The following is a 144179-nucleotide window of genomic DNA, read 5'->3' as shown; positions in this document are numbered from 1 at the left end:
TCTCACCTTGTACTCCCCCCTTCCTTCTTACTCTGACCTCTCTCCTTCCTTTCCAGCCTTAGAGGTATTATGGAAGAGTAGTTTGAGATGTCTGTGATTTAAACAGGGTAGCTAGAACTTCGAACATCTCGAACATAAATAAACGTAGCACAAGAACAGGCTTTTCAGCCCACAACGTCTGTGCTGGACACAGTACTAAATGGAGCCATTTTTTAAATGCCTACATTTGATCCGTATCCCTCACATTCCCCACACATTCACGTGTCTGTCTAAATGCGTGTTAAACACCTCTCTCATGTCTGCCTCCACCACCACCCCTGGCAGCCATTACATGCACTGAACACATTCTGTGTTAAAAAAAAACATAACCCCAACATTTTTAAGTTAACACTCTCACATTAAAATTATGCCCAGCCTGTGAGCTTGACATTTCCAGCCTTGGGAAAGAAGAGTTTCTGACGGTCTATGCCTCTCTGATAATAAAACTTACCTTGTACTTTGAACGTTGAATGTGTTGCTACTGGGGAAGGGCACTGGTGATAAACAAACTGTTGACCTCCATGCTATTGTATCAATCAGTTACTACAATTCTTCCTGCTTGCCCTTATTGAAATAAGGTTTTAGTTGCTATTTAAATTGTACTTTACTTGTCACTTTAAACTGGAATTGGAATTGGTGCGTTACTGTCACAAGTACCGAGGTGCAGTGAAAAAATTGTCAGGATCAGAATCAGATCTACTACCACTAATACATGTTGTGAAATTTGGTGTTCTGCAGCAGCAGTACTTTGCAAGACATTAAAAAAAACTATAAGCTACAAAAATAAATAGTGCAAAAGTGAATAGTGAGGCAGTGTTCATGGTTTCATGCACCATTCAGAAACCTGATGGTGTTGGGGAAGAAGCTGTCGCGGAATCGTTGAGTGTTGGTCTTCAGGCTCCTGTACCTCCTCCCTGATGTTACTAAGGTGAACTAGGCATGCCTCAGATGTTGAGGGTTCATAGTGAGGTACTGCCTCTTGGAGTTGTCCTCAATTGTGGGAAGGGTTGTACCTGGTTCAGACGTCAACTTCCACAGCCATTTGCGATCCTATAAATTGAAGCCTCCATACTTTGCGGAGATGCAGCCAGTCAGAATGCTCTGTGCCATACTTCTGTAGAAATTGCTGGTCTTTGGAGACATGCCAAATCTCTGCAAGCTCCTAATGAAGTAGACTGTGGGTGTGGCTGCATCAGTAAAATAATAGCAGAATAAAGTTCAATAGCTACAGAGAAACAGGGAAAGTGAGGTTTCATCTTCTTTATGCTTGATTATCTGGCTATAGAACTACCTGATTGGCTGTCGTTATTCCGTAGATTTTAATATTTCTTTATCTGCAAGCTTGACATGTCAAGGCAGTATTCACCAAGACTTTCTATTGTTCACAGACTATTCCTATGAGAGAAGGCTCCCTTACCTAACCTGCTGAAACTAGTTTGCAATAGATTGGTACTGGTTTGTTATTGTCATATGTACCAAGTTTCAAGTAGACAGGGTGGTAAAGAGGCATATAGCAGACTTCTCTACATGTAGATAATTAGATAAAAGGCTTCTCATTGGTTGGGGCACAGAGTATAGAAGAATCAGGAAGTCACATTGCAGCTGTAGAAAACTTTGGTTATGGCCACGCGTGGAGTACTTTGTGCAGATTTGGTCACCCCTTTACACGAAGGGTGTGGAAGCTTTGGACGGGGTGGAGAAGGTGTTCACCAGTATGCTGCCTGGATTAAAAGGTATGAGCTATAAGGAGAGGGTGGACAAAAATGGGTTGTTTTCTCTGGAGCAGAGGAGGCTGAGAGGAGACCTGGCCTGTCTATCAATTGGAATTGGAATTGGTTTATTACCAAAGGTACCTTTATGTACCAAAGGTACAATGAAAAGCTTGTCTAATCATTGCACATTGCATCGAAGTAGAACAAGGTTAAACAATAACAGGACGCAGTATAAAGTGTACCATTTACAGAGAAAGTGTAGTGTAAGTAAACAGTAATATGCAAGATCATAACAGGGTAAGTTGTGAGGTCAACAGTCTAATTTTATCATTCAAGAGGTTCATTCAAATGTCTGATAACAGCAGAATAGAATCTGTCATTGAACCTGGTAGTATGGACTTTCAAACTTTGGTGTCCTCTGCCTGATGGGAGAGGAAAGAAGAGAAAATGTCCAGGGTGGGTTGTGTATTTGATTATGCTGTCTGCTTCACTGAGGCAGGGGGAAGAGTATACAGCCGATTTAGGTGAGTCTGATTTCCATGAAGTGCTGAGCTGTGCCCCCAACTCTCTGCAACTACTTGCGGTCACGGGCAGAGCAGTTACCGGACCAAGCCGTGATGCATCTGGACAGAATGGAGTATTGATTAAAGTGGTAGGCTTGAAAGAGGACCCGGCGAATTTCTCTAACCTCCTGAGGAAGTAAAGGTATTGGTGAACCTTCATGACACATGGTCTCCATCTGTGGGGGATGTGCCCTTTTTACCCTCCTGAGGAAGTAGAGGCGTTGCTGAGCTTCCTGGCACAATCACCAGTTTCTTTGTTACTGGCCTCACTTTTCATTCCTGCTTGCCTGCTTTCCCTTTGCACTGCTCACTGTTCAAAGTGGCACTGGTTACCCACTACTTCGATGAACATTGAATAAAATAGCCACAACAATGAGATTTGTGCCCTATTCTTGGATTTCAAAAATCTTCCTGAACAACATTATTTCCAACATTACCAAGATTCAAAAAGAAGCTGGTGGATTGTTTTGCTGTCAAGAGATGGGATTGAGTTCTCACTGATATACAGTAAGACAGTGAGAGATTCGGATCCAGGTCCACAGCTCCCTGAAAGTGGCCGCACAATTAGAAATGTTGATAAAGAAGCTTGCTTTCATGGGTTGGAGCGTTGGGTGCAACACTCAGGAAGTCACATCGCAGCTGTATAAAACTCTGTTTGTGCCGCCCATGGAGTATTAGAACAGAGAACGGTATGGCAGAGTACAGTCCCTTTGGCCCATAATGTTGTGCCAATCATTAGATCAATCTAACCTTTCTCTCCCTCATAACCCTCCGTTTTTTCTTCCTTTCTTGTCTATCTAAGAATTTCTTAAATGTCTCCAAAGTGTCTGCCTTTACCACCAGGCCCGGAGATGTGTTCCATGACTCACCACTCTCTGTGTAAAAAGAAAAGACACCTCTGACTTTCCCCCCTGCACTTTCCTCCCGTTACTTTAAACTAACATCATCTAGTATTAGCCATTTTTGCTTTGAGGTTAAGGTGAGGGGAAGGGGGTTGTTTGAGATGAGATGCATGGGACAAGTTTTTTTTACAAAGAGAGTGCTGGCTGTCCACTCTATCCATGCCTCTTATCATCTTATCACATCATCCCCCATCCTCCTTCACTCCAAAGAGAAAAGCCCCAGCTCACTCTATCATTCCTCATTAGGCAATGTCTCAAATTCAGGCAGCATCCTGGTAAATCTCCTCTGGAACCTCTCTGAAGCGTTCTAATCCTTCCTAAAATATGGCAACCCGAAGTGAACACAATACTCCAAGTGTGCGCTAACAGCATAATAAAGCTGCAACATTACTTCATGGACGATGAATTCAATCCCCTAACTGATGAAGGCCAACACTTCAAACATTATATTGTCTGCAGTTCTGGTCACCCCATTACAGGAAGTACATGGAGACTTTGGAGAAGTTCCTGGAGAGGTTCAACAGTATGATGTCTGGTTTAAAGGACATGAGCAGTTAAGAGAGGTTGGACAAACAGGGTTGTCATCCTTGAGTAGCAGAGGCTGAGGGGGGATGTGATAGAGCTTCAGAATCAGAATCAGGTTCATTATCACCGGCATCTGACGTGAAATTTGTTAACTTAGCAGCAGTTCAATGTAATACATAATATAGCAGGGAGAGAGAGAGAGAGAGAGAGAGACAGAGAGACAGAGAGAGAGAAATAATAAAATAAAACATAATAATAAATAAACAAGTAAATCAATTACGAATATTGAATAGATTATTAAAAATGTGCAAAAACAGAAATACTGTATTTTAAAAAAGTGAGGTAGTATCCAAAGCTTCAAAGCTGTGTAAGATAATGAGAAGTAGAGATAGAGTAGTCAGTCGTATCCTTTTTCCCGAGGTCAGAATGTTTAATACCAGAGAGCATGCATCCAAGGTGATGGGGGGAAATTCAAAAGGTATGTGTGGGGCATGTTTTTGCAAAGAGAGTGGTGGGTGCCTGGAATGCTTTGGCAGAGATGATGGTAGAAGAAAATTAACAAATAATAAACCAATTTACCAATTCAACTAAATCATAGGCATTTAGGAGGCTGTTCGGCAGACACGTTAATGTGTAGGGAATGGAAGGAAATGGATCACATGTGGGCAGAAGAGATTTAATTCAATTCAGCCTCATGATCAGCACAGACATTGGGCTGAAGGGCATGTTCCTATTCTGTACTGTTCTGTGTTCTACCAAGTAATATAATTTAGGTATGATTATATATAAGCATCTGTATTTTAGCAATGGATTACACCATGTAATCCCAAAATACCACTGTTATAATTGGATCTCAGTCTTGTCCCAGTTTAAGATCAGGCTAACAGTCTCTTTTATGAATTGTTCTCTTCTACAATTCCTTCTTTTTTCTCAGGAAATCACCATGGCAATATTATAGCTGTGTAGCATTTAGTAAGGTCCCATCTGGGGCATAGTACTATTACTCTTATTTAACAAATGTGATGATGTTGACTGCAGTCTAGGAAAGCATTGCAGAACTAATTTCTTGATTAAAAGGGTAGTCCTAGCTCCAGGGGCAAATGAAATTCAATCTACTTGTTTTGGAGTTTAGAAGTTCAGGGAGTGACCATACTGAAACATTGCAGATCTTCAAGGGACAGGGCAGGGTGTATCACACAGCACAGAAACAGGCCCTTCAGCCCTACTGATAGAGTGAAGTGGGCAGTATCAGCTCCCGAGCCCTGTGTCAATCCCCAAACTAATCCCAGTGGCCAGCTCCTCCCACAACCCAGTATCAGAGCCAAACCAACCCCACTCAATGTCATGACAAAAGCTCATCCCATGGAATATCTCATTGGCCTTCACTTGTGACGTTTAAACAATGTTTCTATTTCCTCCTTAGGTTAAAGACCTGCACTCTATTGATTTCTGTAGAAGATTTTGCATTGTTGTGGAGTTTTAGTGATAGTTTTAGTGATAGTAATAGATCTATGATCTATTTCCTTGTTTAGCTTTACCATGGTAATCCAACCAGGAAGCCTGTTTCTAATATGTTACCGTGAGTATTTGGAACAAGACGATTTGACAAATATGATATTACTGTGCAGGCAACTGTTACTTAACAGAAAGTGAACGCGGATAACTTTTCTATTAGCTCCAATATCTGGAGACGCGGTTTGGATCCCAACCTTCACGTGTGTGAGAGAGAGAGAGAGAGAGAGAGAAAGGATGGAAGAGGGGGAAGAAGGAGAAGGAGGGAGGGGAGGGCGAGAGGGAGAGGGAGGGAGGGAGAGAGGAAGAGGGGAAATGGGGCGAGGAGTGCGTTCGCCTCGGGGGCTGCTGTTTCCGCACACATACCTAAAATAGACGAATAGGTTTAATCTGCTACTGTGAATTGCCCGCATCCACCACCCCCTTCTACGTGTCGGTGGGAACTCAAGGTGAATGAAATGGGATTGACTTCAATGTGAGTCTGATGGATGTCGATAGTCTGAGGGATTTGTTATCGTTCAATGCAAATCTATGACTTACAAACTACTTAGAAACAATTCCATTGGATCTGACGTAAAGTTCCCGCAACTGTCTAATGCGCGTTTCCATCTCCACCACAGTTTTCATGTCGGAGGTAGCTTTAACAGTGTGGTCTTTGGGTAAGTCGTTGCAAATTATTATCGTGTCTTCCTTTGCGAGGTTTGTTGGGCGCCTACGCTCTGAGCGCAGCGGTTATCCCGAGCTCTCCGTTACACACCTTTTCAACTCCGTGCCCCGATCCTACATCGACTTGTCCGTCCTCCGACATCTTCACCACCTGCGTCAGGCCTTCCAGCGTATTGTGTATATCTTGGAGGGATGAATGTTGGCATTTTAAAGCATCACGGAACTGTTCCCACAACCTATGGACTCACTTTCAAGGACTCTTCACAGCATATACTCGATATTTATTGCTTATTGAATCATATCCAAACCATCTACATCACCTACCACTGCTAATTATGTCAGGCATCTGTTGATTGGTGGAGTGACATTTGCAATTTTCCAGTTTTCTGGAACCATTCCAGAATCTAGTGATTCTTGAAAGGTCATTACTAATGCCTACTTCAGCCAGCTCTTCCAGAACCCTGGTCCAGGTGCCTTATCTGCCGTCAGACGTTTCAGCTTGAAGGTATCGTCAGACATGGAATGGCACAACAGACTCCATTGGCCAAATGTCCTAATTCTGTTGTTGTGTTATTAAACTGGAGAGAGTGCAGGAAAGACTCAGGAGGATGTTACTGGGACTGGGGGGCTTGAGTTATAAGAAAAGACTGGATAAGCTGGGACTGTTTTCCCTAGAGTGAAGGAGGCTGAGGGGTGGCCTTATAGAGGTTTATAAAACCATGAGTGGTGATAAGGTGGATGTTTACAGTCTTTTCCCTGGGGTAGTGGAGTCTAAAACATGAGGGCACAGGTTTAAGTTGGGAGAGGTAAGAATTAAAGGGGCAGAATTTTCACCCAGAGCGCGTTGGGTGTATGGAATAAGCTGTCAGAGGAGGTGGTAGATGTGGGTAGAATTACAATGCTTAAGATATATTTGATTCAATCCATGGATAGGGAAGGTTTAGAGGGATAAGGGCCAAACCGAGAAAATAGGAAAAGCTCAAGTAGACAACTTGGTCAGCATGGAGGATGTGGGCTGAAGGGCCTGTTCCTGTGCTGTATAATTCTCTAACTGTACATTGGTCGGGGTTGCGTAAAGTGAATGGTGACCTTACTGAAATATCTCAGTCCCAAAAGGGACAGGATAGGGGAGATGAGGAGCTGTTTTCCCCAGAGGGAGAGTCTCAATCAAGTGGACAGTTACAAGATCAGGGAGTGGTCATCTATAATTGGGACACATCAGAACTTTACACAGATGTTGAGGAATCTCGGCAATTCTCTGCCCCGGCATGTGATGTAGGCCGGATGACCAGCAGAGGGAGCAGGATAAATGGAACAGAAGAGGAGTTGAAGCAACGGGCAGTTCGGCTGTAATCTCACAGAATGAGTTCAAGAGTGTCGAGAAGTTATGTCACAGCTTTATAAGACGCTGGTCAAGCCACATCTGTTTTCAAATATTTTTATTGTGAAGCAACATCAGCTTAACCGCAACTGACAATGCCTTAAAGTACAATGCTTCTTTTTTCTTCCTTTCTTTCTTATAACAACATAATGGAAATGATATGAATATATGTATAGTAAACAAGCAAAAAGCAAAGGAAACCCTATCGCCCCGGCTCCTTCCCCCTTCCCAGCTCGCCCCTCCAGTATGTGATGTTTAGATCCTACCACCCACGACACTTGGTTCAGCTGTCGGTCTCTTCTAAATACAACAGTAATGGTTGCCAGATTTTTTCAAATTCCTTGAGTCTGTCCTTCATAACGTATCTTATCCTCTCTAGATGCAGAGTATCCATTAATGCAGACAGCCATTGTCTGAGTTTCCTCCTTTTTCCGGGACATCAGTATGAGTTTCTTTCCATTAATTATGCCATAGGTCAGCAGTTGTTGCTGGGTAGCCTGGAATTTATTTCACCTCGCAGAAGTTCCAAAAAGTATTAAGATGGGGTCTGGTATTATCTGAACCTTTAGTACCTTCGTTAGGACCTCAGATATTTGCTTCCAATACTCCTGTATCCTGGGACATAAAGCATAACTATGTAACAAATTTGCCTCCGACGACTTGCATTTCTCACACATTGGGGACTTCTCTGGGAATATTTTGTGAATCCTTACTTTTGAGTAATGTAGTCTATGTAGGATTTTAAATTGTATTAAACAATGCCTGGCATTGATGGAACAGAAGTTAACATACTGCAAAGCCTCATTCCATATAACCTCCTGTATCACTGTACCCAACTCATTTTCCTGCTCTTTTTTAATATTATCCATTGTTGTATGACACTTGCTTTGTATGGCATCATACAGCTAGGTAATGATGTGTTCTGTCCATAAACATGATCTTAAATGATGATCTATTTTTACCAGGTTCTGCCGTCTCAAAGCCCGAAAGATGCGATCTTATACAGTGTCTTGGCTGGAGATACTTGATAAAACGATTCTTTTGCAGACCCAATTTGTCCTGCAGCTGCCGAAATGACGCAAAAAAATCCCTTGTATGTATAAGTCTCCAACGCTACGTATCCCTAATTCTCGCCATGGATCAAAGACCCCATCTCTACATGAGGGGATAAAAGAGGGGTTCACTGATATAGGTACAAGAAAAGATAATGTTTTGAGTTTCTTTAAAAATGCAAACACGAGGGAATCTGCAGATGCTGGAATTTAAGCAAACACATAAAAGTTGCTGGTGAATGCTTCAGGCTAGGCAGCATCTCTAGGAAGAGGTACAGTCGACGTTTCGGGCTGAGATCCTTCGTCAAGACGAAGGGTCTCGGCCCGAAACGTCGACTGTACAGTGTTCTGAATTTCAAATGCTTCCCCATCTGTCCCCACATCTGTAGGGTGCTAGGGATAATGGGATTGCCTCTATAACAGGCTTTATTTAACCGAATAGGGGACATAATGATAGCCCCTATGGAATATGGTAGGCAATCCTCACGCTCCATCTCCAACCATCCAGGAAGTACAACTGTATCATCTATCCAGTACACTATATGGCTAACGTTAGCAGCCCAGTAATAACAAATAAAGTTGAGTAGTGCCAGCCCCCCACTAGTCTTATTCTTGCAGAGATGTTCTTTCTTAATTCGATGGGCTTTATAATTCCATATAAGAGGTAGAATTATCGAATCTAATCCTTTAAAAAGGTTTTGGTAAGATAGAGGGCAGGTTCTGAAATAGATAGAGCAGTGGAGGAAGAAAAATCATCTTGACTGTATTTACTCTACTACTAAAGAAATTGGGAGTTTCTTCCAAAATTCTATTTTCTCTTTAATCTTTTCAATTAGAGGGATAAAATTTGTTTCAAATAGAGATCTATACTTTTTGGTTATTACAATTCCAAGGGATATTTTGAATGGAAATTGTTTAAGCACCTCCTGTTCTTCTACTCGGACCAGGAATAATTCGCTTTTCCCCTAGTTAATCTTATACTCCGAGAAAGTGCCAAATAAATTGACTATTTCCAGCAAAACTAGAATATATGCTTTTGTTACAAACAACATAACATCGTCTGCATAAAGGGAAATTTTGTTGGTAATATATTCTGTATTGTACCCATGAATTTTGGGGTGAGAACATATAGTCTCCGCCAGTGGCTCCAGGGTCAACGCAAACAATAAGAGACTTAAGGCACAGCCCTGTCTTGTGTCCCTGTGCAAATTGAATTGTTCCCAGAGGGTCTGATTAGTTAGCATTTTAGCACTAGGGTTACTGTACAGTAGTTTAATCCAAGTTATAAATTTGTCTCCCATTCCAATTTCTTTCAAAACCTCGCAGAGGTATTGCCATTCCACTTGGTCGAATGCTTTCTCAACATCTAAACTTAATATTATGAAGAGTTCCTTAGGGTGTCTTGGGGAATGCAATATCTTCAGAAGGCGCCTGATGTTATGGAAAGATTTCCTTTTAGGGATAAACCCTGTTTGATCTGAGTGTACCAATTCATTTATCTGCTGACTGAGTCTCCTTGCCTGCGTTTTAGCCAAAAATATCTGATCCGAATTTAGCAGTGAAGTTGGTCTATAAGATCCTGCGTCCTCTGGGTCTTTGTCCTTCCTCGGTATAAGCGTGATAATGGCCCCGTTCAGGGTTTGGGGTAACCTGCCGGTTTCAAACGACTTTCTATACATCCTTACCATATAAGGTGCTAATAAGTTACTAAACGTCTTATAAAACTCATTACCTATTCCATCCGAACCTGGACTCCTGTCATTTTTGAGGGATCGTATTGTTCTTACCATTTCGTCATTCGTAATTTCTGCTTCCAAAGCCTGACACTCCGTCAGATTGAGTGAAGGTAGCCTACAAGTGTCCAGAAATGTATGCACGCTCCCCGTCAGTACATTAGATTGAGATGCATATACTTTTTCATAATACTGATGGAATCTTTGATTTATGTCTTTGTATGACATCAACGGAGCATCCAAGTCTGATTTGATTTTATGCATGGCCCGATCACTTTCCAATCTGCATAGCTGTCTTGCCAGCAATCTATGTGGTCTATCACCAAATTCAAAGAAATTCTGTTTTGTAAACATAAAGGTTCTGAACATCCTTTCTGAGAGTATTTGCTTAAGTTTGTATTTTAATGCTGAAATTCTGTTGTATTTTTCTGCGGATGGTTGTCGCACATTCTCCGTGTCTAGTTTACGTATTTGTTCTTCTAGTTCTATTTGTTCTGCTCTACTACGTTTCTTTACGGAAGACTGAAAAGAAATTATACATCCTCTAACATAAGCTTTAAATGTTTCCCATGGTAGTCCTGGGGGTGTTTCACTATTATCATTTGTCACAAAAAACAATAAAATTTGCGATTCTAAATACTCACAAAATTTTGGGTTTGTAAGAAGCTGAGGATTACACCTCCAATTTCTATGTATTTGTGTCGATTCACCCAGCTCCAGTGAACAAGTAACAGGGCTGTGGTCTGAGATGACAGTATTATGATATCTTACGTTATCGACTTGTGGTGGTATTTTGCCATCAAGGAGGAAATAGTCAATCCTAGTATATACATTATGAACTCTAGAGTGGAATGAATACTCTCTCCCTGTTGGGTTTGTGACGGGAATAAAGGGATCCTATTCTGGTTGGCTGCCGGTTACCAGTGGTGTTCCGCATGGGTCCGTGTTGGGGCTGCTTCTTTTTACATTGTACATCAACGATTTGGATTATGGAATAGATGGCTTTGTGGCTAAGTTTGCTGATGATGCGAAGATAGGTGGAGGGGCCGGTAGTGCTGAGGAAACGGAGAGTCTGCAGAAAGACTTGGATAAATTGGAAGAATGGGCAAAGAAGTGGCAAATGAAATACAATGTTGGAAAGGGTATGGTTATGCACTTTGGCAGAAGAAATAAACAGGCAGACTATTATTTAAATAGGGAGAGAATTCAAAGATCTGAGATGCAACGGGACTTGGCCGTCCTCGTACAGGATACCATTAATGTTAACCTCCAGGTTGAGTCAGTGGTGAAGAAGGCGAATGCAATGTTGGCATTCATTTCTAGAGGAATAGAGTATAGGAGCAGGGATGTGATGTTGAGGCTCTATGAGGTGCTGGTGAGACCTCACTTGGAGTACTGTGGGCAGTTTTGGTCTCCTTCTTTAAGAAAGATGTGCTGACTTTGGAGAGGGTACGGAGAAGATTCACTAGAATGATTCCGGGAATGAGAGGGTTAACATATGAGGGACGTTTGTCCGCTCTGGATTGTATTCCTTGGAGGTTAGAAGAATGAGGGGAGACCTCATAGAAACATTTCGAATATTGAAAGGCATGGACAGAATGGATGTGGCAAAGTTGTTTCCCATGATGGGGGAATCTAGTACGAGAGGGCACGATTTAAGGATTGAAGGGCACCCATTCAGAACAGAAATGCGAAGAAACTTTTTTAGCCAGAGGGTGGTGAATCTATGGAATTTGTTGCCACGGGCGACAGTGGAGGCCGAGTCATTGGGTGTATTTAAGGCAGAGATTGATAGGTATCTGAGTAGCCAGGGCAACAAAGGTTATGGTGAGAAGGCGGGGGTGTGGGACTAAGTGGGAGAATGGATCAGCTCATGATAAAATGGCGGAGCAGACTCGATGGGCCGAATGGCCGACTTCTACTCGGTTGTCTTATGGTCTTATGGGTCCTGAATTACCCCTATCAACTGTGCTCGATTACCCCTATGAACTGTGTTTTTGAAAAGAGAGAGAGAGAGTTATTTAACACAAACATCTTGTTTTAAGACAGAGAGAGACAAAGCCTGCTCACAAGTTGTTGATACTTTCTCCAAGGACATTGCCTGCTTGTACATTCTTACACAGACAGAGAAGGGAGGAGTTATTTGAGAGACAGTTGGTACTCAGTACGGTGAGATAAATCGAAGGTCAGAGGATAGACCTGCAACACATGATTTTGGACACTGAAGGAGCTTTGATGGGCCCACAGAAAAAGTGAGTGTTTGGAGGATCGATCAGGCGGATCAATCAGTGGCTCTCTCAGTCTGGACAGGGTGTGACCGGTGGGGAGTTATTTGTGTGCCCAACCCTCACCTGGGTTGATAGCTCTACCACAGAAGAACCATCCCCTTTGTTGCGGTCACAGTCGGTGACGCTTAAAGGATTTCGGAGGACAACGGGAAGATCGATGGCGTCAGCTCACCTGAAGACTCAAATCTCTCTCTCTCTCTCTCTCTCTCTCTCTCTCTCTCTCTCTCTCTCTCCATCACTACTCAAAATACCACGAACTGTACTGAACTTTACGCATCATCGTAAGACTGTATGTATTTACCCCTAGACTTGAAGAAGCTTGGTTTTCTTATATATTCCACACGTACTTACGTATAATCATTGCTAACCTGTTTGATTTATTTGCATTTAAATTACTGTATTGCGTAGTTACTAATAAATAATGTTAGTTAATAGCAATACTGGATTCCAAAATGTTTACCATCTCTGCTGGTTCTTTAACCCATCACGGGGTACGTGACAGGTTGAATAGTCTCCATATCTCACACAGATTCATATTGTCTATATATGTTTTCAGCAGGTTACTTGCCTTTGATGGTAATGCACTCTGATTGGAAGATCTGTCTAAATATGTATCCAGAACAAAATTAAATTCCCCTCCAATAATCAGGTTAGTGCTAGAGACCTCTGGTATCAATCCTCGAACTCATCTAATTAAATTCCGGGCCATCCCTGTTTGGTCCGTAGATATTCAGTAAGGTAACTGGCAGAGATTGTATTTCCCCAGTAACTAGAACATATCTCCCATCCTTGTCCGCTATTGTTGTTAGGTGACGAAATGGAATGTTTCTGCAAATAGTTATTGCCACACCCCTAGATTTCATTGGAAGCTTTGAGGAATATATTTGGCCTAACCACTTGCCCTTAATTTTGCAGTGAGCTTCATTCTTCAAATGTGTTTCCTGCAAGAAGATCACATCGGCCTGTAGCGAGTTTAGGTGAGACAGCACTTTACCCCTTCTCACCGGCTCATTAATCCCATTTAAATTCCAGGAACAAAAAGTAAAACGATTTATTGTTCACTGACCTCCAATCATCTCAGCATTTAACATCTGTATGATAATGTCTTTGATCTGTTCTGGACCTTGTAAATCTATCGGTCATTAGAAATGAATGGACCCGAAACAGCACTCCCTTACCCCTGTCACTCCCTCCCCCCACAACACCCATCACCCTTAAAAGCTCGAAATAACCAACAAAAAATCCATATCTCCATACACAAATACACCTAGTCATAACTCAAGGAATAACTTCTCGATCTCTAACACTTCTCTGAACCCATTTCGTAGCTCCCCAGTTATATAGCTGGTCACAAAGCCAAATCTGGCATCAGAATGAAAAAAAACGAGAAAAACTAGCGAACAGAGATTATCGAGATGTTAAAGTAAGTGTGATTCTCAAACCTATAACTTACTCTCGCACCAGAAAGTCTAGCACCATTAACAACATACTCCTCATATAATACCAGTTTAGACCAACTCTTATTGCAATCTGTGCACTCATAGGGCCTTGATCCGAAATAGTACAATCCAAATATAACTCAAAGAGTCCTGTTTTCTACAGAGATTAGAGGCAGGGCCTCATTAATGTTCGAAACGTTCACAATTTCCTACCGCAGAATTTTATCCGGGGCATCTTCATTTTGTAAGGGGTTCCTTCTCACTGTGCATAGTCAATTGGCAGCATTTCCCAAATGACGTTCCGCATACCGGCGAGCTTCTTCTGGATCTGTAATCGGTTCCATTAATCGTCACTCGTAGCTTCGCGGGATAGAGGAGGCAAAACGTGATTCCGGGTCTATTCCGCAGCAACCTCCTGACCGGTGTGAAAGCCGCACGTCGTTTAGCCACCGTGGATGGAAGGTCTCTGAAGATCTGAATCCTTTGTCCTTGATATTGTAGATTCTTGGTACCTATCGCTTTCTGCATTATATCTTCAAATACATGGCAATAATGGATCCTCGTGATCAGGTGTCGAGGCGGCTCGTCGCCCCCCGGGCGCTTCCGAAGTGCTCTATGTGCTCGGTCTATCACCGGAGCTTCTTCCAGGTTCAGAGCTTCTTTTAGCATCTGTACCGCGAAATCTCTTGTCTTCTGCCCATTTTCCGCCCCTTCTCGTAGGCCCGCAATTCTCAGATTCTGTCGTTTCGAACGTCCCTCTAAATCCAGGCATTTTTCAGAAAGTTCTCAACTTGCCCACAAAGTCGTTTCGCCTTGCTTTCCAGTTCCACAGCTATGTCCGAAGCTCCATTAGCCGACTCTACTCTTTCGTTCAGAGTTTGATCTCGTGTATTCTATTGGGCTTTCAATACGGTAATCGCAGCGTCATTTTCCGCTTTCAACGAAGCAATTGCACTTCTCAAAGAGGCCGCTACCTCTGCAACTATTTCTTCAAATTTCTTACAGATGTCTGACTTCATTGTAGTTAGCTCTGCATGTAGTGACTCTATGGCCACCAATACCGCACTGCTGTCCATACTCTGTGCACTTGGCTCCACGTGGCCCTCACTCATGAGCTCCGAGGCGTCAATTGGGCCTGTTTCGTCGTTCGTCTCTGCCTTACCCATTCCTCTTCTCGGCATTTTGTAGCGCACTCCTTCACTCTTTCTCCTTCTGGTATCTATTGAAGAGCACCTCCCCTTCGTCTGCCACCCTAAACCTCAAATTGACTTTGTGTAAATGACGTTTTAATATCAAATCTGCCGGAGCTACAGGAGGGTGCATTGTACTTGCTCATGGCTCAACAGCGCCCCCAACTCGGTTAAGCCACATCTGGAGTATTGCATTTAGTTCTGGTCATGTCATTACAGGAAGGCTTTGGAGAGAGTGCAGAAGAAGCAGAGCCCTCCTCAGCATTGAGGATATCTTCAAGATATGGTGACTCAAGAAGGCAGCATCCATCACGATGGACTCTCACCATCTGGGTCATGCCCTCTTTTCATTACTATCGTCAGCAAGGAGGTACGGAAGCCTGGAGACCCACACTCAACAATTCAGAAGCAACCTCTTCCTCTCTGCCATCAGACTTTTGAATCGGCCATGAACCCATGAGCCCTGCTTCATTATTCATATTTTGCATGTTAATTATTTTTGTAACTTGTACACTTTTATGTCTTGAAGAGTACTGCTGCCACAAAAAAAAAACAACAAATCTCATACTAGTATCGGTGCTGATAAACCTGATTCTGATTCTGAAAAGCAAGGTTGTATTCATATACCTAGGGATTTCTTTTATTGATTGAAATCGTGAGCAATAGCCAGATCAGAAATGCTGATCAAGTCAACTAGTTCCCAAAGAGAACTCTGATAGGCCAATCAGATGCTGCTCAGAGAACAGGCACAAGGGTCGCTAGCCCCTGTACACTTGATTAGTGTGGCGGAGGTATGTGCTATGCATGACCTGATCTGAAAGCATCATGCTGACTCATAACAGATCGTGTTCACGGTGGGACAGCTTGATCAAGGATGGGGTGATTAGCACTGATGGACAAATTATACCTCCACTACCCCCGAAATGGTGAATTGGAACCAGGAGTCACAATCCACACTGCCACCAGAGGGCAATACCGAGCCACCTCACTCCCCAGACACTGACAGAGTCAGAAAGCACAGAGAAAGGCCCTTTGGCTCAACTGGTCTATGCTGACCAAGATTCCGATCCAAACTAATGCCATTTACCTGTGTTTGTCCTATATCGCTCTAACTATATATTTTTAGATTATGAGAACACTCAGTCCTCGTTTATTGTCATTTAGAAATGCATACATGCATTAAGAAATGAGACAATGTTCCTCCAGGGTGATATCACTGAAAAACAGGACAGACTGAAGACTAACACTGACAGAACCACACAATTATAACATATAGTTACAGCAGTGCAAAACAATACGATAATTTGATAAAGAACAACAATGGGCACGATAAAAAAAAAGTATCAAGACGAGATCGGCTCCCGAGACCCCGATAGCAGGCGGCAAAGGGAGAAACTCCCTGCCATAAACCTCCAGGCACCGACAACTGCCGATGCATTTGAAGCAGCCGACCACAGCCGACACTAAGTCCGTCCATCCGAAAACTTCGAGCCTCCGACCAGCCCCTCCGATACAGCTTTCCAAGCACCATCCTCTGCGGAGCGCCTTCGACCTCGCCCCGGTCGCCGAAGCAAGCAAAGCCGAAGATTCGGAGCCTTCTGCTCCGGAGATTCTGGACCACACAGTAGCAGAGGGAGCGAAGCGGGCATTTCAGAAGTTTCTCCAGATGTTCCTCCGTACTCTCACGTCTGTCTCCATCAAATCAGAATTGTGCACAGTACCCTAATTGACATATTACAGACATCATGCACCGGAGGGGCCGGTTTCCTATTTATGTACCTGTCCAAGTCATTGTACCTGCTTCAACTACTTTCTCTGGCAGCTCTTTGGGTGTAAAATTCACCCTTCCTATTTCTCTGATCTCAACTTAAAATTATGCCCTTTGGTTTTTGATTCCCTTTCCATGGAACTGTGACTACCTACCTTAACCACATTCCTAATCATTTTATAAACTTCTATAAAGTCACTCCTCAGCTGCCTTCACTCCAGGGAAAATAGTCCCAGCCTATTCAGGGACTATTATAACTCAAGCCCTCCAGTCCTGGCAGCATCCTTGTGAATCTTTCCTGCACCCTCTCCAGCTTAATGACATCCTTCCTAAAGCTGGGCAACCAGAACTGCACACATTACACCAAGTGCTGTCACATTAATATCTTGTACAGCGCTTCACACAGAGGATGGTGGATATATGGAACAAGCTTGCAGACAGAAAACGTTCTGGCACTTACATAGAAACATAGAAAACCTACAGCACAATACAGGCCTTTCAGCCCACAAAGCTGTGCTGAACATGTCCTTATCTTAGATATTACCCAGGGTTACCCATAGCCCTCTATTTTTCTAAATTCCATGTACCTATCCAGGCTTCCACCACCGCCGCCGGCACCCATTCCGCGCACTCACCACTCTGTGTAAAAAACTTAACCCTGACATCCTCTCTGTACGTTCTTCCAAGCACCGAAAAACTATTCCCTCTCGTGCTAGCCACCTCAGCACTGAGAAGGAGCCTCTGACTAGTCACACAATCAATGCATCTCATTATCTTGTACACCTCTACCATGTCACCTCTCGTTCTCTGTCGGTCCAAGGAGAAAAGACAGAGTTCACTCAACCCATTCTCATAATCCAGGCAACATCCTTGTAAATCTCCCCTGCACCCTTTCTATGGTTTCCACATCCTTCCTACAGAGAGGCGACCAGAAATGAGCACAGTACTCCAAGTGGGGTCTGACCAGGGTCCTATACAGCTGCAACATTACTACTCAGCTGTTAAGCTCATTCCCACAATTGATAAAGGCCAATGCCTTCTTAACCACAGTGTCAAACTGCGTAGCAGCTTGGAGTGTCCTATGGACTCAGACACCAAGATCCTTCTGATCCTCCCCACTGCCAAGAGTCTTACCATTAATGCTATATTCTGCCATCGTATTTGACCTACCAAAATAAACCACCTCACACTTATCTGGTTTGAACTCCATCCACCACTTTTCAGCCTAGTTTTGCATCTCATCAATATCCCGCTGTAACATCCGGCAGCCCTCCACACTAGCCACAACACGCCCAACCTTTGTGCCATCAGCAAATTTACTAACCCATCCCACCACTTCCTCATCCAAGTCATTTATAAAAATCACGAAGGGTTTTCAGAACAGATCCCTGAGGCACACAACTCCTCACCGACCTCCATGCAGAATATGACCCATCTACAACCTCTTTTGGCCTTATGTGGGCAAGCCAGTTCTGGATCCACAAAGCAATGTCCCCTTGGATCCCATACCTCCTTACTTCCTCAATAAGCCTTGCATGGGGTACCTTATCAAATGCCTTGCTAAAATTTATATACACTACATCTACGGCTGGACCTTCTGTCTAGTGACATGCTCAAAAAATGGCTTTGTCAAAGGCAGGTCATGCCGACTATTCCTAATCATTTTATGCCTCTCCAAATGTTCATAAATGTTCTAGATCTCTATCATTACCTAGTTTTTGAACCTTTTGTAAGCTCTTCTTTTCTTCTTGACCAGATTTATAACAGCCTCTGTACACCACTGCTCCTGTACCCTACCATCCTTTCCCTGTCTCATTGGAACGTACCTACGCAGAACCCCACGCAAATATCCACTAAACATTTGCCACACTTCTTCCCTACGTTTCTCTGAGAACATTTGCTTCCAATTTGTGCTTCCAAGTTCCTGCCTGATAGCCTCATATTTCCCCTTCCTCCAATTAAACGCTTCCCTAACTTGTCTATTCCTATCCCTCTTCAATGTGTGGTAAAGGAGATAGAATTGTGATCAGTATCTCCAAAATGCTTTCCCACAGACAGACCTGACACCTGACCGGGTCCATTTCCCAATACGAGATCAAGTACAGCCTCTCCTCTTGTGGACGTATCTGCATATTGTGTCAACAAACCTTTCTGAACACACCTACCAAACTCCACCGGACCTAAACCCCTCACTCTAGGGAGATGCCAATCAATATATGGGAAATTAAAATCTCACATCACTACAACCCTGTTATTATTATTCCTTTCCGGAATCTGTCTCCCTACCTGCTCTTCGAAGTCCCTGTTACTATTGGGTGGTCTACTAAAAACACCCAGTAGATTTATTGACCCCTTCCTATTCCTAACTTCCACCCACAGAGACTCCGTAGACAACTCCTCCATTACTTCCTCCTTTTCTGCAGCCGTGACGCTATCTCTGATCAACAGTGCATTGCCCCACCTCTTTTGCCTCCCTCCTGTCCTTTCTGAAACATCATAAGCCTAGCACTCGAAGGAACCTTTCCTGTCCCTGAGCCATCCAAGTCTCTGTAATGACCACAACATCATAGCTCCATGTGCTGATCCGCGCTCTGGGCTCATCCACTTTATTTATAATACTCCTCGCATTAAAATAGACACATCTCAGACCATCGGGCTGAGTGCGTCCCTTCTCAATCACCTGCCTATCCTCCCTTTCGCACTGTTTCCAAGCTTTCTCTATTTGTGAGCCAACTTCCCTTTCCTCCGTCACTTCAGTTCAGTTCCCAACCCCCAGCAATTCTAGTTTAAACTCTCCACAATAGCCTTAGTAAATCTCATTGCCAGGATATTGGGTCCCCTCAGATACAACGATGACCTTTAAAAGACACTGGATCAGGTGAGGAGCAGGTGTACAGGAGTGAGGTAGATCGGCTGGTTGAGTGGTGTTGCAACAACAATCTTGTTCTTAATGTCAGTAAGAGAAAGGCATCTGCTGTTCATAACAGTGCAGGCATTTCTCAGGTTACACAAGGTTATTACAAGGGAAGGGTGGTCTGGAAGAGCAGGATTTATATTTATTCAATAATACTAGAAAGAAATACATGGGAGATGTACATGCAATACTGTTATTCTGACACATTCCCCCCTCAACAGCTTGCTCACCATATTGTATTGCCTTAGCTTGCATATCAGTAGAGAGATAGGACGCAACATGCATGGTCAACCCGACCAATGGAAGACCTTAGAGTGCATTTTCCTAACACATAGTGTTGGGTTCAGGGGAGTACCACCACCCACAGATTCCCATCAAATCACACACTAGATCAACTTGGAAACCTATCAAACACCGCGCCACCCCCCCCCCCCCCAACACACACACACACATCTGCAAGCACGAATCAGTTATGTGATGGGACACTTGCCTGGGTGAAGTTAAGTACATGTATTCTGCATCCGCCACATTACCTCCAACTCTTTTCCAACACCGCCCCCACCCCCGACATCTGACTAGGCACAAGTCAGGACTGTGATGAGAAACTCTCCATTTGCCATGCCAGTGTTCAGCCACGCACTCCACATCCACCACATTAACATTTATCTGTCTCCCACAAGGGACAAGCCAGCAGTGTGATGGGACACTCCCCACTTGCCTGGGTGGAGTTAGTCCATGCACTCCTCATCCACTGCATTACCTTTCCCACGTCTGCAAGGCATGGGTTAGGAGTGCGAAGGGCCACTTCCCATTTCTCTGGGTGAGAGCAGCCTCAATGACTGTCAAGAAGCTTGATACCATCTAGGACCGAGTAGTCTGTTCAATCAGCACCCCATCTATTCTCCGAAAACACTCCCTTCACCACTGGTGCATGATGTTTGCAGTGTACACCATCCTTTAAATTTTGTTAATATACCTGTTGTCTTTTAACTGCTATTAGTGTACCTGCCTCAACCACTTCCTCTGGAAGTTTATTCCAATTTCATAATACCCTTTGAAAAAAGCTTGCCCCTAAATTCCTATTAGCTCTCTCCCCCACCTTAATCCTAGATATTGATTTCCCAAACCCTGAGAAAAAGACTCTGAGCATTTACCCTGTCTCTGCCTCTTGTGTTTTTATACGCCTCTATTAGGTCACACCTCAGTCTCAGTAGAATATTCTCTAAGTGTGACTTCAATAACATCTTGCACAACTGCACCACGACATCCCAATATCTGGTCTCAGTGCCGTGACTGATAAGGCTAGCACGCCAACACCTTCTTCACCATCCGATATAACTGTAACTCCACTTTCAGAAAACAATACCCTTGTACTCCAAACTTCCCCTGTTCTACAACATTCCCCAGGGTCCTACTGTTCACTGTTTAAGTCCCATCTGGATTTGCCTTCCTGAAATCCAACAGCTTGCACTTATCTGACTTAAACCCAATTTGCCATTCCTCCGCAAACTTATCCATGTGATCAAGACTTGTGGGTTTCTGTAAAAATGGAACCTATGCATAACATAACTCACTCCATCAACCTTCACCAACTTTAACGATGCACTATAGAAAGAATCTTATCGGGAGGCTTCACAGTTTGGTACGGCAATTATTCTGCATGTGACTGCAAGAAACTCCAGAGAATTGTTGACACAACTCAGCACAGCACAGATTCCCCTCCATAGACTCCTTCTGACAGTCTCAATAGAGAAGCAACAGAATCAAATACCCCACCTACCTTGGACAGCTTCTCTTCTCCCCTCCTCCATCAGGCAGAAACTACAAACGCTGAAAGCTCATACCATCAGGCTCAGGGGCAGCTTTTGCCCCACAGTGAAAGACTGTAGGTTTTCACAAATGAAAATGACGGAGACATTTTGTGTTTAAGAAAACCTGTAACTGCTGATGTATTGTACCCAAACACTGAACACAAAGTGTGGTAAAGGTACTTTACATAATGATGTCATCACATCAGGCCAGCCTCTTAACCGGCAGCCCGACTCAACGTCAGTGGCTGTGAATTATGTACATTTCCACCCATTACGCTACCCTGCACAACTCCTCCCCCGCCCCCAACAGAATTTACAAAAAGAAGCATTGTGATCCTGTCTGATGGCGGTGCTGCCATGCAGACCAAGGGCCTGATATTTTGGCCAATGCATGCATGACGGGGTTGTGGTCCATGAACGCTGTGAAATGGCGACCCTCTGAAGAAAACAAAAATGGAAGCCAGCCAGATAGAAACTGAGAAGATCACGGTCGTAAGTGTTGTACTTCCTTTCGGGGGGTACGAAGCTGCTGGCTGAAGAAGTAGAGCGGCTGCCACACGCCTCCCACTAACTGTTCGTGCTCAGCACCCACAGCACAGTCTGAAGCATCAGTTGTAATGACTATGGGTGCATTGAGGAGTGGGTGCGCCAGTAGGCTCGCGATGGAAAGAACTCGTTTGGAATCATCAAATGCCCTGGTCATGTCCACTGACCAGTCAAGCATGTGATTAGGGGTACTCCATGCGCACTATACAGGGGAGAACAATTTCAGCAGCTCGCAGAATGCTCTGCGAGCTCCATAGTATCCAAGACATCTTCGAGGAGCAGTGCGTCAGATAAGCAGCTTCCATAAGCAAGAACCGCACCACCCAGGGCATGCCCACTTCCCACTGTTATCATCAGGAAGAAGATTCAGAAGCCGGAAGACACACATTCAGTGATTCAGTAACAGCTTCTTCCCCTCTGCCATCGTATTTGTAAATGGACATTGAAGACATGAACATTACCTCATTATTTTTTATTTCTATTTTTTTTGCACTGCTTATCTTAATTTAAATATAAAATATAGCGATATATGCTTCTTGTGATTCAATTTTTTTTGTTTATTTATCTCGTATTGCATTGTACCGCTGCTGTATAATTAACAAATTTCATGACATATGCCAGTGAGATTAAACCTGATTCTGATAAATACACCATGCCTCAAAACTTCTGTAATATTTTTAGTATTAGTAGTGGTTACTTTTGATGGGAGAGGTTTCGTAGCTTCTGCAAGATGTGATGGCCGAGAAAGTCAATTGTTGACAGCCCAAAATGTCATTTAGCAAGGTTAATAGTCATCCCGTGTTGGCTTCAGCGCTTGAAAAATGCGCGGAGATGAGGTACATGCTAGGTTTTGGATGCAATGGTGACAAGCAAGAAAAATTAAATCTTTTTAACACAGAGTCTATCAGCCGTTGGAATATCTATGCTTCAGACCAAATGGCATCACAGCCGTTTTGGGAATAACTTCTGAGAACACAGACATCGGATGGTAGCCCCCAACTAGATTGACCTTGGAAACATTAATATCTAGGTTAAATGAGCCAGAAAGTTTTGGATTTGTAGAACCGGGTAACAATAACGGGGTGGGGGGGTTGTGCGAGGAGGTGGAGGCCTCACTAAGGTGTCGATTACCGCCACTTGGGCGACAACCACCATCGGACTTGGGGACCATATGGAAAGGTGAAGCCCAGGGGCTATTCGACCAGCATACATTGGTGAGTCTTTCCATGTTGGCCTTCATGATTGCCAGCTCTTCTGGGTGCAGTCTATGAGTGCGGGCATGGATTGGCAGGCCAGTTTTAGAAATGTGGTGCTCTGCCCTATGTTTTGTGGCTGTAGTGGAGAATGTGGGCTTGGTGAGGTTTGGGAATTCGTCCAGTAGTCGAGTAAAATCACATGCAATGGTGCATACACTTGACAGAGTCGTTGTGAAGAACTTACTTGGGGAGCGGGGTAACGACCCAAAGTCCTTGACATCCAGAAACCGGCAGTTTGTAAGATCGACTAACAGTCCTTGGCAGACAGGAAATCTGCTCCGAGCAGAGGTGTAGCCACTTTAGCCACGACGAATTCCCATGTGTGGCGACCCCCACTGAAGCAGAAGGTCACCCGTAAGTCTGGATCCTGCGGCCTCCAGCGAGGTTTCGTCGTTCTTTGCCTTCTCATCAATAGGCGATGCTGCATCTCACTCCCTTGTGCACCCGTCTCACACAAGAAACGTCGCCCCGAAAGGGCGCTCGTAATGAACAGTACACGACCCTGGCAGCCGGTGCTCAGAGCTCTGATGCCCAGACGTACTGGCACTATCGGAGCTGCAAGGTGGTAGCGCTCGTACCAAAGTGACCGTGGTAAATACACAGGCCCGGCGTCGTCAGCTTCGCAGTCGCGGACGTTCTCATGTTGGCGGCCTTGCTGACTGGGCTTATTGAGGTAGAGGAAGGAGGCACCACTGCCTGGCTGAGTGTAAAGCAAGGATGGTGCTTTCCCAGCAGAGACAGCATGTTGTCAGTTAGCTCCGAGGCTGACCAAGGAGAGCAACTGTTTGGCGTGCTCAGACTCCGATTGTGCAAATGTCCGCACAATGCGAGTTTTCGACGATCGGTATTTATCATGTTCAGGCGGGTGTTCTAGTAGACTCGCCTCTCTAGGAGCTGAGCGACGCTACCACATTGAAATTTTTGGCGCTGTCGGCGGAGCTTTCTTGCAGCGCGAACGAGGCCTCGGTTTGTGCAGACCAAGCAACGGCATTTTGTTGCCAAACTGCCGGCAGTTTGAAAGCGATTGCATTAGCCGACATGTTCAATAAACCTGGAATCCTTCTCGAGCATCGGGGTCACCAATGTAGGTTTTCGCAAATAAAAACAACGAAAGCGTTTTATGTTTATCAAATACAGTAACCACTCATTCACTCCAAACACTGAACACAAAGCGCGGTAAAAGCACGTTAGATAATTATGTCAGTTCACAGACAAAGGTGTGAAAAGCAAAAAAAAAAAACAAACATCGAGTCCACAGCAGTTCTGTGGTCAAAATGCGTTATTAACGCGAGAGGTCAGAGGAGAATGGCTGGACTGGTTCGGGCTGACAGGACGTCCACGGTAACTCAAATAAACATGCATTACTACAAATGGTGTGCAGAAATGCAGCACTGAATGTACATGTCAAGTCTTGGAGTGGATGGGCTACCACAGCAGAAGACCATGAACATACACTCAGTGACCGCTTGTATTAGGTACAGGAAATACTTAATAAAGTGGTCACAGAGTGCTATATTTTGTTCTGAATCACTGCCTTTCCGATTAAAACACTTTGTCTTTTGTGTCAGTAGCTGAATATTGACTCATTTTACATCCAGACCTACATCTGTCATTCACAGAGTGGGAAGACAATTGAGGCCCATAAAGGGATTTATGAGATCAAATCACAAGAATAACTAGAAACCAGAGTGCAGTGGGAGGTTGCAAAGCAGAGGATGTTCCACTGGTTTGACTGCTCACCTCACCCACTTCACTGTTCACGCTGTTTAACACTTAAGTAAACTTGTAATTTAATGCCTAATCATTTTCTGCCTAGACAGTCTACATTCCTCCATTCTCTGCACATTCATGTGCCTGTCTAATTGACTCTTACCTCCACCACCCTGTCAAACAATACAGGCACCCACCACTCTCTGTGTAAAATACTTCTCCTTTAAACTTTCTCATCTCATATTAACCCTGAAAGAAAGCTACAAACTATATTTATACTCTCATAAACATACAGACTTCTATCAGGTCTCCTCTCAGCCTCCACCGGTCTAGCTTGTCCAACCACTCCTTATAGATCATGCCCTCTAATCCGGGCAGCATCCTGGGGAACCTGTTCTGCACCCTCCCTGAAGCAGCAGGAGATTAGGGAAAAATTTATAATATTTTGAGAGGCATAGAGAGGGTAATTGGTTTGAGTTTAAATGACTGATCCCAGAAGGCCTGAATTTACAGAGGGAGGAGGAAGGTTCGAAAAAGATTTGCAGGGTTGGTGATGGAGGTGGATACGATAGAGGTGTTTAAGAGTTTATTAAATAGACACAGAAGTGTGCGGGGAATGGACAGTTTGTAAGAAAAAGAGATGTAGTTCAATTTGGAATTGTATTTGACACAGCTATCATGGGCTAAAGCGCCAAGTTCCTGTGCTGGAATTTTCTACCTTCAATGTCTAATGTTATATGTTGTATTACAGTGTTTACATCCACATCCGTTTGCAAATTGTGACTGTAATTTGTGATCATATTGGGATTAGGATTGTTTTATTATTGTCACAGTGAAAAACACAGTTTTAAATGCTATACATACAGATAAATTCACCTCATGGTTAACGGCTAATCGGGATAACCCTGGGAATTATAGACCAGTTAGTCTTACATCAGTCATGGAAAATTATTGGTGAGTATGCTCAGACAGAGAATTTATGAGTATAGTCTGATTAGCGATAATCAACGTGGCTTTGTGAAATGGCAGGTTGTGCCTCACGAACTAGTCTGACTTTTTCGAGGAATTGAGAAAATATTTTGACGAAGCCAGAGCAGTGGATGCAAATGGATTTTAGTAAGCTGTTCGACATCATTCCCCATTGGAAACTAATTCAGAAAGTCAGGAGGTGTGAGACAGGGGAACTTCGATGTGTGGAATCAGAATTGGCTTGCCCACTGAAGGTAGATGTGGTAGCAGATGGAGCGTTTTCTGTCTTGAGTTCGGTGATCAGTGGTGTCCCGGAAAACTCTGTTCTTCACTGTGAGGGTCATGTTTTTTGACTTCTGCAGTGCGTTCAACACCATCCGCCCTGCTCTGCCGGGAGAGAAGCTGACAGTGATGCAGGTGGATGCTTCCCTGGTATCATGGTTTCTTGATTACCTGACTGGCAGACCACAGTACGTGTGCTTGCAACACTGTGTGTCCGACAGAGTGATCAGCAGCACTGGGGCTCCACAGGGACTGTCTTGTCTCCCTTTCTCTTCACCATTTACACCTCGGACTTCAACTACTGCACAGAGTCTTGTCATCTTCAGAAGTTTTTGGATGACTCTGCCATAGTTGGATGCATCAGCAAGGGAGATGAGGCTGAGTACAGGGCTACGGTAGGAAAATTTGTCACATGGGGTGAGCAGAATTATCTGCAGCTTGATGTGAAAAAGACTAAGGAGCTGGTGGTAGACCTGAGGAGAGCTAAGGTACCGGTGACCCCTGTTTCCATCCAGGGGGTCAGTGTGGACATGGTGGAGGATTACAAATACCTGGGGATACGAATTGAAAATAAACTGGACTGGTCAAAGAACACTGAGGCTGTCTACAAGAAGGGTCAGAGGCGTCTCTATTTCCTGAGGAGACTGAGGTCCTTTAACATCTGCCGGACGATGCTGAGGATGTTCTACGAGTCTGTGGTGGCCAGTGCTATCATGTTTGTTGTTGTGTGCTGGGGCAGCAGGCTGAGGGTAGCAGACACCAACAGAATCAACAAACTCATTCGGAAGGCCAGTGATGTTGTGGGGATGGAACTGGACTCTCTCACGGTGGTGTCTGAAAAGAGGATGCTGTCTAAGTTGCATGCCATCTTGGTCAATGTTTCCCATCCACTACATAATGTACTGCGTGGGCACAGGAGTACATTCAGCCAGAGACTCATTCCACCGAGATGCAACACAGAGCGTCATAGGAAGTCATTCCTGCCTGTGGTCATCAAACTTTACAACTCCTCCCTTGGAGGGTCAGACACCCTGAGCCAATAGGCTGGTCCTGGACTTATTTCATAATTTACTAGAATAATTTACATATTACTATTTAACTATTTATGGTTCTATTTCTATTTATTATTTATGGTGCAACTGTAATGAAAACCAATTTCCCCCGGGATCAATAAAGTATGACTATGATTATGACTATTGTTATAAATGACTTGGATAAGTAAATGGGAGGCTAGGTTAATAAATTTCCAGATGACACAAAGGTTGGTAGTGTCATCAGAGTGTAGAAGGCTGCTGTAGGTTACAATAGGACATTGATAGGATGCAGAGCTGGGCTGAGAAGTGGCAGATGAAGTTTAATCTGGTGAAGTGCAAAGTGATTTACTTTGGAAGGTCAAACTTGAAGATAGACAAAAAGATTAATGGTGAAATTCTTAGCAATGTGGAGGAGCAGATAGAACTTGGGGTCCAAGTCCATAGATCCCTCAAAGTTGTCTTGCAGGTTGATAAAGTGGTTAGGAGAGCACATGGTGTATTGGTCAAGGTATGTCAAAGTATATATATGTCACCATATACAACCCTGAGATTCATTTTCCTGCAAGCATACTCAGCAAATCTATAGAGGATCAGTGAAAAAACTAGATAGCAGGAGACATCAAACAGTGCAATTGCAAATATAAATAAATAGCAATAAATAACGAGTACATGAAATAACAAGATAAAGAGTCCTTAAAGTGAGATCATTGGTTGTGGGAACATCTCAATGGATTGATAAGTGAGTGTGGTTAACCCCTTTGCTCAAGAACCTGATGGTTTTGGGGTAGCACCTGTTCTTGAACCTGGTGAAATGAGTCTGGAGGCTCTTCTACCCTTTACCTGATGGCAGCAGTGAGAAACGAGCATGGGTGCTGAGAATTTCTGCTGATGGATGCTACTTTCCTACGACAGCATTTCATGTAGATTTGCACAATGGTTAGGAGGGTTTTAGCCATGATGTATTCTGCTGGATCCAGTATCTTTTGTACGATTTTCCATTTAACACTTAGGTGTTTCCATACAAGGCCATGATGCATCCAGTCAATACACTCTCTCCTACACATCTAAGGAGGTTTGTTATGCCAAGCCTCTGCACGCTATTAAGGAAGTAGAGGTGCTGCCGTGCTTTCTTCATAACTGCACTTAAATGCTGGGTGCAGGACAGGTTCTCTGAAAGAGTCACACCCAGGAATTTAAAGTTGCTAACCTTCCCTACCTCTGATACTTTAATCAGGACTGCCTCCTGGGCCTCTGTTTCTGTCTTCTGAAGTCTACAATCAGTTCCTTTGTCTTGCTGACATTGAATAAAGGCTGTTACAACACCACTCAGCCAAATTTTCAATATCCCTCCTGTATGCTGATCCATCACCAACTTTGATTTGGCCCACATCAGTGGGGTTATCAGCAAACTTGTATATATTATTAGAGCTGTGCTTAGTCACACGGTCATTGGTGTAACGCAAGTAGAGCAGGGCCTTCTACCTTTTGCACAAAGCCCTGTGGTGCACCTGTGCTGATAGAGATCATGGAGGAGATGTTCCTGCCAATCTGAACTAACTGATATCTGCGAGTGAGAAAATCCAGGATCCAATTGCACAAGGAGCTACTGAAGACAAGATCTTGGAGCTTATTGATTAGTTATGAGGGGATGATAATATTAAATGCTGAGCTGTAATTGATAAATGCAATCCTGATGTATGTATCTTTGCTGTCCAAATGTTGAGTGAAGAGCCAAAGAAATGACATTCTCTGTGGACCTGTTGCTCCGGGAGGCAAATGGGAATGGAGCAAGAGGTCAGGCAAGAGTTGATATGCTCCATCACCAGCCTCTCAGAACACGTCATCACTGTGGATGTAAGTGCAACCGGGCGACAGTCATTGAGGCAGGTCACCACGATCTTCTTGGGCACTGATATACTTGAAGCCTGCTTGAATCAAGTGGGTACCTCACATTGCCAAGCCAGAGTTTAAAGTTCTCAGTGAACACTCCAGCCAGTTGGTCAGCACAGGTCTTTAGAGCATGACCAGGTACCACGTCCGGTCCAAATACTTTCCTTAGATTCACTCCCCTGAGGGCAGCTGTATGTCTGCTTCAGATCATAGGATCATAGGGAGATGTGGGGGTCTGCAATAGTTCCCCCATGTATGGACAGTCAAAGTGAGCATAGAAGGCATTGAACTCAGCTCGGAGTGAAGCTCTGGTGTCTCCTGCTTGATTTAACTTGGCAGAGGTGATAGCATTCAAACCCTGCTAAAGTTTTCAAGCATTCCTCGTTGATTCCAGTTTGGTGCGCCCGTGAGATGGTTTTACAGTGCTATCCACTTCACCCTTGAGGTGGCTTTACAGAGATCACACCTGCACCTCTTTACAAACAAGAGAAAATCTGCTGTCATGGTCCGGTCCATGAAATCTGCGTTCTGGCTCACGGTCCAGTTATTCGATCCTTATTACGGGTTTTCCTGTTTGCCCTTGTTCCATGGGTGCCTTAATTGAGGCACCTGATTCTGGTTTTGGGCTGGCACGTAAATACTCCTGCAAACCAAAGATTTCCAACTGGACTGTTCCTTTCCCCTTCTGATCTGAATCCCTGACAGTCTCCTTGGCAGTCTCCTCGGCAGTCATCCCGGCCCTGCTTCCTGGAAGGGTCCCAGCCTTGCGCTCCAAGGAGGATTCCGGCTCCGTACCCAAGAGCCTAATAAAGCTGAGTCCAAGAACCGAGCCAAACCTGGTCCAAGAGCCACGTCCTTCGCTGGAGTTCCGAGCAACACATACAAAATGCTGGAGGAAATCAGTAGGTCAGGCAGCATCAATGGAAAAGAGTACATAGAACATAGAACATAGAATGGTACAGCACATTACAAGTCCTTCAGCCAACAATGTTGTGCTGACCCTCAAATGCTGCCTCCCATTTAACTCCCCACCTTAAAATTCTCCATATACCTGTCTAGTACTCTCTTAAACTTCACGAATGTATCTGCCTCCACCACTGACTCAGACAGTGCATTCCACGCCCCAACTACTCTCTGAGTAAAAAACCTTCCTCTAATATCCCCCTTGAACTTCCCATCCCTTACCTTAAAGCCATGTCCTCTTGTATTGAGCAGTGGTGCCCTGGGGAAGAGGCGCTGGCTATCCACTCTATCTATTCCTCTTATTATCTTGTACACCTCTATGTTGTCTCCTCTCATCCTCCTTCTCTCCAAAGAGTAAAGCCCTAGCTCCCTTAATCTCTGATCATAATGCATACTCTCTAAACCAGGCAGCATCCTGGTAAATTTCCTCTGTACCTTTTCCTATGCTTCCACATCCTTCCTATAGTGAGGCGACCAGAACTGGACACAGTACTCCAAGTGTGGCCTAACCAGAGTTTTATAGAGCTGCATCATTACATCGCGACCCTTAAACTCTATCCCCTGACTTATGAAAGCTAACACCCTATAAGCTTTCTTAACTACCCTATCTACCTGTGAGGCAATTTTCAGGGATCTGTGGACATGTACCCCAAGATCCCTCTGCTCCTCCACACTACCAAGTATCCTGCCACTTACTTTGTACTCTGCCTTGGAATTTGTCCTTCCAAAGTGTACCACCTCACACTTCACCGGGTTGAACTCCATCTGCCACTTCTCAGCCCACTTCTGCATTCTATCAATGTCTCTCTACAATCTTCGACAATCCTCTACACTATCTACAACACCATCAACCTTTGTGTCGTCTGCAAACTTGCCAACCCACCCTTCTACCCCCACATCCAGGTCGCCAATAAAAATCACGAAAAGTAGAGGTCCCAGAACAGATGCTTGTGGGACACCACTAGTCACAATCCTCCAACCTGAATGTACTCCCTCCACCACGACCCTTTGCCTTCTGCAGGCAAGCCAATTCTGAATCCACCTGGCCAAACTTCCCTGGATCCCATGCCTTCTGACTTTCTGAATACGCCTACCGTGTGCAACCTTGTCAAATGCCTTACTAAAATCCATATAGATCACATCCACTGCACTACCCTCATCTATATGCCTGGTCACCTCCTCCAAGAAATCTATCAGGCTTGCTAGACACGATCTTCCCTTCACAAAGCCATGCTGACTGTTCCTGATCAGACCATGATTCTCTAAATGCCCATAGATCCTATCTCTAAGAATCTTTTCCAACAGCTTTCCCACCACAGACGTAAGGCTCACTGGTCTATAATTACCTGGACTATCCCTTCTAACTTTTTTGAACAAGGGAACAACATTCACCTCCCTCCAATCCTCCGGTACCATTCCCGTGGACAACGAGGACATAAAGATCCTAGCCAGAGGCTCAGCAATCTCTTCCCTCGCCTCATGGAGCAGCCTGGGAAATATTCCGTCAGGCCCCGGGGACTTATCCGTCCTAATGTATTTTAACAACTCCAACACCTCCTCTCCCTTAATATCAACATGCCCCAGAACATCAACCTCACTCATATTGTCCTCACCATCATCAAGTTCCCTCTCATTGGTGAATACCGAAGAGTATACATTGAGGACCTCGCTCACTTCCACAGCCTCCAGGCACATCTTCCCACCTTTATCTCTAATTGGTCCTACCTTCACTCCTGTCATCCTTTTGTTCTTCACATAACTGAAGAATGCCTTGGGGTTTTCCTTTATCCTACTCGCCAAGGCCTTCTCATGCCTCCTTCTTGCTCTTCTCAGCCCCTTCTTAAGCTCCTTTCTTGCTTCCCTAAATTCCTCAATAGACCCATCTGATCCTTGCTTCCTAAAACTCATGTATGCTGCCTTCTTCCACCTGACTAGATTTTCTACCTAATTGGTACCCATGATTCCTTCACCCTACCATTCTTTATCTTCCTCACTGGGACAAATTTATCCCGAACAACCTGCAAGAGATCTCTAAACATAGACCACATGTCCATAGTATATTTCCCTGCAAAAATATCATCCCAATTCACACCCGCAAGTTCTAGCCTTATAGCATCATAATTTGCCCTTCCCCAATTAAAAATTTTCCTGTCCTCTCTGATTCTATCCGTACAGTCGACGTTTCGGTTTATTGTGTGGGTCTATGACCCTGTATGTGTGTGTGTGTGTGTGTGTGTGTGTGTGTGTGTGTGTGGCGGCGGGTGGGTGGTGGGTTTGGGGCTGTGTTTAAGCTTCTGCCTTCGGTCGGTTGGAAGATGATCACTGTCAACATTTCGTGATTGGTAAATTGGTGGAAAGTCTCAAAAGGTCAGTCAGCGTCTGTGGAGGATAGAAACTAAGTCAACACCCTTCATCAGACCTACAAAAAATTGTAATCTAGCTTTTTAAAAAGTTGTAATGAGAGTGATGGATTTAAGAACAGGAGTTAGTGCGGGTGGAGGAGATGAAAGCTAACTGTGTACATCATCACCTCCCATCCCGACAGTCCTTATTTCCTTAATCGTTTCTTACATTTGCTCCATCCCATTCATTCGAAACTATATCGGTCAGTGAGCCGTCACAGCTACTGGCATACACAGTTACATGACGGAAATTTACCAGGAGTGTGGGGAAAACCCAACGAAAATGAATCCTTCCGTGCCGCACACTGACTATCAGCACTTTGCTGATCCAATCCGTGAGCATCGCCGGAGGAAATAGCACGGGGAGATGACAACGCATCGGAGTTCTATTTAAGGCTGGTCGGGACGAAATTCTCAAACGATCCTCGAGCGCCCTGGATGTGACACGCTGCAGGTGAGTGAGTGGTAAAAAATTCGAGACAGGGGATTTTTAAGGGAAGGGGTTTATTGCACCGGGAGGAGTGGGCAGGTAAAATCAAGGGTCCAGGAAGACGCTGCGGTTTCAGTGTACGCCCCGAACTGAACGAACTTCACTTACTGGCCAGGGATACTCCGAAAACCGTTCTCGATCACTCAACCTCTCCCACAGATAGAAGGGTCGAGAACGGCAGGGTGGTGCGGCGGGTTGAGACGGTGTCTCCCTGCGTCAGAAATCAATGGTAGCTCAAATACAGGTCAACAAAAGGCATAGACTGATGGGCCAAATGGCATTTGTCGTGTTGGGTGTAATGGTACGCCACCACCCACGGGCTATCCCTCAGCCCCGACAGCTCCGGAGGAACCCCTTTCCTACACGGACTGTGACGGTTTGAGGGTGAAGACAGCTGGCACCCCCTCCCCACTCCACTTCGTCAGTGGGCGGGAAGAGAGGGGCGATAAATTCTGGCCAAAGGACGGAAATAAATAGATTAAAGAGTTGATGCGGAAGAGTAGGTTGAGATGTCCATGATTTAAATAATTTGGGTACAACTTGGACCATCTCGTAGCATAGGAAAAGGCCTTTCTGCCACAATGTCTATGCCGAACACGATGCTAAATGAAGGTTTTTTTTCGTGCCTGCATATGATCCATCTTTCTATTCCCCCCATATCTGCGTGCCTGCCGAAAGGCCTCTTAAACACCTCTCTCATATCTGCCTCACCACCACCCGGGCAGCGTATTACAGGCACCCACCAGGCTAGGATTGAAAAGTTGATGGAGAAAAAGAAAGCAACACACATCAAAGTTGCCGCTGAACGCAGCAGGCCAGGCAGCATGTCTAGGAAGAGGTACAGTCGACGTTTGGGGCCGACACCCTTCGTCAGGACTAACTGAAAGAAGTCATAATCATGTCATAATTGTGGAACGATCTATGTTGCAAACTTATTCTGGTATCTGTCCCCCACTTCTCCTTCGCTACATCGCCGACTGCATTGGCGCTGCTTCTTGCACGCATGCTGAGCTCGTTGACTTCATTAATTTTGCCTCCAACTTTCACCATGCCCTCAAGTTTACCTGGTCCATTTCCGACACCTCCCTCCCCTTTCTAGATCTTTCTGTCTCCATCTCTGGAGACAGCTTATCTACTGATGACTACTGTAAGCCTACCGACCCTCACAGCTATCTGGACTATTCCTCTTCTCACACCGTCTCTTGCAAAAATGCCATCCCCTTCTCAGAATTTCTCCGTCTCCACCGCATCTGCTCTCAGGATGAGGCTTTTCATTCTAGGACGAGGGAGATGTCCTCCTTTTTTAAAGAAAGGGGCTTCCCTTCCTCCACGATCAACTCTGCTCTCAAACGCATCTCCCCCATTTCACGCACATCCGCTCTCACTCCATCCTCTTGCCACCCCACTAGGAATAGAGTTCCCCTGGTCCTCACCTACCATCCCACCAGCCTCCGGGTCCAACATATTATTCTCCGTAACTTCCACCACCTCCAACGGGATCCCACCACTAAGCACATCTTTCCCTCCCCCCTCTCTCTACTTTCCACAGGGATCGCTCCCTACGCAACTCCCTTGTCCATTCGTCCCCCCCTCCATCCCTCCCCACTGATCTCCCTCCTGGCACTTATCCTTGTAAACGGAACAAGTGCTACACATGCCCTTACACTTCCTCCCTTACCATCATTCAGGGCCCCAGACAGTCCTTCTAGGTGAGGTGACACTTTACCCGTGAGTCAGCTGGGGTGATATACTGCATCCGGTGCTCCTGATGTGGCATTCTATATATTGTCGAGACCCCACGCAGACTGGGAGATCGTTTCACTGAACACCTACGTTCTGTCCACCAGAGAAAGCAGGATCTCCCAGTAGCCACATATTTTAATTCCACGTCCCATTCCCATTCTGAAATGTCTATCCATGGCCTCCTCTACTGTAAAGATGAAGCCACACTCAGGTTGGAAGAACAACACCTTATATTCCGTCTGGGTAGCCTCCAACCTGATGGCATGAACACTGACTTCTCAAACTTCTGCTAATGCCCCATCTCCCTCCCGTACCCCATCCATTATTTATTTATATACACACATTGTTTCTCTCACTCTCCTTTTTCTCCCTCTGTCCCTCTGACTATACCCCTTGCCCATCCTCTAGGTTTTTCCCCCCTTCCCCGTTTCTTTCTCCCTGGGCCTCCTGGCCCATGATCCTCTCATATCCCTTTTGCCAATCAACTGTACAGCTCTTGGCTCTATCCCTCCCCCTCCTGTCTTCTCCTATCATTTTGGATCTCCCCCTCCCCCTCCCCCTCCCCCTCCCACTTTCTAATCTCTTACTAGCTCTTCTTTCAGTTCGTCCTGCTGAAGGGTCTTCGCCCGAAACGTCGACTGTACCTCTTCCTAGAGATGCTGCCTGGCCTGCTGCATTCACCAGCAACTTTGATACGTGTTGCTTAAATTTCCAGCATCTGCAGAATTCCTCGTGTTTGCGGAGAAAAAGAAATGAAGTTTGAGTTAGTTTTAGGGTTTCTCAGGTTGGCTGAGTTAAAGAGAAAGGTTGGGTAGACTGGGAATATATTCCTTACAGTGCAGAAGATTAAGATGTGATTTCACAGAATCATAAGGGGCATATAAAGAGCAAATAGCAGGTCAGACAAGACAATGAGTGCGAATGTTGGGAAACAGTATGGAACACTGGTGAGTCAACACCTGGAGTACGCTCTTCAGATCTTGTCACCCTGCTACAGGAATGATGTATGAGATTGATCTTAGATAGGTTAAATCATCCACACACAAGAATGTATACTGTGCTGTAATGTCACATTACAGCTTCAGGATTCAAGATTGATTCCTGTCATTTCCAGTACACAGGCGTAAAGGAGAATGAAAGAATGCTGCTCTGGATCTGCAGCACAAAAATAACACAATCAGATAACAAACACAATAATGAAAGAAGGATAAATATGAATACAGAAGATAGTTTATCTACATAGGTACGTAATGCTCGGCACAAGTGTGTCTGTACATAGGGTGACTCTGACAACACGCGATAAAGTAGTGGTGGTGGGGTGGGGTTGTTGATCACTCTTATGGCTTGGGGAAAGTACCTATGTTAATAAACTAGAAAGAATGCAAAACAGTTTCTCAAGGAAATTGCCTGTACAAGAGGGGCTGAGTTAAAGGGAGAATGTGGATAGGCTAGGACTTTATTCCTCAGATCACAGGACACTGAGAGGTGATCTTCTGGAGATTTAGGGAATTATAAAGGTGAATGCACAAAGTCCTTTCCCCAGAGTGGTAGAATCAAGAATCAGAATGAATTGGTTTAAGATGAGAGTGGAAATATGTAACAGGAACCTGATAAGCAACATTTTTACAAAGTGTGGTATGACATGTAAGGACGTGGTTGAGGCAGGTACAATAACAACGTTTAACACGCACCTTGACAGGTACATTGATAGGAGAGGTTTAGAAGGGTATTGGCCAAATGTGGCCAAATAGAGATAGCTTATATGGGAACCTTGGTCATCAGGATCACCATGTGCATCCTCTATCTTGGGGAACAACTGAGACCTGAGAAAGTAATCTGTCTGCTAGCTCCGCGGAATAAGAAGCATGAGTCACCAGGAACGCAAGGGTTAGAATAATCTTACATAGATTAAAATGTCAACACACAAGGGTGTATCTCCCATAGTGTCATGTTAAATTCCGGGACTCAAGATTGATTACTGTCATTTCCAGTACCGATACGTAAAGGAGAATGAAAGAATGCTGCTCCAGATCTGCAGCACAAAAATAACACAATCAGACAACAAACACAATAATGAAAGAAGGATAAATATGAATACATAAGATAGTTTATCTACATAGGTACATAATGCTCGGCACAAGTGTGTCTGTACATAGGGTGACTCTGACAACACGCAATAAAGTAGTGGTGGTGGGGTGGGGTTGTTGATCACTCTTATGGCTTGGGGAAAGTACCTATGTTAATAAACTAGAAAGAATGCAAAACAGTTTCTCAAGGAAATTGCCTGTACAAGAGGGGCTGAGTTAAAGGGAGAATGTGGATAGGCTAGGACTTTATTCCTCAGATCACAGGACACTGAGAAGTGATCTTCTAGAGATTTAGGGAATTATAAAGGTGAATGCACAAAGTCCTTTCCCCAGAGTGGTAGAATCAAGAATCAGAATGAATTGGTTTAAGATGAGAGTGGAAATATGTAACAGGAACCTGATAAGCAACATTTTTACAAAGTGTGGTATGACATGTAAGGACGTGGTTGAGGCAGGTACAATAACAACGTTTAACACGCACCTTGACAGGTACATTGATAGGAGAGGTTTAGAAGGGTATTGGCCAAATGTGGCCAAATAGAGATAGCTTATATGGGAACCTTGGTCATCAGGATCACCATGTGCATCCTCTATCTTGGAGAACAACTGAGACCTGAGAAAGTAATCTGTCTGCTAGCTCCGTGGAATAAGAAGCATGAGTCACCAGGAACGCAAGGGTTAGAATAATCTTACATAGTTTAAAATGTCAACACACAAGGGTGTATCTCCCATAGTGTCATGTTAAATTCCGGGACTCAAGATTGATTACTGTCATTTCCAGTACCGATACGTAAAGGAGAATGAAAGAATGTTGCTCTGGATCTGCAGCACAAAAATAACACAATCAGATAACAAACACAATAATGAAAGAAGGATAAATATGAATACATAAGATAGTTTATCTACATAGGTATATAATGCTCGGCACAGGTGTGTCTGTACATAGGGTCACTCAGACAGTAAGCAATAAAGTAGTGGTGGTGGGTTGGGGTTGTTGATCAGTCTTACTGCTTGGGGGAAGTACCTATGTTATTAAACTAGAAAGAATGCAAAACAGTTTCTCAAGCAAATTGCCAGGACAATAGGATCCAAGTTATAGGGAAAGTGTTGAAAGGCCAGGACTTCATCCTTTAGAGCATTAGACATTGAGAGGTGATTGGATAGAGATGTAGAAAATTATGCAGGGCTGACATAGGGTGAATGCACACAGTCCTTTCCCCAGTGTTGGGGAATCAAAAACCGAAGGGCACAGTTCAAGATGAGAAGGGGAAGATTTGTAGGACCCAGTAAGGAGCACCTGGCCATTGTCTGCTGTACCATCACTGACCTTACTGACTCTGGGGATCTCTCATCCACTGCCACCAACTGCATAGCTTCCTCAACTTACACCTCCCAGTTCTACCTCCTACCCAAGATGCCAAAACCTATTTGTTTCAGTAAACCCATTGTTTCTGCCTACTCCTGCTCCGAACTTGTGTCTGCATACCTGATACTTCGATTCTGTTTTATTAACCCTGGATCAGTCCCTTCCTACCTATATGCGAGACACTTCACACACTCTTGGTCTTTACAATTACTTTAGGTTCCCTGGCCCTGATCATCTCTTTTTCACAACATATGTCCAGAACCTATACACCTCTATCACCCATCAGGAGGTCCTAAATGTTCCCGGCTTGTATATGGACAATAGACCAAAACCAGATCCCCTCCACCACCACTCTCCTCCTCCTGGTGGAACTAGTCCTCAGCCGCCATAATTTCTCCTTTGGCTCACCTTACTTCCTTCTAAGGTGTAGGCATGGGCACTCAGATGGGCCCCAGCATTGCAGGTCTTTTCCCCAGATACGTGGAAAAGTCCAAATTCCAAGCCTACACCAGAATCACTCCCCAACTCTTCCTGCACTACACTGATAACTGCATTGATGCTGTGTCCTGCAGCCACACTGAGCTTATCAACTTCATGAACTTTGAGCCCAACATCCACCTTGCCCTCAGATTTACTTGGTCCATTTCATCACCTCTCTCCTTTTTCTTGGTCTCTCTAACTCCATCTCAGGAGACAGCTGATCTACTGATATCTTTTATAAGCTCACTGGCTCTCACAGCTACCTGGACTATACCCTTTCCCACCCTGTCACATGTACAAATGCCAGTTCCTTCACTCAGTTCCTCCGTTTCCGACGGAACTGCTCTCAGAGTGAGGCTTTTTAATCCAGAACTACTGAGATGACTGCTGCGATGAGGTCACACTCAGGTTGAATGAGAAACAACTTGTATTCCATCTGGGTAACATCCATTTCTTGAACTTCTGGTAATTATCCCCCCCACCCCCTCCTTCTCCATTCTCCATTCCTATTTTCCTGTTTCTCTTTATCCCCATACCTGACCATCACCTCCTTCTGGTGCCTCTTCACGTTCCCTCTCTTACATGATATTCCGTCCTCTCCTATCAGATTTCCACTTCTCTAGCCTTTTGTCTCGTTCACCAATCAACTTCTCACCTCTTTACTTCACCCACTGCCCCCCCAGTTTCACCTATCACCTGCAACTTGCATTTCTTCCTCCACTCCCAACCCCAGCTTCTTACTCTGACTTCTCTTCTTCCATTCCAGCCCTGATGAAGGTATCAGTCCAAAACACCTATAGTTTGCTCTTTCCCATAGATGCTGTCTTACCTGCTGAGTTCCTCCAGCATTTTGATGTGATGCTTAAGATTGAATATAAACCTGATGGGCAACGGTTTTACAAAGGGTGGTACGTTTATTGAAAAAACTGGTTGAGGCAGCTACAATAACAACATTTAAAAGGCACTTTGATAGGTACAAGGATGGGAAAGATTTAAAAGGATATAGGTCGAATGTGGCCAAGTAGAGCTAGCTTCGATGGGAATTTTGGTTTATGGTGCACTATGTGCCCCCTCTATCTGGGGGTCTACCAGCGGCCTGAGATGGCAACCTGTCCACAAACTCAGCAGGAGCAGGAGGCAGGAGCCCCCACCCAAGCTGGGTACTGTTCTGGAATGCTCCCAGTATTCATTGCTTGTTTATTTATGTTATTTTTTTCTTTTTGCATTTGCACAGTTCGTTGTCTTCTACAATTTAACTGAACATCCTCGTTGGGCCATCTTTTATTGATCCTGTTATAGTTACTATTCAGCAGCTTTGTTGAGTATGCCCAAAAGAAAACGAATTTCACAGTTAATATGGTGACACATATGTATTTGGATTAAAATGTACCTTGAACTTTGACCATTGAATGTGTTGTTGCTGGGGAAGGTCACTGATGATAAGCCATCTATTGATCTCCATTCTACTGTATTGATCAGTTACTACAGGTCCCACAGCTCGCCTTTGTAGTGGTACTACACCACCACCACGTGCAGACTATCCCCAAACTCTATCAGCTCCATTGGAATCCCTTTCCCACACGGACCGTGGTGGTGTGAGGATCGAGTCAGCTGACTCCACCATCTCCAGTGGGCACGGTGAGAGTGGCAATAGATTCTTGGAAAACGCCAGAAGTGAGTATATTGCGGAAGAGTAGTTTGAGATGTCTGTGATTTAAACAAGGTAGCTAGAACTTCGAACATCTCAAAGTAAATAAACGTAGCACAAGAAGTGGCTTTTCAGCCCACAATGTCTGTGCTGGACACAGTACTAAATGAAGCCATTTTTTAATGCCTGTATTTGATCCGTATCCCTCACATTCCCCACACATTCACGTGTCTGTCTAAAGGCGTGTTAAACACCCCTCTCATGTCTGCCTCCACCACCACCCCTGGCAGCCCATTACATGTACTGAACACATTCTGTGTTAAGAAAAAAGTACCCCCACACACACATTTTTAAGTTTACCTTCTCACTTTAAAACTATGTCCAGCCTATCAGCTTGACATTTCCAGCCTTGGGAAAGATGAGTTTCTGACGGTCTATGCCTCTCAACTATGAACTTATCAACTAATATCATTTCTCCCCTCAGCTCATGAGGCTCCAAGGAAGGTTTGTCTAGAGTTTCAAGTTGAAGTCTATGATTGTCGGTGCACCTAGCCGGTGAGTAAACACCATGAACGTTAGCAGTTTGCAGCAGCAGTATATGACAAACATAACAAAGATAAATCCTGATGGGCCACGACTAAAAAGCTTGTTGTATCATGCGCATTTGATGGCTCTGGGCCTGTGTTCATTAGAATTCAGAAGAATGATGGGTGACCTCATTGAAATCTTTCAAATGATGAAAGGCCTTGATAGAATGGATGTGAAGGGTATTTCCTATGGTAGGAGACTCTAAGACCAGGCTTTTAGATATTCTTTTAGAATGGAGAGGAGGAGGAATTTCTTTAGCCAGCTAGTAGGAATCTGTGGTATTCTCTGCCACAGGCAGCTGTGGAGGCAAAGACTTTATGCATACTTAAGGCAGAATTTGAGCGATTCTTGATTTGTTTGGGTATAAAAGGATATGGGGAGAAGGTAGGTGATTGGGGCTGTGAGGAAAATTGCATGGGCCAAATGGTCTCATTTTGTTCCTTTATCCTTTGGTTTTATTGTCTATAAATTAACATAAATTATCATAAAATGCATGAAAAATAAACACAACGACGACAGTGGAAGTTGATAGAGAAAAAGAAGTTATGTTTGAGGCAATATTAGAGTTTATAGGTTGGCTGGGTTATCGAGAAAGGTTGAGAAAGCTGGGACTTTATTCCATTATAAACGTAAATAGAGAAAATAGCATGCCAGCCTCCAACAGCCAGGGCAATGACTGTGAATGTTGGGAGGTCATGGTGTGGTTGTACGGAACGCTGGAGAGTTGGCACCTGGTGCTGGGTTTGTAATCTGGCTATGACGGTGTATTTGATGTTACACGCCAACGTTGGGTTGGCAGAGGGAGCGATGTACCCAACAACCACAATTGCATGTGAGATTTCCCTTGGCAAATAATATGGCCAGAGTCCAACAGCAAAAAGGGTTTGCTGGGTTGGAGCGTTGGGTACAAGACTCAGGAAGTCACCTTGCAGCTGTATAAATCTCTGTTTGGGCTACCCATGGAGTATTAGAACAGAGAACAGTATGGCAGAGTACAGGCCATTTGGCCCAGAATGTTGTGCCAACCATTAGATCAGTCTAACCTTTCCCACATAACCCTCCATTTTTCTTTCTTTCTTGTCTATCTAAGAGTTTCTTAAATGTCCCCAATGTATCTGCCTTTACCATCAGGCCCGGAAATGTGTTCCATGATTCACCACTCTCAGTGTAAAAGAAAAGACACCTCTGACATTTCCCCTGTACTTTCTTCCAGTCACCTTAAACTAACATCATTTAGTAGTAGCCATTTCTGCTTTGGATTTAAGGTGAGGGGAAGGAGGTAAGTTCAAATGAGATGCATGGGACAAGTTTTTTTTTTACAAAGAGAGTGCTGGCTGTCCACTCTCTCCATGCCTCTTATCATCTTATCACATCATCCCCCATCCTCCTTCACTCCAGAGAGAAAAGCCCTAGATCACTCAATCATTCCTCATTAGGCAATGTCTCAAATTCAGACAGCATCCTGGTAAATCTCCTCTGCAACCTCTCTAAAGCATTCAAATCCTTCCTATAATGTGGCAACCAAAAGTGAACACAATACTCCAAGTGTTGTCTAACAGCATAATAAAGCTGCAATATTACTTCATGGATGATGAATTCAATCCCCTAACTGATGAAGGCCAACACTTCATACATTATATTGTCTGCAGTTCTGGTCACCCTATTACTGGAAGGATATGGAGAGTTTGGAGAAGGTCTGGCAGAGGTTCACCAGTATGATGCCTGGTTTAAAGGGCCTGAGCAGTTAAGAGAGGTTGGACAAACAGGGTTGTCATCCTTGAGTAGCAGAGGCTGAGGGGGGATGTGATAGAGCTTCAGAATCAGAATCAGGTTCATTATCACCGGCATCTGACGTGAAATTTGTTAACTTAGCAGCACTTCAATGCAATACATAATATAGCAGAGAGAGAGAAAAAATGAATAAAATGAAACAATAATAAATAAACAAGTAAATCAATTATGAATATTGAATAGATTATTAAAAAATGTGCAAAAACCGAAATACTGTATATTAAAAAAATGAGGTAGTATCCAAAGCTTCAAAGCTGTGTAAGATAATGAGAAGTAGAGATAGAGTAGTCAGTCGTATCCTTTTTCCCGAGGTCAGAATGTTTAATACCAGAGAGCATGCATCCAAGGTGATGGGGGGAAATTCAAAGGAAATGTATGGGCATGTTTTTTACACAGAAGGTGGTGGGTGCCTGGAATGCTTTGGCAGAGATGATGGTGGAAGAAATTTACCAAATAATAAACCAATTTACCAATTCAAATAAATCAGAGGCATTTAAGAGGCTGTTAGACAGACACAGGAATGTGTAGGGAACAGAAGGAAATGGATCACATGTAGGCAGAAGAGATTTAATTCAATTCTCCCTCATGATCAGCACAGACATTGGGCTGAAGGGTATGTTTCTGTTCTGTACTGTTCTGTGTTCTACCAAGTAATATAATTTAGGTATAATTATATACAAGCATCTGTATCTTAGCATCGGATTGTATCAAGTAATCCCAAAATACCATTGTTGTAATTGGATCTCAGTTTTAAACCAGTTTAATATCGGGCTAACAATCTCCTTATGAATTGTTCTCTTCTACTATTCCTCCTTTTTCTCATGAAATCACCATGGCAATGTTATAGCTGTGTAGCATTTAGTAAGGTCCCATCTGGGGCATAGTACTATTACTCTTATTTAACAATAATATGATGTTGACTGCAGTCTAGTAAAGCATTGCGGAACTAATTTCTTGATTAAAAGGGTAGTCCTAGCTCCAGGGGCAAATGAAATTCAATCTACTTGTTTTGGAGTTTAGAAGAACAGGCAGTGACCATACTGAAACATTGCAGATCTTCAAGGGACAGGGCAGGGTGTATCACATTGTACGGAAAGAGGCCTTTCAGCCCTACTGATAGAGTGAAGTGGGCAGTATCAGTCCCCGAGCCCTGTGTCAATCCCCAAACTAATTCCCAAACAACCCTGTATCAGAGTCAAACCAACCCCACTCAATGTCATGACAAAAGCTCATGCCATGGAATATCTCATTGGGCTTCACTTGTGACATTTAAACAATGTTACTATTTCCTCCTTTAGTAAAGACCTGACTCTATTGATTTCTGTAGAAGATTTATGCATTGTTGTGGAGTTTTAGTGATAGTTAATATATCTATGATCTATTTCCTTGTTTAGCTTCACCATGGGAATCCAGTCAGGAAGACTGTTGCTAATATGTTACGGTGAGTATTTGGAACAAGAAGATTTGCCAAATATGATATTATTGTGCAGGCCACTGTTACTAAACATGAAGTGAACGCGAATATCTTTTCTATTAGCTCCAAGATCTAGAGACGCGGGTTGGATCTCAACCTTCACCAGTGTGTGTGTGTGTGTGTGTGTGTGTGTGTGTGTGTGTGTGTGTGTGTGTACGTATGACAGGGAAAGAGGGGGAAGAAGGAGAAGGAGGGAAAGTGGAAGAGGGAGGGGGAGGGCGAGGGCGGGGGGGGGGCAGGGGGGAGGGAGTGGGAGAGAAAGAGGGGAGGGAGAAGAAGAGGGAGAGATTTCGAGTGTTCGACTCGGGAGCTGCTGTTTCCGCCCACCTACCTAAAATAGACGAACAGGTTTAATCTGCTACTGTGAACAGCCGACACCATCCTACGGGTCGGTGGGATTCAGGGGTAATGAAATGGCATTGACGTCAATGTGAGTCTGATGGATGCCGTGGACTCGATAGTCTGAGGGGTTTGTTATCGTTCTATACAACTCCATGACACTGCCTACTTAGAAACAATTCCAGCATGTCTAATGCGCGTTTCCATCTCCATCACAGTTTTCCTATCGGAGGTAGCTTTAACAGTGTGTTCTTTGGGTAAGTCGTTGCAAATTATTATCGTGTCTTCCTTTGCGAGGTTTGTTGGGCGCCTACGCTCTGAGTGCAGCGGTTATCCCGAGCTCTCCGTTACACACCTTTTCAACTCCGTGCCCCGATCCTACATCGACCTGTTCATCCTCCGACATCTTCACCACCTGCGTATTGTGTATAGGTTGGAAGGATGAACTTTGCCATTTTAAAGCATCACGGAACTGTTCCCACAACCTATGGACTCACTTTCAAGGACTCTTCACAGCATATAATCGATATTTATTGCTTATTTATTTATTGTTAATATTTTTGTTTTTTTCCTTTTGTATATGCGCAGTTTGTTATATTTTGCATATTGATTGTCCGCTCTGTTGGGTGCGATCCTTCATTGATTCTGTTATGGTTATTAGATTTATTGAATCTCGGGGTTATACAATATATGGTAAAGCAAATGCACTTTGATGAAAAAATTTCTTTGAACTTTTAAAGTTGAATTGGAGTTGATTGTCAGATGAACAAGCCCATGTGTGCACAGATGCAATAGTAAACGTACTTGTAGCAGCATCACAGACACAGAGCATCAGAGACACAACATTCACAAGAAGAAAAAAACGAAATCAAACATAAATTATGCATAATTGTTGTAAGAAAGAGCAGAAACAGGACAAAACAGCGAAGCCCTTTGTGGTTCCAGTGTTATTATACTTAGGTAGTGATTAGGGGTGTGCCGGATGGTTCAAGAACAAAATAGTTGGTTGAAGGGAAGGAGCTGTTCCTGAACCTGGTGGTGTGGGACTTCAGGCTTCTGTACCTCCTGCCAGTGGGACCTGTAAGTAGATGGCATGGCCTAGACCAGATGGTGAGGATACTTAATGATGGATATTAATAAAACATAGCAGCAGAAGTAGGCCATTCAGCCCATTGAATTTGCTTCACTCTGTGATAGCTGATACATTTCGTTGCCTTTTTAATGCAATATCTCCTGTGGAAACAACTGATGGTGCAGTGGGATGTACCCCTGATATATTGAGCTGAGTCCTCCTTTCTTCGCAGGTGCATGAGTTTGAAGCCCATGCACCGCCAGGTCCAGGAACAGCTATTTACCATCAAACATTTGCTTCTTGAACCAAACAGAACAACCCTAATCACTGCCTCAGTACAGCAACAGGAGTAGCATTTTGTACTATAATTAGACTCTTATTTTCGTTTTGTGTTCTTTTTTTTGTAAGGTTGTGTTTTTGTACAAATTCATGTTTTCCCTGCGAATGTTGTCCATCTGATGCCCTGCATATGTGATGCTGTTGCAAGCAAGTTTTACTTTGCACCAGTGCACACGTGTACTTGTGCTCCTGATAATAAATTTGACTGCGACCTTGACCCCGGCACTGCTGAGTGTTTGAATTGCCATGCTAGGCCATTTCCCTTTCATGCTTGGCTGCAGGTGACACGAGCTGTAATTTCCACATCGAACCCAAGAAGAATTGATTCTAGTTATCTCCTTGATCTCAGCTTTGTGAATCCCATATCAAAACACACTATCCAGACAAACCTGCAACAACAATTATAACCATATTTGCTGCAAACACGCTAATCGTGTTTGCCCATATTATACTCTGTACTCCTCGACGAGATGTTACAGGTGTGCATAAGACAATAATAAGATTTATTTATTTACTTAGCGATAAAGCGAGGAACAGGTCCTTCCAGCCCTACAAGTCAAACATCAAACCTAGTCTAAACATTGGATAATTTGCTGGTTAGTAGGTTATTGACTAATTAACCTACTAACCAGTATTCATTTTTGGGCTGTAGGAGAAAACTGGAGTGCGTGGAGGAATCCCACACATACACAGGGAGAACGTAGAAACTCCTTATAGAGGATGCCGTAATTGAACTCTGAACTCCGACACCCTGAGCTGTAATAGTATCGGGCTAACTATGAACTACCATGGCAAGAGTTAAAAGCACACAAAATCACTCCACGTGATAACTGTACATAAAACACAAAACATTACAGCCCTTCAGCCCGCAATGTTCTGCCAAACTAACAGAACTAATCCCTTCTGTCTACACAATGTCGATATCCCTCCATTCCCTGCACATTCATGTGCTTAGCTAAGAGTCTCTTAAACACCCCTATCATATCTGCCTCCACCATCACCTCAGGCAGCATATTACAGGTATCCACCACTCTCAGTGTAAGAAAACTTGCCCCGCACATCTCCTTTGAACTCCCCCCCCCCCCCCGCCAACTTAAACACACATCCTCTAGTATTAGATACCATCTCTCTAATCTATGCCTCTCATTATCTTATAAACCTCTTTCGGATCTCCCCTCAGCCTCTTCTGCTCCAGAGGGAACAACACAAGTTTGTCCAACCTCTCCTTATATCTCATGCCCTCCTAACCAGGCAGCATCCTGATGAACCTCTTCTGCACCCTCTCCAAAACCTTTACATCCTTGCTGTTTATGGGCGACCGTAACTAAATGCAATGCCCCAAATGTGACCTAACTACTGTTTTATAAGGCTGTAACGCAACGCTCTTACTCTTTAACTGAATGCCTTGACTAAAATTGTCAGCACAGATTTGATGGGCCAAGAGCCTCTCCCTATGCAGAAAAAGAGTGCTGATATTTCTGGGCAGATATGTATTTAATACTAGACAGAATCAAAGAAAGAGAGATAGATAAAGCTTCCCTAAAAGTAGTGACACAGGTGGACAGAGCGGTGAAAAGAACGTTTGTTATTCTGGTCAGAGCAATAAGAAAAGGGGTTGGGACGTTATGTTACAGTTGCACAAGACATCAGGAGACTGCACGAAGTATTGTGTTAGGTTCTGGTCGCCCAACTACAAGAGGATGTCATAAAACTGCAGATGATACAGGGAAGACTCGCGAGGGTGTTCCTGGGACTGGAAGGCTTGAGTTACAAGGAAATGATAGATAGACAGGGACTGTTTTCCCTGGAGGAAAGGAAGTTGAGGAGTGACAATCTCACTGCCTCAGTGAAGAAATGTTGAACAAGGTGGGTAGAACCGTCCATGTTCCGAGCCTACACTAGTATCACTCCCGAACTCTTCCTACCCTACATCGACAACTGCATTGATGCTGCCTCCTGCATCAATGTTCAGCCCGTCGACTTCATCAACTCCCACCCTGCTCTCAAATCTACCTGGTCCATTTCAGACATCTCCCTCCCCTTTCTCGATCTCTCTGTCTCTATCTCTGGAGACTGTCTATTTATTGCTATCTTTTATACACTCCTGACTCTCACAGCTACCTGGCCTATGCCTCTTCCCACCCTGTCACTTGTCGTCCTCTGTCTCCGCTGCATCTGTTCTCAGGAAGAGGCTTTTCATTCCAGAACTAATGAGATGTCCTCCTTCTTCAAAGAAAGAGTCTTTCTTTCCTCCACCACCAAGACTGCCCTCACCCGCATCTCTTCCATTTCACGTACATCTGCAAACGTACCCCATTCTCCAAATGCCACACCAGTGAAAGGGATCTTGTCCTCACCTACCACCCCATCAGTCTCCGCATGCGGCACACAATTCTCTGTAACTTCCGCCATCTCCAATGGAGTCCCACCACCAGCACACCTTTCCCCTCCCCTGCACTTTCCGCTTTCCTACATGACTCCCTTGTCCACTTGTCCCTCCCCATCGATCTCCCTCCTGGAACGTATCCTTGCAAAGGCACAAGTGCCACACCTAGTCCTATACCACCTTCCTCACGACCATTCAGGGCCCCAAACAGTCCTTCCAGGTGAGGCGACACTTCACCTGTGAATCTGCTGTAGTGATCCACTGTATCCGGTGCTCCCATCGTGGCCTCTTGAGTTATTGGTGAGACCTGACACATATCTGGAGATCACTTCACTAAGTACCTACACTCTATCCATCAGAATGAGCAGGATTGTCCGGTAGCCAGCCATTTCAATTCTACTTCCCAATCCCATTCCAACGTGTCAGTCCATGGCCTCCTCTCCTACCGCAATGAGGCCACACTCAGACTGGAGGAGCAAGACCTTATATTTCATCAGGGTAGCTTCCAACCTGATGGCACGAACCCATCGCCTCCCTCTGGAGCTTGTCCTGGTTCCCTTTCTGGCATGGTCTTTTACCCAATCTTATCAGATTCTCCCACCTCCGGTCCTTTTTCTCTTTCACGAAACAACTTCCCAGCTCTTTACTTCACCCGCTCTCCACCTCCTGGTTTCACATATCACCTACTACCTTGTACTCTCCACTCACCACCCTTCCCAGCCTTCTTATTCTGACTTCTCGTCTCTTTTTCCAGTCCTGTTGAAGGGTCTCGGCCCAGAGCGTCGACTGGTGACTGTTTTCCATAGACGCTGCCTGGCCTGTTGAGTTCCTACACATTTTGAGTGCATTGCATTGAATAAGATGGGTCTTTTCTTTATGAAGTGACAAAAGTTAAGAGGCACTTGATAGAGGTGTATAAAATTAGGAGAGGCATGGATCGAATGTAGAGCCAACATGTTTTTCCCCAGGTCACCAGAGGCCAATAAATAAGTGGGGATGTACGGGGTAAGGTTTCTTGTACAGGTTGAAGGTCAGTGTTGGAAAGTTTGGCGGGATATCGGTGGTAGGTATTTTACACAAAGTAGTGGGTGTGTGGACTGCAGTGCCTGGGGTGGTGGTAGAGGCAGGTGCATTGGAGACATTTAAGAAAATCTTAGATAGGCACATGAATGATAGAAAACTGCCGGGTTGTGGGCTCTATAGGAAGGAAGGGATCGGTTGAATGTGGAGTGGGTTTATACAGGTCACACAGCATCATGGGATGAAGGGCCTTTGCTGTGATGTACTGTTCTGCATTCTACAATCAAAGATACCAGCCATCCTCGACATTCTTTCTTCTCTCCTCTCTCATTGGGCCAAAGGCACAAAAGCCTGAAAGCATGTACCACCAGGCTCAAGGACAGCTTCTACGCCATGGTGATAAGACTATTAAATAGTTCCCTCATATGATAAGATGGACTCTTAACCTCACAATCTATCTCGTTATGATCTTGCATCTTATTGTTGACCAGCACAGCAATTTCTTCGTAAATGTACGACTTTATTCATTTTTCCCTCAATGCACCATTGCAATGAAATGATCTGTATGGATGGCATGCAAAACAAAGTTTTTTTTTAATTATATCAGGTCACATGTGACATTAATTAACCAATACGCATTACCGGGTTTATAGATAGCACTCACAGTTGTTTACCTCAGGGTAGAGGAGTACAAAACTAGAGGGCAGTGGTTGAAAAAGAGAGGGTGAAACTTAAAGGTAATGTTTTTCACAGAGAGGGTGTGAGTATATGGAATGAGCTACCAGACGAACTGGAATTGGAATATTCTTGTCACATGTATCGAGATATATCTTGCGTAAAGTCCACACAGATCAGATCATTAGTCAAGTTAAGTCAAGTCACTTTTTATTGTCATTTCGACCATAACTGCTGGTACAGTACACAGTAAAAACGAGACGTTTTTCAGGACCATGGTTCTACATGAACAATACAAAAACTACACCGAACTACGTAAAACAACATAAAACTCCACTAGACTACAGAGTACTGGACTACTAGACTAGGACTGCATAAAGTGCACAAAACAGTGCAGGCATTACAATAAATAATAAACAAGACAATAGGCACAGTAGAGGGCAGTTGGTTGGTGTCAGTCCAGGCTCTGGTTATTGAGGAGTCTGATGACTTGGGGGAAGAAACTGTTACATAGTCTGGTCGTGAGAGCACGATTACTTTGGTGCCTTTTGCCAGATGGCAGGAGGGAGAATAGTTTGTATGAGGGGTACGTGGTTTCCTTCATAATGCTGTTTGCTTTACGGATGCAGTGTGTGGTGTAAATGACTGTAATGGCGGGAAGAGAGACCCCGATGATCTTCTCAGCTGACCTCACTATCCGCTGCAGGGTCTTGCGATCCGAGATGGTGCAATTTCCGAACCAGGCAGTGATGCAGCTGCTCAGGATGCTCTCGATACAACCCCTGTAGAATGTGGTGAGGATGGGGGTGGGAGATGGACATTTCTCAGCCTTCGCAGAAAGTAGAGACGCTGCTGGGCTTTCTTTGCTATGGAGCTGGTGTTGAGGGACCAGGTGAGATTCTCCGCCAGGTGAACACCAAGAAATCTGGTGCTCTTAACGATCTCTACGGAGGAGTCGTCAATGTTCAGCGGAGAGTGGTCGTTCTGTGTCCTCCTGAAGTCAACAACCATCTCTTTTGTTTCGTTCACATTCAGAGACAGGTTGTTGGCTCTGCACCAGTCCGTTAGCCTCTGCACCTCCTCTCTGTATGCTGACTCATCGTTCTTGCTGATGAGACACACCACGGTCGTGTCATCGGTGAACTTGATGATGTGGTTCGAGCTGTGTGTTGCAGCACAGTCGTGGGTCAGCAGAGTGAACAGCAGTGGACTGAGCACACAGCCCTGGGAGGCCCCCGTGCTCAGTGTGATGGAGTTGGAGATGCTGCTTCCGATCGGACTGACTGAGGTCTCCCAGTCAGGAAGTCTAGGATCCAGTTGCAGAGGGAGGTGTCCAGGCCCAGTAGGCTCAGCGTTCCAAACAGATTCTGAGGAATGATTGTGTTGAATGCTGAACTGAAGTCTATGAACAGCATTCGAACGTACGTGTGTTTTCTGTCCAGGTGGGTTAGGGCCAGGTGGAAGGTGATGGCAATGGCGTCGTCTGTTGAACGGTTAGGACGGTACGCGATCTGCAGTGGGGGGCAGTGAGGGGGGCAGCAGGGTCTTGATGTGCCTCATGACGAGCCTCTCGAAAAACTTCATGATGATGGATGTGAGTGCGACGGGACGGTAGTTGTTGAGACAGGACACTGAAGGCTTCTTCGGCGCGCGGACGATTGTGGCGGCCTTGAAGCACGTAGGAACGACGGCGCTGCTCAGGGAGATGCTGAAGATGTCAGGGAGAATCTCAGCTAGCTGGTCTTCACATTAAACAGTGCCTTGAGGTAGAACGAAGTAAAGTGGTCACTGAATGCAGAACAAAGTGTAACAGCGACAGAGAAAGCACAGTGCAGACAATAAGGTGCAAAGGCCATGAGGAGAAGAGATTGTGAGGCTGAGAGTCCTTTTTATTGCACTAAGGAACCATTTAATGGTTTCATAACAGTGGAGCAGAAGCTGTCGTTGAGCCAGGTGGTACATGTTTTCAGGTACTCATGTCTTCTTCCCAATGGGAGTGGGGAGACCAGAGAACATCTGGGGTGGCTGGGGTCTTTGATTACACTGGCTGATTCTCATGTCATATTCAAGAATAATTGTAACGGTGCCTATTTCTGCAATGGTGAACTCAATGTTGCTGTGGTTTTACAGGCGATTTGTTCTACCCATTTGGTCACAGTAGTGGCGATATCACCACTCCGGTCAGCGATGATGGAAGCTCCCCAAGCATAACCATTTCAACATCGTTCCCATTCTTTGAAAGATCCTACAACTCCTTGTATGTAAGTGCACTGGTGTGTTTTGGGATGAGGCGGCTTCTCCCTGGTGAGGCATAGATGGAGTCGACCAGACAGTGTCTATTCCCCAGGGTAGAGGGCCTGCTTCTAAAGTGAGAAGGGGTAGTTTCATGGGAGATGTGGGGTCAAATGTTTTACACACAGAGTAGTGAGTGGATGGAATGTGTTGCCAGGAATGGTGGTGGAGGCAAATATGTAAAGGCATTTAAAGTGGCTCCTCGATAGGTAGACAAATGTGCAGAGAATGGAAAGATATGGGTATTGTCTTGGCAGGCAGGATTACTTTAGTTAGGCATTGAGATGCCAATTTAATTAGTTCAGCACCGCCACAGGGTTGGTGTTGGGATTGCTTCTTTTCATGATATCTGTCAATGGTTAAGATAATGGAATTGACGGCTTTGTAGCCAAAACTGAGGATGATACAAGGATAGGTGGAGGGGTCCGTGGTGTTGAGAAAGCAGGGAGTCTGCAGAAGGATTTATATAATATTGGAGAATGGACGAAGAAAAGACAGTTGCAATATCGTATTGGGAAGTGCATGGTCATACTCTTTGGTAGAAGGAATAAAAACGTAGACTATTTTCTAAATGGGGAGAAAAATCAGAAATCAGAACTGCAAAGATACCTGGGAGTCCTTGTGCAGCATTCCCTAAAAGCTAACTTGTAAATTGAGTCAGTGGTGAAGAAGGCAAATGCAATATTAGCATTCATTTCGGGAGGACGAGAATATAAGAGTAAGTGTTTAATACTGAGGCTTTATAAGACATTTTTCAGACTGCACTTGGAGCATTGTGAGCAGTTTTTGGCCCCTTATCTAAGAAAAGATACGCTGGTATCGGAGAGGGCCCGAGGAGGTTCACGAGAATGATGCTGGGTGTGAAAGGGTTAACGTATGAGGAACGTTTGATGGCTCTGCCTCTGTACTCGCTGCAGTTCAGAAAAATGAGAGGGGGTCTCATTGAAACCTATTGGAAAGTGAAAAGCCTAAAGAGAGTGGAACGTAGAGAGGCTGTTTCCTATAATGGGGGAGTCTAACAACAGAGGACACAGCATCAGAATTGAGGGACGTCCATTGAAAACATAATTTAGGAATTTTTTTAAGCCAGAGTGCTGTGAATCAGTGGAAATCGCGCCACAAACAGCTGAGGAGGCTAAGTCATTTTGGTATATTTAAAACGGAGGCTGATAGGTTCTTGTTCAGTCAGTGGGGTTGACGAGGATAATAAATCAGCCACGATGGAACGGCGGGGGAGGCTTGATGGTGCGAATAGCTCGATTCTGTTACAAAGTGACTCTGAAAAGAGACAAGAGAGAGAAAATGGGGGTGGAATCTGGAGCAACAAACAATCCGGAGGACCTCAGCGGGTCGAGGAATGTCTGTGTTTGCGGGGAATTGAATGAACTGTCGGCCCTGGAACCGTTCTTACCCTCTGTGGTAAGGCGTGGGGTCTGCTGCACCGATTAACGCTACTAATGCTAAACCCCACAGGTCAACAACAACGGTGTCATCTCCTTTGTCGTGCCCGTGAGCCAGTACACCTCTACCACATTCCCACTATCGGATGGGCGCGCCTTCATTGCCCCGTTCTGGGCAGATATAGACAATACCCTGCGAGGTAACATCTACTATCGCGAGAGTACCGAGGAAGCGTTACTGCAACGGGCCACGGCGGACGTCCGCAAGTACTCACCCGGACTCGAATTTCAAGCCCGCTGGGTGTTTGTGGCTACTTGGGATAACGTTACTTATTATGGCTCCCGGTCCTCCAAGGTATTCATTCAGTACATTCGAATACCCAGTATGGCTTCTGAGATCAATTTCCAATAATCCGGTCCCGTGTCATTTCAGAAGTCAATTATTGGTCAAGCAGTTTATTACTTGATGTTCCTCGCCCCCTTAAACCAGCTGAGACCTCGCTTCTCGCTCCCTTTGAACACACGGAGACTCCGATTCCTGCTCCCGTGAAACCCACCCGACCCCGTTTCCTGCCCTCACTGATTTAACCTCGATGTTATACTACCGCATTAGATTAAAAAGCTGTGAATTAAAACTGTTTCTGAGTGTAATACGTCTACGTAATATCGCAGGTATTCAGCAGGCCAGGCAGCATCGATGGAAAAGATTTTCGGGACGTTTCGTGCCGAGACCTTCATCATCACATCAGTAAAGCTCGACTGGTTTCTCTTTTCCATAGATCGTACCTGGCCTGCTGAATTCCACCAGCATTTTGCGTGTGTTGCTTAGATTTCCAGCATCTGCAGATATTCTCTCGTATGTAATATCGAATCTTCGCCGCCCTTTCACACTCGGCGTCACAGTGTGACTATTTTTTACCTTGTAGGTGAACAGTTTCCAGGCGGTCCTGATTACCAATGGGTTACAATCATTTATCATCTTTAACTACGGGAATATTGAATGGACTACCGGGACAGCGAGTGGTGGCAACACGTTGACCGGACTTGGCGGGACTCCAGCACAGGTATATGTGATCAGAATAGGAAAGCGAGACAGTAAGACATTGGAGCAGAATTGGGCCATTAGGCTCATCGAGTGAGCTCCGCCATTCCATCGTAGCTTCTCTATTGTCCCTCAGAACTCATTCTCCTCTGGTCTGCCCTTTGCCATTGACACTGTTACTACTCAAGAACCTATCAACCTCTCTTTAAATACTGTATACCCAATGACTTAGCCCCCACAGCCGCCCGTGCCAATGACTTCCACAGATTCACCGTCCAATAGCTAAAGAAATTCCTCCTTATATCTGTTCTGAAGAGACGACCTTCTATTTTGAGGCTGTGCCCGCTAGTGCTAGACTCCCGCACTATAAGAAACAAATTATCCCGCCCACTCCATCGCGTCAAACGGGTTCCCGTTGGGTTAAATGCGAGCAGGAAACGGGTTCTCGGTGAGTTTAAAGCGAGCGGGAAGTGGGGTTCCGGCGGGTTTCAAGATAAAGGAATCCGCGATAACGGATTGTCGGAGTTAATGTCTACCACCAAACCCCCAACCCCCGCACCCCACCCCATCCCCAAACAGGCTGGCTTCAACAGCGGGGACTCCACGAGATTTTTCATGATTCCTGGGTCGCAGACGTCAGAGATCATCGATATCGAGACAATTAGCAACGTGGACGAACCTGGTCGGTGGGTCTTCAGGACGGATGCATTCGAAGCACTCGGGGGTTGTATATATAATGGTAAGGAATATTCAATTAAATTAGTGAATTGAACCAGTGCTTTTAATTAGAATAGCTCTCTTCCTGTCACACACACTTCCACTCTCTCCTATCTCTCTCTTCCCCTCCACTACCCCCCCCCCCCACCCCACCCCCAGCGCCCGATTTCTAGTTTGCGGAGAATATAATTTGCAATTAAGTCCCATTTCTTGCTCTTGTGATCACAGATACACTCTGAACTGATTATATCAACTTAATTATGCTTCACTGGACTTTTAATTTGATATTAATCTGATAGCGATTGAGCCTAAGGGGCGATCTTATCGTGATGTTAAACTCACGACGAGCATAGATGGTATGAACACTTAACTAAACTGGAAAGAGCGCAGAAAAGATTTACACGGATGTTGTCAGCACGCGAGGAACTGAGATATAGGAACAGGTTTGACAACCTTGGACTTTATTTATTGGAGTGTCGGACACTGGAAAGTGATCTTACAGCGGAGTATAAAACCATTAGGTTATGGATATGGTAAATGAACAGAATTGGGGAAACAAGAACAGAGAGCACAGATTTATCGTGAGAGGGGAGAAAAAATAACAGGAATCTGAGGGCATTTTTCACTTAGAGGGTGGTCCATATGTGGAACTAGCTGCCAGAGGAAGTTGCTGAGGCAGGTACATTGACAACAGTTCAAAAGACACTCGGACAGGTACACGGATAGGAAAGGTGTTGAGGAATGTGGGCCAAACACTGGCAAGTGGGGCTGGCTTGAATGGGGGTCTTGGTCTGCAAGAAAATTGAAATAAGCGTGATAGAATGCAGAGAAAATTTACAAGGATATTGCCGGGACTTGAGGATTGGAGTTACACAGACAGCTGAGCAGGTTAGGACTTTATTCGCTGGAGTGCGGGAAATGGCGGGGTGAGGGGGTAGAGCTTGAATAGACGTGTATAAAGTTTGAGGGGTATAGATAGGGTGAGTGCATGCAGAACTAGATGTTATCCGTTAAAGTAAAATACTTAAGAGTAAGGGGAATCTAAAGGAGAACTTCTTCACTAAGCGTGTGGTGTGAGTGTGTAATAAGCTGCCAGTGGAAGTCGTAGGTGTGTGTTCAATTACAACATTTAAGAGAAGCTTAGATCGCTGAAAGTGGCATCACAGACAGATAGGGTCGTTAAGAGGCACATTTGCCTTCATAAATCAATGTAGTGCGTACAGGAGATGGGATGTTACGGTGAAGTTGTATAAGACAACAATGAGGAATAATTTGGAGTATTGTGTGTAGTTTTGGCCACCTACCTACAGAAAAGGTGTTAATAAGGCTGAAAGAGTACAGAGAACATTTACAAGTATATTACTGGGTCTGGTTGACATGAATTATAAGGAAAGATTGTACAAGGTTTGGACTTGAAACCTTGGAACGTATAAGATTGAGGGGAGATTTGATAGAGATATACAAAATTATTAGGGGTATAAATACGGTGAATGCAAGCCGTCTTTTTTCACTGAGGTTGTGAAACTGCAACTAGAGGTCATGGGTTAAGGGATAAAGGTGAAAAGTTTAAGGGGAACATGGGAGGAAACTTCTTCACCCAGAAGGTAACGAGCTGCCAGCGCAAACGGTGCATGTCAATTGGAGAAGTCTGGATGTAGGGGTATGGAGGGCTCTGGTGTCGGTGCAAGTTGATGCGAGTGGACAGTTTAAATGGTTCGACATGGTTAAGATAAGTCGATGGGCCTGTTTCTGTACTGTGTTTTTCTATGGTTCCATAACTCTAGGTACATGAATGAAGGGAAGGTGTAGAATTGGACCCAAAATCAATCAGTGGTAGGGATCAAAAGCCTAGAGGGTAAAGTACAGAACGGAAGACAACAGCAGTTGAAGCGTTTCGCTGTTCTGATGTTCAATATTGCCCTCAATCCTGAAAGGGAGGAGATTGTAAAGTACCCCTCCTGCAAAAAAAAGAATCAAAATCAGGTTTTTTAAAATCACTGACAAACGTTGTGAAAAATCTTGTTCTGTTGCAGCCGTATAGTGCAATACTTAAACGTACTATACGTTACAATAAACAACTAAATTAGAGAATGAATAAATAAATATGGACTATATACATACTGTACATAAATAAATAAATTAGGTAGATAGATGGATAAATAGTTGGATAGATAAAGAGATCGACAGAGAAGTTGGATAGTGCAAAAGAGAAATATCTCGGTAGTGTTCATGGGTGCACGAAACATTCAGAAATCAAAGCAACAAATTTCGTGTCATATGTCAATGACAATAAACCGGATTCTGATTCCTGTTAACCTGGGGGGTTGCTCCGGAGTAAGTGTGTAACGCATTAAATATTTCCACAGGAAAGTACATTCGGGAAAATCAGACAGTGTGGGTCAATGGAAGCTGCCAAACCAAATGTAAATGTTCCTCGGCGGGGTCGCTAACGTGTGTTTCTGAACCGTGCGGCGCGGTCGAAATCTGCGTCCCTGCTCCACCGTTCCACGCCTGCCGCCCAGTCTCGATGAAGACCTGCAACGTTTACGGAGACCCCCACTACTACACCTTCGACCAGAGGGTCATCCACTTCCAGGGGACGTGCACCTATGTCCTGTCCGAGCTGTGTGATGATCTGTACAACCTGACCTACTACAGGGTGGAGGGAGCGAACGAGAACCGCGGGAGCGAGGCCGTATCGTGGGTGAGACTCGTCCGTCTCCTGGTCTACGGAACTGAAGTTATCATGCTCAAGGGGACTGCCGACTACGTCCTGGTAAATCGGCGGGAGAATAATTGTTTTATTCAATTAACTTTGGCTTGAAATAGGTGGAATTCGTCCTGATGCCGGACGCTATCTGGGCGGAGAGTGATTGTGATTAGATTGGGATTGAATGTTTGGGGTTTGAAATGGGACAGTGGGATTAGGTTCAGGGCTGACTGATAAGGCGATGGGGAGAGCGTGGGCAATGGGCATGGTTTAGGGACTGACAGTGCTATGGGAGAGAAGGCGGCAGTGCGATGAGTTGAGGGACTGGTGCGGGGCTGTGGGATTTGTTTTGGGACTGATGCGGGGCTGTGGGATTTGTCTTGGGACTGATACAGCCCTGACGATTCTCTTGCAGGTGAACGGGACCCGCAGTTCCGTCCCGGTCTTCCTGGAGGACGGCCGACTCCAAGTCCAGACGGACGGACTCACTATGAGGGCGACAGCGGACTTCGGACTGACCGTGACCTACGATGGCTCCCACCGCGCATCGATCACCCTGCCCGGATCCTATCACGGAGCCGTCTGTGGGATGTGCGGGAACATGAACGGGGACCCCTCCGACGACATGCGCACCCGCAGCGGGAACCTTACGACCTCGCTGGGGATATTCGGGGCCAGTTGGAGGGCGGACGGCGGTAGCGGACGGGACGTATGCCGGGACTCCTGCACCGGTAGGTGCGGAGTCTGCCCCGAGGCGGAGCGCTACTCCTTGTCGTCCTCCTGCGGCCTCCTCGGAGTCCGGGCCGGCCCCTTCCGACTCTGCCATGCCGCTATCAACCCTCAGGATTTCGAGCAGAGCTGCGTCTATGACCTATGCGCCACCGGCGGCCTGGAGGCCTCCCTCTGCCAGGCTCTCTCCAGCTATGCCGAGGCTTGCCGCTCAGTCGGGATGAGGCCAGAGCCCTGGAGGACCGAGACATTCTGCGGTAGGGTCCGCCTGTCGGAAATATCAGGGTCTCAAGCGCGAAGCCCTCTAGTTCTGGATTCCTCAGCCCTGGGGGTGGGGAACTTTATGCGTGTACCCTATCTATGCCCCGTTTATAAGAGTATTCCTGAGTTTCTACGATCCAATGAATAAAGTCCCAACCTGCCCAACCTCTCCCCATATCTCAGGTCTTCGAGTCCCGCAACATCCTCGTAAATCTCATCTGATCCCTTTCCATATTAATGACAACTTTACTACAATAGGGTGAGTACAACATTTCTAATATGGCCGCAACAACATCTTACATTCAACTCCTCTACTCAGAGCCCTGGCTGATGAAAGCAGCGTGCTAACCGGCTTCTTCGCTGCCCTGTCTACCTGTGTCATCATTTTTAGGGACCAATGTACCTGTACTTCTTGGTCCCTGCGTTCTACAACGCTCTCCAGGACCTTAACGTTTACTGTGAAAACCCTTCCCGCTCCTTTGTCTCCCCAAAAAGCAAAACCTCACACTTATCCGAATTAAACTTTACTTGCCATTTCTCAGCCCACTTACGCAGTCAATCTTGTAAATCCTGATGACCATCTTTGCTGTCAACGACACTGCCTGTTGTGGTGTCATCCGCAAATTCATGTATCGTGCCTTCTACAAATTAATAATGTAGATCACAATGACAAACACTGAAGTAGATAGTCACAACACCGAGCTCTGAACACCACCAGTCCTGGGCTTCCAGTCCAAGAAACAACCAGCACCCTCTGCTTCCTACCACTGAGCAATCGGGATCTAATTAGCCAGCTCTCCCTGGATCCCTCAAGATCTCGTGTTACCAGGATAAGACTGGGGTCACAACGAACTAATCTCTGGAATGGGTGGAATGTCTCGCGAGGGATTGTTAGAAACATGGGAAACCAACAGCACAATACAGGCCCTTCGGCCCACAATGCTGTGCCGAACATGTACTTTAGAAAAAACCTCGGGTTACCCATAGCACTCTATGTTTCTAACGTTCATGTACCTAACCAGGAGTCTCTTAAAAGACCCTATTGCATCCACATCACCACTGTCACCGGCAGCTTATTCCACGCACTCATCACTCTCTGCGTTTAAAAAAAAACAACTTACTCCCGACAACTCCTCTGTACCTACTTCCAAGCACTTTAAAACTGTGCCCTCTCGTGTTAGCTATTTCAGACCTGGGATTAAGCCTCTGACTATCCTCATGATCATTGCCTCTCATCATCTTATCCTCTATCAGGTCATCACTCATCTTCCATCGCTCCAAGGAGAAAAGGCCAAGTTCTCTCAACCTATTCTCATAAGGCATGTTTTCCAATCCAGGCAACATCCTTGTAAATCTCCTCTGCACCCTTACTATAGTTTCCACATCCTTCCTGCAGTACGATGACCAGAACTGAGCGCAGTACTCCAAGCGGGGTCTGACCAGGATCCTATATAGCTGTAACATTACCTCTCAGCTCTTGAACTCAATCCCATGGTTGATGAATGCCAATACACCATATGCCTTCTTAACCACACAGGCAACCTGCGCAGCAGCTTTGAGTGTCCTATGGACTCGGACCCCAAGATCCCTCTGATCCTCCACACTTCCAAGAGTCTTACCATTCATACTATATTCTGCCATCATATTTGACCCACCAAAATGAACCACTTCACACTTACCTGGGTTGAACTCCACCTGCCACTTCTCAGCCCAGTTCTGTTTCCTATGAATGTCGTGATGTAACCTTTGACAGCCCTCCACACTATCCACAACACCCCCAACCTTTGTGTCATCAGCAAATTTACTAATCCATCCATCCACTTCCTCATCCAAGTCATTTATAAAAATCACAAAGAATAGGGGTCCCCGAACAGATCCCTGAGGCACAGCACTGATCACCAACCTCCATGCAGAATATGACCGGTCTATAACCACTCTTTGCCTTCTGTGTGCAAGCCAGTTCTGGATCAACAAAGCAATGTCCCCTTAGATCCCATGCCTCCTTACTTTCTCAATAAGCCTTGCCTGGGGTATCTCATCAAATGCCTTGGAAAAACCATATATGGCATAGGGGTACCATATTTGGTAATATGATTTTCAGAAAGGCATTTGATAAGTCACAAGGGGACCTTGCTTTGTTGATCTGGAACCCCTCGTGACTTTATAAACTTCTGTCAGGTCACGCCTCAGCCCCCGAATGTCCCACCTGAGAAGGCAACATCCGTCATCAAAGATCCCCACCATCCGGGCGACGCCATCTTCTCTCAATTACCATCGGGCAGGAGATACAGATGCCTGAAGTCCCACATCACCAGGTTCAGGAACAGCTACTTCCCTTCAACAATTCGGTTCTTGAACCAATCAGCACAACCCTAATCAGTATCTCAGTATAGCAACACCAGGACCACTTTGCACTACATATAACCATATAACAATTACAGCACGGAAAAGGCCATCAGAGTCGTGGGCTCAATCCAATACATCCCTTCCCACCAGGAGGTACTGACTCAAGGCGGCAAAATCCATTATCAAAGGGCCATGCTATCTTCTCACGGTTCCCGTGGGGCAGGAGATACAGAAGCCTGAAGTCCCACATCACCAGGTTCAGGAACAGCTACTTTCCTTCAACAATTCGGTTCCTGAACCAACCGGCACACCCCTAATCACCGCCTCAGTATATCAACTTTGCACTACAATGAACTTTTGTTGTTCTAATTGTGTTCTTCCTTGTAAAATATGTTTTTTCTTGTGAATATGGTTTATCTGATGCTGACATGTGCCTGTGATGTTACTGCAAGTAAGTTTATCATAGCGCATGTTTACCTCGCTGCCTTAGAAAAACAGCCAATAAATCAAAGACCCCGCCTCACGCGGTGTACTTTCTATGGATGATGGTAATAAATCGGGGGAGGGGTATCGGGAACACGCTGAATTTCTTTAGCTTCCGGGGGAAGCAGGGGTACGGCAAGCTTTCCTGGCTTCACCGAGGCAGCAAAATGTACAGAGTCTTGTAGAGAAGGTTTGAGAGTATTGCGCAGAGCGTTGGCGAGGTTTATTCTGTCGTTCTCTCTTCCAGGCATCCGGTGTCCGGCCAACAGTCACTATGAGGCGTGTGGGAATGAGTGCGGCCGGGATTGTGTCTTCAGTTCCCCCGCTTTACACTGCAACGAGTCGTGCTCGGAAGGGTGTTTCTGTGATCCGGGCTACATCCGCGACGGGAGCGAATGCGTCCCCCCGGATCGCTGCGGCTGTTTGCATCACGGTGTCTACATGAAGGCAAGAGCTCAGTCTCGTCGCGGTCTTACCCACAAATGGACCCGTGAACCACTGTGGCCTAATGCTGCGAGCTTTTCCACACACATTTACATACTCATTCGTGCTCTCTCGCTCACAGTGGCTCTGCGTCTCACTGTCTACCTCTCTCGCTCGCTCTGGCTTTGCGTCTCTATCTCTATCTCTATATCTCGCGCTCTCGCTGTCTCGCTCCGTGTGGCTCGCGTGCTCTCCCCCTCCAGCTCGCTCCGTGTGGTGCGCGCACACTCCCTCTGTCGCTCGCTCTCCCCCCCTCCCGTTCGCGCTCCCCCCTAGCGCTCTCCCTCCTTCGCTCTGCGTCATGCGCTCTCTCTCTGGCCCTGTGTCGCCTCTCTGGCGCTCTCTCTCTCGCTCTGGCTCTGCGTCACGCTCTCTCGCACTTTCTGGCTCTCTCGCTCTGGCTGTGCGTCACGCACTCTGTCTCTCCAGTTCTCTGGCTTTTTCTGGCTCTCTCACTTTGGCTCCGTATCACGCTCTCTGTCTCTCTGTCTCTGTCTCTCTCTCGCTCTGGCTCTGCGTCATGCTCTCTGGCACTTTCTGGCTCTCTCGCCCTGGCTCTGTGTAGCGCTCTCTGTCTCTCTCGCTCTCTGGTTCTTTCTGGCGCTCTCGCTCTCGGCTCTTTCTGGCGCTCTCGTTCTCGGCTCTTTTTGGCTCTCTATCGCTCTGGCACTGTGTCGTCTCGTTGGCTCTCTCTGGCCCTCTCTCGCTCTCTCAATTGCTCTGGCTCTCTGAATCTGTCTCTGTCCCGATCTGTCTGTCTCTCTCATGTACTGTATCTAAAGTACCCACACATTACCTATTTCACCAGCACATACACGTATACAAACCCAGGAAAATCTGCAGATACTGGAAATCCAAAACAACACACAAAATGCTGGAGGAACTCAGCAGACCAAGCAACATCTATGGAAAAGTGTAAACAGTCGACGAGGTCTGGGCCAGAAACGTCAACTCTTTTACTCTTTTGCCTGGCCTGTGGAGTTTCTCCAGCATTTTGTGTGAGTTGTTACACGTATGCAGTTTCCTCACTCCCACACTGTGTTTCGCACAGATGGTCTCTAACATGCATAAACACGTGTATTAACTCCATGCGTCTCTCTCAGTCTCTCTCTCACGCACAAGCGCGCACACACACAGACACACACACACACACACACACACACACACACACACTGTCTCTAATGCACACACATATTCTAATTTGCACATAAGTACGCAGGGCAGGAGGTTGGAATCGAACCCGTATTCTGGAGATTCGAGCCAGTGTCTTTACACACTGTTACAGTGGCTGTCTCTCAGCCAGGAACTAATGTCTTTCTGTCTATTTGCAGTTGGGAGAGCGAAGGGTGTCTCCAGAGTGTGCGGAGGTTTGCCAGTGCTCCCAGGGAAGAAGGGTCCAGTGCGTCCCCTTGGGCTGCGGGGCTGGGGAGGTGTGCACCATCCGCGGGGGCAGGAGGGGCTGCTTCACCGCCCAGGCCCTCTGCACCGTCACAGGCGGAGGGGCCCACCTCCTCACCTTCGACAGCCGACTGGCCAACCTCCGGGGTTACTGCACACACACGCTGGCCGAGGTCTGCTGCAATGCCTCCGTCCCCTGGTTTCGAGTGACGGCGGAGAAGTGGCAGGAAGGCGAGATGGCAGAGGGGGTCACCCGTGTCAGGGTCCAGCTGGTGGGCGCCGACTTCGTACTTGAAAGGGGAAGGCCGCCGACGGTGAGTGGCGAGGGATGAACCACGAAGAGCCAAGCAGCGCGGCGAGTAGCGTAGTGAGTTCAGTGAGTAGCGTACAGTAGGAGGTAGACTAGAGTGTGTAGAGAGGAGGAGAGTCAGCAGCATAGACCAGAATAGTGACTGTTATAGACTGTAGTAGTGATTGCATAGAGTATTGTGCAGCGTAATGCAGCCCGCAAGTGTTGCCAAACTTCTAGTGTCAACATAGGATGCCCACAACTTACCAACCCTTTGGTTACTGTGGGAGGAACTGGAGCACCAGGAGAAAACCCATGTGGTCATGGGGAAAAGTGAAATCTCCTTGCAGATAGCGACGTGAACTGGACCACGATCAGTGAGGCTGGTGCTGTAAAATGCTGCGCTGACCTTTATACTACCGTGCTTGTGAATGTTGTGTCTCCGACGCTCAGTACCTGCGATGCTGCGGCAAGCAAGTTTTTCTTTGCACCTGTGCATACATAGGCTTGAGCATCAGACAATAAACTCAGAGTTGATGGGACGGTGTGGAAGGAGCCTCACTCTGCATCTGATGCCAGGAGTGTGCGATGGGACAGTGTGGAGGGAGCTTTACTCTGTGTCTGACCCCGGTAGTGTGTGATGGGACATTGTCGAGGGATCTTTACTCTGTGTCTGACCTCGGGTCTGAGTGATGGGACGGTGTGGAGGAAGACAGAATGGTATCAAGTGGACAACCAAACTAACTTCTCACTTTGCTTTTCCTCTCAGATGAACGGGGCACTCATCTCTCTACCCTTCACCAGCCCCTCCCTCGCCCGCGTATCCAGTGTGGGTGGTGATGTCATAGCAGTCACAGCGTCCCAGCTGGACGTGCGTTTCGATGGGGAGGGGACCATCTTTGTGAGGGTAGGACTGTCCTCTGCCGGCCTCCTGCGTGGGATGTGTGGCAACTGGAATGACGATCCTTCTGATGACGATCTGGAGCCTTCCAGAAATGGCAGCGAGCCCGGCTACGCCTGGGGAATCACCAACAGCTCTCAGAGGTGGGAACGGCTTGCAGAACACTTGTTTATACAGTCCCATTCGCTGAGGGAAAGCATCTTAGAACATGGAGCAGAACAGCCAGGATAGGCCATTCGGCCCACAGTGTTGAGTCAACCTACTAACCCACTCCACAATCAATCCCTCTGAACTTTTCCTGTCCAAGTACTTGTCCAAATATCTTCTGAAGGTCTTTGATGTACCTGGTTCTGCCACTTCCTCCATCAACTCCTTACATTCGTCGTCTGTGGAAACCTGTACGTTTAAATCTTCTCCTTCCCGTCTTGCCCCCTGGTTTTAGATTCCCTGACCCCAGGGGAATACTGTGACCATCCACCTTATCTTTCCCCCTCATGGTTTATAAACCTCTATCAGGTCACCCCTCAGCCCCCTTCACTCCAGGAAAACAGTCCCAGCCTGTCCAGCCTCTCCATCACTGGTAACATCCCTGTGAGTCGCTCCTGCACCCTCCCCAGTCTAATGGCATTCTTCCCATAGCTGGGTGGCAAGAACTGCATACAGTACAGTACTCCAAGTGTGGTCTCACCAACATCTTGTATAGGTTGTAGCATGACGTCCCATCTCCTGTACTCAGTGCCTGGAATGATGAAGGAAGAGTGCCAAACACTCTCTTCCCCACCCTATTGTCTTCTCTGGAGCGGCAGAGGCCTGATAGTAGTCTATAAGATGATGAGAGGCATAGAAAGAGTAGACTGGCGGTTTCTTTCTCCTCAGGGTTGAAATATCTAATACTAGAGGGCATACATTTAAGGTGAGCAGGGACAAGTTCAAAGCAATTGTGTGGGTCAATGAGAGTGGTGGGGGCCTGGAATGCGTTGCTGGGGGGAGGGCGTTGGTGAAGGCTGATACGATAGGTGCATTTACGAGGCTCTTAGAGAGAGACACATGAATATACAGGGATATGGACATTGTGTAAGAGGGGCTGAGTGCAGTTTAATTTGCCCCGCACACCTCCTTTCAACTTTCCCCCTCTCACCTTAAATGCATATCCTCTGATATTAGATATTTCTGGATTGTAGGAAACTATTCTACGTGTCTACTCTTTCTACCTCTCTCGTAATCTCATAAACTTCCATCCGCTCTCCCCCAGCCTTGGCCCCTACAGAGAAAACAACCGAGGTTAGTCCAAATAGTCCTTATAGTTCATACCCTCTGATACAAATAGCATCCTGGGCAACCTCTTCTGCACCCTCCTCGAATCCTCAACATCCTTCCTGTACTATGGTGACCAGAACTGAATGCGATACTCTAGACCAGAGTTTTATACCTACATTCGCTGACTAATAAAGACAGGCCTGTTGTCTACATTCCTTAGCACCCCCGCAACCTGTGTAACTGCTTAACTGCTTCCTGGAGGAGGCGGTTCTGTCCCACAACCCAGAGATCCAGGCTCAGAGGATTAACCAATCACTGTAAATTTCCAGCTGGAGTCTGGGCGAGGGGAGACTCTTGGAGGTGGAGGGGAAGGGTTTGGTGGCGAGAGCGGATGAGAATGTGAAGGCAAAGGAAATGGATTAGCATCACTGAGTATCAGATGCATCAAGTTGTACAGCACAGAAACAGGTCCTTTGACCCACCACTGGAGGGGATATCCCTCTCTCTGTCTCTCTCTCTCTGTCTCTCTCTCTCTCTCTCTCTCTCTCTCTCTCTCTCTCTCTCTCTCTCTCTCTGTCTCCTTCTGTCAATCGTTCACACACACATGGGGTACCCCTCCTTCACACACACAATCTCACGGGGGAACAGGTCACACGCAGACAAAATGGCCTCCTACCATAACTGGCCTGCCATGCACTGAATTCTGTTCTCCTGTAGGTGTGAAGATAACTCCAACGTGACCGAACTTCGGTGTCCCCAGTCTCCCTCTTTTGAGTCCCTGTGCTCCATCATCCTCGACATCGCCGGACCCTTCGCTGCCTGTCACCGTCGTCTGGACCCTGAGAACTTTTACAAGTCCTGTGTGTACGATCTGTGCCTCCATGGCACGAATGGTACACGGCTTTGCAGAGCCATCACCACTTACGAGAAAGGATGCATCCTCGAGGGGGTGCATATTCCCGCCTTGCGCAATCCCAGAATTTGCCGTAAGAACTACAAATATATTTTTGTTCATTCCTATATTCTAGAAAGTCTCCCGCCACATGAAAGAAGTGTGTGGTATCAGGGGGCATAACTTCAGGTGCAAGGGGTCTTGGGAGGAATTCTTCTCAATTTTATTTTGGTCAGGGTGACCTTAGTTCCAGAGCAAGTTAGTGGGAAACTGAAAGATTAGGAAGACTTTATAAAGAAAGAAAGAACCATAAAGAGATCAATAAAGAAGCAGAAGAATGATTATCTAAGTAAAGTAACGCAAGATATAAAAAAAGGACAGTACAAGTTTTGGTAATTGTATAAAACGGAAAAGGTTGCTTACGTGGACGTAGGAACTTGTAAGATGAGAAGGGGTAATTTATAATAGTTTATGTGGATATCGCTGAGGCCTTGAGTGACTATTTTCTGTTAGTTTTCACAAAGACACGTCGAACATGACAAAGGGAGATTTTAGGGCTGCAATGGGAAGTGAGGACCTCGATACACTCATTGACACTAAAGGGTGTGGTGATCAACAAACTGGTAGACATGTCCGCTGGTCCTGGTGGGATACATTTAAGGACACTGAAAGAATTGGCAGTAGTTGTAATAGATATATTTGTGATAATTTACCAAAATTCCCTGGACTTTGGGCAGGTCCTTCGTACCAAAGTATGTATACACCACCATGAGATTCAATTTCTTGCAAGCATTTACATAAAAAGAAATACAATGGAATTTATGAAAAGTTGGACATAAATAAAGACTGGCAAAGAACCAATGTGCAGAAGATGACAAAGTGTGCAAATACAAAAAAATTCAAATGGCAATACAAAGGATTCTAGTTCATTGGGGAACATCAGGACCAGTACGTTTTAGCTCAATTAAGCATCTGTCCTTATTAGCTGAAGTTTCATGGAAATAATTAAAATGGTATAAAAAGACAAACTACCATTTAACTGAGTAATATATTATGTATTTAAATGAAATATGGAGTCAATTAGAACACTCCCAATACTGCTACAGCGCTATAAAATTGTGTACTAATTCCTAATAGTTATCGATGGAGGAATTCATCCTGGTATGCGTGCTTTTGATTAATTAGTAAATGAACAAAATCAGTGTACTTTTCTGATCCTGGGCATTGGTGTTTCTGTACCAGGCTGTGACGCAGCTAGTCAGGATACTCTCCACTGTGTATCTATGGAAGTTTGCGAAACTTTTAAGTAACAAGCTGAATCTACGTAAACTTCTATGACAATAGAGATATTGTCGTGCCTTAATTTTGATGGCATTTATGTGGTGGTTCCAGGACAGATATCTGAAATGATAATGCCTAACAACTTAGAGTTACTGACCCTCTCCACCTCTGATCCCCTAATGAGGACTGCCTCATGGGCCTCCGACTTCCTCCTCATGTTGTCAACAATCAGCACTTTGGTTTTGCTGCCATTGAGTGAGAGATTGTTGTCGTGGCACCACTCAGTCAGATTTTCTTATGTTCTCATGTAGGTCTGAGGATGGTGAAGAGTTTACTCTGAACAGTGAATGACGGGGTGCTGGAAAGCACTGGTGCTCAGGCAGGGTTTCCCAGATCCCAAACACCGTCTGGTGAGGGAGGGATTATAAAAACAGATTCCTCCAAACCGGCCTATGCTCACCCTAAACCTTTAGCCATCTCTGCTCTGGAAAGAAGGTTACTAAATCTGATCTGCCTTTGGTGACCTAGTATGCCTCGATTAAGTCCCCCCTTCAGCCTTCAGGAAGGACAGACCCAGCCTCTGTTGGCTGAACAAGCTCCGCTCATTCAGTTTCTCATCGAGTTAGAGGAAACAGGCCCCTCAGCCCCACCAATCCATGCCAACCACGGTGTCCAGTCCAAGCTAGTTACATTTTCCTGCATTTGGTCTATATCCCTTCAAACCTTTCCTATCCGTTTACCTTTCCAAACGTCTTTTTAAAATTGTTATTATACCTGCCCTAATCACATTCAATGGCAGCTCACTGCACATCTAAGCCACCCTTTCAGTAAAATGGTCCTATTAAATCTTTCCCATTCCACTCTGAACCTCTGCCTTCTAGTTCTTAATTTTCCCGAATGAGAGGAAAAGACGATGCCCTCACCCTGCCTATTCCCCTCGTGGTATTATCCACCCCATTTTAGCCACTCTTCATTCCCCTAGGGATCAACAGCTCTGTACAGGCCCTTTGGCCCATGATGCGTGCTGGCCTTTTAACCTAGCCTAAGATCAATCTAACACTTCCCTCCTATATAGACCTCCATTTCCTATAATTCGTCTGCCTATCTGAGAGTCTCTTCAATATCTCCCGAGTATTTTCATCTACTACCACTATGCTGGCAGTGTGTTCCACACACACAGTACTCTCTGCAAAAAAACTTATGTTTGAATTGCCTCTGACATCTTCCCCACACCCCCACCTCCAGACATCTTAAAATTATGCCCCCTTGTATTGGAAAAAACGTCTCTGGCTCTCTACTCTATTGATCCCTCTTATCTTGTACACCTCCATAAAGTAGCCTCTCATCCTCCTTCCCTTCAAAAAGAAAAGCCCTAGCTCACTCAATCTATCCTCATAAGACAATGTTGTGCCGACTTTTTAACCTACTGCACGGTCTGTATAACCATTCCTTCCCACGTAGTCCTCCATTTTTCTTTTCACTCATATCCCTACCTAGAGGCCCTTAAATGTCCTTACTGTATCTGCCTCTACTACACTCCAGCAGTGTGTTTCATGCATTTACCACTCTCGGTGTAAAAGCCCACCCTTCGGCCATCTCCCCTAAATATTCCTCACTTGACTTAAAAGGAATGCCCTCTAGTATTAGCCAATGCCACTCTGGAAAATGTCCCTGGATGTCTATTCATCTGTGCCCCTATTGCCTTAGACACCCCCATTGCGTCTCCTCACATCATCCTTCATTCCAAAGAGAAAAGCCTAGTTTGCTTTACCTTTCCTCCTAAGACATGTTCTCTAATCCTGGCAGCGTCCTGGTAAAACTCCTCTTCCCCCTCTCGAAAATTTACGCATTCTTCCTATAATGAGGTGGCCACAACTGATAACAATTCTCCAAGTGTGGTCTAACCTCTAGTACCTGTAATGCTGCTCTCGGGGTAACGTACTCTGCGGTCTGTCTGACTCTGTGCAACATTGTTCTATTTAACCTTGTGTATCACTCCACGACCCACAGGGGGCGAGCGGGGAGGGGTAGACTATTTAGCCAGGTTTGTGTCAACATTGAATGTCTGTGTGTGTAGATCCATCGAGGTTTGATTCTCGCGGTGAACTAACGCCCCGGTGTTTTCCTCAGCGATAACCAATCCATGCAGAGATCAGGAATGCACGGCTGAAGAGTGGTGTGGAGAGCGAGGAGGCAATTACGGCTGCTTCTGTAATACGACAACCAATCTCGCCAATCACCGCACTTACGGTAATGGAGCAAGCTCTTCTTCCTGAATTAATTTTGTTCGCCATTGAACAGCTGATAAGTTTGCAATTATGTTTATTTATTACAGCAAGTACTACAAGGCTGATGGAGGCCAATAGGGTACACGTTACTCTGGAAGTAGCGAGTATCTTAATCACGTTAATTATCTCTGACATTCCTATGCTGTGAAATTTGTTGTTTTGCGGCAACAGTACAGTGCAAGGCACAAAAATGCTGCAAGCAGCAAAAGATAATTAGTATGAAAGAGGAATAGCATGATACCGTAGCATTCATGGACTGTTCAGGAATCTAATGGTGGAAGGGATGAAGCTGTACCTGATTCATTGAGAGTGAATCTTCAGGCTCATGTGCTTCCTCCCTTATTATGGTAATAATAGGAGAGCATGTTCCGGAGAGCGAGGGTACTCGACCATGGGTGCCGCCTTCTTGAGACACAGCCTCTTGAAGATATCCTCAATAATGATGGAGGTGGCTGAACCTGTAACTCTCTGCCATACCAGGCTGTCAAAGTCAAAGTCTAGTGTATTGTCAGGCACGTGTGCAGTGAAATGCTTGTAACATCATCGTTGACAATTAGCATCATATAATCACAGAGCTAAATTAAAATTAAAGACATTGGAAGCGATGTTCAGAGAAAAATACAAACTAAGCATAAATTAAACTATATTTTTTTGAAGAAAGAACACAATTAGAACATGAAATAAAGCCCATTTTAGTGTAAAAAGCAAAGTGCATTCTTGCACAGGTGCAACACGAGGTTTAGGGGAAGAATTAAACCATTTAGCCCATTGAGTCTGCCATTCAAACGTTGTTATGTTTTTCAACTCCACTCTCCCTCCATAACCCTCAAAACCCCCTACTGATCAAGAATCTAAAAATGTTCGCCTTAAATACACCCAAATTTGGAACAAATTCCACAGATTCACCACTTGCTGGCTGAATAAATTCCACCTCATCTTAGTTCTAAATACTCTGATGCTGTGGCATCATAGAGATGGAAAAGTCCCCTCAACGTCCACTCTATCCAGGACTTCTACTATCAGGCAGTCTCAATAAAGATAGACCCCCTTCCCCATCCTTGTGATCTCCATCAAGACACGCCCAAAGACATCAAACGCTCCTCATAATTAAGCTTTTCTTTCTCTGATCCTTCTTGTAGACCTCTTCTGGACGCTATCCAATGTCAGTACATTCTTCATTAGATACGGGGCCCAAAACTGCTCACAATATTCCAAACGTGGTCTAGCCTGTGCCTTATAAATTCTCAGCAGTACATCCTTGATTTTATATTCTAGTCATACCCTGGTTTCAAAGTTCAAAGAGAAATTATCAAAGGACATATATGTCAACATCTATAACATTGAGATTCATTTTCTTATGGGCATATTCAATGAATCCATAATAGAATATTAGACATAACAGAATCAATGAAAGATCTCACCAACTTGGGCATTCAATCATTGTGCAAAGGACAGCAATTATCAATCAATAAATAAATAGAAAGATTAATTGATGGATGGATGAATGAGTGAATAAACAAACAAATAGACAGATTAACTGATCAATAGATAAATAAATACGTCCATAGCAAGAACATAAGACGCAGAGTCCTGGTAACTGGGTCCATTGGTTTTTGGTACATTTCAATGATAAGGCAAGTGAAGATGAGTGAAGTTATCCCCTTTAGTTCAAGAGCCTGATGATTGAGCCGTTCAAGGGCATTGGTGTTTCCACATCAGGCTGTGATGCAGCCAGTCAATATACTGTCCACGACACATCTATAGCTTAGACTTCCACACAAGAAATCCAGCATGTCCCCATTGGCCTTCAGTGATTCTTATGGATGAAGCATTGGGAATACATCCAATCTGGATGCATCACGGCTTGACAGTAACTGCCCTGCAGAGAGTTATGGACACAGCTCAGTATATCACTGAAACTGGTCTCCCCTCCATGGACTCTGTCTGTACTTCTCACCAGTTCAGTAAATCAGCCAACATAATCAAAGACCTCACCTCCCATGGACACTCTCTCTTTACCCCCCACCCCATCGGCAGGCTCAAGGACAGCTTTTACCCTGCTGTTAGAAGACTATTGAATAGTCCTCCAGTATGACAAGATGGACTCTCGACCTTATAGTCCACTTCGTCATGACCTTACACCTTACTGTCTGCCTGCACTATATTTTCTCTGTAATTGCCGCAGTTTATTATACTTTTTTATGCTTTTCCCTTGTACTCCTCAACGCAGCAGTGCAATGAAATAATGAACACGAGAAAGTCTGAAGGTACCGGAAATCCAAAGCAACTCACAAAAAATGTTGGAGGAACTCAGCAGGCCAGTCAGAATTTGTGGAAATGTATCAACAGTGGATGTTTTGGGCCGAGGCCCTTCTTCAGAACTGATAAGGAAAGGGGAAGACACAAGGTGGGGGGAATGGAAGGAGGATAGCTAAAAGCTGATAGGTGAAGCCAGGTGGGTAGGGAAGACAAAGAGCTAGAGAGGAAGAAATCTGATAGGCAAAGAGAACGGACCATAGGAGAAAGGGAAGGAGGATGGGACCCAGGGAGAGGTGATAGAGATAGGAAGAGGTAAAAGGCTAGAGTGGGTAATAGAAGAAGAGGGGAAATCGATATTCATGCCATCAGGTCGGAGGCTGCAGCTCCTCCACCCTGAGGGTGGCCTCATCTTGACACAAGAAGAGGCCATGGAGCCCATTTCTGAATGGGTATGGGAATCAGAATTAAAATGTTCGGCCACTGGGAAGTTCCGCTTTTGGTGGATGGAGCGTTGGTGTTCGACCAAGTGGTCCCCCAGTTTACGACTGGTGTCACCAATATAGAACCGTATCAGAACACTGGGCACAGTGGACGACCCCAGCAGACTCACAGGTGAAGTATCGCTTTACCTAGTAGGACTGTTTGGGGCCACTGAATGGAACTGAGGGAGGAAGTGAATGAGAAGGTGTGGCAGTTGGGCCGCTTGCAGAGATAGGTGCCGAGAGGGAGACCTGTGGACAGGGATGGATGGACAGGGGAGTCGCAGAGGGAGAAATCCCTGTGGAAAGTGGGAGAGGTGGGGAGGTGGTTAGTGGTAGGATTCCTTTGGAGATGGGGGATATTGCACTGGATGATGTGTTGGATACAGGGGCTCTAATGAAATGTTCTGTATGGATGGCATGTAAAACAAGGTTTTTCTCTGGAGGTAGGTTGGTTAGTTTACATACAGATGACATAACAATTGCCGTGTTGTGAACAGTGAAGAGGGTTTTCGAAAGATGTAACGGGATATAAATCGGTCACAGATCTGGGTTGAGCTTCATCCAGGCAAGTGTGAGGTGCTGCACTTGTAAGGGAAATGCAGACAGTTACGGGCGGGGCCCCTAACAGCACATATATACAGAGGGATGTTGGGGTTCAAGACCATCGTAAGTGGCAACGTAAGAAGACAAGTTGGGGAAGAAAGCAAATGGCATGCCTGCCTTCATCGGTTGGGGATAAATACAGGAGAGAGAACGTGGCACGTTGCAGCTGTATAAAACCTAGGTTCAGCCACACTTGGAGTGTCGTGTGCAGTGCTGTTCGCCACATCAGAGGAAGAATATGGAAACTTTGGAGGAGATGCAGGAAGAAGTTCACCGGCATGCTTGCTGGATTAGAGGGTATGTACTGCAAAGCAAGGTTGAACAAACTTGGGTTGTTTTCTCTGGAGCAGTGGAGGATGAGGGGAGACCTGATAGAAGTGTATAAAATTATGAGAGGCATAGATAGGGTAGTCAGCTGGCATCTTATTCCCAGGTTGACATGTCCAACACCAAAAGGCATACATTTAAGTTCAGTGGAGATCTGCGGGGCAAGCTTTTCATACAGAGCATGGTGGGAGCCTGGAATGTGCGGCAGGCAGAGCGGATTCATGTTGGATACAGACGTGAGGCTTGAAGGTCCTGTTTCTGTGCTGTATTGTTCCAAGTTTAATGTCCTATATTCTAGCTCTATGCTCTGTGTCTTATGGCCTTTATTCGGCATTCTAACTAGAATAGTCAGTTAGCTAGATGGGGTATGATCCATTACCCTATCTGGACCAGTCTGTTTACCCACTCAGTTAAATACCAACCTTGTTCTCATCAATTTCATGCCCGAGGGATAGGGACCCCATCAAGAAATTGAACTGAAAACGGTTTATGTACTGAGATAGAGTGGACAACCTGTATTGCATTAGATTGATACAGATCGATTCATTACACAGTGCAAAGGTCAAACAATAAAAATGCAGAATAAATTGTAACAGCTACAGAAAAAATGCAGTTCAGGTAAACAATAATGTGCAAGGCAATATAGTAGATTTCAAGATCAAGAGTGCAACTAATTAAACTAGTGAACCATTTAATGGCCTAGTAACAGCAGGGCAGAAGGTGTCCTTGAGCTAGTGGTTTGTGTTTTCAGGGTTTTGTGTCTTCTGCCTGATGGGAGGAGGAAGAAGAGAGAATTTCCAGGGTGGGTGGGTCTTTGATCATGCTAGTTGTTTTACCGAGGCAGTGAAAAATGTAGACAGAGTCCATGGAGGGGAGGCTGGTTTCCATGATGTGCTGAGCTGTGTCCACAGCTCTCAGCAGTCTCTTGTGGCTATGGGAAGAGCAATTGCAGTACAAGCCATGACACATCCATTCATGGTGCAGTGATAACATCCAGAACATCTTTAAGAGGTGATTCCTCAGGAAGGTGGTATCCATTAATAAGAACCCTCATCGATAAACATTTGAGAGGTTTAATCGGGCATGTCAAATATCTTTACCCCCTTGAAGGATTGGAAGTGTTGGTGAACTTTACTGTCCATGGTGTACACCTGTTTGTACCTGGGCAGGCTATTGATGTTGTTTACTCGGAAACCGACCCTGTCAATTCTCAGTTACTGACGGAAATGGCCTTCCTTTTGCAGACTACAAGCTAACGTGCAATGGCTCCAACAGCAGCATCTCATTCGCACGCTGCCTTTTATTCAGCGATGGGTGGGTGGCTCAATCTCTTCACCTGAATGATCCCAACTGCAAGGCCAGTCTCAGCCACGGGAGGACTATGTTCACTTTCAACAGCCATCAAAGATCCTGCGGCTCGAAGCTCCAGGTAATTACATACCAATTATATATTGATTAGCGCCCCACACAGACTTCCAATCTGCCCTTTGTAAGGCATGAAAAGGCCCGACGCAGCCCTCTCATGGTCTGAGTCGACGTTCCCCCTATATATTGATCCCAGTAGCCATAATTTCAATTCCACATGCCATTCCCACACCAACATGCCTGTCCATAGCCTCCTCTACTTCCACAATGATGTCAGACCCAGGCTGGAGAAATCTGGCATGTCCCCGTCCACCCTTACCAATTTTTGTCAAAGTACTAACTTCCAAATGCAGTCTGATCAGCGCCTTATAAAGCCTAAGCTGTACATCCTTGCTTTTATATGCTAGTCCTTCTGGGGTTGTCTTTACAAAAAGAAATCTGGCGTGTCCTTGATAACTTATACCAACACTTATCGATGTCCCATGCAAGCATCCTATCTGAATGCATCACGGCTTGCGATGGCAACTGCTCTGACCATAACCACAAGAAACATCCAAAGAATCATGGACACAACTCAGCACGTCACAGGAATCAGCTTCACTCTGTCTAAGCTTCCCACTGCCTTGGTGAAGCATCCAGCATAATCAAAGACTACCCCTCCAACCCCGATCACGGCCAGTTCCTCTTCTTCCCTCTCACATTGGGCAGAAGATGCAAAAGTCTGAGAGTACATACCACGAGCCTCAAATGCAGCTTCCATCCTGCTGTTATGGGATACTGTAGTTCCATAGTTCCAACGAAACGAATTGGACTCTTAGCCTCACAATCTACCTTGCACTTTATCGTTTACCTGCACTGCACTTTCTCTGTAATTGTTATACTTTATTCTGCAATCTGTTATTGTTTTACCTTGTTCTACCCCAATGTACTGAGTAATGATCTTATCTGTATGAACAGTATGCGAGACAAGCTTTTCACTGTACAGTATCTTGGTACACGTGATGACAATAAACCAATTCCAACAGCAAATTCCAATTCCCCCGTTGATTTCTCTCATTCTTCTGGCCCCCCTCCCCCTTCTCCTCCCCCCTCCTACGTCCCTCTGGTTACCCACCTCCTGCCCTTTATCCCATAGCGTACTGTCAGATTCCTTTTACTTCACACATTCATACGCTTATTTATCTAAATAACACTTCCAGCACTCCTGGCAGTACATTCCAGGCACACATTAATCTCGGTTTAAAAAAACTTGCTCCTCACATCGCAATTAAACTTACCGTGTCTCACCTTAAGTGCGTGCTGACTAGCATTTGACCTTTCAACCCTGTAAATACGTAAGTAGTGCAAAAGAGGAAGAGTGATCTAAGTGCTTAGGGAGCAACCGGAAATTTGATGGTGATAGGGAAGAAATTGTTCCTAAACCATTGAGTGCGGGTCTTTCTCTAGTATTGAGAAGAGGGCATGTCTTACACTGAGTGACACTGAAACACCTCCTCTAGAAGCTGTCCCCGATGGTTGGGGGGCAGTGCTCCTGATCGAGATAGCTGGGTCTTCACCTCACCACACTGCAGCCTCTTGCGATCCTGTGCTCGGAAGCTTCTGTACCAGGTGGTGATGCAAACCATCAGAATGCTCTCCATGGTACATCTGGAGAAGTCTTCCAGCTCCTTTGGTGATATAGAAAATTTCGCCAAACTCCTAATGGGGTGGAAGTGCGGGCGTGCCTTCTTCGTGATTGTGGAATGAGCTGCCAGAGGAGGCAGTGGGGGCAGGAGCAGTACCCGTATTTGCGTGTCATCTGGGCACGTATCTGCATGAACCGGACATGGAGAGGTATGAGATTAACGCACGATTATTATGGAGGGGAATTACAATTGACCTAGACAGGGTGGGCTGAATCTGTGCTGTACAATTCAATGCCTACAATCTCAGAGTATGCTGGAGTGTGCAGCTCCAGAGATGCTCAGGGACTGCTTGTCCCACTCCCATCAGGGAGTCTGCTCCGCCATTCCATCATGGCTGATTTATTATCCCTCTCAACCCCATTCTCCTGCTTTCTCACCATAACCTTTGACGCCCTTTCTAATCAGGAACCTATCAACATTCACATAAAATACACTCAATAACTTAGCCCCCACAACTATCTGTGGCAATAAGTTTCACGGATTCACCACCCTCTGGCAAAATGAATTCCTCCTCATCTCTGTTCTAAAGGGACACCTTCATCTCATCTCACGCTCAAACAAATGAGTACATTGTATTTTACGAGAGTGGTTACTCTTATATTTTGTGTTTTTAAGCTAATGATGTGTGTGTATGTGTGTTATGCTGCATTGGATCCAGAGTAACAATCATTTCGTTCTCCTTTACGCCTGTTTACTAAAGAATAATAATAAACAATCTTGAATCTTGAAACACTCAGCAGGTCAGACAGCATCTATGAGGAAAGAGGGACAAAGTTAATATGGACACTCAAGTATTGATGAGTTGGGCCGAAGGGCTCACTTCCATACTCTATGACTCAATAATATGATGTTTTCTAACAACTAGGTAAATAGAACACACTTTATACATTCCAACACTGTCCACGGATATAATGGTGCAGGAAATGGAATTGTTGTAAGGAACCGGGCACTATCCGTAGAATTCTCCTGCGCAGTCCCGCTGACAATTAATCTGTCCCTTCCTTTGGGGAGCATTGTGAAGAGGTAAGGTCTTTATGTCGCCTGGTGTATCATTGTCAACAACTTTAATTTTTATTAATTTTCAACAGTTGCTGGGTTTCATTGACAGGACCATTATTTTTTTACATAATCCCTGACCACCTCCCGTGACAAGGTGGGAGTGAGCCACCTCTTTGGTGCAGTCTGTGTGGGGGAGATAGTCACATGGTTGCGTTTCTGGTCGGGAAGGATCCCAAGGTTCAGATCCAGCAGCACCGAATGAATGGCTGACAGATTTCTGAGTCAGAAAGGGAGGGGGTGGAATCCTGTGGGAGACACTGTTCCCTGCCAGCACCCCCCACCCCCACTGCCTTCTTTACCGAGCAGGCAGAGCTGGGAGGAGATTTCAGAAAGGGCTGTTGGAGTAGCCCAGGGTAAGTAAGCATGGTGTATTCTGTCGAATATGCCCAGTGTGTTCCGGAGGTGGAGGGAGGGATTGTTCATGGGGCTGGTGAGTGGGGTGCTGATGGAACGGGCGCCGATCTTAATTAGCATCAGAAAACATCTCCTGACCCCGTTACCTCCCACATCCCAACAATGTACGGGCTCAGTGAGGTAATTTACCAGCCCCGGAATAACGAGGCATGCCATTAAAACTGAGATGTTGTATTTCTCCAGAATCAGAACCCGGTTTATTATCACTGACTCAGCTGACATGAAGTCTGTTGTTTTGCGGAGAGAGTGCAGTGAAAAAAAAGCATAAATTATACGAAGAAACAAATGGTGTAAACATAGACAAATGATGAGGTAGTGTCCATGGGTTCATTGACTGTTCAGAAATCTGATGGCAGAGGGGAAGAAGGTGTTCCTGAATCATTGAGAGTAGGTCTTCAGGCTCCTGTACCTCCTCCCCAATGGCAGTAATGAGAAGAGGCCATGATCCTGATTGTCAGGGACCTTAATGATGGGTGCCCCATACCTGAGGGGCCACCTTTTGAAACTTTCCTCAATGGTGGGGAGAGGAGGGTTATGCCTATGATGGAGCTGGCTGAGTCTACAACCGTCTGATCAATGTCCTTAAGATGATGAAAATTACTGAGCATCTTTCTCTCCAGGGTCAAGATGTGTAATTCCAGATAAAGGAGATGTGAGAGGGAATCTTTTTACACAGAGAGTGGTGGATGCCTGGATTGTGCTGCCAGGGGTGGTGGTGGAGGCAGATACCGGAGAGGAATTTAAGAAGTCCTTAGATAGGCACATGAATGTTCAAGGAATGGAAAGATATGGACATTATGTAGGAAGAAGGGATTAGTTTAGTTGGACATTTGTTTACTATTTTAATTGGTTTTGCACAACATTGGGGGGCCGAAGGACCATTTCCTGTTCTGTACTGTTCAATGTCCAATGTCTTATGAATGGTGAGGCAAGATAGATTTTGCAATAGCCTACTTCTCGTATGTTATTGTGGTTCTTTGTTGTAGTTTCATCATTGTTGTTACTGCCCTATGTTCTGTGATTTCAAGCAAGTCTTCCTTTCATTAAACAGCGTTGTAAGCATCGTGTTGCCTACTGGTACCGAGCGCTTCGAAGCGACAATGATCATGTACCGCGATGCGCGATACAGCCAGGCCTACACCGAGACGCCCATCTTCCTCGATGTCGGGAGTCAGGTTTACATCGGGATTCACGTCCAGGGCCTTGATGCTGACCAGTTCGTAGCGACACTGGAGAACTGCTGGGCCACTCCCATAAGCGACCCGTCATCACAGGTTAAATGGGGACTTATAACCAATCAGTAAGTACGTCTCGGAGGAAGGGAGTCTTGTGCTGATTGGGAGAATTGGGAAAGAATTGGCAGATGGAATGCAGTGGAGGGAAATGTGTTTTGCACTATTTTTTCTTGTTAAACCCGTCATCACCACTGGGGCATAGTATGCCAACAGCAGCTCGCCAAGTTCCTCTGCCCTGGGCCTGTAGAAGTTTGATCAGCCCTGTGGCTTCCACTTTCACCACGTGATTTCATACATCTTCTGGGCAAAGATCCTTTCTCTCCCAGGGATGAGGTCTTTGGAGCATCTGTTGGCGTTTCTGTAGCCCTGGGTTTTTACAGGGTGGGTTTGCATACCCCTTGTCCAACCCTCCTCCTTTCGCAGCCGGGCTTGGGGCCATCCATGGCGGTATTGTGATGCACTTTGTTATGAAGAATAAAGTGTGGACTATCTTCACTCAGAGGGTGATGAAAATATGGATTGGGCTACCAACAGAAGTGGTGGATGTGGGTTCTGAGATAAGTTTGGATAGGTATATGGTTGAGAGCGAAATAGTCTGGGTACGGGGGCATGGGACAAGGCAGAAGATGGTCACCACGGACTAGATGGGTCAAAGAGCCTTTATCTGTGGCGTAGTGCTCTATGGCTCCAGAGATCATTCAGAAATTAGAGTGCATAGGAGGTGGGGAGTTCGAGTTCAGCATTCCTTTAAGTTTAACATTCAAGTTGAGTTGGTGGTTAATTGGAAAATTAGTTTATTATTGTCACACGTGCTGAGCTACTTTGAAAAGCTTCATCTTGCACGCCATCCGTACAGATCATTTCATCACATCTGTGCATCAGGGTAGAGCGGGGAAAATAACAGAATGCAGAATAAAGTGTTACAGTTACAGAGAAAGTGCACTGCAGTCAGACAGCTAAGTGCAGGGTGACGGCAAGGTAGATTGTGAGGTCCAGAGTCCATCTTATCGTAATAGGGACCATTCAGTAGTCTTGTAATAGCCCGATAGATGCTCTCCTTGTGTCTGGTGGTCTGTGGTTTCAGGCTTTTGTACTTTCTTCCTGATGGGGGTGGGAAGAAGAGAGCATGTCCCGGGTGGGTGGGGTCTTTGATTATGCTGGCTGCTTTACCGAGGCAGTGGGAAGTGCAGACACAATCCATAGAGGGGAGGTTGGTTTCCGTGAAGTGCTGAGCCGTATTCACAACACCCGGCAGCATCTTGTGGCCACGAGCCAAGCTGTTGCTGCATAAAACTGTGATACAGACCACGCATTCCAGACCACCCTCTGTAACACTATAACGCTTCTCAGTAAAGCTATGTTCTGCAATCTGTTTCTCATTTTCACTACCTCGATGCACTTGCATATTAAATTATCGGGGTGGATGACAGGCAGGCCAAAGCCTCACTGTATCTCGGTACACGATACAAAGATACACCTATACCAATTAATGCATACACTTTCAAAGGATACGTACATTCCGAAACAGTAACAAAGCAAAACAGATTGGAAGAACACAGCAGGTCGGAAATAGGGAAACAGTTATAAACATAAGGGATTCTGCAGATGCTGGAAATGAAGAGTAACACACACACAACACGCTGGAGAAACTCAGCAGGTCAGGCAGCATCCATGCAAGGGGATGATTAGTTGAAGTTTCAGGCTGAGTCTATTTATCAGCCCTGGAAAGGAGGGGTGCAAAGCCAGAATAAGGTGTTTCGGGGAAGGGGAGGAGCACGTACCACCTTCTAGCTTGTCCTCCTACTCCTTCCGTTCCCTTGCCGCCGTCTTCTGGCTTCCCAGTACTGATGAGGGGTCTTGGGCTGAAACGCCGACTGTCTACTGCTTTCCATGGATGCTGAGGTCCTACACGTTCTGTATGAGAAACGGAGTTAGCTTTGCCAATCTGAGTAGCTCCAGCACTCCCAGTGTCTAATATGTTTTCTTATTTATTTTTTACGCAGGTGCCCGAATTCTCTCAGTGAGGTGGTGATTGAAGAAAGCGGCGTCTCCCCCATTTGCCGATTCAAATTCTCAGCTTTTAAGTTTCAGGGCGAGGTGAATGATGTCTATGTGCATTGTCAAATTCAGCTGTGCAATTTCCGAACGACCCAGTGCTCACTGGTAAGCCCACATCCCATCCTTGTGGCTACGCTGATACATTAATAAGACCATAAGATACAGGAGCAGAAATAGCCTATTATGCCCATCAAATCTGCTTACTTACTGCCCCCACGCTGCTGATGCTTAGGGGAGCAATAAAGGTCTTCCATCTCTGTCTACCCTTGACCATTTTTTGGTCTTGGTCTTGGTGGTTTCAGGGCTTCCTTTATCATGTCAGTAGCAACTTCTCAGGGTTCTCTACTTTCAGACATGCTAGTCCCCGGTGGAGACCCAGCAATACCATCACACTCAGATGTAGGATTCTTCGTTGCTGTTTCGGTAACAATTTTGTTTGACCAATCAAGGTTGTTCGCCCTGATCTGATCTCCTGAACTTGGAGGACTAGTAAACCACACAGTCTGACCTCTACCCTTTGACCTGTTTGGCATGAGTGACCTTACGAAGAGCCAAAGCATAATAACCTGACTCCAGCCAGCAGACCTCTCCAGGTCAATGAGACACACAAGCCTCCAAACTCAATGTCAAGGTTATTGACTGCAAATGCTGGAAATGCAGAGTAACACACACAAAACGCTGGAGAAACTCAGCAGATCATGCAGCATCCATGCAAAGGTTCTGACGAAGGGTCTCGGCCTGAAACGTCGACTGCACCTCTTCCTAGAGATGCTGCCTAGCCTGCTGCGTTCACCAGCAACTTTTGTGTGTGTTCCACGCAAAGGATGTTCTTTGGAGGCATCAGATTTTCCCCATCATTCAATCATGTCTAGATTTTCTCAACGCCATTCTCTTTGATGCCCTGACTGATTATGAGCCTATCTACCTCCACCTTAAATATATCCAATCAATTGGCCTCCCCAGCGGTCTGTGGCAATGAATTCCATAGATTCACCACCCCCTGGCTGAAGAAATTGAACTTTGTCTCTGTTCTAAAGGGACATCACTTTATTCTGAATCTGTGCCTCAGATCCTAGACTCTCCTGTTGATGGAAACATTCTCTCCATGTCCATTCTACGCAAGCCTTTCAGTACCTTGTGTGTTTCAGTGAGATTATCCCCCCCCCCTGCCTCCGCAACATCCCTCTGATCTCCACTGAGAACAGGACCAGAGACATGAAACTTTCTTCGTACATTAAAATTTATAAACCATCTCTCAGCCTTCACCAGAGCCAGCACATCCTTCCTTAGATGTGGGGTTCAAACTTGCTCACAGTGTCCCAAATATGGTCTGACCAGCACTTTATAAAGCTTCAGCATTACATCCTTCTATTTTAGTGCTTTCAAAATGAACGCTAATACTGCACTTGCCTTCTTTACTACGGACCCAATCTGCAATAAACCTTGAGGAAATCCGAGATGATAAAATCTTACTTCTCAACTAACCACTCTATTAAATTAAAATGTTTCATCTCCTTAGTCACACACATTAGACGGCATAGGGTTAGGTTTCTTTATACCGTCATAGAGTCAGACAGCACAAAAACAAGCCCTTCAGCCCAACTGGTCCATGCTGACTAAAGTGTCCCTTGTAACCTAATCCCATCTGCCCACGTTTCAGAATCAGAATCATGTTTATTAACACTGTCTTATATAGAACATAGAACAGAACAGCACAGTACAGACCCTTCAGCCCACAATGTTGTGCCGACCTTTTAACCTGCTCCAAGATCAATCTAACCATTCCCTCCCACAGAGCCATCCATTTCTCTTCCATCCATGTACTTCAGAGTCTCTTATGTATCATTAATACGTGGTGCTTCTACCACCACATCTGGCTGTGCGTGCCACACACATACCACTCCTACCCTACCCTATACTTTCTTCCAATCGCTTTTAACGTATGCCCTAATGTATGACCCATGGCTGCTCTAGGAAAAAGTTGCTGCCATTCCACTCCATCTATGCCTCTCATCATCTTGCACACCGCTATTATCCTCCTTCACATCCTCCTTCACCCTAAAGAGAAAATCCCTAACTTGCTTAATCTTTCCTCATAAGGCAGGATCTCTAGTCCATGTAGCATCCTGGTAAATCTCCTCTGCACCCTCTCTAAAGCTTCCAGGTCCTCTCTATAATGAAGCCAACAAACTCCAACACAATACCCCAAGTGTGGTCTAACCAGAATTTGAAGAGCTGCAACATTTCTTTATTGATCTTGAACTCAATCCCCTACCTAATTACGGCAAATGCACCATAAGTCTCTTTAAGCACCTTATCAAGTTGCTTGGCAACTGTGAGAGATCTGTGGACATGGACCCACATTACTACGAATCCCGCCTTTGTGTTTGATGTGAAATTCGTTCTTTTGTGGCAGCAGTATCATGCATGGCATAAAATATGTCTATAAGTCATAACAGAAAAACAATAATGCAACTGGGCCAGTCATTAATCTGATGGCAGAGAGGATAAAGCTGCTGCTGAAAAACTGAATGTGGGTCTTCTGGCTCCTGTACATCCTCTGTAATCCTGTAAACCTTCATTAGGTCACCCCTTAGCTTCTTTCGCTCCAGAGACATCAGTCCCGGCCTGCCCAGCCTCTCATATCTCAAGCTCTCCTGTCCTGGTCACATCCTCCTGAATCTTTGCTGCATCCTCTTCAGCTTACTGACACCCTTCCTAAAGCTGCGTGACGAAGTACTCCGTGCAGTCTCACTGATGTCCTGTACACCAATAATACGATATCCTGCCATCTTCACCACCTTGTCCGTCTGTGTCACACTTTCAGGAAAGACTGCATCTGTTCCTCTAGGTCCCTCTGTTCTGCATGATAACAAGCAGTGATACCTCTTGTGTATATTTCAGAATTGTCCACTCCAGAGAATCGCTAGGAATGCTGGAGGCACTAAGCAAACAGGAACTTTCAGCATTGGCCCACTCAAAAGGAGAAGTACTGCAGGTACGTCAAAAACAGAATAAAACTACTGGGGCCTTTAAATCTGCTGTATTCATTGTGTGCGCAACTCTTGTTCTACCTTAAACACTCTGTTCAAAGGTACATCCATAGGTGTCTTGTTTGAAGTCCTAGGTGTGAACATCACCAATAGCTCCCCCTCCCCCTTCCTTCCGTCCGTCTCTCTCTCTCCCCCCGCTCCTTCCGTCTCTCTCTCTCTCTCTCACACACACACACACACACGCACACACACACACACACACACACACACACACACACACACATCCCTTCCCTGTATGAATACTAACACTGTGTCACTTTTCTTTGACAGGATTCATGCTCGATGGCAACCACGCGATCTCCAGCTCTCCACTGACGTCTGGCTTCCTTTTCCTCAACTGCCTGTTCCTTCAACATATTCTACAAATTTGAGGGCCCATTTTTAGTTTTGTAATCCAATGTTAAGTCAATCTCGATCGATAAAACAATCATACCCTTTTGCATTCTCTCCCGTATTGATAGAATCTTGTGTGTGGTTTCGGTGTCGTGACCTTTTCAGTCTCTGATGCTCCTTTCTGAATAAACTATACTCATCAAAGCAAATTATTATGTTGAATGTTAGTATTCAGTACATGGATATTTCAATAGCAAAGACTCATACAGCATGGCAACAGGCCGGTGCGATTAGCTGGCCTATGGTGACTTTCACTCAGTGGCCACTTTAAGGGTAGAACCCAGTGTGATCTTCTCCTACTGCATCACATCCACTTCAGGTTCCACAAGTTGTGCATTCAGAGATGCTCTTCTACACACCACTGTTGTAATGTGTGATTATTTACTGACACCCTGAACCAGTCTGGACATTCTCCTCTGACCTCTCTCATTAACAAGGCATTTGCACCCACAGAACTTCCACTCACTGGATGTTCTATTTTCCATTCTCCGTAAACTCTGGAGACTGTTGTGTGTGAAAATCCCGGGAGGTCAGCAGTTTCTGAGATACTCAAACCACCTCATCTGGCACCAACAATTGTTCCATAGTCAGAGTCACTTAGATCACATCTCTTCCCCATTCTGAGGTTTGGTCTGAACAACAAATGAACCTCTTGGTCTTGTCTGCATGCTTTTATGCATTGAATTGCTGTCACGCCATTAGCTGACTAGATATTTGCATTAACCAGTAGGTGTATCTAATAAAGTGGTCACTGAGCGTAGATCCCCATCTAATTTAGTCTCATTTGCCATGCCTGACCTATATTCAGCTTCAGGTTCCCAATCCATGTCCCTGGTCAACTGTCCTTTAAACGTTGTCAATGCACCTGTCTCACCCTCTTCCTCTGGCAGCTCATCCCATAGACCCATCTCTTGGTGAAAATGTTATCCCTCAGGTTCCTATTTAAGTCAATAGCAACAGAGACACTGAGGATGATTGGGAGGCAGATTATGGAAAGGTGGGAAAATAACAGGGTGTTTTCATGCGTGTATAAGGGGTTTCTTCTTTTATGTTATTGCTAACACTAATAAAATGACCTCTTTGTTACAGTATGTTAAAAAAAATGGCTTCTCTGTGATGTTAACCACTGAGACAGTGGTTCTCTCTCTAGCAGCTTGCTTGGGTTATAATTACTGATAACGAGAATTGTATTCATTTGCTAACCAATTGGGATAGATTTTATTCTTTCTTGTGTGTCTGTAAGCTATTGTTTTCGCGGGCTTTGGGCAGAAGGCGGATGGGAACAGAGAGAGAAGACGCGATGCTGTAAACTGAGCGACGGAACGGACCCCGAGCGGGAGTCCGAGGCGCAGGGTCTTCGGCGAGGAGTGGAGACGTGGACAGACTCGAGTAGAGCGTTTTGTCGATCACCGAGGGTGGTCCCATTCGTGGGTCGGCAGAGTTCGGCGAACATCGACTGGAGGAAAGAGGACCCGTTTCTGTAAGAGCTCCAACGATGTGTGCACGAACTGGCTAATAATAATGGCGCATTTTTCTTTTTTAAAAAACAGTTCTTATTATGTTCCTTTACTATCTACATAGTCAAAGTAAGAATTATAAAATGTAATCATTTAATCACATATAGTGTACTGTCTGTTATTTGGCATGGTGGGGTACATCACACAGCATCTACACAAACTTGATTGCTCAGTTTGACGGGGCCGAAGGCTGCTCCCCCTTGACTAAAGCGAGCTGAGCGAGCCTGAGGTTTACCAGGGGGCTACACGTGATTTCAGCTTCCTTAATACTGACTTGCACTCCTTAGTGCAAAAGGTTTAGGTAGAACAGAATTTGTGAGGTGTGTCCACGAATGATTATCGAATCAATATGTGGACAGGCCAACTAGCAGGGAGAGACCAGACTGGATCTGGTGCTAGGCAATGTACCAGGTCACGTATCAGATTGCTCAGTCGGTGAGCATTTTGGGGATAGTGATCACAACCTTTACCATACATAGCCTTAGACAAGGATAGGAGCAGATGGTATGTGAAAGTATTTAATTGAAGGAGGGGAATTCTGAAGCTATTAGGCAGGAACTGGGGTGCATAAACTGGGAATAGATGTACTTAGGGAAATGTACAATCAAAGTGTGGACTCCAGGATAGGTTTGTTCCATTGAGGAAGGGAAGGGACAATACGGTGAAAGAACAATGATTGAAAAGAGATTACGAACAACTTGTAAAAAGGAAGCAATAAGCATATTTACGCCCACAGAAGGAATTGAAGAATGGATTTAGGAGTGCCAGAAGGGCGCGTGAGAAGGCCTTGGCCAGTAGGATTAAGGAAAACCCCAATATGCTCTACATGTATGTGAAGAACAGGTGGATAACTGGTGTGAAGGTAAGAGCTATCAAGTATAGAAGAGGAATTGTGCTTGGAGTGAGAGGAGTCGGGGAGGTCCTTAATAAATACTTTGTTTCAGTTTCCACCAATGACAGGGACCTTGACAAATGTGACAACAGCATATTCGTTAAGAAAGAGGATGTGCTGGAACTTTTGAAAAGCCTTAGGATATATTGTACATTTTCACAAATAAAACGACACGAGGTGTTTCATGTTTAAGAGAAACTGTAACAACTCAATTATTGCACCGCAAGCACTGTAACAGAAAAGCTCGTGCAATTACGTCATCACGTCAGGCCAGCCTCTTAAAGTGAACCCCAACTTAATATCGGAGGTTATGAATTATCTGCTTTTCCACCAATTGCATTCCCTACACAGCCCCCACCCCGCCAAAAAAAATCACTAAAACCGGCTTTGTGAGCCTGGTCGGAGCTTGGACGAGCAACCTGGCTCGGGTCCTATGCTCCACGGGTGGAGAAACAGCAGGTGCTTCTGGCTCATCCTGAGGGATGTTGACATGCTCATGGTCATGTCCTGATTCCAGGGGCATGGTAGCAGAACTCTGCAAATCTTTGTGAGCCAGTTTAAGGTGATTTACCTAAATATATTCAGGTTTACTCATCTTATTTATGATAAAAGGCTTTTCCCTCTGTTCCAAAATCAGGAACAGGCCATCATAACAGGGCCTAAGGCCACCTGGTGGTACGGTAACCATAATAATGAGGTGTATCTGGGAGGGTGGAAGAGGACCAACAAGGTCCACATTGAGACGGTCAAACCACCACTCAGGGACCTCAAAAGTTGCTAGGGCTTCTGGACATTACGGGTAATTTTTACCCGCTGGCACTCCACGCAGGCTGCAGTGCAATCACACACGTCCTTTCTAAGACCGTGCCACTCAGACTTTAGTGCAACCAATTTCTGAGAGGCCTTCCGGCCCAGATGCGATAAGCTATGTATGAAATTAGACTATAAGACTTAGGAGCCGAATTAAGCAATTTGGCCCATTGAGTCTACTCCGCCATTTCTTTAATGCGGATTGTTAGAAGCTGCAGCTGGATGCACTTTTCGCCGTTGTAGTCATCAGGGTCACTGGAGGTCTCTCTGCCTTACCACATCCCGTAACAGGAACCTTCAACTGCGCTGCCTGGCATCTCTAAGGTCCTAGCTGAGCAGATATAAAGACGGGATGGGGAAAAATGTTTTCTTTTCAGTTCCTTTCCCTGGCTGAACCACACTTCGCTGAAGCATTGAAGAGCTAAAGCCTCAAGATCATCATTCTGACTCTGCCTACTCACACGACTCTGCCTACTCACACGATTGCTAATCAATCCCAAACGCGAGCTCATCTGTGGTGAAAGCTCTTTTTCGCTGTAGCGACTTTTGAACCCGGGCAGTGGGCCTGATTGAAAACCTCTCCTCTCAAGACTTCCAATATTCGGATTGGTCGCTGGTCAAAGTTCTCTTTCGCTGTAAGCGATCTGCTACTGCCTTTTGTACTCGGACTGTGGACCTGATTGAAGTCCCCTCCTCTCAAAACTTCCGGTCTGGATTAGTCGCAGGTCAAAGCTCATAAAAAAAAGTCCGCCTACAGATTGCTGGCACCATGGAATCAGGGCGACCGGATGACACATCGTACGAGAGAGAGCCCCAGCTTCCCCGAACTTAATGTCATCCAACCGCAGGCCCATTGACTGCTTTTCGGTAAACCTGGTCCTCTGGGTCAGTAGCTTGGTCGGCTGCCATGCCAGCATAATCATTCCTATGTGTATGGCCTGAACGACAGGCCATGAGAGGCAGTCAGCCACAGCATTATTTTTCCCTTGATATGTTATATGTCAGTTGTGAACTCTGATAAGTAGGTCAATTGGCGTTGCTGCCGTGCAGACCAGGGGGCTGATATTTTGGCCATCGCGTTCAGTGGGGGGGTTTGTGGTCAACAAACGACCCTCTAGAAGAAAACGAAAATGGCTGACAGCTAGATAGAAACCAAGAAGCTCACGGTCAAACATGCTGTACTTCCTTTCGGAGGGACTGAACTGCCGGCTGAAGAAATACGAGGAGACGCCACACACCTCCGACCAAGTATTCGTGCACAGCACACACAGCGTCAGAAGCATCAGTAGTAAAGGCCAGAGCTGTGTTGCGGAGCGGGTGCGCTAGTAGGGTCGCGTTGGAAAGAGCTTGTTTGGTGTCATCAAATGCCCGGGTTATGTGGACTGACCAGACAAGCATGTGATTATGGGCATTTCCTTTAAGTGCACTATACAGGGTAAGTATAAGTTGAGCAGCTCGCGGAATGAAGCGGTGATAGAAATTCACCATGCCTAAAACTTCTGCAGATTTTTAGTAGTGTGCGATGGAGCGAAATCCATTTAGCGACTACTTTTGATAGGAGGGGTTTCTGAGGAGATGGGATGGTTGACAACCCAAACTGGAACTTCGAAGGGTGAATAATCAACTCATGTTGGCTTAAGCTCTCGGAAAGTGTGGGGATATAAGATACTGTCGGTGCTCGGGTTTGGATGCACTGACGTCCAGCCGTTAGAAAGTCTCTACTGTACTTTTCAGCCCAAATGACATGCGTAGAAACTCAGAGGCTAAACGAGCTTATCACAGCCGTTTTCGGAATGTTCTCCGAGCACGTAGGTACCTAATGGTGGCCCCTAACTAAGTCAACTTAGGAAAAAAAGGAAATAACTTTACGAATCTGTCCAAAAGTCTTGCATCTGTGGGACCGGGTAACGATCGGGCGTGGTGACCTCGTTAAGGCGTCGGTAATCGCCACATGGGCGGCAACTACCTTCGGCGTTAGGGACCATATGGAGGAGCGAAGCGCAGGGGCCACTCGACTGGCGTACAATACCAAGGCTTTCCATGTTGGCATAGACTGGCGAGCCAGTTGTGGGAGTGTGGTGTTCAATCCTATGTTGTGTGACTGTAGCAGGGAATGTGAGCTTGGAGAGGTTCGGGAATTCGCCCAGCTGTCGAATAAACTCATGCGATGGGAAATGCGCTTACAGAGTCGTTGTCGGGAACTCATTGGGGGAGCAGGAATGTCCTTGACATCCACGAGCCGCATTCCTTAGATCGACTAACAGTACTTGGGCACAGAGGAAATCTGCACCGAGCAGTGGTCAAGCCACTTTCGCCAGGACGAAGTCCCATGTGTTACGATGCCCACTGAAGCAGTGCGTCGCCCGTCGTATTCTGTAAGTCTGGATCCTGCTGCTCTTCAGCTGGAACCCACAGTGTTCACAGATCTCTGATGTCCCGATGAGCTGGCACTGTCGAAGATGTAAGGCGGTCGGAACTTCCTAGCGTTCGTACCAAGGTGAGCGTGGTAAAAACACAGATCTGGCGTTGTCTGTTTCGTAGCCGCGGACCTCCTTATGTTGGAGGCTTTTCTGACCAGGGTTACTGAAGCAGGATTAGGAGGAATGACGCACCTCTGCCTGGCTGGGCGTAGACTGACAGCCATTTTAGCAAGCAGCCTATAGTCCTTCACAGATGCATTAGCGAGGACCATGTGAACTTGATCAGGCATTTGTTACGTGAAGACTTTTAAAAAAAAATAAAACAAGTATGGAGATTTCTCAGGAGAGGCAACATGTGACCCATTAGCTCCGATGGCTTAGCATCCCGAAGACCGAACAAGGAGAGAAGCAGTTCGGCGCGCTTAGGCTCCAATACCTGTAGTTCAAAAGACTGCAAAAGGTGAGTTTTCAACGATTTTTATGTGTCGTGTCTAGGTAGGTGTTCTAGTAGACTTGCCAGTCTTACAGTCGTGGTGTTGCTGACCGACGCCACCACTTAATAAAATTTTGTGTTGTCGGCGGAGATATCTCGCAGTATGAATTGGGCCTCGGCTTGTACAGACCAAGCAATAGCACTTTGCTTCCAACCCTCCGGTAGTTTCAGAGCGACTGCATTGGCCGGCATGTTCAAGAACTCGGGGATGTCCTAGAGGATCGGGGTCACCAATGTAGGTTTTCACAAAGAAAACGGCGTGAAGTATTTTAAGTTTGAGAAAAAACACATTAATTCATTTATTGTACTCCAAAAACTGAACACAAATCGCGGTAACAGAAACTCGCGTGACGTAATGATAATTACGTCATCACGACAGAACAGCTTCTTAAAGTGAACCCCACCTCAATGTCGGTGGTAGTGAATTATGTATTGTACTTTTCCAACAGTTACAGTATCCTACAATACAAGTTCTCGGGGTCGGACTTGATATAGCCCAGACTATTACAGGGAGCATGGGTAGAGATGGTTGTGCCTTTGGCGATGATCATTACATTCTCACTGGCCACAAGAATAGTACCAGATGACTGGACGGTGGGTGGTAAATGTTATTCTTTTGTTCAAGAAAGGGAGTAGGGATAATCGTGGAATCGCCTGAGTCAGTGGTGCAGGCAGATACACTACTGAAGTTTAAGAGACTACTAGGTGGGGGCTTATATGGGAGGCAGGGTTAGAGGGTCGGAACAACATTCTGGGCCGAAGGGCCTGTACTGTGCTGTACTATTCTATGTTCTATGTTCTATGTTCTATGTTATAGAACAATGAGCATTTCTTCAGTGGTGGACAAATTTTTGGAGCAGATTCTTATAGGCATGATCTATGAGCATGGTCTGATTAGGGATAGTCAGCATGGCTTTGTAAAGGCAGGTTATGCCCCACGAGCCTGATTGAATTATTTGCGGATGTGACAACGTTCGTGATGAAGGTAGAGCGGTGGTTGTGATATCTATGGACCTCAGTAAGGTCTTTGATCAGTTTTCCCATGGTAGCCTCACTCCGAAAGTCAGGAGTGTGGGATCCAGGGAAACTTGGCTGTGTGAATTCTGAATTGGATTGACCATAGAAGGCACAGTGTAGTTGTAGATGGACCGTACTGGAGGTCGAAGACACGTGGTGTTTTGCAGGAGTCTGTTTTGGGGCCCCTGTTCTTTGAGATATTTAATCAGTGACTTAGATGAGGAAGTGGAGAGGGGGGTTGGTAAGTTTACAGATGATATGGATTTTGGTGACGTTGTAGACAGTATAGAAAGTTCTCGTAGGTTACAACGGGGCTGACAAAATGCAGAGCTGGGCTGGGAAGTGACAGATGGAGTTTAATCTGGAATAGTGTGAAGGAATTCACTTTGGAAGGTGAAGGAACAGAGAGATCTTGGGGTCCACATCTACAATTCCCTCAAAGTTGCCACACAAGTTGATAAGGTGGATAAGAAGGCATATGGTGTGTTGGCCATTAGTCTGGGAATTCAGTAGCCATAAAGTAATGTTGCAGCTCTATAAAACTCTGGTTATACCACACTCAGAATATCGTCTTCAGTTCTGGTCACCTAATTTTAAGCAGGATGTGAAAGCTTTAGAGAGGGTGCAGAGGAGTTTTACCCAGACACTGGTTAGACTAGAAGTCATGTCTTATGAGGATACTAGATTGAGTGAGTTTGAGCTGTTTCCTTTGAAGCGAAGGATGTTGGAGGCGACTTGATAGAGATGTACAAGATGATAATAGGCATAGATTGAGTGGGTAGTCAGACTTCTTTTTCACTCGGGGCAGAAGTAGCTAATACCAGGGGACATAATTTTAGGATTAAAGTATAATGGGGTGTCATAGGCAAGTTCTTTACATAGAGAGAGATGAGTGCATGGAACGGTCTTTCAGGTACAGTTGTAGAAGCAGATACATTATTGTCAAAGTGAGAAACTCTTAGAGACAGACACGGATGACAGAAAAATGGAGAGCCATGGGGGGGGGCAGGGTGTAGATTCATTATAGAGGAGGTTAAAATGTTGGCACAACATTGTGTGGAACTATTGCTGCTGCTCTAAAAATTTAACCCCGCCCCCCAACATTGTACTTGTTCCTTCTAATTTTTGATTCCCCATGACTGTATACACCTCTATAAGATCGCCCTCCTCCCTACAAGACAACCCTAAATGTGAAATACCCTTAGAGAGTAAGACCATATGTTTTGGGTTTATACCTCAAGAATGGCTGAAAAGAGATAAATATTTAATGAATATACTGCTGGTGTCCGGTAAAAAGACCCTTACCAGGAAATGGTTATCACAGTACAGCCCCACTTTAAATGTATGGGTGGAAATTACAATGGACATTTACAAAATGGAGAAGATAACAGCATCTGTTAATCATAAGTTGGAACAATTTGATTCATACTGGGAAAAAATGGTTGAACTACATAACACCTCATAGGCCTGATTTTATTCTCACAAGTCAATGAATATGTTGTAAAAAAAAAGATTACTTCCTACTTTGTACATAGTTTTCTTCTTTCGATTGTTCTTTTTTTTCCTCTCCTTTCTATAAGTGTATTACTCAGATAAACATTATGTGGAGATATGTGACAAATATGACTATATGATATGTATGTACAGTAACTGAAATAACATCTTATGGCAAGTTTTGTTTGATGATGAACTTCAATAAAAAATAAATTACAAAAAAAAGATCACCCTCCTCCTCCAGTCTCCTACGCTCCAAGGAATGAAGTCCTAGCCTGCCCAGCCTCTCCCTATAACTCAGACCCTCAAGTTCAAACAACATTCTTGGTAAACCTTCTTTGTCCCTCATAATTATGTACAGCTCTCAAAGGTCCTGGAACAGTACAGCACAGGAACAAGCCCTTTGTCGCATGATGTTGTGCAGAAATAAATAAACCAAAATGCTAACGAAACTAATCCTTTCAGCCTGCACATGATCCATATACCCCCATTCCCTGCATAGTTTCACCTGTCTATCTCATAGCCTCTTAAACACCTCAATCATTTTAGCCTCCACCACAACCCCGGTAGCACATTCAGGAATTCACAACTCTGTGTGAACAAAACTCACCCAATTCATATCATTTGATCTTATCACCCCCGCCGCCCACCCCCCAATTTAAATGTAGACGCTCTAATGTCAGATATTTTAACACTGGGGGAAAGAGATACTAACTGTATATTCTATCCATGTCTTTCATAGTGTTATAAACATATGTCTCTTCTCAGCCTCCACCACTCCAGAGAAAAGAACCCAGGTCTGTCCAACCTCTTCTCATAGCTCACGTCTTCTAATCCAGACAGCATCCTAGAAGCCCTCTTCTGTACCCTCTCCAAAGCCTCGACACCCTTATTTGCGATGGGGCAACCAAAACTGATTGTAATAATCCTGCTGCAACCCAGCCACAGTTTTATAACTTCATGACCCTTGAACTCAGCACCTTGACTAATAAACGCAAGCATTCGGCATTGCTTCTGTACCACCCTGTCACTTTTGTGGCCACTTTCAGTGAGGTACCCTGAACTGCTGGATTCCGGCTCACTGGATAATCAGTTCTGTTGGAAAGCAGTTTCTGCTCTCCCTTTACATAGATTCACTGGAGAATTAATTGAGCTACCCTTAATTGTTAAAAGAGTGAATTAAAAATTATGAGTTCTTATAAATTACATAGAACACTATAGCACAGGAACAGGCACTTCAGCCCACAATTTCTGTGAAAACACAAAGCCAATTAAACAACATTTCTTATGCCTGCACAGGGCCCACATTACCCGCACATTCATGTGTCTATCGAAACACCTCTACTGTATCCGCCTCCATCACCAGCCTTCACAGCACATTGCAGGCACGAACCACTGTGTGGGGAAATAACCCAACTTGTCCTGCATATCCCCTTTACACTTTCCCCCTCTGCCCTTACAATTAGAACCAGGCTTATCAGAATCAGGCTTATTATCACTGACATATGTCGTGAAATGAATTGTTTTGCAGCAGTAGTACATCGCAAGACAAATTACTGTAAACTACAGAATATTAAATAGTGCAAAAGACGAATTGCAAGGTGGCGATCATGGCTTCATGGACCATTCAGAAATCCAATATCCGAGGGGGAAAATGTGTTCCTGAATTATTCAATGTTGAGCTTCCGGCTCCTGTACCTCCTCCCTGACGAAAGTGATGTGTGGATGGTGAGGGTCCTTTGCAGGACGATGCCTTTTTGACGCAATGCCTGTTGAAGATGCCCTCGATGGTGGAGAGGGACATGAACATTCTGAATCTGACTAAATCGATAACCCCCTGCAGCCTCATGCAATCCTGCACTTTGGAGCCCCCGTACCAGGCAGTGACGCAACCAGTCAGAATGCTCTTCATGGCACATCTGTAGAAACGTGAAAGAACCTTTGGTAACGTGCCAAATCTCCTCAAACTCCTCATGAAGTAGAGCCACTGATGCACCTTCTTTGTGATTGCATCATTGTGTTGGGACAGAATAGATGCCTCAAGAAGACGACACCTGGCACCAAGGACCCTCAGCTCGTTAATACATGACCTCTTACGGGAAGATATTCGGGAGCTTGAAGACCTACACTTGATTCAGGAACAGCTTCTTCCCCTTCCATCAACACTGCCTCATAGAACATATGACAATATTATAACATTGTACCTTCAACCCATAATGTTGCGCCGAACTTTTAACCTACTCTTGTCATACGGAGGTGGCTGGGAACAGACCCAAGTGCAAGACACAGACACTGAAGTACTAGGGACAGGACTAGGATACAGGCTGAAGGCAAGGACATGGACACGAAAACCGGGAACCCGGAACAGGACTGGACAAGAGAGCTAGGAGCCTGGGCTTGGACTCCGAGCCAGAGACTGGACAAGGACCCAGTATCTTGGTCTTGCCTCTGGCTCGGACCCCAGAACTAGGCAAGGACGAGGCTTGGCAGGCAGGCAGGACGAGGCTGGAGTCTTCAGGCTTGAGGCTAGAGGCAAAGCTTGGCAGGAGGCAGGAGGCTGGAGTCTCCAGGCTTGAGGCTAGAGGCTGGAGACGAGGCTTGGCAGGAGGCAGGAGGCTAGGGTCTTCAGGCTTGAGGCTAGGCAGGAGACTGGAGTATTCAGGCTTGAGGCTGGGCAGGAGGATGGAGTCTTCAGGCTTGAGGCTAGGCAGGAGGCTGGAGTCTTCAGGCTTGAGGCTAGGCAGGCTCCTCCTGGGCAGGGCGCGGTTCACCTGGGCAGGGCGCGGATCACCACCCAACAGAGGCAAGGGACAGGAAGGGACAGAACCAACCACAGGTAACGGCAAGACGGCCTGGCTTACCCGACGGAGGCAAGGGACAGGAAGGGAGCTAGGTACAGGGTGGGTCCAGGACAAGACTGCAGGCGAGACGAGACGAGAGTTACCAGCAAGACAAGACAAGGCTTCAGGCAATGCATGGCAAGACGAGAGCTTCAGGTGAGGCGAGAGTTACTGGCAAGACAAGGCAAGGCTTCTGGCAAAGCAAGGCGAGACGAGAACTTCAGGCGAGGCAAGAGTTACCGGCAAGACAAGGCAGGGCTTCAGGCGAGGAAACAGAAGGCAGAGGAAGGGATACAAGGAGTAAGGACAAGAACAATCCAGCAGCCTCGCCCTGGTCTCTGGAGGTATTTATGCAGCCAGCCCCAACGAGCATCAGCTGACTCAATTAGAGCTCAACAAGAACAGACACAGAGTAGACAGGAAAACCTGGAGCGAGGGTCGATGGACCGGACCGTGAACCGGAAAACGGACTTCACGGACCAGACAATGACAACTCTGATCAATCTAACCATCCCCTCCCGCAAATTCCTCCATTCTTCTATCATCTATGTGCATAAGAGTTTCTTAGGTGTTCCTAATATATCTGCTTCCACCACACACCTGGTAGGATGTTCCAAGCACCCAAGACTCTGTATAAAAAACTTAACTCTGACATCCCCTTTCCAATTTCCTTCAATCACACTCTCAGTATTCTTGTTTTGCAATAGTCAGTAATATATAGTTATTTCGTGTCTTTATTATTGCAAAATGTAGAATGTTACGTCAACTAAGTAAGTAAATACAACCCTGATTATAATTTTGAACCACATCAGTGCAAATTACAGCCATACGAAGCCAAGAAAAAATTATGACAACTGTTTTTTTTTAAATCGCATTTATATACAAAATATCTGACCGCATATATTTTCAACATTACGAGGGACATGGTACTGTTGAGGAAAAATGACTGGTGATAAATTTGTTGTAGAAAAATATAAATGGCAGTGGGGGGTTTAGCTTAAACTTTACTTCAATAAATCATTTCAATGTAAAAAACATCTATGGGTGGAACAGTGGCGCAGTCGGTAGAGAAGCCGCCTGGAAGCTCCAAATTACGATCTCAGATGCTGAGCGTGTGCGTGCGTCCGTATGTGTATTTGTGCGTGGGTACGTACATCAGTGAAGGAGGGAGCGGAAAGAAGATGATCTGAGACGCTGGGGTACGATACGTCGAAGAGACAAAGGGCTGGAGAATATGGAATAAAGTGGAGTAGTTGGGAAACCAGAGGAAGGAAGGAAGGAAGATGTGGACAATGGGCAGGTGGTGAGGGCGGGAGGAATGTAAAGAGGGGTAAAAGGATCGCAGAGATAAGGATAAGGGACAAAGGGGAGTGATCGAAAGTTAGAGAACGTCCTGACTTGCACAGCCTCTCCCTGTTAATTCGTTCGACTTCTAACTACTAAATGAAATGTACGAAGATATAAAATAGCCGACCTGATAACGACAGCTAATTGCCTAACAACGCAGCGATGAGCAATCAACAACAGCTGTGGATCCACAAGTAAGCAGTGAGATATAGCAATTAGAAATAAAATAACAATCCAAATCAGGACAGACATAACACTACCCGCCTGGTACCTGTAAAAGATGACACCAACTGAACTTATGGCTGTCACAAAAAAAACAACAACGGGAGAATGAGGAGATTATAGATGGTAGCTACAGGGATGTAGTTACGCCAAAGGAGCAGAGCACAGGAAATTGGGTCACTTTCAGGCGAGGGAAGAGGAAAGGGCAGGCAGAGCAGGGTTCCCCTGTGGCCATTCCCCTCAACAAGTATACCGCATTGGATACTGTTGGGGGGATGACTTACCAGATCTCCGGCACCGAGTCTGGTTCTGCAGTGCAGAAGAGAGGGTGGAAAAAGAGGAGAGCGGTAGTGATAGGGGACTCGATAGTTAGAAGTACAGATAGGAGGTTCTGTGGTCGTGACACAGAATCCAGGATGGTTTGTTGCCTCCCGGGTGCCAGGGTCACGGATGTCTCTGATCGCTTGCATGACATTCTGAAGTGGGAGGGTGATCATCAGATGTCGTGGTGCACATCCGTACCAATGACATAGCAAGGAAGAGTGAGAAGATCTTGGAGAGTGAGTATAGAGAGCTTGGTAGGAAGTTGAAAAGCAGGACCTCGAGGGTGGTAATCTCAGGATTGCTACCTGTGCTACGTGCTAGTGAGGGTAAGAATAGGATGCTCTGGAGGATGAACAAGTGGCTAGGAACTGGTGTAGGGGGCAGGGTTTCAGAGTTCAGGATCATTGGGACCTCTTCTGAGGCAGGTGGGACCAGTACAAGAGAGACGGGTTACACTTGAACTACAAGGGGACCAATATCCTTTCAGCAAGGTTTGTTAGTGCTATTGGGGAGGCTTTAAACTAGATTTGCAGGAGGGTGGGAACCAGAGTGCCAGAGCTGACGGTGTGGCTGGGGTAAAAATAAGTGATGTTAAAAGTTCAATCAAAGCCGCAAATAGAAAGGTTGTGAGTGGTGGTAAAAATCTTGTGAGGTGTTTATATTTCAATGCTGGAGTATTGCGGGGAAGGCAGACGAGTTGAAGGCGTGGATTGACATGTGGAATTATGACGTTATAGCAATTAGTGAAACTTGGCTACAGGAGGGGCAGGATTGGCAGCTTAATATTCCAGGGTTCCAATGTTTCAGATTTGATAGAGGCAGAGAAATGAAGTTGGGGCGGGGGGTAGTATTGCTTGTCAGGGAAAATGTTTCAGCAGTGCTCAGGCAGTACAGATTAGAGGGCGTGTCTACTGAGTCCTTATGGGTGGAGCTGACAAACAGGAAAGGTATGGCCACATTAGTGGGGTTGTATTATAGACCACCCAATAGTCAGCGAGAATTGGAGGAGCAAATCTGCAGAGAGATAGCAGGCAACTGCAGGAAACATAAAGTTGTGGTGGTAGGGGATTTTAATTTTCCGCATATTGATTGGGACTCCTATACTGTTAGGGGTCTAGATGGTTTAGAGTTTGTAAAATGTATTCAGTAAAGTTTTCTAAATCAATATCTAGAGGTACCAACTAGAGGGGATGCAATATTGGATCTCCTGTTAGGAAACGAGTTAGGACAAGTGATCCTTTTTTAAGTCTTCCTTTTTTAAAGAAAGGGGCTTCCCTTCCTCCACTATCAACTCTGCTCTTAAACGCATCTCCCCCATTTCACGTACATCTGCTCTCACTCCATCCTCCCGCCACCCCACTAGGAATAGGGTTCCCCTGGTCCTCACTTACCACCCCACCAGCCTCCGGGTCCAACATATTATTCTCCGTAACTTCCGCCACCTCCAACGGGATCCCACCACTAAGCACATCTTTCCCTCCCCACCTCTCTCTGCATTCCACAGGGATCCCTCCCTACGCGACTCCCTTGTCCATTCGTCCCCCCCATCCTTCCCCACTGATCTCCCTCCTGGCACTTATCCGTGTAAGCGGAACAAGTGCTACACATGCCCTTACACTTCCTCCCTTACCACCATTCAGGGCCACAGACAGTCCTTCCAGGTGAGGCAACACTTCACCTATGAGTCGGCTGGGGTGATATACTGCGTCCGGTGCTCCCGATGGGGCCTTTTATATAGTGGCGAGACCCGACACAGACTGGGAGACCGCTTTGCTGAACAACTACGCTCTGTCCGCCAGAGAAAGCAGGATCTCCCAGTGGCCACACATTTTAATTCCACATCCCTTTCCCATTCTGACATGTCTATCCACGGCCTCCTCTACTGTAAAGATGAAGCCACACTCAGGTTGGAGGAACAACACCTTATATTCCGTCTGGGTAGCCTCCAACCTGATGGCATGAACATCGACTTCTCTAACTTCCGCTAAGGCCCCACCTTCCCCTCGTACCCCATCTGTTACTTATTTTTATGCACACATTCTTTCTCTCACTCTCCTTTTTCTCCCTCTGTCCCTCTGAATATACCCGTTGCCCATCCTCTGGGTTCGCCCCCCCCCACCCTTGTCTTTCTTCCCGGACCTCCTGTCCCATGATCCTCTCATATCCCTTTTGCCTATCACCTGTCCAGCTCTTGGCTCCATCCCTCCCCCTCCTGTCTTCTCCTATCATTTTGGATCTCCCCCTCCCCCTCCAACTTTCAAATCCCTTACTCACTCTTCCTTCAGTTAGTCCTGACGAAGGGTCTCGGCCTGAAACGTCGACTGCACCTCTTCCTAGAGATGCTGCCTGGCCTGCTGCGTTCACCAGCAACTTTTATGTGTGTTGCTAGGACAAGTGATGGAAGGGTGTGTAGGGGAACACTTTGGTTCCAGTGATCATAACACCATTAGTTTCAACTTGATCATGGACAAGGATAGATCTGGTCCTAGGGTTGAGGTTCTGAACTGGAAGAAGGCCAAATTTGAAGAAATGAGAAAGGATCTAAAAAGCGTGGATTGGGACAAGTTGTTCTCTGGCAAGGATGTGATTGGTTAGTGGCAAGCCTTCAAGGAGAAAATTTGAAAGAGTGCAGAGCTTGTATATTCCTGTCAGGATTAAAGGCAAAGTGAATAGGAATAAGGAACCTTAATTCTCAAGGGATATTGCAACTCTGATAAAGAAGAGAGACTTGTATGACATGTATAGGAAACAGGGGGTAAATAAGGTACATGAGGAGTATAAAAAGTGCAAGAAAATACCTAAGAAGGAAATCAGGAGGGCTAAAAGAAGACATGAGGTTGCCTTGGCAGTCAAAGTGAAGGATAATCCAAAGAGCTTTTACAGGTATATTAAGAGTAAGGGATAAAATTGGTCCTCTTGAAGATCAGAGTGGTCGGCTATGTGCGGAACCGAAAGAAATGGGGGAGATCTTAAATGGGTTTTTTGCATCTGTATTTACTAAGGAAACTGGCATGAAGTCGATGGAATTAAGGGAAACAAGTAGTGAGATCATGGAAACTGTACAGATTGAAAAGGGGGAGGTGCTTGCTATCTTGAGGCAAATTAAAGTGGATAAATCCACAGGATCTGACAGGGTATTCCCTCGGACCTTGAAGGAGACTAGTGTTGAAATTACAGTGGCCCTGGCAGATATATTTAAAATATCGGTGTCTACGGGTGAGGTGCCGGAGGATTGAAGAGTGCCTCGTGTTGTTCCGTTGTTTAAAAAAGGAACGAAAAGTAATCCGGGAAATTATAGGCCGGTAAATTTGACGTTGGTAGTGGGTCAGTTACTGGAGGGAGTACTAAGAGACAGAATCTACAAGCATTTGGATAGACAGGGACTGATTAAGGAGAGTAACATGGCTTTGTGCGTGGTAGGTCATGTTTGACCAATCTATTGGAGTTTTTCCAGGAGGTTACCAGGAAAGTGGATGTAGTGGATGTTGTCTACATGGACCTCAGTAAGGCTTTTGACAAGGTCCCACATGGGAGGTTAGTTAGGAAAATTCAGTCGCTAGGTATACATGGAGAGGTGGTAAATTGGATTAGACATTGGCTCAATGGAAGAAGCCAAGGAGTGGTAGTAGAGAATTGCTTCTCCGAGTGGAGGCCTGTGACTAGTGGTGTGCCACAGGGATCAGTGCTGGGTCCATTGTTATTTGTCATCTATATCAATGATCTGGATGATAATGTGATAAATTGGATCAGCAAATTTGCTGATGATACAAAGATTGGAGGTGTAGTAGACAGTGAGGAAGGTTTTCAAAGCCTGCAGAGGGACTTGGACCAGCTGGAAAAATGGGCTGAAATATGGCAGATGGAGTTTAATACAAACAAGTGTGAGCTATTGCACTTTGGAAGGACAAACCAAGGTAGAACATACAGGGTAAATGGTAAGGCACTGAGGAGTGCAGTAGAACAGAGGGATCTGGGAATACAGATAAAAAATTCCCTAAAAGTGGTGTCACAGGTAGATAGGGTCGTAGAGAGCTTTTGATACATTGGCCTTTATTAATCAAAGTATTGAGTATAAGAGCTGGAATGTTGTGATGAGGTTGTATAAGGCATTGGTGAGGCCGAGTCTCGAGTACTGTGTTCAGTTTTGGTCACCAAATTACAGGAAGGATATAAATAAGGTTGAAAGAGCGCAGAAAAGGTTTACAAGGGTGTTGCCAGGACTTGAGTAGCTCATTTACAGAGAAAGGTTGAATAGGTTAGGACTTTATTCCCTGGAGCGTAGAAGAATGAGGGGAGATTTGATAGAGGTATATAAAATTATGATGGGTATAGACAGAGTGAATACAAGCAGGCTTTTTCCACTGAGGCAAGGGGAGAAAAAAAACCAGACGACATAGGTTAAGGGTGAGGGGGGGAGTTTAAAGGGAATATTGGGGGTCTTCTTCATACAGAGAGTGGTGGGAGTATGGATTGAGCTGCCAGACGAGGTGGTAAATGCAGGTTCTTTTTTAACATTTAAGAATAAATTGGACAGATACATGGATGGGAAGTGTATGGAAGGATATGGTCCGTGAGCAGGTCAGTGGGACTAGGCAGAAAATGGTTCGGCACAGCCAAGAAGAGCCAAAAGGCCTGTTTCTGTGCTGTAGTTTTTCTATGGTTTCTAATATTAAACATATTAGAGTTAATGCTCCCGATCAATTGAATAGCACAGTCAAATACTAAAAAATAACAAGACCTTCAAATGGATTCGAAGTACAGAAGTAAAATTCTGTCTTTCAAGAGGGATCACCATCCAAACTTCCAAATAAGCCAATTAGATAGTATGAAAAATACAGAGTCCAAAACAAATCTGGAATCTATATAAAAAAAATATATTGTCTTCGTTTTAACAGATTTGTAACCGGTGTTCATGTTTCAACCATTTTCCAAATTTCTAGTTTTGCAATTATACTGTTCGTTTCTTTCCCCAGTAATTTTAGGACGTTTGTTGAGCATACGTGAAAGCAACTGCTTGCTCACGACTGTTCGGGTGGTGTTGTCATGTGCTACAGATGGGGAAATGTGCCACTCGTCCCTTTGAGCTGTCATGATGGAACCAGTTATCCATCAATCTCAGGAAAGTAAGGTCATCCATGGAAGGTGCTGGTTTGTTGTCCTCGATATGGGCAAAGCAGCTTCACCCATGTATTTCTTATCAAAAATCTGTTGTGAGGTCAAGGCGGGAGAGACAGAAGGCTGGCAGAACTGGCCGAAGCTGGATGGTGCAAAGGCAGGGAGCCATCAGACTGGGGCGCCGTTTTTCTGGAATGCTAGTTCTGAACAAGTACACAGATGAAGGTTTGTGTGCACCTCCTAGGCAGACGGCTCCTGCTATGACCCACCCAAGTGCTAAACTCTGCGCAAAGGGAGCATTTGGAGGCCAATTCCGTAGCTCGAGTAGGTTGTGTATGATGTCTGTTCCAAGCAGGAACAAGATCCCAGGTCGAGTGATGGTATTTTGGTGGCTAGGGACCTCAGCCGAGTGTGGTAAGTCGCTGCTTCTGGAGTGAGGATTTCCTTTGTGTTGTCTGGAAGTTCCTCACACTCCAGGAGCGTGGGAAGAGCTAAAGGAGTCTTTTCCATCAACAGATTCGACAATGAAACTTCTTGCTCTTCGCCCAACCATCTGTGACACTCTTACATATGTCTCAAGTGTATAAGGTGAGGCTCCATCGGTCATGTTGAAGACGTTGAGGAAATAATTTAGCTGGAGACTTATTGCACTGATCGTTCAAGACAACATACATCCTGATCCTTCTGGGTAATCATTGACGAGGCAGATCCTTCAACACGACTTACTGGCAGAGTTTTCCCCACAGACCTCAGAACAGGAAGAGGTGGCAACCAGGGAGGAAGGGGATTCCCTCCCCTTCATGCTACAAGCAGATACTTATGATGGTCTACACAGACCAGGGAGGCAGGTCAAAAAGAAGAGCTGAAATGTGTTTGTCTCTGTCGCATTCAGAGCACTAGGATGCCAACATTACAGTCAGTCGCCCGGCGGCTGGTTGAGGAACAGCAGCGGAAACATATGGAGTGTTTTTTAAGGAAATCCCTTCATTCCTCTGGAGGGTTCTCTCTGACGCCTCTACACTTCCGGAGAGGGTGTGGTTTCCGATGTAGAGGACGCTCTTTGTTAGGATCTTCTGTGATTTTAGAATCATCATTTTTGGATAGCTCTGTCCATCTAAGTCCTGTGCACCCTGACAGGGCCTCAAACAGATTTCTGATTTAACTGGCGCTGAGCTAGAGGCGGTCACATTGAAGATGAGGTCGATCTTCATTTTGCTTCAGTCCGGATGAAACTAGAAAAGGAGAAAGTGGGAAAGTGACTTTCTTTTCCAGTTAGCATCTCAGAAGTCCATTTCTCCTGCAGACTAAAGGGGAGTTTCTCCAAGATAGTATGAATTCGTTGTGTAGAGTCGAGGCAGACAAGCCACGTCAGTAGTTCTCAGTTTTGGCAGCCTGCAACTCTAATAGCAGGTCTCCTAGCTCCCGCAGACTTTGGCTCCCTGCTAGAAGTCTAGGGTCAGGACGAGTTTGTTGAAGTGAGCAGTCTACATTACCTCGGCGGGATACCACTCTTCCAGTTCTGCCCTCACTCGAGTTTTCCCCGTTTCTCAAGCTGATCAGGCCTATAACTCCAGTTCCGGCATAGCTGTAGTTGGAAGCGGTTTTGTTATTCACCAACGCGGTTACAGTACTCAAGACAGTACTTTCCGGTGTTCTAATGAAAGGAAATTCAAATATTGATTGAAATTCCTTCGACTTCTAACTACCAATGAAACATACAAAGATATAAAATGGCCGCCCTGATAACGAAAGCTAATTGTTTAACACACGATAATGAGCAATCAAATCTGTGAGGCGAGATTTAGTAATTAGAAATAAAATAACCATCCAAATCAGGTGAGACATAACAGGTACGCACACAAAATGCTGGTGGAACGAGCAGCCAGGCAGCATCTCTAGGAAGAGGTACTGTCGACGTTTCGGGCCGAGACCATTCGTCAGGACTAACTGAAAGAAGAGATAGTAAGAGATTTGAAAGTGGGAGGGGGAGGGGGAGGGGAGATCCGAAATAATAGGAGAAGACGGGAGAGGGAGGAAAAAGCTAACAGCTGGAAAGTTGATTGGCAAAAGGGACACAGGGTTGGAGAAGGGGAAGGATCATGGGACAGAAGGCCCAGAGAGAAAGAAAGGGGGAGGGGGACCCAGAGGAAGATGGAGAGCAGGCAAGGAATTATTGTGAGAGGGACAGAGAGAAACAAAAGGGGGGGGGGTGTAAAAATAACTAAAGGATGGGGTAAGAAGGGGAGGAGGGGCATTAAAGGAAGTTAGGGAAATCCATGTTCATGCCATCAGGTTGGAGGTTACCCAGACGGAATATAAAGTGTTGTTCCTCCAACCTGAGTGTGGCTTCATCTTTACAGTAGAGGAGGCCGTGGATTGACGTATCAGAATGGGAATGGGACGTGGAGTTAAAATGTGTGGTCACTGGGAGATCCCGCTTTCTTTGGCGGACAGAGCGTAGGTTTTCAGCGAAACAGTCTCCCAGTCTGCGTCGGGTCTCACCAATATATAGAAGGCCACACCGGGAGCACCGGACGCAGTATATCACATCAGCCGACTCACAGGTGAAGTAACACACATAAAATGCTGGTGAACGCAGCAAGTCAAGAAGCGTCTATAGGAAGAGGTATAGTCGACGTTTCGGGCGGAGACCCTTTGTCCTGACATACGGTCTCTGCCGGAACTTCGACTGTACCGCTTCCTGTAGATGCTGCCTGACCTGCTGCGTTCCACCAGCATTTTGTGTGTGCTTCTTGAATTTCCAGCATCTGTAGATTTCCTCGTGTTTGCGTTTTTAAATTCACAGTTGAAGTGTCGCCTCACCTGGAAGGACTGTCTGGGGCCCTGAATGGTGGTGAGGGAGGAAGTGTAAGGACAGGTGTAGCACTTCTTCCGCTTACAAGGATAAGTGCCGGGGGGAAGATCGGTGGGAAGGGCTGGGGCGACGAATGGACAAGGGAGTCGCGTAGGGAGCGATCCCTGCGGGAAACAGAAAGGGGAGAGGGCACAGACTCACAATAGAAGGACGCCTCTTTAGAACAGAGGTGAGGAGGAATTTCTTTAACCAGAGACCGATAAATCTGTGAAATTCATTGCCGCTTCTGGAGGCTAAGTCTTTGAGTATATTCAAAATGGAGGTTGAATGGCGCCTAATAAGAAGGTGGAAGAAAGCGGTTGAGAGGGATAATAAATCAGCCATGATGGAACGGTGAAGCAGACTCGATGGGCCAAATGGCCTAATTCTAATCCGGCATATAGTCTAAATCATAATCTACATTCACAATCAGTTTTAATATCACTCTCTACAGGACTCACTTGTCTCGCTTGCTGAGTGGTGTCATAACAACGACTTGTCACTCAATTTGCAAGACCAAGAACAAGTAAGTTATTATAGACCAAGACAGGGGAAACAGAAGCCCATGAGCCAGTCCTCAGCGGAGAATTTGAGGTAGAGAGTGTTAGCAGCTTAAAATTCCTGGCCCCAGCACGTAAATGCAAATGTGAATTAAGCACGGCAGTGCCCTTACTTCCTTGGGAGTTTGCAGAAATTCAGCACGACATCTAAAACTTGGACAAACACCTATAGATGTGTAGTGGAGAGTATATTTACTGATATGGAAACACAATGTCTTTGAACGGAAAATCCTGCAAACTGTAGTGAATTCGGCCCAGTACATAACGGGTAAAGCCCTCTCAACCATTTCGCACATGAAACGCTGACGTAGGAGAGCAGCTTTGATCATCAGAGATCCCCACCCCACAGATCATGCTCTCTTCTCGCAGCTGCCGTCAGGAAGAAGGTACAAGGGTCACGGGACACTCGCCACCAGGTCCAGGAACAGTTACTACCCCTCAACCATCAGGCTCTTGAACAAAAGGGTAAATACACTCGTCTTCACTTGCCCCATCATTGAAATGTTCCCACAATCAGTGATCTCACTTTCAAATACGCTTTATCTCATTATCTCATGTTCTCATTACTTATTGTTATTTGTTTATATTTGCAGTTGAACAGTTTGTTCTCTTCTGCACTCTGGTTGATCCTGTTATAGTTACTATTCTATAGATTTGCTGAGAATGCCCACAAGAAAATGAATCTCGGGGTTGTATATAGTGACACATATGTATTTTGAACTTTGTCTTCGTCCCTCTCCCCTGATCTCTCTCCTTGCTCTTACCCCCGTAAGAGGGACAAGTGATGAACCTGTCCCTTCACTTTCTCGCTCACCACCATTCAGGTGCCTAAACAGATCTTCCAGGTAAGATAACACTTCACTTGCAAGTCTGATGGGGCCATCTACTATACCCAGTATTCCCCGTGCGGCCTCCTCTACATCAGTGAGACCCGATGCAGATTTGGGCACTGCTTTGACAGGACATCCAGGTGGCCATCCATTCCAATTCCAAAACGTGTGCCCGTGGTCTCCTCTACTGCTATGAGGAGGCCGAACCCAGATTGAGAAGCATCACCTCATATACAGTCTGAGTGGCCTCCGACCTGATAGCATGAAGGTCGATTTCTCTAACCTTCAGTAAATTTCTACCTCCTCCTTTCTTACTCCTTCCCCTCCCACACCTTATTTTGGCTGCTGCCTCCTTACTTTCTAGTCTAATGAAGGATTTTGACCCAAAATGTCGACGGTTTATTGCCCCGCTTAGCTTCGACCTGACTTGCCGAGTTTCTCCAGCAACCTGTGTGGCCCCTGTATTCTATCTTGGTAGCTTCCAGCTTGGTGGCATGAACATTGATTTCTCTAACCTCTAGTATCCACTCCCCTCTGTTTCTATCTTCGACACTCATCCTCTTTTTTCTCTCATTCTGTTTGCCCTCTCACCCACTCTCCCCTCCCCACCATCATAACCAGCCCACGCTTTCTTCAGTCTGGTTCCCAGCCCCTCCCCTTCATTCTAAATCCACTGCCCTTTCCTGTCAGATCCTCTCTTCTTCCACCTATCACCTCCTCGTTTCACACATCAATCACTTTGTCACCACTCCCCCACCCTCCTACTTTCCCCGTCTCAGCCAGATTGAACTATCACCCGCCAGATTTACTCCTCCCTCTCCCCCCACCCCCACCTTCTTCCTCTGGCTTGTGCCACTTTTCCTTCCAGTCCTGATGAAGCGCCTCAACCCAAAGAATTTATTCCCTTTCATTGATGCGTCTGGCACTGTTTTCCCTGGAGTGAAGGAGGCTGAGAGGTGACCTTTTAGATGTTTATAAAACTATGAGAGGCGTAGATAAAGCGGACGGACACAGTGCTTTTCACTAAGGCAGAGCAGTCTAAAGCTCGGCGGCACAGGTTTAAGGTGTGAGGAGAAAGAATTACAGTCAACGTGAGGAGTAACTGCTTCACACAGAGTGCAGTCTAAATATGGAACGAATTGCCAGAGGAAGTAGTTGATGCAGGTACAATAACAGCATTTATAAACACTTGGACAGGTATAGGAATAGGAAAGGTTTCGAGGGCCAAGTGCAGGCAAATTGGACGAGCTTGGATGGACAAGCATAAACGAGTTGAGCCGAAGGGCCTGTTTGAGTGCTGAGCAACTCTAATCATTAGACCGTTTACCAGTTCCAATTTTCAAGTGAATCCAATGTGTCACTCTCTGTCTTCAAACCTTATGTTAAGTAACACGAAAAAATGGCTTTAATTCCTCAAGGTCCCGGCCCTGGCTTGACATTCAGATGAGCGTGGATTTCCTGGGGTGTCTTTCCCAGAAGGCCTTGGACGTCACAGGCAAATTGATAGACGTCGAGTTTGCCTGACGTCTTCTGAATGATGTCCCGGTGGTAATAGTACCTGAGACAACGACTCAGCTTCTCGTAGTTCATCTTAGGTTTGTTCTTCCGATTGCCCCAACGTTTGGCCACCTGAGAGGGGAGGGGCGAGGAGGGGCCGATGGAGAGAGAGAGCGGGGAGGGGAGAGGGAGGGGGAAAGAGAGGGAGGGAGAGAGGGATGCGAGAGAGAGCTACGAGGAGAGTGGAGTGAGAAGAGCAGCGAGGAGAAGAGGAGAAAGAGAGAGAAGAATTCCTGTTGGTACTGGTGCTTGGTTCAGATCAAATCAGATACGGACCGCCAGGCTCAAGGACAACTTCTATCTTGCAGTTAAAAATTTGATTTCACTTATACGATAAGATCGACTCTTGGCCTCACAACTTACCTCGTTATCGCCCTTTCACATTATTGTCTGGCTGCACTGCACTTTAACCTTTACACTTTTTTTCTTCATTCTGTTTTTTTCCCTTGTACAATCTCGATGAACTGATGTAATTAAATGATAGGTGTGGATGACATGCAAAACAAAAGTTTTTCACTCTATCGCGGTACATGTCACAATAATAGTCCAAGACTATTTCATCTCTTTCCGTCTGCAAACCTACGCGTTTCCAAAGCCTGTCTGGTGACTTTTCACCACACTCCCTCTCAGGCAAGTGCATCCGTTGATAAGGGGAACAGAACTGTGAACAGTGATCAGATATGGAATCAGTGGCACAGAGGCTACTGACATTAACCTACTCAATACGCTTCAGCTGAATCTGCACTGCGCTCCCTCTGTGATACATTCCTCTTTTCTTGAGTACGGAGGTTGGACATTCTCTCTTCTCCCCTGTCACATCGGGCAAAAGAAACATACAAACCTGAAAAGCACATACCACCAGGCTCAAAGTGAGTTTCTACCTCACTGTTATCAGGCTCTTGAAAACATGGACTCTTGACCTCACAATCTACCTCGTTATAACTTTGCGCAGTGCACCGCACTGCACTTTCCGTGTCTTTATTTACACTTTATTCCGAATTGTTACTGTTTTAGCTTGTTCAACCTCAATTCACTTTGTACTTGTTATCTGTATAAACAAGATTGCATCTCGGTACCTGTGTCAACAATAAAACAATTCCAACCCCAATTCCAGTTCCATCTGGCCGACGAGAAGCATCTCACCTCATCGGGATCGGAGAGTTTAAACTCCCAGCCGTTTCCGGTCCAGCTGATGAAGGACTGACAGGATTTGTCCAGGAGCAACTCCAGCAGGAATTGCCAGAGTTGGATGGGTCCGTTTCCTGTGGGGGCGGGGGTGGAGGGGGGGAGTGCAGTGAGAGGAGAGAGGGAGGAAGGAAGATAGAGGGACAGAGAGATCGAAAGTGAGATCCAGTAAGAGAGGGTAAGGGAGAGAAGTGATTGTCGAGAGGGAGAGTGGGTTGAGTCGCCTGACGGATGGCAGGAGAGAGAGAAAATGAGAGAGGGTAGAAATTGAAGAGAGAGATTGGGGAGTGGAGAGAGGGACAGCGAAAGTGAAATCAAAAGGAGAAATAGGAAAGGAATGAAAAAGGGAAAGATAAAATATGAAGAGTGAGAATGAAAGAACGAATGAAGAAGAGGAAGGTGAGCGAGAGATGAGAGGGAGGAGAGAGGAAGAAAAAAGGGGAGGAGAAAGGAGCAGAGAAGAAAGTGTGAAAGAAGAGAGCGAGGAGCAAGAGTGATAGGCGAATATGTAGAATAGGAGAGGGAAAGGGAAAGGAAAAGGTGAGAGAAAGAGGTAAGAAGAAAAAATAAAACAGAAAAAAGAAATAAATAAGAAAAGTGGAAAGAGAAGGTGCAATAGAAGGAAGAAGAACAGAGAGAGAGAGAGAGAGACAGAGAGATAGATCAAATGTCAGTCACTGTCGCTGGTAAACAGGACAGCACTCGGCTCTAATCTCCCTCAGCCCTGATCGACCCATTACAATATACAAACATTCTTGTCCATACCGGACTTCGAGATGATTAATCTCTGTATTCCTGCGACTTGCCCTCCCCATGTCCCCATCAAGCACCTCCCAGACTATCTCTCACCTGCAGATCGGGAGAGGGCGCAATATTTTATCAACAGAGGTCACCGCTGAGAAAGGTATCACCTAAGTGAAAAGGGTCACAGAGATAGAAAGGGGAGCATGGGCCAGAGGGGATCACAGATACAGAGAGGGGTAAAGGGGCTGGTGAGGATCACAGGGTTGGGGAGGGTCTAGGGCCCAGAGCGGTGAGTTAAAGACATGGGCTGAAGGTGGACGCAGAGGCAGGGAAGGGTTTAGAGGCCAGATCGGGTCACAGAGAAGGGGACGTGGGTAGGTGTTGGAAGGTGTTACAGAGATTGGAGGAATGTAGGTGCCGGACGGGTCACAGATATGGGGAGGAGTGTAGGAGCTGGAGCGGATTACAGAGATGAAGAATAGTGTAGGAACCATAGAGATTCCAAAAGATGGGGAAGTTTGTAGTAACTAGAGCGGGTCACAGAGGTGGTGTAGGGGCTGGAGGGGCTAACAGAGACACGAACAAGAAGATTGGTAAGGGTGTAGGAGCCGGTGGGAATTCAGGGACAGAGAGGGCTGTAGTGGGTCACAGAGAGAGGGAGGTGGTAGCTGGGAGGTGGGACGGAGCAGCGAGAAGAAGGTATGGCTCATACGGCGGGAATCTTTGCTTGTTGAGGCAGCGCCTCCTGTAGATTCTACCGAGAGTGGGGAGGGATGTGCAATGTATGTCTTTTCTTCTCGTTCCAAAATGCGGAACGGACTATCGTAAGGGGGCCTAAGGGGATATTGGCGTGCATAATGGCGGACGAAAACAAGCGAGGCGAAATGTCGGTCAACAGGAACCCATATGTGCTGTACACCGTGATGAGAAGCAGGAATAGGAGAAAAGGAATTGAATATACTGAGGTCGCTGGAATTCTATTGAGTGGTCAACTAGGTGGCGGTGGCATCAGGCATGTTATCACCAAGCATTAGAAGCCAGAGCAGCCTTTAAGGAGCGATGAAACCGCTCGCATAGGCCATTGGTCTACGGGTGATACGCCGTGGTGCGAGTAACCTAACGCCGAGGTTCTAGGCCATCGCAGCCCAGAGGTCTGATATGAATTGGGCTCAGAGGAAGTATCAGATGGGGTGCCAAATCGAACAACCCAGGTGCTGATGAATGGCCGAGCCACGTCTGCAGCTGTCGTTCATGCTAGGGGGATGACCCTCTACCATGGTAATGAGGTGCGTGAAACTGTGGGTGGGGGGTGGGAGGACCAACAAGGTTCACATTGACGTGGTCAAAACGTCACTCAGGGGCCTCAAAAAGTGTCAATGGCGCCTGGGTATGATGGTTAATATTTGAACACTGGCACCCCACACAGGCTGCAGCCCAGTCATACATGTCTTTCCAGAGGCCGTGCCACGCAAGCTTTCTGAGGTCCCTGAGCGATGTTTTGACCGAGAAGTGCACGGTGATGGGAGAGGAGAGAAGGCCATGGAGGAAAGAAAAGGGGAGGAAGCACCAGGAGAGAAGTTGATGGGCAGGTAAGGTGATAAGGTGAGTGACGGAAACGTGAATGGGGAATAGTAAGGGGGGGGAGGGGAACTTTACTGGAAGTTCGAAAAGTGCCATTAGGTTGGGGCTATCCAGGTGGAATGTAAGGTGTTGTTCCTCCAACCTGAGTGTGGCCTCATCACAACAGTAGAGGAGACCATGGACTGACATATCTGAATTGGAAAGGGAAGTGGAATTAAAATGGGTGGCCTCTGGGAGATCCCTCTTTTTTGGCGACAGAGCTTAGGTGATTGGTGGTCTGCCAATGTACATCAGGTCTCACTGATATACAGGAGGCCTCACTGAAAGCACCGGATACAGTCGATGACCCCAACAGTCTCACAGGTGAAGTGTCATCTCACCTGGAAGGACTGTTTGGGGCCCTGAATGGTAGTGAGGGACAAGTAACGGGGGCGGTTGTCGCACTTCTTCTGCTTGCAAGGATGTGTCGGGGGTTGGGGGGATGAAACGACAAAGGTGTCACGTAGGAAGATATCCCTATAGAAAGCAGATAGTCGTGGTGCGGGGGTTGAAATGAAAGATGTGCTTGGTGGTGGGATCGCAATGGAGGTGGCGGGAGTTAAGTGGAATTACGTGCTGGATGCGGAGGCAGTTGGATGGTGGCTGAGGACAAGAGATTCCTATACCTGGCGGGGTGGTGGGAGGATGGGATGAAGGCAGACGTGTATGAGATGGAAGTGATGTGGTTACGGGCAGCATTGATGGCGGAAGAAGGGAAGCCCCATTCTTTGAAGAAGGAGGACAGTTCTGCAATGAAAAGTCTCATCGAGAGCAGATGCGGTGGAGATGGAGGAATTAAGAGAAGGGAATGGCATTTTTACAAGTAACGGGGTGGGAAGAGGTATAGTTCAGGTAGCTGTGAGAGTCAGTGAGTTTATGATAGACATCAGTGGATAAGCTGTCTCCAGAGACAGAGACAGAGAGATGGAGAAAGGGGAAAGAGGTTTCAGCAATGAACCGGGTAAATCTGAGGGCATGGTGGAAAATGGAGGCAAAGTTGATGAAGTCAGTGAGCTCTGCATGGGTGCAGGGAGCAGCACCAATGCAGACATCAATGCAGCATAGGAAAAGTTGGGAAGTTATACCAGTGTAGGCTTGGAACATAGACTGTTCAACGTGGCCGACAAAAAAGCAGGGATAGGTGTGACCCATGCAAGTCCTGCCTTTTTGTCGACTTTCACATGGGTCCCAGCTATGCATGCCTTTCTTTCAGCCATGGCCTCCTCTGCTGCTGCGATGAGGCCACACTTAGGTTGGAGGAGCAACGCCCTATATTCCACCTGGGTAGCCTCCAACCTAAAGGCATGAACATCGACTGCTTGAACTTCTGGTAATGGGCCATCCCTCCCACCTTCACCATTCCCCTTTCTAATTTCCCTCTCTCACCTTAACACCTTACCAATCCATCACCTCCCTCTGGTGCTCCTCCCCCTTCCTTTTCTTCCATGACATCCTGTCCTCCTGTCCTCTCCTATCAGATTCCCCCTTCTGCATCCCTTTGTCACCAATCGACTTCCCAGCTCTTTACTTCACCCCCTTTCAGTTTCACCTATCACCTACGATCTTGTATTCTTCCTTTCCCGCCCCCACAGCTTATTACTCTGACTTCTCACCTCTTTTCTCCAGTGCTGTTGAAGTATCTCAGCCTGCAACCTCAACTGTTTACTCTTTTCTGTAGATGCGGCCTGCCTGCTGAGTTCCTCCAGCATTTTGTGTGTGTGGCTTGGATTTCCAGCGTCTGTAAATGTCCTCCTGTTTGTGACTGACAACCAAACCAGGCAATAAGCAGCATTAATAATCATCCCGCTGAGTCTGATTCAGAAGGGTAGGGTGGAGGAGAGGCACGCTCTGGTGACAGGGTGATTAATTAGGGGAATGGGCAGGAAGTTATTTGGGCGAGAACAGGATTCCCAGATGGTATGTTGCTTCCCGGGTGCCAGGATCCGTGATATCTTGAATCGAATCCTCACCATTCTTAAGTGGGAAGGTGAATAGCCAGAAGTTGTGATCCACATAGGTACTAATGTCGTGTGTGGGATGAACAACAAAGTTCTGCGTAGGAAGTTCAGGGAGTTAGGTGCTATGTTAAAGGACAAGAACTCCAGGGCTGTGATCTCAGGATTGCTACCTGTGCCATGCGCTGATGATGCCTAACTGGAAGGATTATACAGTTTAATATGTGGCTAAGGAGTTGGTGTGGTGGGGGAGGGAAAACATACAATATTTAGATCATTGGCTCTCTTTTAGGGAAGGTAGGGCCTATACAGACGGTATGGTTTACACCTGACCATAACAGGAAGGTTTGTTAATGCTGCATGCTGGGGTTTAAACTAGAGTTGCAGGGGGATGGGAACCACAGTGCTAGAACAGTTAGTGGAGAGGTTGTGGAGGCGAAGGTTGGTAAGACCTCAGACAAAGTTAGGAATCAAAAGGTTGAGCAAGGTGTGGTGTCCTGAGCTGCCTGTATTGCAACGCAAGAAGTATCGTAGGAAAGATAGATGATAGTGCTGAAGATGAGGCAGCTGGTTTACAAACAGAGGCAATATGTAGCAAGGATAGGGAGAAATTGTAGTCAACAAGTTGAGTTGCATTGTAAAAGATGGGCAAAATCAAAGAGGGTGAATACAGGACTGAAGGTGTTCTATTTGAATGCGCACAGTATGCGGTAAAAGGTAGATGAATTTGCAGCATAGTTTCAGTTTGGCAGTTCTGATGTTGTAGGCAGCACTGACTCATGCCTGAAAGATTATAAGTGTGAGCTTAATGTCCAATGGATACACATTGTATCGAAAGGACAGGCAGGAAGTCAGAGGGAGCAGTGCTGCTCGGTTGGTAAAAAATGAAATGAAATCATTTTGGTGATTTCACCAAAACCTATATTGGTGACCCCGGTTCCCTCGGACAATTCCAGAGTTACTGTGCATGTCAGCATACTGAGACCCTAATCAGCATGGTTTCCTCAAGGGGAAATCTTGCCTGACAAATCTGTTGGAATTCTTTGGAGAAATAACAAGCAGGATAGACAAAGGAGAATCTGTTGATGTTGTGTACTTGGATTTTCAGAATGCATTTGACAAGTTGTCACACATGAGGCTGCTTACCAAGCTAAGACCCATGGTGTTACAGGAAAGATTCTGGCATGGATAAAGTAGTGGCCGATTGGCAGTAGGCAAAGTGTGGGAATGAAGGGAGACTTATCTGAACGGATGCGGCTGATAAGTGGTGTTCCACAGGGGCCTGTGCGGGGACTGATTCTTCTTACATTATATGTCAATGATTTGGATGATGGAATTGATGGCTTTGTTGCAAAGTCTGAAGATAAATTGAGTGGCAGGTAGTAGGGAGGCTACAGAAGGACTTACTAGACAGATCAGGATAGTGGGCAAAGAAATGGCAGATGGAATAGAGTGCCATAAAGTGTATGCACTTTGGTAGAAGAAATGAAAGGGTTGAAGATTTTCTAAATGGAGAGAAATACAAACAAAAACTGAGGTGCAAAGGACCTTGGAAGTCCTCATACAGGATTACCTTAAGGTTAATTCTCAGGTAGAGTCTGTGGTGAGGAAGGCAAATTCAATGTTGGCATTCATTTCAAGCGTAATAGATAAAAGCAAGGATGTAATGTTGAAGGGTTATAAAGCGCTGCTGAGGCCTCAAATGGAGTATTGTGAGCATGTTTGGACCCCTTATCTGAGAAAGGATCGGCTGAAAGTGGAGAGGGTTCAAAGGAGGTTCACAAAAATTATTCTAGGATTGCATAGCTTGTCGTATGAAGAGCGTTTGATGGCTATTGGCCTGTATTCACTAGAATTCAGAAATATGAGTGGTCACCTAATTGAAATCTATCTAAAGGTGAAAGGCCTTGATAGAGTGAATGTGGAAGAGTCTAGACCAGAGGGCATAGCTTCAGGATAGAGGGGCATCTTTTTAGAATGGAGATGAGGGGGAATTTCTTTAGGCAGAGAGTAGTGATTCTGTGAAATTCTTTGGTAGCTGTGGAGGCCAAGTCTTTATGTACATTTAAGGCAGAGGTTCAGAGATTCTTGATTGGTCAGGGCATGAAGGATTACGGGGAGAAGGCAGGAGATTGGGTCTGAGAGGAAAATTGGATCAGCCATGATGAAAAAGCATAGCAGACTCAATGGGCCAAATGGCCAGTTTCTGCGCCTATATCAATGGCCTATGTATATCATCCAGGTAAGCAAAAAGAAAAGCTAAGGGTTTCTATAGATAGTCCATCATTCGTTGGAAAGTCTGTGCTGCATTTTCAGCCCCAACAGCATGTGCAGAAAAAGAGGGCAAAACGGGGTTATCACAGCGTTTTTCGGAAGGTCCCCAAGCGCACAGACACCTGATGGTAGCTCCCAACTAGATCGACTTTGGCAAAAATAAATTTCCGGCTTAATCTGCCGAAATTCTGGGATTTGAGACAGCTGGTAATAATCGGGCTGCTGGTCTGGTTCGGGCGTCGGTAATCGCCTCATAGGCGGCAACCCCCATTGGATTTAAGAACTATAAGGAGGGGCGATTCGACCAACGTACGATGTTGGCAAACTCAGCCCTCGCGGTGCCACCTTTTCTGGGCCCATTCTACGCGTGCGGCACGGACTGGCGGGCCAGTTATGGGAATGTGGCGCTCAACACCATGCTTTGACACTGTAGTGAAGCATGTGGGCTTAGTGAGGTTTGCGTTGGCCGACATGCGTAATAACTCTGGAATCGGGGTCACCAATATAGGTTTTGCCAAATGAAACGACATAAGTTATTTCATGTTTAATTTAAAAAAAAACCGTACAGCTCCATATTGCACTCCAAAATAACTGAACACAAAGCGCGGCAAAAGCTACGTCATCACGTGACCCGCCTCTTAAATTGAAACACCAACTCTGATGTCGGTGGTTGAAAATGATGTACACACGCTAATTACATCACCCTACAATATAACCTCCCTTGGATTAGATCCTAGCCCATAACTAAATCCTGGCTACCCTGCAGATAAACCTTTCAATCAATGGATTAGATCTCAGACTGTAACCTACTCCAAGGAATCTGTTATTTTATATATAACCCCCTTGAAATCCATAGAGTAGATCCCAGACTGTAACCCAGTCAAGGGTCTGTCAAAGGGATTGTTCCGGTCGTGGGTGCTTTGTTTTGGACGTGCAAATGTGGAAGGGGCTATCTTAAAACCGGGTCGAAAATCAACGCTTTTTTGTCGTTTCACAACACGTGCAGTGTGATGTTCCCGCCTCTAGTTCTGCCCCAGGACGTCATCGAACCGTACGCTCTGTTTCCATTGTTGAGGTGCAAGACCATTGTCCGTCTCTCGGAGATGTAACGTAGGCGATTTGGGGAAATGGGGGAGGGAACCAGATCTTTAGGACTTCTCTCTTTAGGACTCTGGGCAGATGGAAAGACGGCTGAGCTGCGTCACACTAGTGGTGTCCCCAATTCTTCCAATAACGCTGCTTTTGACCAGCGCTCTCTCGGCGTCCGCTGGCTCTTCGATCTCCTGCGACCCAAACCGGTCGTGCCTAATCCCGTTTCTGAGCCGCAACCCGGCCACTCTGATCTGTCCCAACGTCCCGTCCCAGCCCGGAGAGGTGACCTGGGCGTACTCCAACAGCTCGGAGCCCGGCTCCGTGGTGGTGGTGCTGGTGGGAGCGGGGGCCGTCCCGCTCAGGGGAGGATGCTTGGGCGATCTGCAGTCCCGTTGCCGGTTCTCCCCGCCGCACATCTCCATACGACCCGCCACTGTGCGGGACTCCGGCGTCTATATGTGTCAGATGGACGGCAAGAACTTGGCTTACTACGAGGCGGACATCCAGGACGTAGGGAAAACCCACCTCTCGGACAAGTCCGTCGGAGTCCCGGCGCTACCCAGCACCTTTCGAGAAGTAAAGGGGCAGCAGTGGAAATTTTACAGCGTCTGGAACGCCTGGCAAGATTGCGACTGGTGCAGCGTCCCGGGGAAATGAGGCTCGTCGGTTTCTGCTACGCCAGGCCCATCGTTGGGCAGGAGAAGCCGTGCCCTGCGAAATCTCGGATTCAGCCGGGCGTCCCGACCTGGCCAGTCGGGGTCCCGAGATAGCGCTGGAACCCTGCCAGGTTCCGTGCCTCACAGAATCACCTTACGGAGCGCACGTCAAGCGCTTGGAGCTGCCGGGTCGGAGATCCGTCCCGCTCGACCTACCCTGCACCCTCCTTATCGAGATTTACCTGGTCTACGTCAACGGAAACGTGAGCCTCAGGTGTCCCGGCGCCTCCGCCTTCACGCCGGTCTCCTGGCGGAAGGACTCCGTCTACATAACGCGGGACGAGCTCTCTGGACGGCGAGGGAGCGCCCATTCCTTAGACGAGCTCACCGGGCGCAGCACCTACACCATTGCCGGAGCGCAGAAGGACGACGAGGGGGCGTACAGGTGCTACGTGTCCGGTGAACTGGCCGCTTCTTTCCACCTGAAAGTGCTAGATCCTTACGGGAGAGGAGCGGCGGCAGAGAGCAACGCCATGATCGCTGTCTGGTACTTCTTGGCTGCCGTCTCGATTACCTTCGTTCTCCTCGGATTCCTGAGCTTTCTGTACATCTACTACAGCCAAGTGCGGCGGCACCAGGTCGTGCACTGGTAGCAGTGCGCCCGTAACGAGTTGTCCGGTTGTAATTCAGAAGGGCATTCAGCCCGTTTTAGTTCCTGCCAGCCCTCAAAGCGGTAGCATCGATTCCCTCCCTCCCTGTAGCCTATTGTCTCTCTCATCTTGCCCCGCTCTCTACCATTCACGCAATACTCTCAAGGGTAATAAACACACTTTTTGTTGGAGCGTGAGAAGTGATCCCAGAGAGAGAAGAGTAAATTACCCACTCAAAGAGTAGTAATTGCATGGAACACACTGCTGGAAGTGGCGGTAGAAGCACCTTTAAGTTATCCTGCAATCTTCCATGCTTCATTGAATAAAAAACCTAGACTGCTCAACTTCTCAACTCAGTCCCCTAGTCAGGTCAATATTCTCGTAAATCTCCGCACTCTTTCCAGCTTAATGATATTGTTCTTATCGCATACAGAGCCGGGCAGAGAATTGGCTGATGGAGCTCAGTTCAAAAAAATGAGAAGTGATGCACTTTAGAAGGTCAGATCTGTCTATTTATCTATCTATCTCCCTATCTGTCTATCTCGCTATCAATTTATTTATTTATTATTTGGGAGACAGTGTGAAGAAGGCCCTGCCGTCCCTTCGAACCACACTGCTCAGCAATACCCCAATTTAATCCTAGCCTAATCACGGGACTATTTACAATGACCAATTAACCTACCAACTGGTAGGTTTTAGACTGTGGGAGGAAATCCATGTGGTTATCAGGAGAACGTACAAACTCTTTACAGGCAATAACGAGAATTGAACCCAGGTCAGCTGTACTGCAAAGCATTGTGCTAACCACGGCGTTACCGTACTGCCGAACGCAGATTACAAGTCTAACCACAGGATTCTTGGCTGTGTCAAGGAACGGAGGGATCTTGGGGTCAACGTCCATAGATCCCTCAAAATTGCCATGCCAAGCTGATCGGGTGGTTAAGAAGGCATGTGGTGCGTTAGTCTTCACTAGTTGGAGGATTGAGTTCAAGAGCCACGTGGTGATGTTACAACTCGATATAACTCTGGTTAGACCACACGTGGAGCATTGTGTTCAGTTCTGGTCACCTCATTATAGGAGTGATGTGGAGGCCTCAGAGAGGTTGCAGAGGGGTTTTACCCCGATGTTGTCTGGATTGCAAAATCCTGCCTTATAAGGAAAGACTGAGCAAGCTAAGGCTTTTCTTTTTGGAGTGAAGAAAGATGAGAGCCAACTTGATAGAGGTGTGGTGATTGAGTTCAAGCTGCACAGAGGAATGCTGCAGCTCTGTAAAACTATGACGAGACCACACTGAGTATTGTATTCATGTTTGGTCACATCATTATGGGAAGAATGTGAAAGCTTTGGAGTTTACCAGGATGCTGCTTCCATAAGAGAACATGTCTCATGGGGAAAGATTGAGCGAGTGAGTGTCATGGTCCGGTCCGTGAAGTCCCTGTTCCGGTTCACGGTTCCTTGTTCCGGGGTTTCTGGTTTTCCCCAGTTTCTGTTTGGCACATGTTTCTCGTTTTGGGGCTGAGACGTAAATACCTCTGCAAACCAGGGATTTCCGGCTGGACTGTTCTGTTCCCTTCCTTGTCTTTCACCCCTTGCCTGACTCTTTGCCTGGATACCTCTCATGACTCTCTGCCTGCTCACCTGGCCTGGATACCCCGCCTGTATCGCTGAAGTGTTCCCGCCGGAGCCAGAGCGGAGCCTTGCTCGGTCAAGATAAGGAACTGTCTTTCGTTGTGTGGAATTGTCCCTCTGTGTCCTCACCTTCGCTAGGTGGGTCCGGCCGTTTGCCGCCACCTGGTGTTCGGATCCGTCTCTTCATGTTCAGTGTTCTGTGTATGTGTCCCGGCCCTACGTCCTGCTCCCAAGGAGGGGTCCCGGCTCTGTGTTATGTGTGTGAGTCCCGGTCCCACGTCCTGTTCCCAAGGAGGGATCCCGGCTCTGTGGTAGGTGTGAGTCCCGGCCCTACGTCCTGTTCCCAAGGAAGGGTCCCAGCTCTGTGTTCCGTGCTCCTGTCTCTTCTCGTTCAAGGGTCCGTGCTCCTGAAGGCCCTCGTCCTGTCTGTGCCTAATCCAGTCCTATCCGAGTCCTGTCCATGTGCCTTTACCTGCCCTTGTGTCTCGCCCTACCCCGGAGTTCCTCACCCAAGCCATGTCCAGTCCTGTAGCCTCGTCTTGTCCTCGCCTAGTTTTGGAGTCCGAGCCCGAGTCAAGTCCCAGGTTCTGGGTCCTTGCTCAGTGTCTGGCTCAGAGTCCATACCGAAGCCTCTGCATTTCAGGACCCAAGACACCATCCTGCAGGCCTCAAGGCCAAGACCCCAGCCTCAAACTTCAAGAGCCAAGTCCCCAAGCTCAAGCCTCAAGACCCCAGCCTCCAGTCCTGCAGTCATGTCATGTCCTTGCCTAGTTCTGGGGCCCGAGCCCGAGGCAAAACCCAGGTTCTGGGTCCTTGTCCAGTCTCTGGCTCGGGGTCCAAGCCCAAGTCTGCGTTCTTGTCCCTGCTCCTTGTTTGTATCCGGTCACGTCCCTACTCTGGTCAAGTCTTGTTCCTTGTACTTCATTGTCTGTATCTTGCATTTGGGTCCGCTACCAGCGCCCACATTGTGAGAGTGAGGGCTTTTCTGTTTGGAGTGAAGGAGGGTGAGAGGTGACTTGATACAGGTGTATATGATTATATGAGGTACAGATAGAGTGGTCAGCCAGAGCCTTTTTTCCCCAAGCTGGCAGTGGGTAATACCAGAGGACATCGGGGTGAAGTGAGTGGAGAAAAGTTTAGGTGAGATGTCAGAGTTAGATTGTTTTTACAGGGAGTGGTAAGTGCATGGCACACACTGCCGGACGTGGTGATAGAGGCATATAGATACATTCAGGACATTTAGGAGATTCTTAGATAGGCACATGGATGAAAGAAAAACAAGAGAGTTCATGGTTGAGTAAGAGAGAAGCTTTAGGTTGATTGTGGAGCTGCTTTATATAAGTTGGAAGGCCCGGTGTGCTGTACAGTTCTATCCTCTACATTCTGTAACAGGCTGAACAAAACTCCATATCGTGCTCCATTTGCAGCCTCGCCAATGTCTTGTACAAATGCAACATAATCATATTTTTTTCCTGTAACGTTCCCGCTATTAGCATCTACGTTCCCGCAGAAAACGGCCAGTGCGTGAGTGGGCCAGTGAAGGAGTGGAGCTTTGAGGCTTTGACTCGAGAGATTCTGGCAGTTTTGGCAGTTGGTCTGTGCAATCAAGTCAATCAAGATTTGAATAGATCAGCAGAAAGCCGTTGATTAGACAATCAAGATTTGAATAGTTCAGACTCAGCAGTAAGCAGCTGATTGGGCAGTCGAGGTCAGGTGACCAAATATTTTGAAAAGCTCAAACAGATAAATAGAGGGATAGCTCAAGCGAAGCGGCCAGTGCATGAGTGGGCCAGTGAAGGAGTGGAGCTTTGAGGCTTTGAATTGAGAGGCTTCGACGGGAAGAGGCGGAGGACAAGCTCGCTCACAATTAGTTTTTACAATGTCTCCTGAGATGGTGATGTGCCTTTCAGGTGAAATGTGGCAGTCTTGGGGGAACACCCCTCTCCCGCAGAGTCACATCTGCCAGAGTGCATACGGCTGGGTGATCTGGAAGACGGTGTAAGGAATCTGGAGCAGCAGCTGGATGACCTTTGACTCATAAGGGAGAATGAGGCAGTCATAGATGAGAGCTACAGGGAGGTAGTCACACATAGGCTGTCGGAAGCAAGTCGTTGGGTATCAGTCAGAGGGGGGAAAGCGAAGGTGAGCAGACAGGTAGTGCAGAGCACCCCTGTAGCCATTCCCCTGAATAATAAGTTTACCGTCCTGGATACTGTTGTCGGGGATGACCGACCAGGTGTGAGCCACGGTGGCAGGGCCACCGGCACTGAGTCTGACCCTGTGGTGCAGAAGGGTGGGACGGAGAAGAGGAGAGCAGTCGTCATTGGAGACTCTATAGTCAGGGGAGCAGACAGGAGATTTTGTGGACGTGAGAAGTACACCCTCATGGTTTGTTGCCTCCCGGGTGCCAGGGTCCGGGATGTCTCTGACCGGGTGCACGACATCGTGGTACGCGAGGTAAAGCAACCAGAAGTCGTGATACATGTTGGGATCAACGACATAGGGAGGAAGAGGGATGAGGTCCTGAAGTGTGAGATTCGGGAATCAGGCAGAAGGCTGAAGAACAGGACTCAAGGGTGACGTTCTCAGAATTGCTGCCAGTGCTACGTGACAGTGATGGTAAGAATTGGAGGAGATGGCAGTTGAATGCGTGGCTGAGGAGTTGGTGCAGGGAGCAGGGGTTTAGATTTTTAGATCATTGGGATCTCTTCTGGGAAAGGTGGGACCTGTACAGATTGGATGGGTTGCACCTGAACTCGAGGGGGAGCAATATCTTTGCAGGTAGGTTTGCTAGCATGGTTCGGGAGGGTTTAAACTAATTTGCGAGGGGGATGGGAGCCAGAGCAATAGAGCAGTGAAAGAAGTGCATGGAGTAAAGCCAGATCTAACATACAGAGAGGCTTTGAGGAAAGAGAAGCAGAATAAATGGTGTGAAGACAGTAAGGTAGAAGGGCTGAAATGTGTGTACCTCAATGCAAGAAGCATCAGAAACAAAGGTGATGAACTGAGAGCTTGGATACATACATGGAATTATGATGTAGTGGCCATCACAGAGACTTGGTTGGCACCAGGGCAGGAATGGATTCTCAATATTTCTGGATTTCAGTGCTTTAAAAGGGATAGAGAGGGCGGAAAAAGGGGAGGAGGGGTGGCATTACTGGTCAGGGATACTATTACAGTTACAGAAAGGGTGGGTAATGTAGCAGGATCCTCTTTTGAGTCAATATGATTGGAAGTCAGGAACAGGAAGGGAGCAGTTACTCTATTGGGGGTATTCTATAGGCCCCCTGGTAGCAGCAGAGATATAGAGGAGCAGATTGGGAGGCAGATTTTGGAAAGGTGCAAAAATAACAGGGTTGTTATCATGGGTGACTTTAACTTCCCTAATATTGATTGGCACCTGATTAGTTCCAAAGGTTTAGATGGGGCAGAGTTTGTTAAGTGTGTCCAGGATGGATTCCTATCACAGTATGTGGACAGGCCGACCAGGCGGAATGCCATACTAGATCTAGTACGAGGTAATGAAGCGGGGCAGGTCACAGATCTCTCAGTGGGTGAGCATCTGGGGGACAGTGACCACCGCTCCCTGGCCTTTATAATTATCATGGAAAAGGATAGAATCAAAGAGGACAGGGAAATTTTTAATTGGGGAAGGGCAAATTATGAGGCTATAAGGCTAGAACTTGCGGGTGTGAATTGGGATGATGTTTTTGCAGGGAAATGTACTATGGACATGTGGTCGATGTTTAGAGATCTCTTGCGGGATGTAAGGGATAAATTTGTCCCGGTGAGGAAGATAAAGAATGGTAGGGTGAAGGAACCATGGGTGACAAGTGAGGTGGAAAATCTAGTCAGGTGGAAGAAGGCAGCATACATGAGGTTTAGGAAGCAGGGATCAGATGGGTCAATTGAGGAATATAGGGAAGCAAGAAAGGAGCTTAAGAAGGGGCTGAGAAGAGCAAGAAGGGGGCATGAGAAGCCCTTGGCAAGTAGGGTAAAGGAAAACCCCAAGGCATTCATCAATTATGTGTAGAAAAAAAGGATGACAGGAGTGAAGATAGGACAGATTAGAGATAAAGGTGGGAAGATGTGCCTGGAGGCTGTGGAAGTGAGCGAGGTCCTCAATGAACACTTCTCTTCGGTATTCACCAATGAGAGGGAACATGATGATGGTGAGGACAATATGAGTGAGGTTGATGTTCTGGAGCATGTTGATATTAAGGGAGAGGAGGTGTTGGAGTTGTTAAAATACGTTAGGACAGATAAGTCCCCGGGGCCTGACGGAATATTCCCCAGGCTGCTCCACGAGGCGAGAGAAGAGATTGCTGAGCCTCTAGCTAGGATCTTTATGTCCTCGTTGTCCACATTATTGGTACCGGAGGATTGGAGGGAGGCGAATGTTGTTCCCTTGTTCAAAAAAGGTAGTAGGGATAGTCCGGGTAATTATAGACCAGTGAGCCTTACGTCTGTGGTGGGAAAGCTGTTGGAAAAGATTCTTAGAGGTAAGATCTATAGGCATTTAGAGAATCATGGTCTGATCAGGGACAGTCAGCATGGCTTTGTGAAGGGCAGATCGTGTCTAACAAGCCTGATAGAGTTCTTTGAGGAGGTGACCAGGCATATAGATGAGGGTAGTGCAGTGGATGTGACCTATATGGATTTTAGTAAGGCATTTGACAAGGTTCCACACGGTAGGCTTATTCAGAAAGTCAGAAGGCATGGGATCCAGGGAAGTTTGGCCAGGTGGATTCAGAATTGGTTTGCCTGCAGAAGGCAGAGGGTGGTGGTGGAGGGAGTACATTCAGATTGGAGGATTGTGACTAGTGGTGTCCCACAAGGATCTGTTCTGGGACCTCCACTTTTCGTGATTTTTATTAACGACCTAGATGTGGGGGTAGAAGGGTGGGTTGGCAAGTTTGCAGACGACACAAAGGTTGGTGGTGTTGTAGATAGTGTAGAGGATTGTCAAAGATTGCAGAGAGACATTGATAGGATGCAGAAGTGGGCTGAGAAGTGGCAGATGGAGTTCAACCCGGAGAAGTGTGAGGTGGCACACTTTGGAAGGACAAACTCCAAGGCAGAGTACAAAGTAAATGGCAGGATACTTGGTAGTGTGTAGGAGCAGAGGGATCTCGGGGTACATGTCCATAGATCCCTAAAAGTTGCCTCACAGGTGGTTAGGGTAGTTAAGAAAGCTTATGGGGTTTTAGCTTTCATAAGTCGAGGGATAGAGTTTAAGAGTCGCGATGTAATGATGCAGCTCTATAAAACTATAAAATTAGGCCACACTTGGAGTACTGTGTCTAGTTCCGGCCACCTCACTACAGGAAGGATGTGGAAGCATTGGAAAGGGTACAGAGGAGATTTACCAGGATGCGGCCTGGTTTAGAAAGTATGCATTATGATCAGAGATTAAGGGAGCTAGGGCTTTACTCTTTGGAAAAAAGGAGGATGAGAGGAGACATGATAGAGGTGTACAAGATAATAAGAGGAATACATAGAGTGGATAGCCAGCACCTCTTCCCCAGGGCACCACTGCTCAATACAAGAGGACATAGCTTTAAGGTAAGGGGTGGGAAGTTCAAGGGGGATATTAGAGGAAAGCATTTTACTCAGAGAGTGGTTGGTGCGTGGAATGCACTGCCTGAGTCAGTGGTGGAGGCAGATACTCTGGTGAAGTTTAAGAGACTACTAGGCAGGTACATGGAGGAATTTAAGGTGGGGGGTTATATGGGAAGCAGGGTTTGAGGGTCAGCACAACATTGTGGGCCGAAGAGCCTGTACTGGGCTGTACTATTCTATGTTCAATGTTCTATTCTGGGTGACCCAGTATGTAGAATAACAGTCTGGAATCTAATCCGAGGGTTCAGGGAGTTTATATATAGAGTAACAGATCCCTGGAAGTAGGGTACAGTCTGGAATATAATACAGGGTTTCAAGGAGGTGGGGTTATATATAGTAAAACAGATTTCCGCAGTGGGTTACAGGCTGGGACCTAATTCAGGGCTGGGTCGGGGTGTTATATATAGAATAACAGATCCCAGAAAGTGGGGTAAACAGCACGATCTAATCCAAGGCTTGGGTGGGGTTATTATATATAGAATAACATAGACCCCAGGGGTTGGTTACAGGCTTAGATCTAATCCATGGGATCAAAGGGAGGTGTGGGGTGGGAGTTTATATACAGAGTTACAGTTCCACGGCAGGTGGTTACAGGATGGGATCTTATCGAGCGGCTTGTGGGTTTATATTGAGAAATGGAGTAACAGACAGCCCAGTTCTGAGGGGTTTATGTATGGGGTTTTGGATGCTGGCACACACTCCTAGATTGGAATCTAATTCTAGGGAACCTGGGAGGTGTGAGGCTGCTACTGTCACACAGGAACACTCTTCCGGAATTTGGACAATGAACACACTGAGGTGTTCTGTTCAATCCAAATATACTGTTGTGGAAGCAGGAATGTTCCTACCATTGGTCTATTGATCGGTGGTATGTTGTCCTGCATTGAATCATATCCAAACCATCTACATCACCTACCATTGGTAATTGTGTCAGGCAACTGCTGATTGGTGGAGTGACATCTGCAATTTTCCAGTTTTCCGGAACCATTCGAGAATCTAGAGATTCTTGAAAGATAATTACTAACGCCTACTTCACCCAGCTCTTCCAGAACACTGATCCAGGTGACTTATCTTCCTTCAGACATGGAATGGCACAGCAGACTCCATTGGCCAAATGCCTAATTCTGTTTCTGTGTTATTAAACTGGAGAGAGTGAAGGAAAGACTCAGGGGGATGTTACTCGGACTGGGGGGCTTGAGTTATAAGGAGAGACTGGACAGGCTGGGACAGTTTTCCCTGGACTGAAGGAGGCTGTGGGGTGACCTTGGAGGTTTATAAAATCATGAGGGGTGTTGATAAGGTGAATGTTCACAGTCCTTTCCGCAGGGTAGTGGAGTCTAAAACGTGAGGGCAGAGGTTTAAGGTGCGAGAGGTAAGAATTAAAGGGGAAGAATTTTCACACAGAGGGCGTTGGTGTATGGAATAAGCTGTCAGAGGAAGTGATAGATGTGGGTGGAATTACCATGTTTAAGATATACTTGATCCGATCCATGGATGGGAAAGATTTAAAGGGATATGGGCCAAACTGAGAAAATGGGAAAAGCTCAAGTAGACAACTTGGTCAGCATAGAGGATGTGGACTGAAGGGCCTCTCTCTGCGCTGTATAATTCTCCAGCTCTACATTGGTCAGGGTTTCGTAAACTGAATGTTGACCTTACTGACACATCTCAGTCCCTAAAGAGATGGGATAGGGGAGATGAAGATCTGTTTTCCCCAGTGGGAGCGTCTCAATCAAGTGGACAGTTACAAGATCAGGGAGTGGTCATTTGTAATTGGGACACATCAGATCTTTACAGCTATGTTGGGGATCTCGGCAATTCTCTGCCTTGGCATGTGGTGTAGGTCGGATGACTGGCAGAGGGAGCAGGATAAATGGAACAGAAGAGGAGTTGAAGCAACGGGAAGTTCAGCTGTAATCTCATAGAATGAGATCAAGAGAGTCGAGAAGTTACGTCACAGCTTTATAAAGCCCTGGTCAAACCACATCTAGAGTATTGCATTTAGTTCTGGTCATGCCATTACAGGAAGTTTTTGGAGAGAGTGCAGGAGAAGCAGAGCCCTCCTCACCATCGAGGATATCTTCAAAATATTGTGACTCAAGAAGGCAGCATCCATCACTATGGACTCTCACCACCTGGTACATGCCCTCTTTTCATTACTATCATCAGCAAGGAGGTACAGAAGCCTGTCGACCCAAACTCAACAATTCAGGAACAGCCTCTTGCCCTCTGCCATCAGACTTTTGAATGGACCATGAACCCATGAGCCCTGCTTCATTATTCATATTTTGCATAAGTGAATTATTTTGTAACTTGTACACTTTTTTTGTCTTGCAGAGTACTGCTGCCACAAAATAACAAATCTCATGCAAGTGTCAGTGCTAATAAACCTGATTCTGATTGTGAAAAGCAAGGTTATATTAATACACCCAGGGAGTGGAAAATTGGAGAGAGGAGCCGCAATCTACACTGCCACCAGAGGGAAATGTCGAACCACCTCACTCCCCAGACACTGACAGAGTCACAAAGCAGAGAAAAAGGCCCTTTGGCTCAACTGGTCTATGCTGACCAAGATTCCGATCCAAACTAACCCCATCTACCTGCGTTTGTCCTATATCTGTCTTAATATTTCCTATCTATGTACCTCTCTAAGTCATTCAACCTGCTTCAACTAGTTTCTCTGGCGCTTTTTCCATACAAAGTTCACTCTTTGAGTGAAAAATTTGTCCCTCGTTTTTAAGTCTCTCTGGTCTCACCTTAAAATTATGCCCTTTCGTTTTTGACTCCCTTTCCACGGGACTGTGACCATCCACCTTATCTACATCCTTTATGATTTCATAAATCTCTATAAAGTCAACCCTCAGCTGCCTTCACTCCAGGAAAATAATCTCAGTCTATTCAGGGACTATTATAACTCAAGCCCTCCAGTCCTAGTAACATCCTCAGGCATCTTTCCTGCACCCTCTCCAGCTTAATGACATCCTTCCTAAAGCTGGCGACCAGAAATGCACACAGTACACCAAGTGCTGTGGCACTAATGTCTTGTCCAACGTTTCACACAGAGGATGGTGGGTATATGGAACAAGCTTCCAGAGAGAAAACGTTCTGACACTTACACAGAAACACAGAAAACCTACAGCACAATACAGGCCTTTCAGCCCACAAAGCTGTGCTAAAAATGTCCTTACCTTAGAAATTACCCAGGGTTACCCATAGCCCTCCATTTTTCTAAGCTCCATGTACCTATCCAGGCCTCCACCACCGCCGCTGGCAGCTCATTCCATGCACTCACCACTCTCTGCATAAAACACTTACCCCTGACATCTCCCCTCTCCCTTGTTCCAAGTACTGTCAAACTATGCCCTCTCGCGCTGGCCATTTCAGCCCTGAGAAAAAGCCTCTGACTACCTGCCTTTGACAAGGCCATGCTGACTATTCCTAATCATATTATTCCTCTTCAAATGTTCATAAATGTTCTAGATCTTCATCATTACCTAGTTTTTTGAACCTTTCGTAAGCTCTTCTTTTTTTTTTGACTAGATTTACAACAGCCTCTGTATACCATGGTTCCTGTACCCTACCATCCTTTCCCTGTCTCATTGGAACGTACCTATTCAGAACCCCACGCAAACATCCCCTGAACATTTGCCACATTTCTTCCCTACGTTTCCCTGAGAATATCTGTTTCCAATTTATGCTTCCAAGTTCCTGCCTGATAGCCTCATATTTCCCCTTACTCCAATTAAACGTTTCCCTAATTTGTCTGTTCCTATCCCTCTCCAATGCTATGGTAAAGGAGATAGAATTATGATCACTATCTCCAAAATGATCTCCTACTGAGAGACCTGACACCTGAACAGGTTCATTTCTCAATACCAGATCAAGTACAGCCTCTCCTCTTATAGACGTATCTACATATTGTGTCAAGAAACCTTTCTGAACACATCTAACAAACTCCACCCTATCTAAACTCTTCACTCTATAGAGATGCCAATGAATATTTGCGAAATTAAGATCTCCCATCACAACAACTTGTTATTATTACTCCTTTCCAGACTCTCTACCTGCTCCTCGATGTCCCTGTTACTATTGGGTAGTCTATAAAAACACCCACTAGAGCTATTGACCCCTTCCTATTCCTAACTTTCACCCACAGAGACTCTGTAGACAACCTCTCTATGACTTTCACCTTTTCTGCAGCCGTGATACTATCTCTGATCAACAGTGCCACGCTCCCACTTCTTTTGTCTCCCTTCCTGTCCTTTCCGAAACATCTAAAGCCTAGCAGTGTCATAAGGGGGAGCTGGTGGCGGACCCAAATGCAAGACACAGACACTGAAGTACTAGGAACAGGACTGGGGGTGACAAGAAGGCAAGGGAAGTCGGGAGGAAACGATGCTGGACATGGACACAGGTCCTGGATGAGACAAGGACACAGGGCCTGGGCTAAGACTTGGACTGGGAGCGTAAGACCTGAACGAGGAACTTGAAACAAGGAGCCTGGACTCGGACTCCGAGCCATAGACTAGACAGGGACCCGGAAGATGGGTCTTGACTCGGGCTCGGAATCCGAATCCAGACTAGGAACAGGCCAGACACAAAAATAGTACAGGGAATACGAAGCCTTGACATGGACTGGACGAGGTTCTAGGACGGGGCTTGGACAAGGAGAGGTTCTTGGGCGTGACGAGAGATTTCAGGACGGGACGAGGAATTCCCAGCACAGGACGAGGTACTCCAGCAGTGGGCTGGGCGTGGAACTCCATATTCAGCTTGGCTCGGCTCTTGACTCTTGGACTGGACGAGGCACTCCTGGACGGGACGCTGCTCCAGGACGGGACGTGGCTCGGCTCTTGGGTACTAGGCTGGGCACGGCCATTGAACTAGGATTTTCTGTTCCCTCTCATTCACCAATCAACTTCTCAGATCTTTATTTCAGCCACTGCCCCCTCCCAGTTTCACCTATCACCTGCCACCTTGCATTTCTTCCTGCACTCCCCCCAACCTTCTTACTCTGATTTCTCTTCTCTTCTTGCTTTCCTGTCCTGATGAAGGTATCAGTCCAAAACAACGGTAGTTTACTCTATTCCATAGATACTGTCTGACCTGCTGAGTTCCTCCAGCATTATGGTGTGATGCTTAAGTTTGAATATAAATCCGATGGGCAACCTTTTTACAATGGGTGCTATATTTGTTGAAAGAAGTGTTTGAGGCAGCAACAATAACAACATTTAAAAGGCACTTTGATAGGTACAAGGATGGGAAAGGTTTAAAAGGATCTAGGTCAATTGTGGCCAAGTAGAGCTAGCTTCGGTGGGAATTTTGGTTTGCAGTGCACCATGTGCCTCCTCTGTCTGGGAGTCTACAAGTGGCCTGAGAGGGCAACCTGTCCACAAACCCAGCAGGATCAGGAAGCAGGAGCCCCCACCCATGCAGGATACTGTTCTGGAATGCTCCAAATATTCATTGCCTGCTTATTCATGTTATTTTTTTTGTTTTCATATTTGCACAGTATTTTTGCCTTCTATAATTTAGTTGAACGTCCCCTTGGGCCGTCTTTCGTTGCTGCTGTTATAGTTACTATTCTATAGATTTGTTGAGAACATGCATTTCACGGTTAATATGGTGACACATATGTATTTGGATTAAAATTTACTTTGAACTTTGACCTTTGAATATGTTACTACTGGAGTAGATCACTGATGATAAGCCATCTATTGATCTCCATGCTATTGTATTGATCAGTCACTACAGGTCACAGTGCTCGCCTTTGTAGTGATACTACACCACCACGAGCAGGCTATCCCCAAACTCTCTCAGCTCCGCCGGAATCCCTTTCCTACACGGACTGTGGTGGTGTGAGGATCGAGGCAGCTGACTCCACCATCTCCAGTGGGTCAATGGATTCTTGCAAAACGCCAGAAGTGAATATTTAAAAGAGATATTATGGAAGAGTAGTTTGAGATGTCTGTGATTTAAACAGGGTAGCTAGAACTTCGAACATCTCGAACATAAATAAACGTAGCACAAGAACAGGCTTTTCAGCCCACAACGTCTGTGCTGGACACAGTACTAAATGAAGCCATTTTTTAAATGCCTACATTTGATCCGTATCCCTCACATTCCCCACACATTCACGTGTCTGTCTAAATGCGTGTTAAACACCTCTCTCATGTCTGCTTTCACCACCACCCCTCGCAGCCCATTACAGGCACTGAACACATTCTGTGTTAAAAAAAAAACCTAAATCCCACATTTTTAAGTTAACATTCTCACATTAAAATTATGCCCAGCCTGTGAGCTTGACATTTCCACTCTTGGGAAAGAAGAGTTTCTGACGGTCTATGCCCCTCTGATAATAAAACTTACCTTGTACTTTGAACGTTGAATGTGTTGCTACTGGGGAAGGGCACTGGTGATAAACAAACTGTTGACCTCCATGCTATTCTATCAATTAGTTACTACAGTTCTTCCTGCTTGCCTTTATTGAAATAAGGTTTTAGTTGCTATTTAGATTGTACTTTACTTGTCATTTTAAACTGGAATTGGAGTTGGTGCGTTACTGTCACAAGTACCGAGGTACAGTGAAAAAATTGTCAGGATCGGAATCAGGTCTACTATCACTGATAAATGTTGTGAAATTTGGTGTTCTGCAGCAGCAGTACAGTGCAAGACATTAAAAAAAACTATAAGCTACAAAAATAAATAGTGCAAAAGTGAATAGTGAGGCAGTATTCATGGTTTCATGCACCATTCAGAAATCTGATGGTGCAGGGGAAGAAGCTGTCAGCCTCCAACTGACCGAGAAATGAGCACGAATGCTGGGAGATCATGTTGTGGTTCTACAGAACGCTATGTGGGTCAACACTTGGAGTATGCTGTTTAGATTTTGGCAACCTGCTGAGCAATGATGTTGAAGGGAAGGGTTAGAATAATCTTAGATAGATTAAAATGTCAACACACAAAGGTGTATATACCGTAGTGTAATGTTACTGTCATAAAGGGGGCGCTGGGAGCGGACCCAAATGCAAGGCACAGACACTGAGGTACCAGGAACAGAATAGGACTAGAGACTAGAGTCAGGTGCGTGACTGGATGCAGACTAGAAGCTGGGACAAAAACACAGACTTGGGGTAGGACATTGGCGAGGCAAGCGGGACCAGGATTAGGAACTGGGAACTAGGAACCTGGGCTTGGACTCCGAGCCAGAGACTGGACAAGGACCCAGAACCTGGGTCTTGACTCGGGCTCGGACACCAGAACTAGGCGACCACATGACGTGGCTACAGGACTGGACGAGGCACATGGACAGGATGGGAACACAACACCTTGACTTGGACGTGGCTTGGACTAAACGAGAGACTCCAGCACAGGACGAGAGACTCCAGCACTGGACGAGGGAACTCCAGCACCGGGCTGGGCGAGGTACTCCTGGGCTGGGCGAGACACATGGACAGGACGAGAACATAAAGCCTTGATTTGTTCAAGGGAGAGACAGGAACGCAGAGCCTTGGTCGGTGGAGAGACAGGGACGCAGGGACATAGAACACAGAGCCGGGACCCCTCCTTGGGAACAGGACGAAGGGCAGGGACTCATACACAGAATGCTGAACACGTCGAGACAGTTCACAACACTGGGTAGCAGCAAACGGCCGGACCTACCTAGCGAAGGCGAGGACACAAAGGCAGATCTCAACACTAGGTAGCGGCAAACGCCCAGACCGACCTAGTGAAGGCGTAGACACAGAGGCAGTTCAAAACAACGATAGACAGTTCCTTATGTTACATGCCTCAAGGAGATCGGTGATTTTTTTTGTGAGAATGATGTAATGGTCTTTTAGAGGTCACCTGATGTAATTTTCCCTCCGATGTGATGTCACGTGATGACATGTGCACCACGGGTATATAAGGGAAGACCCCAGATGATGCAGTTAGTTTTTAGTTTTTCGATTTCCAGCTAGAAAGTACTGTGTCTCCGTTTCTGTTGCGTATTTGTTTTTATGACGCAGTTTCATTTTTAAAACGGTTGTCACGTTCTGTTGCAAGGTACAATAGTGCTGGATTGGCAATTTTTGCTAGATGTGTTGATTTACCTTATTCCAGCAGTAGTACGGGAGATTGAAGACTTTATCAAAGTACGGGACCCGAAGGATTGAGAGGCGTCGGCATCGTTCAGCAGTTTAACAAAGGATCGACCTTATTGAGTCTTCGTTGAAGGAGTAGTGACCTGTTCATCAAAGATAACTCTTGCCAAAAGAGCAAGGAGTTCATGCGGGATTTGCTCTCTGGAAGAATTTAAGGTCAGTTGTTTTAAACTGTTTATTTCCGGCATCGTGAATCCTGTGGACAGAACCAGCAGGAAAGTCGCGTCTATGAAGAAATCCTTCTCCAGAGAAGTCCCTCCCAATTGAACGTATAAATCTGTTAGACTGTCGAATTTACCATTTTAAGAACTATATCGCTTTAAGAACTGCTTTCGCATTTCACACTTAAGAATCAGTGCCGAGTGACGATTTGTTGAACGGCTGCATAGCGGTTAACTTCCGGTTAAGGTTTTCATTTTTATTTTATCGTTTATCCGTGTTTAATAAATGTTTGGTTGTTTTTATCTCACCTGTCTCGATTGATATTCATTGTTGCCAGTTACGTAAATAATCTGTGGGGGCTCGTGGGATATGTTCCGATTTTGAGTTTAAGTGCTGGTAATTGCCATTTTGATTTGGAAAAGGGAAATACCCGATTTTTTTTAGTTTGATTGGTTTGTGAGTGGTATTCGGCAACAATGAATATTGATGGGTTTATGGACACGCCTGACCCGGTGTCTTTAGTGAATGCGAGAAAACCTGAGGTATTGGAGATTGCTTGGAGGTTAGATATTAAAGGAATTACGAAGAATACCACCAAGGCGTTGATACAAAGACAAATCGCTGAGCATTATATTACTTTGAAACTGTTTGAAGATGAGGTGTTAGATAAGTTTCCGATGAGTAATCTGGAAATGCAGTTACATCTTGAAGAGTTAAAGTTTGAAAAATTTAAAGCGGAAATGGCCGAAAGAGGGGCTAATAAAAAAAGGAATTTGAAGAAAGAGAGCAAAATAAAATAAGGGAATTTAAAGAAAGAGAAGCTGAAAACCAGAGGAAATTTGAGCTAGAGATGCAGAAATTAAAGTCCGGGAATCAGCCTTCTGGTTCTAAGAAACAGTTTATTGCTAGTCGTGAGGTTATTTTGGCTCCTCCATTTCTGAAGCTGAACTGGACAAGTATTTCCAGCATTTCGAAACTGTTGCTCTGACTTTAAAGTGGCCGAAAGAGCAATGGCTAGTAATGTTACAAAGTGTAATTAAAGGCAAGGCACAACAAGTTTATACAGCTTTAAATGTGAGCAAGCACTGAACTATGATATTGTTAAACAGCATATTTTAAAGGCATATGAGTTGGTTCCGGAAGCGTATAGAGAAAGATTCAGAAATTTGAAGAAATCGGTGGAAAAAACTTATGCGGAATTTGCCTCTGAGAAATCTGTATGTTTTGAGAGATGGGTTTCCTCTAAAAATGTGAATGGGGAGTATAATAAATTAAAAGATCTGATTTTGCAGGAGGAATTTAAAAGAAGCATTCCTGTTGAACTGAGAACATACTTAAATGAACGGGACACTGCTACATTGCAGGACATTGCTAAATTAGCTGATGAGTATGTTTTAATTCACAAGATTAAATTTTCTCCAGGTAAAAATTTTAAAAGGAAAAATAGCACAGAGAGTCAAGGTAAACCAGAAAGTAAACCTGGAGTTAGTGAGAAAAGTAAGGATGAAGGGAGACATGTGAAGGAAAGACATTTTGCTATTATTTGTAATTATTGTAAGAAACCTGGACATGTAGTAGCTAATTGCTTTCGATTGAAAAAGAAAGAGAAAGAAGTAGTTCCAGATGCTTGTTTGCAGCAAATTGAAACACCTGTAAATTCACAGGGTTTAGGAAATACTAAGGAAGATGTGTCAGAGTCTGACCAAGTTAAGAAGGGATATGAAAATTTTATAACAGAAGGATTTGTATCCTTGAAAGAAGGATCCAGTTCAGTACCAATAAGAATACTTGGAGATACTGGAGCTTCTCAATCACTAATATTAGACAGTGTGCTAAAGTTTAGTGATGAGTCCGACATTGCTGAGGTAAATTATATAAGAGGAGTTGGGAGTGCCCTTATGCCAGTACATTTACATAGAGTAAATTTAAGGTCAGGATTAGTTACAGGGATTGTTAAAGTAGGACCACAATCCAGTTTACCTGTGAAAGATAGTTCTCTTTTGTTAGGAAATGATTTAGCAGGTGGACAAGTTTTTCCTGAAGTGCCTTTGACAATAAATTCAAATTATGAGGAACCACAGAGGGATTCTAACACAGATTCTTTCTGTGTTGTAACAAGAGCTATGGCTAAAAAGATTGATGTACAGGATAAGGTTGTTACCCATGATGGTTCAAATCAAAATTCGAATTTTGAGGATATATCAGAAACTTTCTTACCTACATTATTTGATCAGGATTTTGGTGGTAAGTCTGACCAGAAAGATTTGTCTTTATCTCGGAATGAGATGATAACAGAGCAGGGTAGAGATCCTGAGGTAGTTAAATTAAAAGAACAAGCTTGAAATTGAAAAAGTACTAGTAGGATATTATTTTGAAAAGGGGGTATTAATGACAAAGTGGAGATCGCCTACTATTCCTGCTAGTGAGGAATGAAAAGTTAATAATCAGGTAGTAATTCTTAAAATTTACTGAAATGAGATTTTAACTATGGCTCATAGTATTCCTTTGGGTGGTCATTTGTGTGTAAAGGAAACTATGAACACAGTTTCTAAACATTCTTCTTGGCCTAGTTTAAGACAAGATGTAGCGACATTTTGTAGAACGTGCCATACGTGTCAAATTATAGGTAAACCTAATCAAGTTACTCCAGTGGCCCCACTGCAACCAGTTCCAGTATTCTGTGAGCTGTTCTCAGAAATCATTCTAGACTGTGTAGGTTCTTTGCCAAAGACTAAAACTGGACATCAATATTTGTTAACTCTTACGAGCACAGCGTCTAGGTTTCCAGAGGCAGTACCTCTTAGGAATATAACAGCCAACACTGTGACAAAGGCTCTTATAAAATTCTTTACTTATTTTGGTTTGCCTAAGGAAATACAATCGGATCAAGGTAGTAATTTTATGTCGGGGTTGTTTCAACAGATGGTTTATACATTGGGAGAAAAACAGATTATTTCATCAGCCTATCATCCAGAATCACAAGGAGCCTTGGAGAGATTTCATTCTACATTAAAATCTATGATTAGGACATATTGTGTGGAAAATGAAAAGGACTGGGATGAAGGTATACATTTACTACTAGTTGCAGTAAGGGAAGCAGTACAGGAATCATTAGGTTTTAGTCCTTTTGAACTTGTGTTTGGGCATGGAGTTCGAGGACCTTTGGCCTTCTTGAAGGAACAGTGGATTAATAAAGAGGTACACACTAATTTGCTAGATTATGTTTTAAAATTTAAAGAAAGATTGTATAAAGCTTGTAGCTTGGCCAAGGATAATTTAAACTTAGCTCAAGAGAAGGTGAAGACTTGGAATGATAAGAAAGCTGGGATGAGATCATTTAAGCCTGGGGATAAGGTGCTGGTTCTGTTCCCAGTGCAAACAAACCCATTACAAGCTAAATTTCATGGTCCTTATGAGATTAAATCTAAGGTAAATTAATGGAGATTACGTGGTAAAAAACTCAGATCGGAGAAAGACAACACAGTTGTGTCATATAAATATGATGAAACCGTATTATGAGAGAGAAGTTGCTACTATGACTGTTGTGATCAATAATGAGACTGATCTTGATAAAAACTTAATGGAGGATTCATCTGAAACTCATTTTAAACCCAACATTATTTCAGTGAGGTTACCAAATTCAAAAGTTCTAGAAAATACTGATGAAAAATTAGCTCATTTACAGCCAGATCAGGGAGAGCAGATGAAGCAGTTAATTTTTAAATATAGAGATTTATTTCCAGATGTTCCTAGAAGAACCACCGTAGCTATGCATGATGTAGATGTTGGAGATGCAAAACCCATAAAACAACAGCCCTATCGAATGAACAGGGAAAAATGTGAACTTGCTGAACAAGAAATTAATTATATGTTAGAGAATGATAGTATTAGACATTCTAATTGGAATTAGAGTTCACCGTGTGTTATGGTGCCTAAGCCAGACAACAGTATTAGGTTTTGTACAGATTACAGAAAGGTGAATGCTGTGACAAAAACTGATGCATATCCAATTCCTAGGGTAGATGATTGTGTGGATAAAGTTGGACAAGCCAAATTCCTTACAAAAATCGATTTGTTAAAAGGTTATTGGTGTGTTCCATTGACGGATAGAGGTAGAGAGATTTCAGCATTTGTAACCCCAACTGGGTTATATGAATATAATGTTCTTCCATTTGGGATGAAGAATGCACCAGATACTTTTCAAAGGATGATTAATAGCGGCATTCAGGGATTAAAAGATACAGATGCCTAAATTGATGATTTAGTTACAGGAAATAATACATGGAAAGCACATATTACTGCAGTGGAGGAGCTATCTGAGAGACTATCAAAAGCTAACTTAAGTATTAACTTAGCTAAAAGTGAATTTGGTTATGCCACAGTGGCTTACCTTGGTTATGTTGGGAATCAGGGAAAATTAGCACCTGTGCAAGCAAAAGTTCAGGCAATTGTAGAAGCACCCACTCCAACCGGTAGAAGATTCTTGGGTATGGTAGGATATTACAGAAAAATTTGTAAGGATTTTGTGAACATTGCTCTTCCATTAACTAATCTCTTGAAGAAAAATGATAAGTTTGTTTGGACAGAGTCTTGTCAGGAAGCATTTGATAAATTGAGAACTATAATATGTAGTCAACCTGTACTTAAATCTCCTGACTTTGAAAAACCATTTTCGTTAGCTGTAGATGCTAGTGATGAAGCTGCAGGAGCTGTGTTACTTCAAAGAGATGATGGTGATGAAGTTGATCGTCCCTTAGCTTATTTTTCTAAAAAATTTAATGCCCATCAAAGAAACTATTCAACAATAGAAAAAGAATTGTTATCTCTTGTTTTGGCTTTGCAACATTTTGAAGTGTATGTTGGTACTACTCATAAACCACTTAAAGTTTATACCGATCACAATCCATTAGTGTTTGTGAGTAAGATGGAAAACAAAAATAGAAGACTATTAAATTGGAGTTTAATGTTACAGGAGTACAATATTTTGATCACTCATATTAAGGGTAAAGATAATGTGATCACTGATTGTCTATCTAGATGTTAAATGTACAATGATAATTTGTTTTTATGGAATGGTATTTTAAGATTTGTAACACTCCTACTGTATATTAGTTTGTAAAGTGCTGAAAGATAAGACTGTATATATTGTGTATGTTGTAAATTTTATACCTTTGTATTTTGTTTGTATAAATTGTTAAAATTTTATTCTTTAAGAGACCAAAATTTATTTTGGAGGGAGGTGTCACATGCCTCAAGGAGAGCTGTGATTTTTTTTTGTGTGAGAATGATGTAAGAGCAAGAGAGCAAGGAGTTCATGTGGGATTTGCTCTCTAGAACTTATGGTCAGTTGTTTTAAACAGTTTATTTCCAGCATCGTGAATCCTGTGGACAGAAACAACAGGAAAGTCGCGTCTATGAAGAAGTCCTTCTCCAGAGAAGTCTCTCCTAATTGAACGTATAAATCTGTTGGACTGTCGAATTTACCATTTTAAGAACTATATCTGACTTTACCGCTTTCAGAACTGTTTTCGCATTTAACGCTTTAAGAACCAGTGCCGAGTGACGATTTGCTGAACGGCTGCACAGCGGTTAACTTCCGGTTAAGGTTTTCATTTTTTTTTTATCGTTTATCATATTTAATAAATGTTTGGTTGTTTTTATATAACCTGTCTCGATTGATATTCATTGTTGCCGGCTACGTAACACTTATCTTGCTCCGGCGATTGAACTCGACAGCGGTGCAGGGGAAGGTTGCAGGCGAGGGTTACAGGCGAGGCAAGCTTCAGGCGAGGCAAATCCAGGCGAGGCTTCAGGCCAGGCGAGGCTTCAGGCCAGGCGAGGCTTCAGGCCAGGCCAGGCGAGGCTTCAGGCGAGGCTTCAGGCGAGGCGAGGCTTCAGGCGAGGCGAGGCTTCAGGCGAGGCGAGGCTTCAGGCGAGGCGAGGCGAAGCAAGGTTTCAGGCGAGGTGAGGCGAAGCAAGGTTTCAGGCGAGGCGAGGCGAAGCGAGGTTTCAGGCGAGGCGAGGCAAGGGTTCAGGCGAGGCAGGCGAGGCAAATCGAGGCAAGGCTTCAGGCGAGGCAAATCGAGGCAAGGCTTCAGGCAAGGCTTTACACCAGGCAAGGCGAGGCAAGGCTTCAGGTGAGGTAAGCGAGACAAGGCTTCAGGCAAGGCTTCAGGCGAGGTAGGCGAGGTAGGCAAGGCTTCAGGCTTCAGGCTTCAGGCTTCAGGCTTCAGGCTTCAGGCTTCAGGCTTCAGGCTGGGCTCCGGGAGCAAGGTGAAGGGAAGGGAACAGTCCAGCAAATAAAGCTGAATCCAGGAGCTATTTATGTAGCAACCCAAAATCCGATTCAGGTGCTTCAATTAAGGCACACAACAGGACAAGGGAAAACTGGAAAACCTGGAATATGGATCGATGGACCAGACCATGAACCGGAATACGGATTTCACGGACCGGACCATAACAGTTACATTCCGGGATTTAACATTGATTACTGGCATTTCCAGTACACAGGTGTAAAGGAGAATGAAAGAATGTTGCTCCGGAACTGCAGCATGAAAACAAAAATCAGATAACAAACACAATAATGAAAGAACAATAAATATGAATACATAGATAGTTTATCTACATAGGTACATAATGCTCGGCACAGGATTGTCTGTACATTGAGTGACTCCTTCAGTAAATGACAAAGTAGTAGTGGTGGGGTGGGGGTGTTGATCAGCCTTACTGCTTGGGGAATTTAACTATGTTATTAAACTAGAAAGAATTGCAGAAATGGTTCACAGGGATGTCGCCAGGACAATAGGAGCCGAGTTATAGGGAAAGTGTGGAAAGGCCAGGACTTTATCCTTTAGCGCATAGGATATTGAGAGGTGATTGGCTAGAGATGCAGAAAATTATGCAGGCTGACATAGGGTGAATGTACACAGGCCTTTCCCAGTGTTGGGGAATCAAAAACCAGAGGGCACAGTTCAGGATGAGAAGGGAAAGATTTAGTAGGACCCACTAAGGAGCACCTGGCCGTGGTCTCCTCTACTATCACTGACCTGAATGACTTTGGGGATCTCCAATCTGTTGCCACCAACAGCATAGTTTCCTTAACCTGCACCTCCCATTTCTACCTCCTACCCAAGATGCCTAAAACCTATTTGTTTCAGTAAACCCATTGTTTCTGCTTGCTCCTGCTCCACCGAACTTGTGTATGCATACCTGATACCTCGACTCTGTTTCATCAACCCTGGTTCAGTCCCTTCCTACCTATATGCGAGACACTTCACACACTCTTGATCCTTACAATGACTTTAAGTCCCCTGGCCCTGATCATCTCATTTTCACTATTCATGTCCAGTACTTATACACCTCCATCACCCATCAGAGGTCCTAAATGTGCTCTACTTATTTTTGGACAACAGACCAAAACCAGATCCCCTCCACCACCACTCTCCCCCACCTGGTGGAATTAGTCCTCACCATACATAATTTCTCCTTTGGCTCACCTCACTTCCTTCAACAGTGTATGCATGGGCACTCACATGGGCCCCTGCATTGCAGGCTTTTTCATCGGATACGTGGAAAAGCCCAAATTCCAGGCCTACACCAGCATCACTCCCCAACTCTTTCTGCGCTACATTGATAACTGCATTGGTGCTGTGTCATGCACCCACGCTGAACTTTGAGTCGAACATCCACCCTGTCCTCAGATTCACTTGGTCCATTTCAACACCTCCCTCCTTTATCTTGATCTCTCTAACTCCATCTCAGGAGACAGCTTATCTACTAATAACCTTTATAAACCCACTGACTCTCACAGCTACCTGGACTATACCTCTTCCCACCCTGTCACATGTAAAAATGCCAGTTCCTTCACTCAGTTCCTCCGTTTCTGACAGAACTGCCCTCAGAGTGAGGCTTTTCAATTCAGAACTACTGAGATGTCTTACTTCTTTAAAGAAAGGGGCTTGGCTTTCTCCTCCATCAATGCTGCCCTCACCTTCACGTCTTCCAGTTTTTGCATATCTGCCCATCCTCCTGCTGCCACATCAGGGAGAGGATTCTCCCTGTCCTCACTTGCCAACCCACTAGACTCTGCATCCAGCAGATAATTCTCCATAAATCCCTTTATCTCCAACAGGATCCCACCACCAAACACAGCATTCCACCCACCTCCACTTTCTGCTATCCGCACTTATTGCCCCCCTACACATCACCTTGGTCCACTTGTCCCTCCCAGTGATCTCCCTCCTGGAACATACGCTAGAAAGTAGAACAAGTGCCTTACCTGCCCTTACACCTCCTCCCTCACTATGATTTGGAGCCTAAACAATCCTTCCAGTGAGGCAACACTTCACCTGCACGTCTGTTGGGGTCACCTACAAAGTGCTCCTGGCGTGGCCTCCTGTATATCGT

At 45.6% G+C, this 144179-nt stretch overlaps 1 protein-coding gene across 1 annotated transcript; it reads left to right on the top strand.

The window, feature by feature from the left end:
* Positions 1-32972: 32972 nt before the first annotated feature.
* LOC140201708 (alpha-tectorin-like) lies at positions 32973-85887 on the top strand. The gene is made up of 22 exons (XM_072266254.1): positions 32973-33001; positions 40193-40387; positions 40846-40916; positions 44135-44181; positions 44772-44810; positions 52176-52306; positions 53811-54092; positions 54664-54801; positions 55359-55518; positions 57863-58272; positions 58622-59192; positions 62273-62472; positions 63840-64220; positions 64965-65239; positions 67071-67339; positions 70657-70776; positions 75730-75914; positions 78401-78558; positions 80060-80308; positions 82247-82406; positions 85206-85299; positions 85625-85887. Exons 3-22 carry the CDS (start codon positions 40894-40896, stop codon positions 85723-85725), a joined length of 3993 nt encoding a protein of 1330 aa, XP_072122355.1. The 5' UTR covers positions 32973-33001; positions 40193-40387; positions 40846-40893; the 3' UTR covers positions 85726-85887.
* The last annotated feature ends 58292 nt before the right edge of the window (positions 85888-144179 follow it).

The sequence above is a fragment of the Mobula birostris genome, chromosome 8 (genome assembly GCF_030028105.1).
Source record: "Mobula birostris isolate sMobBir1 chromosome 8, sMobBir1.hap1, whole genome shotgun sequence".
Lineage (NCBI taxonomy): Eukaryota > Metazoa > Chordata > Chondrichthyes > Myliobatiformes > Myliobatidae > Mobula > Mobula birostris.
Note: the sequence above shows the minus strand (reverse complement) of the source record. Positions and strands in the feature narration are given on the sequence as shown.

Coding starts and splice junctions, on each gene's coding strand:
- LOC140201708 (XM_072266254.1), top strand. CDS start 40,894: ATGATTGTCGGTGCACCTAGCCG. Junction 54,093..54,663: donor ATGGCTCCCGGTCCTCCAAG/GTATTCATTCAG, acceptor TTTACCTTGTAG/GTGAACAGTTTCCAGGCGGT. Junction 54,802..55,358: donor TTGGCGGGACTCCAGCACAG/GTATATGTGATC, acceptor ATCCCCAAACAG/GCTGGCTTCAACAGCGGGGA.